A 127,942-nucleotide genomic window follows, 5' to 3' on the forward strand; every position below is an offset into this window, starting at 1 on the left:
TGACAAAAACAAATATATTCAAACACTGTAGTTTGTTTGAAACACATCTGTACTGTATGGTTACTCAAGTTTCTCATGTAGTTGTAACATTAAAGATTCGTTTTTCTAGGTTTATAGCTATAAAGGGCATTGATATTGTATCAAGCATGTTTCTGGACTGTGATATGTTGTGGCACCTGTTTTAGTATTCGCATACCGTCATGTTTGTCCTCCATGCCAGGTTGCCCTGCGGCGACAGCAGGCTCAAGAGGAAGAACTTGGGATGTGCAGTGTAGTGGCTGTGTCCGGCCCTGAGATCATGGTGAAAGATGAAGTCACAGAGGAGTGCCTGCACTGTGTGGAGGGACAATCCACGTCTGCTGCATGTGCCTCCTCTTACTTTGCTGTCACAGGTGAGCTGTGGATGAAACTTACTACCTTTGTCATGCCCACATCTGCTGTTTTGTTTATTTGTTTGTTTAGATTGGAGAAAAATTGGTAATATCAAAATCCTTGGAAATACTGCACATTCTTATAATGCAAAATTTACAGACCTACGTGTTAAAACTTGCATGTCATCATTTAGAGTGATATTCAGGGAAAAGCAAGTATCTTTTCCAACTATTACCTAAAACTGTCATACGCTTGCCAGGACATCTCTGATTATTTTTTATAAAACTTATTGTTACATTTCTTGAGACACAATGTTCCCTCCTGGTTGATAGCAACTATGGGAGATGGAATATTTCAGCGGTCAAGGCTGCCCATGTCTCTGGTTTTGCTTTGTGTGTGTGTGTGTGTGTGTGTGTGTGTGTGTGTGTGTGTGTGTGTGTGTGTGTGTGTGTGTGTGTGTGTGTGGAGAGAGGGAGAAAGTGAGAGAACTTGTGAGGTCTCTGGATTAGTGACAGAGAGGACAGGGAAAGGAGAGGAGGTGAGCACACAGTGTTATCACTGATGACGAGAGGCTGACAGACAGCTGATGTCATCGGCTTCTTTGTGTGAGACTGAAAGATCAGGGTCTTCCAGGGAAGAATGTGGCCTTGTTGATAATAAAAGTGAAATGGATGATGAATAATGGCGATTTAAATGGTCAAGACTCAAGATGCTCTCTGATGAAGAGGTGGTACTTCTGTGCTAAAGCTCATATAGGGGATCAGTATTCTGCAAAAACAAGTTTGACATTGTAGAGAACTTGTGTAGGCCTTTGTGTAAAAACAAAAATGTGCAGAAAAGATTTGTACCTTTCACATAAATGTTGAAAACATTTGTTCCTGTAAAAATGTTTTCCAAATATGTAGAAATGATTTTTGTTTGTAGAAACTGTGTGTATTGTGTGTATCTGTCAAACATATTTGTGCTCAGTATGCAAGTGTGTAGACAAGATTTACATTCTACATTCTTGGTGTGCCGACTTGTATATCTTGATTTAAGGGACCACTTCTAACAAAATAAATGAATACATTATGCATTAGTACATAAATGCGTCATCAGCGCCATATTTGTCAGGTAATGCTGAGAATTCCTCCCTGAAACAAAGCAGCCCTCATCAATGTTAACACAGGAATCTGGAGACATATTTGACTCATTTCTTCTTACTGTCATTTGATGTTTAGTCTTTGTATGTTGGTCTCTAGGGAGTCACACCTCATCATCTTACAGACCTTCCACCAATACCAGAGCTCATACCGAGGGAGCATCAGACTTTGCTTTTGACACCTCCAACTACAACTTCTACCAGTCTGCCAGTTACGAACCCTTCTTTGGCAACCTCTACAACTATCAGCAATACCAGGTGACTAGTCATGCTCAACATTTTAAAGCTTTTTGAACATTGTTTGAGATCCTTTAAAAATCTCATTGTAAATCTTTCATCTCTGTCCAAAATATGTCAATTCTAGTCATTATGCTTGGTGGGTGTGGTCAGAGAGGGGCATCCTGCAATCATACTGCAAGTGGATATGCGGAGCAGAAATAGTCACTTTTCTTGTAGCGTTGCGTTCATGATCCCACGGTGCAGGAGAGAGGATGCCTGTTGCAGCTGAAGTCTCCTCTGGTAGGCTGGAAGGCAGAGTGTTGATGATGTTGCTTTATAGAATGACATCTTTGCATAGAAGGTTGTTGAGGACCAATGTAGCTTCCATTGCTGCTTCCTAACACTCTGGACTGATCCGTAGAACATGCCCGTCCAGTCATTCAGGTCCCAATGTGTTCGGCTTGTGGGGGAAAAGAATCCTCAAGAAGGTTGAGTTGCCTCCATCATTGTTTGTGCCAGCATCCACCACCCTGAACTGGAAGTAATCCAGATGATGCTGTATGATAGACTAAATACACACTTTCCATTTATAGCAACGAGGCAGTAAGGAATCCTTTGGTGATTTCTCTCCATCCATCCTTAGCAGGGGTCTCATCTATTCATCCATCAAGATGTGTCCAGATTGCCTCAGACGCCTCTTTGACCACGATGGCCACTGTAGCTACTCCAACTCTACTTGAACGCCATGGTGGAGTAGGAATCACCTGTTGCTAAAAACCTGAAATGCAAAAGATAATCAATTATGATGTTTCTTTCCTTGTGGTGAGGTTAAGAAAAATAGAACTGGAGGGGCAGCACTTGCGTTTTTGTATTTGTGATCTTTGATGTTGGTACAATAGATCAGTGTAAGTTTGATAGCCTGTGTTCTTTTAGCAGTCCTGGAAACCAAAGATAGTTTTTAAAATGTCTGTTGTGTTTGGCATATATAAGTAAAACATAAGTAACATCCACCAATATTTTTTAAAGAAATTATATAAAAAAAATAGTTAAATATTAAAAGTATTTATATTAAAATAGTTCATATTGGTTTAACAGCAAATATGTATATCTTAGCTCCTAATAAACACACACACACACACACCCTTTCACACTCATCTGTTAATTCAAGATTTATGCTAAAATGTATCTTTATTGTGTCAAAAGCAATGAGTTTGTATCCGCGAAGCAAATCAGATCTATAACTCATCGTCGATCTTCTTGAGCGATCTCTGATGAAGTGGTTTAATTTTGATAATAAACACCATACTGCCTCCTTCTCCTCCCCCCCTCACCCCCCCAAACCCATTTCCCCCAGTAGCAACATTTCGTTTTAGGGTCACTGCCTCCGCTAAACTGTCAGCACACAGCACAGCCTGAATTGCAAAGGTTAATGGTATTGTCTGTCGGCAGAAGAACAAACTGCTACGCCTCAGCGCACACTGGAGAAATTGTGCACATTAATGCTAATCAGTTAGCACTCTTTAGCATAATTTAGCCATCCTCCTCCATGATTTATGATATTTTTGGTGAAGTTATCAGGTTGGAAGGGCTACGTGCTACGGTTATTCAAATAAAGTGCTGATTATTTTTGAAAGGTATCGACAACGGTCTACATTTCCATGCCACAAATTTACAGTTTGAACCTGGAAATTTAATGTTTTATAGAAACGAATCAAACAATAGAACAGAATACATGTTTTTTTGTCCGGTATATATATAGTATATAAAATTGTCTTTAGGTCACCAAGACAGAAAATCCTAACAATAAAACAAATGAAAACAGTACAGAAAAAGGCACAAGAAAACTAAAAAAGTATAAGCATTATTTAATTAAACCAAAAAAAATTCTTGTCAGGATGATCTGGACTTTATTCCTTCCAAATGGGTGGAATCTGCTCAATACAGAACAAGATCTGAGGGTCAGCTTTAAAACAAGCCAGCCTTCATCATCATCATCATCATCATCATAAAAAAAGGACATTTGCTTACACCCATGACCAACATTTATATTTGTTTTTGTTCATTTTAATTGGAGTCACTGTTGTGTTACAGCAGTCTGACAGTTACATAAGCTGTGTTTATCTAGAGCAAATTGTTTGGACTAGTTTGCTCCTTTTACAGTACAATTAAAGACACATTTAGTATATTTTATTTTTTACAGCAAAGTGCGATGTATGCAAAGGTCAATAGGTCAAGTTATTGCAGCAGTAAATTATAAATGTATTCCTCTGGTACCTAAGTTGTTTTAATAAGCACAGCAAAATGGAGTATTTGCTCAAAACAACACCAAAAATATTATCAAAATATAAAATAAAAGCATGTTGGATTTAATTGAGTGGTGAGTGAGTCCCTGTTTCTAATCTTTTGTGTAGAAGATGTGTTGTTGTGTAGCAGCACTGTGGTCTTTATCAGTGTGAGGCCATCTACCTTCTCCTCTCCTCTCTTGTGTTCTCATTGGACCTGAGCTGTCATGCAGGTGGTTGATGATGATAATAATATAAGGGTGGTGTGGAGCTCCAGACAGGAGATGGTGCCAGATAAGAGGACACGCAAATACACACACACACACACACACACACACACACACACACACACACACACACACACACACACACACCACATAAACGTCACATATTACCTTGAACCTTTTTAAAACTCTCTATTCTTTATATGTATTTTATGTACAATGGTTTATTTCTTTCTGCGTGTTGTGTCTTAATGTGTTACATTCTTGTATCACAAGTTAAATACTGCAACAAATTTCCCTCTAGACCACAATTTCAGTGGCCTACAGATACAGTGATAGTGAGAGATACAATCCATCAGCAGGAACATCTTCTGTATGGAGAAGAACGTCAGCATTCAAAATGTTTAATTTGAAGATGCAAAATATTACTTTCCCCAATTATTATCTCCTAAACTGTAGAATAATTATAAAATGACAATTGTGTTATATTTATATTTATATTTATATTTATATTGAATATTCATAAATGATGTATTCCGCAATTTTACATCCCTGATTTTATACTGCATGTTTGCAAATCTTTTATGCATGTTTCCTTTAAATACGACAAAACTTACCATTTACCGACTTCCACCCCAGACGGTTTTGTTTGATTCTGCACTTTAAGACTCCGGTCCAATCTCTATTGTATTTGTCAAGGCCTTATACAAGAGCTGAGTGTAGCTTAAATAACAGTTTATGAAGCTGTCTGAGAATTGATGGTGTGGACAATATGGGGGTGACATATTATGGGCTGACAGAAATCAAAATCCATAAAAGTGAAATTGAAAACCTTCTGCGAGGCGGCCTTGCTCAGGAGCAGACAACTCATTTTAAAGTTTTCACAGGACTAGAGAAAGCCAGTGCTGGATGTTGAGGTCCATTTTTTACCATATAGGCCACGCACCTGTGAATTGAACCATTGATAATTTTCAGTCTCTTTTTTATTCTTCCTTATGCCCTGGATTAGGTGTTTAAAGTGTGATCCAGAAAGATGGTTTGCACTTCAACCCACAATGTGGAAGCAGTCTGGAAAATAATAGAGTGAATGTGGGCTAAACAATAATCTGTGATGTTGGTATTGAAACGTTCAATTATCAATAATCAAAATGTGTCTGTGTCTGTGTCTGTGTCTGTGTCTGTGTGTGTGTGTGTGTGTGTGCCTGTGTGTCTGTGTGTCTGTGTGTGTGTGTGTGTGTGTGTGTGTGTGTGTGTGTACAGTATATACATACACACATACACAGATTAAAAAATATAAATAAATTAACATTATGCATTATTTTAAATCCCGTTTCATTGTAGCTAAATATACCTTTCAACTTGTTTCTATGTGACGCACATTGAGTCTTCCTCCGATATAAAATGTGCCTGATAAATAGAATTGTCTTGTCTTGTCTGTGTTATAGTATTTGTGTGTCTTCATTCTAACCCAGATGCCCCACAGTGACGCCTGCATGCCTCCCATGCAGGCCATGCCGTCCTACTCAGGCACCTACATGACTCAGGGCCTGGGCTCCACTGCCTGTGGCCCTCCCACCTTCACCTTCGAGGAGAACAAGGCAACCTGTAAGTTAAACACACGCACACGCACACACACACACACACACACAGGCACACACACGCACTGTCCAGACACTGTAAACTAAGTAGACAACAGAAAGGCTGTGTTCATTGGATCAGGTCGATGAAGATGAAACTCACTCACTCTGACTGTTTACAAAAAAACTTTGATTTCCAATTTATATTTTGGAGCTCTCCTTTTCAATTTAAATGGCGTGAATAGTTACAATAATCTGTGCAAGACTTTTGGGGTTGGAATCTGATTTGTTTCTCCATCAGTCAGTATTTCCTGATTGCAGCTGGATGATTGCACTCTTTTCTTTGTCTATATCAGCCATGGTGGCTTTTACTGCTTCTGCCAACTATCCAGGTTTCTTTTCTTTTCTTTCTTTTCTCTTCCTTAAAAAGCAAAGATTTTAACCCTTACATAAAATCAAGCTTTAACAGGTCTCACCCTGCTTATCTAGAATGCAGTATAGTATCAGATATCTGTGATTGTGCTGCTCCTGCAAAACACAGAAGCTGTCCAAACTACCATAAAAAGGATATCATAGGCTCTTAACTGAAAGAGAATGCTGGCTACTAGGATTACTGTTTATTTTAATACTGTAAACTAAAGTGACCTTTTAACAAGATACTTAAAAAAGGAACAAAACTTTACGCAGCATAATCTACTTCTTTGCTCAGTCCAGTATGTTCATCCATCAACACCCATGTGTATTACCAAAATAAAGCTCTTTATCTTCCTTTGGTCAGCTCTACCGGTGGCTCGCTCTATTTCTTTGATAATCTGTTATTTTTGCAGCATCATCATTGTTTTTTCACTGAATCAGACACCGCTGGGATCAGAAACCCAAAGATCCCTGCGTCTCTCCTTCTACCTGTATTTGTTTATGACTTTCACCTGTCCGTTTCCTGTGAGGGTCCCATGTCAGCCTCCTGCCAAGATTTGTAATGCTCCATTACAAGACAATAACCCTGTCAGTGGGTGGTCCCATATGTGGTGAAGACTCTGACTCCAAAACAATAAAAACAAATCTTCTAAACAAAGAACATAGGGGTTAAATGTGTTCTTTCCCTGTGATTCTTCCCATAATGTGATTTAATAATGAGTAGAGTGAACTTCAAAATAATAACTTCTTCATTATTTCTTCCACCGAGTCAAGGGGTGAGGTTTGTGTGAATCTGGTTCATCCTTCTCCTGATTGTTCTTTATTTAGGCTATAGAGAAAACTCCATCTTTGCTTCTGTGAACCATTTTAACCTGTGTGTGTGTGTAATGGTTTGTGCTGGACTGAAGTGGCCTCAGCGGTGGCCTCAGTGGCTCTCTCATATCCTATGCACTCAGTCAACAAAACCAAGCTTGGTTGAAGTCATGCTGTATGTTTTATGTGGAAATGGAATATTGAACTTAATATTCATAGTTTTTGTTTCTCTCTAAAACACAGTTGTTCTCGGTTTATAAGTAACTTTAAATCGTAACTTGCCATAAAGACGGTGTAGTATGTGAGGACAATCTGGATCATATTTACATTTACACACGTATCCACTTTGACATACAGGCACTGTAACTGAAGAACGTGTTTCACTCTATATTCAAAATTCATTTATTCATAAAAGCACCAATGCAAGATGCAGCCATACTCCACTGCACCTTCCTGGGATTGTGATCATGGTGTTCCTCTGGATGGAAGTCCAGGAGGAGGAAATAAGTGCGAGTAGTGAGCACACACAAGCCCTCCCCATCTACCTGGCTGCCAAACAGCACCTGTCAGATTTATCTCCCTCCCAGGATCGGGCTAATCAGTTGGCCAAATACAGAGATCCAAATAACCTTCAAGACTGCCATGCTGTCCTTTCCCCTCCTCGCCTCGTCCTCCGTCAGCATCCTCCCCCCTCTGCAGACCTGTCTCCGCAAAATTGCCTTCTGGAGTTAGTGAGCGGGAACAGTTAAGATTTACAAACAATGATGAAGCTTGTCATGCGTCTTTCTCCATCCGTCACAGCGGGCCAGGCGGAGCTGTTGGGAGAGCCGTCCTGGTGTTCTTCATAAAAGCCAGCTCTGTGTGAAATACGCCCCCGGCTGGCCTGTTTACAGCTCCACGCTCATCAGCAGCCCCACTGCCGTAAATTGCCAAGCGGGAGGTGACGGCGCAGTCCATCAAACTCCCACCCCATCTCGCTGCTCTCCCAACATCTCGCCCTCACACTATCCACCCCCCCTCCCCTCCACACACCGACAGAGGCACGTACACCAGACACACACACAGTTTCTCTTCAGCCGCTCAGCCTGCTTCCTTATAGGATCAAATCAGATGAGCTGCCTCCAAAGAGTTATGGCTGCTTCAGTCTTACAGGAGACAGCTGTCTGTCAATGTTAAACGCTTTTGTTTTTGCTCTATTTTCTTACCCTTGCCTATACTTTCCAGATTTAAGAAGTCTTCAAAGTTCTCAGCTGTTTGCCACTGCAGCAATCCTGGCTTTTCGTGTTCATCTTTATGTGATTCATTCTTAAGTCAGACCCCCACAAATTGTGTGTAGCTTCACTGGCTATACATTTGTCTGTTTTGTTATATTGGTGTCAGCACAGAGCGTACAGTCATTTAAATGCAAATCAGATTGTTGAGGTATTGCCTACTAATCAATAGACCTGTGTGAGCCCATTATGTTAGAAATCCATTACTATCTTTCAAGATGATATTCTATTGATTTCCTTGCTTCAGTCCTTACAGTACTGGTCGCCAAAGTGAGTTACTGCGTATAAACTCTGGCGTCTCAGGTTCTCCTTCTCCTCTGATAGAAAAGGAAAGAAAAAACACAACAACAGAGAGATTTTTGTCAATAAGTTTCTTTGTTTCGTGTGTAAAATGGGCTTCACCTGCTTTCAGATCCGATTACTTCAAATTTGCACTTGCTCACACTCACACACTTTCTGTCAGACGCACACACACACACACAGTCGCATGAAGAAGCCCTTTGACACTACGGGTGTGTGTCATGTGTGATGTTTTTGCACACACCCACAGCCACACTAATGCTAGAGTTGTCAGAGGGAGCTCTCACTCGTTTGGATTTATTGAACTCCTAACAAATTGTATTACTAACCCAAGAGTTGAGCTCTTAAACTGTTTCATATCATGTAACAGCAAGAGGCAATGCTCCTGGTCGGGTCCATGCTGAGGACATCACACTTACACAACTCACTGCGCAGAGAAAAGCAAGGGACCCAAAGAAGAGCCTTAGTTTAGATTCAGATGTAATCCATTATAGGACAAAGTATAATAATCAAACATCATTAACAGAAGTTCCGTTGAAATTAAGTTGAGAATCTATCCTCGTTTATGTTTGATGTTGTGTTTTAATTTGTGCAGAATTTGTATTTAAGAGTGGAAAGGGTCCAGTAATGCTTTGATCCATGATGTCATGAATGTAATAGTTAAGAGGTTTTAGTAGCGTTCTATTCTTTTCGGTTTTTCCACTTAAAGGCTGTTTGGTCATTTCTGTTTGATGACTTTGATGAAGGGCTTGAAACCTTCTCATTCACCTTGTTGCTTCACGTCTTGTCTTTAGATGAAGTTGTGCCAGACCCTGACTTTGAATTTCTATTTTACACCGGCTCTCAAATATGCAGTAGTTCATAAAAATCTACTGAAATATTTTACTATATTTAAAATTTTCTTTCACCATTCGGAACTCTGTGATTCCTCAGCAATTGACAATAAAAGCCAGATGATCTGATCCCTTTTTCAGAAAATAAATGCCTTTAGGCTGCACTGAACGCAAACTGTAACTAAGAATCATCTGGATAGCAAAGTGCCCCTGATCGGGTCCATCCAGGCCCCAGAGGGCCTCGTTCAAGCAGCTGATTGAATGTCTCTGCTGGTTTATGGATGGAGCAGAAACATCCTGTGTGACCTGTCTTGCCCACTCTGCCCTTGTGCTAAGTGTCCTCATAGCCTCTGGTCTATGGATGAGCTAAATACCAGGGTAATTGTCTGCTCAGGGCAAAAGCAGCATTGTAATGTGTTGTACAACATCACCATTAATACTGGCCTGGGGCTGGGGACATATTAAATGGTCAGGGCAGTATAGTTTATATCCTCTTACCTGCCCTCTATTTCCTGTCTCACAGACATAAACAGAGAGAGAGAGAGAGAGAGAGAGAGAGAGAGAGAGAGAGAGACACTTGAAGTACTTGAAGAGTAAAGACATGAAAAGGGCTCAACACAGGCTTTCAGGATGCTTTGGGGTTTTCACCTAAAAACCCAGTTGTGTTTGTGCATTTGATACATCACATTACATCACATTACATTACAAGCATTTGGCAGACACTTTTATCCAAAGCGACTTACATTACATTACCACCTAGTAAGTTACAGAGGGGGGAGCACTCGAGGGTTCGGTGCCTTGCTCAGGGGCACCTCGGCAGGGACTCGAATTGGCAACCATCCGGTTTCCAAGCAGAAACTCTACCACTGAGCCACTGCCTCTACGTTTTAAAGCCTGCTGTACCAGTGGCTCAGTGGCTCACACTCGCCCAGTGACTGCCTGATGGGCTACAAGCAACCCCACAACCCTATGAGGAGAAGCAGCTATATGAAAAATGACAGAATGAATGAACCTGCTGTGACTGACTTCTACTGTTCCCACAGACACACACACATCCATGGCAGAGTTTTATTATGGCTTTACTTCATGAATCCAAAAAATATCTTAACTACAGCAATGATGCTAATGTTACTTAAATGAGGCAGTTGCCAGGCACCTCCTCCTCCATTGCACCCCCTCCCCTTCCTGGGACAACACGGCCCCCAGCCCCATGTTTGGCGGATGTCTAGACTGCAGGCAGGCCAGTCTAACACCTGCACTGTTATAATACCAAAATCTATTACTACTTACATGTGCAGAGAGTGGCTGTGGCTTGTCTTGCTTAAATAAGCAGGAACGTCTGAAAGGCAGCATATGTTGTTTCAAAATGCATATCATCTCTTCAGCATTAACGGTCCCTTCACAGATGTGCGAGTCAGACAGACCATGGGCTCTAACACACCATGACAGATGCTGGCTTTTCAACTCTGTGTTGGAAACAAAGAGATTTGTCAGGATTCTCATTCAATTCTTTCAATGATATGATGGACTGTAGATGGAGGAATCGCTAAATTCACACTGTTTTATGCAATTTTTTGTACCTGGCACCAACCATCCTTACCTTTCATGGATGATCATTTTATACCAGATCACTATGACATCTGTTTCCTATTAACCTGTTTACCTGTGGAATGTTTCGGAGCATTCCTTAACATTCCCAGTCTTACAATGCTCCTGTCACAACTTTTTTAGGAACATGTGGCAGGCATAACATTTAGAACGAGTGAATATTTACACAAAAAAAATTAAGTTGATCAGTTGAAAACATAATTAACCTTGAATTTGTGCTGTTTTCATTTAAATACAGGTAGAAGAAAATCGTTGCTTTCTGTCTCGTGTTTGCCTTTCACAGCCTGTCTCATCGTGGAATCGTGTTTTGTATTGGGCCAAACTTAGAGCTCAACAATTATTTTGAAAACTCAACAATATTGGCAAGCAGGCTTGACTTGGAACGGATGCTTCTAGTGGAAGTATCTTGTGTGTTTGTGACTGTGCGTGTGCATTTGTGCGTTGTTCTGCCATCATGTGTGGGTGCACAGGAGGTCCACTGTACTGTGGACAGGGAAACATTACATAGACAACACACACACAATTATAACAGAGAACATTGTCAGTGCTTTCTTTATTCAGTGTTTGAAACTCAAAATGTTTGCTGTCTCACCTCACTCAGACAGGCTGGCATGAGAAACTATTGTCCCTTGAATAAAGCAGGGCAGTGATAAGACTTCACATTTCAACTCAACATATACTCACAAACATACAAACACACACCGTATGTATAGTATATATATGTGGTCCTCTTCTCACTTGCTATGACTCTCTTGTTGAAAATATAATGATAGAAAGATTGTGCACATATTGATTTGCCACCCCAGCTTATTATTGTATATCCATAACGTTTTAGGTCAGAAAGCACAACAATAGAGTGACAGGTAATTCTTTAAGTTGATGGGGCACAGTAGCTGAGATAGAGCTTCAGCATAGCGATGAGGGCTGTGTCACGCCTTCCTCTGCACTCATTCTCACTGGGGACAGAATGGTTAACAATGCAGGACCAGAGGATCATCGCTCCTTAATTAGCCTTTGACCCCTGCACTGATGCCTTCTGTCACCTTGTGCCACGTTGGCTCTGCACTCCCTCTGCTTCCATAGCAAACCAATAATGGGTGTTTAAGTGTTTTCTAACCCTGAGTAAAGCTGGGAGAGATTCTTTGAAGACCTCGCTGCAGCTCTACATGAGGGAGATAAGTAGTTTAAAAGGTTTTTAGGTTGTTCAAATACTATTCAATGACATTTCTCCATATGATTATACAATATGATTTTTTTTTGTCTTTTACAGGAATAGCTGTTAAAATAGATTGATTGTGATTTCACAGAGACCTCACATGAAAAAAGGTCGTTATGCAACTTTCCATCATTGTTGTGAGTCTATACTGGTATCACATCTGAGTGACATCACAGAAGGCTGACTTTAAACATTGGGCTCTAAGGTCTGTGGTGTAAGGCTCCATTGTTCAACATTGGGTGTTAAAAGTCTTCATGCTTGTCTCCTCTGACTTTTCTGGGCCATTAAGTCCTGCTTCTCGCCAGATGATGAGTCTGACAGGCTTTTTCTTTTCAGAGAGGGGCGTGTCCATCTCTACACGGTCATCCTCAGATAGAGCTGGGCCCATATGGGACCATCTGATTCTGGCCAGGGACACAACTGGTCACAGTCTTATTGAGATACTCCTCACACCATTTTCACAGGGACTATTTCATTTCAGGCAACCTTGCCATGTGACAGGCAGCCCTTCATCCTTCAGATTGAATTTTTGCTTGACTGAAAATACATTCCACTAAGCGGAGAGGGAGGACACATTCAAGAAGTGTGTTGTGTTTAAGTCACTCCAAACATGTGGAACAAAAACTGTTGAACAATAATCTATTAAGATTACAATTATATGCTATGCTATGTTTTGTTATCAAATTTGAAGTAAGATATTGCTGTTTGTGTATATAAAACCAGTATAGAGCTAACACAGAAAGATAAAGATTTAAAGATAAAGTTCTTATGCACAAATATTGTATTTCTACTTAACTCATTAATATTTGATTACAACATTTTTTTGATTGGTAAATATTGTTGAATATTTTGACTCAATTAATGAAACGTTATTACAAATAGGTTTCCATTAGGGTGTGTGTGTGTGTGTGTGTGTGTGTGTGTGTGTGTGTGTGTGTGTGTGTGTGTGTGTGTGCGTGCGTGTGTGTGTGTGTGTGTGTGTGTGTTATATCTACCCTCATGACCCCTGTGTAAGGTGGGTGAGTGTATGAAACCCATAGAGTACTTATCCCCAGTGGATCAGACTGAATTACCATCTCCCTCACATCTGGGCTTTTGTTTCCCCTTTCCCAAGGAATGATTGTGCCTCCATCCACTCCCTCCCTCTCTTAACAAGACAAGGGGGAGGTTTAAAAAAGCTTCCTATTGTTATTCCACACAAAGAGTGTTTAATAGTTTGGAAATCTTATATAGAGTGCTGAATGACAGAGAAAAGGGCAAAAGTTCATTCATCATCCCCAGCAGAGCAGGTAAAGGCTGCAGTGTTGCAAAGCCATTTTCTACATAGTGTTTATAAAATTGCAATGTATAATATAATGAGGATGCAGTAGCTGAAGTTATGTTGGCATGTGTTACATACAGATGTGGCTCAAACTGTTAACCCTTAAACCCTTTACCCTAAAATAAAACCCACAGTTTAAGATTTAAGAAGTGTAAGGCTCATGGGACCACCGCCCTTAATGAGACCACAAGAGGACAATTGACCCCAGATTGTACAGGGGTGGTGTGGATGGTGGAAAAAGAAGTAAATAAAACTTAAATAATACAGATAAAGCTGACATTCAGGATCGAGGTAGAGCCTTCTGAATGAAAGTGGACTCCTGGAAGAAGTGGACGGAAGTACAAATGCCGCAGTAAAAGCTCAGTTATGTCATGGGGTTGCTTCAGTGGGTGTGGCACAAGGTGTCTCAAATCAGTGCAGGGCTCCATAAAATCAGATTGCTATCAAGGGATTCTGGAGTGAAACTTTCTGCCTCAGAAAGCTCTGACACCATATCGTAATCAATCAGGCTGCGTACAAAATGTTGTGTGTGTGTGTGTGTGTGTGTGTCTCTCTCTCTGCAGCAATAGTGACGGTGTGAGAAAGTAAGGCACTTGCTCACGTCACAGTTTCCTCGTCTCCTTATGCATCTAGTCCACATGTGTCTAAAATTTCCTAGGTCTCATTAATATTTATTTCCTTTTTCTCTTTCTTTTTCTTTTTAATAAAACACGATTATACATTGCTGTATTTTTCACAGTAAATCATAAAACATCTATGTATTGCAGTCAAATTGACTTCACAGTAATATTGAATTTAAATTAATATTACCTTTATTATTATTATACATATTTTCTTTTTTATTATTATAATACTTCTATTTGATTTTAATTAATTAGATATATTTTGATTTAAATAATTCATTGAAAATACTGCTTTAAATATTTTAATGCTCAGTCAGTTGTATGCATAAGTATGATATGTATGCATTATGATAAGATAAATGAAAAGATAAATTTGGATTTAAATTGAACAGAAAAATATTTATTGACATTAGTTTATGGTCATTTTACAGTAAAACCCTTTTGTAACTATATTGTAGCGTCCCGCCGCCGCTGAGATCATTCTCCCAGCAGGCCTTGCAGCAACAGGGTTAGGGCTAACCCCTGTCCCTCCAGGCCACAAGGTTGCAATGTATTTGTTGTGTACATCTGTTCAGGTTGTGCCAAAAAAATCTGCTTCCTTAGCAAAAGTACCGTATACATGCCCATTGAAACAATTGTTGGGAATTCTCACCACAGATATTATGGCACTCCATGAGTACCACAACATATGGACTCTATGGTTTTGTTGATGTAAGACCTTTAGCCCAACCTGTTGGGATTTCCTTCACGTGGAAGTCATTGTGGCATGTAAGGTGGCTTATCTTTATTACACATTATTATCTGTATTAGTGCAACAAATATATATATCTTCTGACCTGCCTGGTCCACAAGCTGCAGGTTTTCAAAAGACATGGAAGTGACAGAGAGCAGTGCATAGGCTACATGTAGGAGGGTCTTTAATTGTGTTTGTGCAGTTTATTTTATGGCTCCTCTCATGGTTGCTCAATTGAAAATGTTGATAGAGCCCTACCACTTCTGATGATCATTAAGAACTATGTGCCCAGTTTACTGATCCCCAACCAGAATGAATAGAGACCACCAATATAATTAACAGGTGGGCAATGTCTAATTGAGAACATCGTTTTCTCTGCTGTTTTGGAGTATTGACATTAATCTGTATTAAACAAGAAAGCCATGGATAATTGAATGTGTCGTGATTTAACACCCCCAGTGAAACTGACATGCAGTCACATTCAGCCTTTAATTACATCATAGATTTCTTGCTGATGAACAGCCTGAGAATTAACAGTGAACACGCTTATTCACAGTGGATCGCTGCCCCCACTCACATGCTATTATTGCTGTACAAGTAAACCACTGGGGGGAAAACTGTGTGAACTTAGCTACACAAACATTAGTGTTAACGATTGAGCTGCCAGTTTGGAATTGGTGACAAACTGCAGATAAGCAAAAATCAGAGTCCGAAACCAATCAGGAAGTTAATGAGGAGAGAAATTGCTCTTCATTTTTCCCTCCCTCCGCTGCAGCTACTGAAGAGAAGACGAATGAGATGTGGGGGTGTGTGCAATTAAGACAGAACATTCTGGATACACTGCACAGAACACAAGATGAAAATGCATAACTTTTTTAAATCTTTTGCTACCTGTCCTTTGTTCCACTTTCATAACAGAATGGTAGAGGATCCCTGTTTGAGTTGGATAAGCAAGCAAGGTTATTTCTAAAGCCTATTTAATATATAAGATCTACTACTGTTAATGTAGTCAGAGAAACTCAAATCTACCCTATTATGATCCCAAGATTTCTTTCTTGGTACTTTGCTTCAAAAGACAAGGATTCTTGGTTTTTGATGACCTTTGAGTTGTGTTTTCAGTGCTCTAGACTCCAGGTAGGCACTAAGTTGTAACCTTCATGCCTAATTGTTTGGTGAGAGAGCTAGATGAATCTGCATAGCTATGATAAGCCACCATGTGCCAAGTGGGAGCATGAACAGGCTGAACAAAAGAGGCCCAAGAATAGATCCTTGTGGTACTCCGTATGGCATAGTGGTTTTCACTGATTCATGAGTACAAGTAGAGACAAAACAATACCTACCCTCTAAGTATGTTCTGAACCAAGTGAGGACTCATCTCCAGACTCCAACCCAGTCCTCTAATTTATCTATTAGTATTTAATGATTAACAGTAACAAATGCTGCACTGAAATCTAGCAAGTTAGAGTGTTGGTATGGGTTTTATTAAGTCATTGCTTCTTCTCAATTATTTAGCTAATGAATGATCTGAGATAGGTCTGTATTAAGTGTATAAGTCAGCTTTTAATACAACTATAGCTATAAAACTGCAGATTTCAGTGCCTTGGAAAAACTCCAAACTGAACAGAACTATTTACTCTTTGTAGTAGGTCACCAGCTGGACAGAACCAGGACGGAAGAACACCGAGTGTGGATGCATGTGGAGGAGTTCAGATGTTGCACTGTTGCTCTGAGAGTTTTATGATTAATCAGTCTAGACTTTGACTTGTGTAGTGATATCTGGTGTATCTTGTTATTTGGATCAATTCATTTGAAGGATTAAACAACAGTAAAATGACTGCAATACCACAGGTTGGATCAAAATACCTGCCCACATTATTTCTTGTTCATTTGTGGTTAGAGGAATAAGGACACAGTAAAGCAAACAAAAATTGCAATGACAGCCATAATGAATAGATTCATTTCCATAAACAAAACCCAATAAAAATGCAATATAAAACCTAAAAACGTTAGACGTGTATGTAATAAACTTCCATCAGAGCGTTGAGTTAGATATGAAACCTGGAAGTATTTCTTTTATAGCCGAAAGAAAATTAAATAAATGCTCAAAGTTGAAGTTGGCTTATTTTGCAGGACTTTTAAACAAAAGTGTCTCTGTGTACATAAGCATAGATGCATATTAACTAGCCTGACTGATGATATGCTGCTAATAGCACAGTGTTATTCATATGTGCAGTAGTTGGGGGACAGGTGTTAAAACGGTTGGGTGCACATACTTCTCATGTCTTCTGTAAAAGAGCTAATGCTTTCATTTTTGTCTTTATGTCTTTTCTTTTCCAAGCAAAATTGCAGGGCAATTCAATTTGCTGTAAATCCTATGCTTTGGTAAGAATAGTTTTATATTCATATTTATATCAATGCTAACAGAGAGAGCCATTCATTTTGGAGTGCTGATGTATTAGATATGACTCTCCCGGTTTATCTGTCTCACTGTAGTATTTCTCTTCTCCTTTTTATTGACTTGTCTTACATAAACATTTTTATTTCCTGTGTACTGCTGCACTCTAACCTACACTGGAACACAAAGCAATATTTATTCATTATATTAATGACTTTCAGGAGTATCCAAGAAAAAATGATTTGTAGCCTCAATTCCTTTTTCATTTTGTTTTTTATTAATTCAGATAAATGTACATCTGGAAGTGATATTTTACCCAAACCCCCTTTTGTGTTATTTGCTTGTTGTAGGAACTTTGGCCAGAAATGTCATATCAGCATGATGTCATCCTGTATAGTTCATATTCTATAGATCCTGTAAGCGCAGTGGCAATGTCCTGTCAGAGAATATCAACAACACAACAACTCAAATTCAACAAATCAAAGCAACTTCAGTCTTAATTTCCTTTAGGACCAGGTGAGAATGTTGCGTTTTAAACTCAAGTACACTCAGATAATATGGGACTTAAAGCTCAGTTTGAGCTTCAGACAATTGTGACCAAATAAAAAGGTTGTAGGCATGTCTATATATATATTATATTCACAGTTGTATTCACCATCATGATAATCACAATTATCTATTCATTTCATGAGTAGTTAGTTTATTTATTTTCTATTCATGAACATTGTTTATTCACATTTTTCATTTTCTACTTCAGAAAATATTTTAAAAGATTATCTTCAAATATCTCAAGGCTAAATCAGCCAAATTAAATGGATTTATCGCTTTATAGAAGTGTAATTATACAAGGGTTGTGTGTGTACTGAACAAAGTAAATACAGATGCCAGAATACTTAATGGCAAATATAATTGTAAAACATGAACCCTTATGTTCCACAAGGCTCAAGAGTCAGATCAACCATCAGCTTGTGTGTGTGTGTGTGTGTGTGTGTGTGTGTGTGTGTGTGTGTGTGTGTGTGTGTGTGTGTGTGTGTGTGTGTGTGTGTGTGTGTGTGTGTGTGTGTGTGTTTTCCTTCCAGCATCCTCTTCCAGCTCCAGCTCCATGAGTGCTGACTCCGTGGCCCTGGTGATCGATGAAGTCAAGTCTGAGGCCGAGTGTGAGGTGAGCACCGAGTCAGCCAAGTGTGAGGTGAGCACAGAGTCAGCCGACTTCACTGGGAACTCTACCACTGATAGTCCAACCGAATAAACAAACTCCAGTGATCTTATTTTGAGTAAAAAACTTTCAGATTTTTTGATGTTTCTGTTCAGTGGACACACAAAAGTGTATTCATATTGTAACTGGCACTACAGGTTGTTTTTGTATTCCTCTTCATTTTTCTTCTCATTTCAACAAAATATTCATGTAGTAAACTGAGGGCTGTTTGCTAATTAAAGCCAGTTCAGATTGAAGGTCCTATTGAGGCTTATTGATTGTACAACTTTACAAACTCTGTATTATCCTACATTACCACATTAAGAAGAAACACAACAAAAATAAAGTAATGCAACATTCAAAATATTTAAATCCCATATTGAATAATAAAATCTAACACAAGGCACAATTTTTTTCATTTTCGAATAGCTGTGAATGTTATACTCATTAGTTATTATTAACTAATAAGTAAAAGTTAGACGCAGACCTTCACACATTCCACTGTTGTATTGTGTATCAACCTAAAAAATATTGGGAAGCTACTACTTGGGTAAAGATTGTAAAGTTTGCGTGAGGGCCAAAGCAAAATATATGCAGGTTAGACAGTAAAGTGTGTGATGAGCACATGCAGGCTGTATTTATTGTTCTTAGCAATTTCCATTATTTATTCCAAAAGGCTATGTAAGTTTAACTCTTTGCATTCCAAGAGGCTTATTATCCATGTGGTGTACCGTTTATAAATTGGACATCTTCACGTTTCTGTTGCAGACGAGACAAAAGCCAAGATAAGCTGCTTACAACATCCGATTGTTGTCTTTTATTATGTGGTCAACACTTCCACAAACAAAAGTCTTTCTGTGAGATTTTAATAGAAATTAATGAAAGCAATCCTATGTTGACATCTTGTCCTTCTATCGAAGTGTTTATTAAAAAAATACAGCCGAAAATGTTTTTGACTTATTACTTACTATATAGCTTATGTTTTGTTTACTTTATTGAGATTTGTTTTAAATTACATGCTTTGAAAGAGTTTGTGTTTATGTTTGAATCAGACAGCAACAAAAGCAATTTGGAGTCTTAGAGGTTTATGTTGCTACATGTTTTCGGTAAATAAAAGTGTTCTAAATGATGAAGTGTAAATGTGATGTTGTACAACAACAGCATAAAACATACAAAGGAAATGACTTGTATTTTCTTGGTGCTGTGCTCTGGGACATTTACTTGATTCTGTTGTAATCAATAACATGACCATCTTGTTTTTTTATGAAAAGTACTTACTCTTAATTTCATCCCCCAGTGGTTTTAGAGAGAAGAATGTGGAGTTACCTATATGGCTTTGACATTATAAATCACCTCTTGAGACCAGATTGTACAGCAGTATCGATTGATCCTGATATATCACAGAAATTTACTGTCACTTCTGTTTTCAATTAAAGATACAATCAGTCAGATAATGACTTAATTGGATTTTACAGAAGATTGAGTTTTATTGCCTTGTGCTTTACGAGTTTAGTTAAGGAAGGCCATTTAATCACAGTTGTCAGAGGCAACCAGCTGCCGCCCTTATCCCTGTGTAGCTGCTGCTGCTGTGTGAATATTGCAAAGTGTCACTGGACTGAACTGGTCTTCCATGAGCTGCATTGGCTTCCATGAATCCTGCTTGATCCCACTATGACACCCTCTGGTGGTATACTGGTGGCTCATTACCTGTAAGAACCTGAGGAAGAGGAGGAGGAAAAGGCTAAGCTGGACAAAGAAAGTGTAGCTGGTGAGTTAAAGAAATCAGCAAGTTTCAGTTCAGTGTAAACATTGCACAGAGTCAGAATGATGCTCTTTATGGGTTGTCTCTCAAATGATGTCCCCCAAGCACAGGACCAATGAAATAGAGCTTCTAGGAACGACAAATCTTTTGCTTCAACATGCATTCTCAGAAACCAATACACATTAATAGCTAGATACGACCTTGGGCTTTAATCAATCTGCATCATAGAAGGATCATTCATAATAATACCTTAGCAAAAAGTTAGATGAGGAAGTCTGTTTCCATGGTAATAAAAAGCTAATGGACTGTACCTAGTACCTGTACCCAGCAACAACACTTTAACAGGCTAGAATTGAACCAGGAAACGGTCCAACTGCACTGGATCAGGTTTTAACAAATGCCAGAAGGGCACACGTGACATTACATACCTCTGCCAAGATGAAATAAACATAGAATGTGTTCTTAAAAATGAGATCCCATGTATTGTATTTGTGGACATAATTACAGACAAAAAAAATTAATTCCTACAATAATTACCACATTCTATGTGATTTTTTAAATACAGGAAATGGATTAGATGTAGATCACTGTGTCCCTGACATGGCAAAGTGAAGAATCCTGGGCATCACTGATACTTTGATTTTAGGATTAAACAAAACCAGTGAAGCGAACTTGTTTGGGGAGTTCTCGATAATACTTCAGTTCTTATGTCGTGTTGGAGAAACCAAACTTGTGCATATGAAGCAGTGAAGGCTCAGCAGCACTGTGGCTGTACTATCTGAAGGACGGACAGCAAACCCCTATAAATGAACTTGGTGTAGAGCTGCTGTTTTACATCCATGACCAATCTCAAGACATTAACTATAGTTTTTCGTGCCATAGCTGCCAGAAGGTGCTGCAAAGGTGAAGAGATCCAACTTATTCAAGAAAGTACTGTAGATCTTGTATGTATCTTTTTTTCTAATCCTATCACGTTAAAATCTAATTTTCTGTTTGTGGGATCCCCTTTATTTATTTATAACTTCCTTCTGTACATACCTTTCTTCACCTATTCTAGAATTTGAGGCGTATATGCATAAGGTTTGTGTTAAGCCCATATAGAGTGAACAGAGCTGTCAATCACAGTCACAATCCAGCCTTATGACTCCTACTCAAGCTTGCAGTACATCAAATATAGTCGTTTTTAAATTTCCCATCAAATTCTTCACTCAAAAGTTTTTTCAGAACTCTTGATTACACTTTTTGCTGGAGTCCTGCAGACCTACACTCATGTCAGATTCAGTGACTGGAAGCTTCAGTCTGGCTTTGTGACTGATCTGGTCTCCTCTGCTTTGTAAAGACGTCTGGTCTGTCTAATTGCTCGGCGGGACCTCTTGTGTCCTTCCACCCCAGGGAAACTTCAATCACCATCTCCCTGACAGTACCTCTGAGTGGAGCCACACCCCCAATCAGCACCTCCTAATAACTCCATTCAGCAGGGGTCACACCCAACCCACACGGAAACCAACACTTCCTCTATTATTATTCACTATTCTCCATATTGAAAGTGTAAAAGTAAGTGGGTAAATATTTTCAATGACCTTTAACTTTTCATGCAGCTGCAGACAAAAATAATGATAATACACAAACAACAAGTATATTGGGTCGAATTCTTCATAATTTACTTACAGATCTTCAAAAACATTTGAATAAAAAGAGATAAATTGTGATGTCATTATGCAATACAGCCTTGCCTATATTCACGTTTGCAACTTCAAATTAATTTTATTTCAAAGTAAACCAAACTTTGAAATTTAGAACTGCTGCCGCTATACTTGAAAAATGTCAGATCGAGATCCTGTGGTCTGATTGTGATTGTGTACGAAAATCAATCAACCACCTTATAATTAACATTGCTTGTTTCCTTTACTAAACAGTGTTCAAATACATCACTAATACTTTAAATGTGTTGACTTGCATTTCTCTTTGGCCATGGCATGTGGAGTTGTGGAGACAAGTATGGCTGCTTTGAAACTGGAAGGTCAGCAGCATATACGTATTATAGGCTCTTAAATGCTTGTCCTTATGTGCCATTGATGCCCGATAACGGTGATCTTTTTCTCTTCAACCAAACTCCAGCAGGATTCAGTGAGGAGTGGTGTTTTCAGATATGAGAACCTGCAAATTCTAAGCCTTCCATGACAGAATCTTCCAGATGTCCAGTCAACAAGTGCTTATGCATATTATGTCACAAACACAGGGGTTAAACTTCATCAGCAAGGAAAGGACATTTTTGTTGATGATGTGTTATTACTCCACATAAGAGCAAAGTAATGCAGTAGGTCATGATGCATACACACTCACACAGTTTGTGATGAACTCATCATATGATCCAGCTGGTGAGTGATGTGATAAACATGAGGCATTATGTGAATCTACTCACTCCGTTTCTATGTACTGGATGTGAAGTGATAAGTTGATGGTAGTGGTCGTTAGAGAAATGGTTCTAATATGAAATGATGTCCTTTGCTGAAATGTGGCAGTATGTCCTTCACTACAATGCATCAAAAGACTTTTTCACATATAAATTGTTAGTATTTAATTCATGGAATCATTTTCGATACATTTCGACTGAAATTGTTATTACAGTGTTATAACATAGTTATAACATGTGTTTGGGACATGGCCTTTATGTGGCTTTATATGGAGTGTATAAGGCCTTTATGTGTCTGTCAAAAATGCACCACAACAGAAACTATACTACAGAAAAACTAACGCTCGTATAATTTATTTGGCTTTGAATTTGCTTCATGGACATTGAACTTTCTCCCGCTGCATCAACATCACCCTCTCTACAAAAACATCCGACCAGGAGCTAATTACAATTCAGATGGCAGTATAAACTTTTATTAAGCTTTTGTATTTAATTCTTATCAACGAGCAAGATGAATAAACGTGTTGTGCTCAGGCTTCCACCCGCCGCCTCCCACTCCCACAAATCTACTCGTCCGGCACAAACTGCAAAGCCACTTTAGTCACCTTGAAATTTCCTCTGCTATTTTCCAATTAAAAGCTTAATAGCCCCAGAGACGAGCTGCATGTGGGCAAGTTTACCGCGCTGCTATTCACTGTAAGCCACAAGGCTCTGATCTCATTATTTGCTTGAATAAACCTTTTTTTACAGTCAGAAACGGGCCCCGGCTTTGTCCGGTGTTATGTTTCACTGCCCTCTATTAGGCCATGAGCAAGGCACCCTGCTTCCCTGAGGGCTTTTATAAGGCTCAACATGTATACAGGCCTAATCATCTAAGTTATGTACTCCTGAGTAAAGGTTATTATAATCTGATGGACTCAACCCCTCAGTCTGTGTGCCTGTACACGCACCAGAGGACAGCAAACACACACACACACACACACACCTTAGGACAATATATACTTTATTTATTTTAAGGAAACAACAACTATGTGTGGTTACATGCTTTCAAAATGACAAATCGTTGAAACACCTGTGCGCTCCACATTTAATCATCTCACCACACGTTCAAAATAAGCGATGACGTCATTATCAATAAATAGTCATTTCAATTGTAGTTATATATTTAAAAATCCTTTGGTCAATATTCATGAAATATTTGTAATGTAGTTGTTTTCTTCTTCATGGGGTCTCAAGCCTGCATGTCCACAGTGTCCATGTCTTCTCCTGTCTGTCTCTCTGTCTCTCTGTCTGTCTGTGGGATCTCAATGTCTCAGGTCTGTGTGTGAATAACGATAACGTTTCTACAACATATACTGTATATCTATAGACCTGATCCATGTCCCAGCGTTGTTACAGTCTATGTTCACATCCCATCTCAAACCTGCGGACTTGTGCAGCACAGAGGGAGACAGACAGCAGCAGAGATCCAGATGTTAGTCTCGTGCCGCACACAGTCCCAGTGGGGACGTTTCTGACGCCTCCATGCCTCTGACACTGTTTGGTTACTCGTCTCCATAAGTGCGTGTCGATGCATATCTTTCATCCGGGGGAAAGGTGGATCCTGCCCTCTGAGCCAACACCTCTCATTGTGCTCCTGTCATGCCCGGAGCAGAGCGCTCTCAGCCAGCGTCTCCTCCCTGAGAGTCACTCTGCCCAGCCGCGCCTCCTGCCACAGCAGCTACACTCCTGCGTATAGGGAAACAAGTTGCGTGTGGCTGCCAAACAAATGAATGGCTACGGGTCCCCGTATCTGTACATGGGGGCACCGGTGTCTCAGCCCCGCGCGCCGCTCCAGAGGACCCCCAAGTGCGCCCGGTGCAGGAACCACGGCGTGCTGTCCTGGCTCAAGGGCCACAAGCGATACTGCCGCTTCAAAGACTGCACCTGCGAGAAGTGTATCCTCATCATCGAGAGGCAGCGGGTCATGGCGGCCCAGGTGGCGCTCCGGAGGCAGCAGGCGAACGAGAGCTTGGAGAGCCTCATCCCGGAGTCCCTCAGGGTGCTGCCCGGCATCAGCTTATCCGGAGCCGCCGACGGGAATCAGGGCATTCCGCCGAAGACGGAGGAGATGGAGCTGCGGTGGAGCAACACGGAGCCGGTACAAGCCGGAACCCAGTCCTGCACAGGTGAGAGCGCGGGTCCGCTACAGTGCCGCTACTTTAACGGCTGATTCAATGAAAAGACACGGCAGGGTCCAAAATATAAGGATTTTTAGTATATATTTGTCTTTAAAACAATACACTTTTACTTACATTATTATTATTATTATTATTATTATTATTATTATTATTATTATTATTATTATTATTATTATTATTATTATTATTATTATATACGCCTCTGGGTGTAAAACTATTTGCAAAATAATTACAGTTTAGTGTTATAAGTTCATTGCTGTTTATTAAGTCAAATAATTTAAACATTGTGTCACCGTAAAGCTGTAATGGTGTCGAGTCTCAAACTCAATCATCATGAAAATGACATTTATGGAATTTGATTTTATTTGTTGAAATCCTGTTGAAATAATATGTGAAGTAGTTTGTATGTAACGGAATATATATGATATAGTTTAAAGATTGCTGTGCTATTTAAAGCAGGGCACAGAAATTACATAAATTATATAATTTCATTCATTAATTAACTATTCCACAAATAATAAGTTTAGCTCAATTCTTGTGGCCTAATATATTTATTTATTTGTATTTTTTATTTATTTTAAGGGCGTCAAACAGAACAGCTGTAAGTTTAGAACAACCTTATTGGAGTTAGCAATAAATGAATATTTCCACCACAATCTTTCCTGTTTCATTTTAATCTACTTGGTTATTTTAAGACTTAAAGTGTTGAGCATGAGGCATTTAATGTGGAGAAATCAAGCTCTAAGATGAAAGGGATCGCCGCTGGACAAATCGAAAGTAATCGTCATATTTCTAAGAGGAAGTCAACTTCAGATGACATGTTACCAAGCAACAGACAATCTGTTTACAAAATATGGTGACAAAGCTTTGAGGATACACTCCTCATTCTAAGTCTCAGCACTTTGCGTTTGCAGCGTTAAGGGAGCAAAGTAAATCCTCATCCATCACAGTATTGGAGACAAGTTGACAGCCTATTAATTGTATGTTACATTTCTCATTTAGGCCATTAGAGGTTTGGACTTGGCATTTAATTAAATAGGGAGTTCGCATTATCATGTTCACTGAGGTGAGACAGAAGAGTTAGATGTATTTCAAATATCTCAAATGGTTTCTGCCTGCGTTTGCTCCTTCTTTTTGTTCACTTCTTTGAATGTTGTTTGTGTTTGTGTTTGTCAGACGAGCCGGAGGAGACTGCAGGTGAGGCGTCAGGAGGGGAGAACGGAGAGAGCTACAGTGAGAAGGACCAGGACCCCCTCAGCTCCCCAGAAGGCTCCAAGCCGAACTCCTGCTACACCCCGGACCCTCCAGAGACCCCCTCTCAACCCGAGGAGAACCACTACGTCATCACTAAAACCTGCGCCTCCGAGAGGGTGCAGGCCAAGACCGAGAGTCCGCAGAAGTACCCGAGCCACGGAGGAGGGCAAGGTGTGGTGATCGAAGGCCTCACCGGCTCCATCAACCTGCCCTTCAGCCTCAGAGCCAACCGCCCCCCGCTGGAGGTCCTCAAGAAGATCTTCCCGGCTCACAAGCCCCCCGTGCTGGACCTCATCCTCCGGGGGTGCGGAGGGGATCTGGTGGGGGCCATCGAGGTGTTGCTGTCCAGCCGAACCCCCGATGGCGGCGCCCACACCCCCGCCGAACCCCACCCGGACACCCTGGTGCTGCCTTCCAACGGACACATCTTCGAGCACACCCTGAGCTCCTACCAGCCGGTGTCCCCCTCCACCAAGTGGTCGGTCGGCTCGGCTTTCAGGGTGCCCGAATCCCTCCGGTTCGCATCTGACTCGACCCCCGGCGTGGTGCCCGCCTCGCCTTTGGGTGTCCCCCTGCCACACCCGTCCTTCCCTCACGCCACCCGGTACCCGCTCATGTTGCGCAACTCTCTGACCCGCACCCAAGCCCCGTTCGTGCACAGCGACGTGACCCTGTGGAACACCGTGGCCCTGCAGCAGCAGTACCAGCTCCGCTCGGCCGCGCAGTACGTGTCCCCCTTCTCCCCCGCGGCCGCCGTCGTCCCCGGCGGCTCCGTGTTCCGCACCTCCACACTCGCCCCGTCCAGACCCTCGGAGGAGGAAGGAGGCTGCGCGGTGGGACATAAGCCCGGCGGCCTCTTCTCTGCCGAGGAAGAGTACGAGGAGCGCTCCGAGTCCGCAGACTCCCGCATCCTCAGCTCATCCACATAGACACAATCACCGAACATGACGCAACACTTTCACATCAGCTGTCGTGCTTTTAAGATTCCCAGTGGATATGACCAAAACTAATGAATGTAAGACTTTTTATTCACATTGTTTTGAAAATCTATCATGTATTTCCTGTCAGCATGTTTAGTAATGTGACTTTCAATGTAAAGCTCACCAATGCATGTCAAAGTATGCCAAATAAATCTGGAGTAGCAGAAATATCAACGGATCATTGTTGTCATTAGTGTTGTTGTCGAAATTAAGGACTTTTTTTTCTGGGCCTACAATCAGGCCCTCAAGGCTCGGGTGGGGATTAGGTGCTGAATATGATTTCTTATTTAATTAACTTTATTTATTTATTTATTTATTTAAAAGACAAAAGTGCATTCTTTTAAATTGGATTTTATTTAAGAATGGTATTTCTCAAGTTTTTCCAGATTAATCTGTGATTGTCGAGTGTATGTGATTGATATGGTGTGTATGAACAAGCTGAAGAGTATAATTGTACGCATATAACATGGCATACACACACACACACAGGTATAACATGACATACACACACACAGGTATAACATGGCACACACACACCCACACACACACACACACACACACATAGTGCTCCAAGTGTGTCAAAGGTGTCGGGTTGTCCCCAGGTTGGTGTCGGGCCATGAGATGAACCAGTCACACACTCCTGTATGTTCTGCATTCATATTTCAGTGATTTGTTATGTGTTTGGATGGGCGTGTGTGTAGTTTAGACTTGATCATCCATATATTTATGTGGTGATAATAAAATGAAAAGCTGTGTTTGCACTACAGACGTCTTTAGTTCACAGGTGAAATCAGAGCTGAGCTTTGGGTCTGAGGGCCCAGTAAGGATTTGGAACATAATCTGCCCAAAATACCACTTCAGACATTCACCACACCCAAGACCCCGATACACACACACACACATACTCACAGTTTGTAAGACTCTCTTATGTAGTATTTTAGTATTAAAGTAAGTAGGGAGAAGAAGAATTTTACTGCCTGCAATGTTTTTAAAGCTGCATTGAACACAAAACAACACGATTGTTTTCATTTGTGCTTTATTTGAAATCCAATTTAGTCCAACAAGAACAGGACATCAAGCAAAGTGCAGATGAACACAAGGAATAAAGTATAAACAATATCTGATCACAGCAGCAGTCAGCTGCTTCATGTTCATGCAGTAACGTCAGCTATTATTTTATGTACACAGCATAAAGTATTCAGTCATTTCTATGAAACCTGTTTTGAAATCAGATTTTGTGTAAAAAAACAAACTTTGCTTTCAAATTAAAGTTATTACAAAGCAAACAAAAGCAGTAATTACTACAAATAAAAGTCCTGCAATCAAAATTGTTTGTACTTGTAGTAGAAAAGTACAGTTTTGAATATATAGTGTTTTGTTGATTCATCACGTTCAGGCATCAATAAAGACTATAACCTCAAACATTGCAGCTGATCTCAGCGTGGGAACATAAATGATGATAGATATTCTGGTGTGAAATAAGAAGGTTTTTAAATTAACTATAACTATAATTCCTGAACCTTTTTTCTGACTGTATCTGCTAATACAAAAGGACCTGCAGACAGTCAATACAATCATTTACAGTCAGAAAAGCAATCATATATAAACTCTTTACACTGGACCGCCATAGACATCATACTGCTATAATCCTTTATATATCCTGTCAGTTTTATAAAATAATCCAGTGATAAAATGAACAGCATAACACAAATAGACAAATTAAGTATCCAGTCCACCATGTTTCCATCTGACTGCTGTGATGAGACACCTGATCTGTCAGCAGGTGAGGGACTCCAACACAAACACACCACAAGAAAGATAAATATTAAAAGATAAATAAATGCTTGACTCTGATTTTAATGTTTCTCATCCTCCTGCATTCCTTATTCATTCCTCTTCACTTGAAAACAGAGCGTTCCGGCCCTCAGCGTGCATGAGAACGGTGCACGCACACACACACACACACAAACAAACAGAGACGTTTTTCAGCGTGTTTCTCCAACTCATGCAGTTTTAAACAATGCAGGGATATTATTAATTCTAAATAATACATAAAGAGGTTAATGTGTTACTTCGGGTCGTAAGCAATCTGCAAGAAAGACATTATAGTCAGATTAACTTCATTCATTCAGGCTCAGCAGCTCTAAATCTGTCTCACGGGATTAATATGATGACAACACAAGTGAGGACGTAAATAATGATGAACAAAACTGCCATTTTAATGGGGACACTTTGGGGACAATTTGTTCTAGGGTGGGGGTCACGGGGAGGGGCAAAGCTAGGGTCCGAGGGTCAAAGGTCCCAGACTCCCTGCACACCCATCAGCATTATACAATCAAGTTTAACAAATATGATGTGTACAATTCCATGATGTCGCTGTTTCACGTATCTTCAGTGCAGCTCTAATGTAGCTGTTATGTATGCATGGCGAAGAGTGTGAGGATCCTCTGTTGGATCCTGGACCTGGAGATGTTTTCAGCACTTTTGTGTTGCCGACGGTCACTGAGAGCTTTGAATGTCTGATGGTTGATCCACATGAAGCTCAAAGCCCAATGAAGTCCTCACAGCCCAAAGTAACACATGCAGAGGAGCAGAGGAGCAGAGGAGCAGAGGAGCAGAAGGTTATTGGCTCAAATCCATCTCAAAATGGAATTAAGCAGCATGTGTAACATCACATGTTCCACACAGTCACTTCACATCCTGACTGACCAAAACCAAATGTAACCCTCAATGTTTCCCATTCCATGATGTCACATAGAGCAGTAAGTTAATAATAATGCATAACATTAATAAACAAGGCCTGAATGAAAGTGTGTGAGGGTTCATCCAGTGGTAACATGTATTGGTTATGGTAAAACTGGGACTGAAACCCCATGTGACACACACACACACACACACACACACACACACACACACAGTCACACATTCCTCTTTAAGGCTGCTGTTCAGGAGCTTTAACATGTCTTTTCAGATGTCGCCATCTAGTGGTGTATCTCTGCTACACATAGTTTTCATTAAAATGCAAATTTAACAAACCACTTTTGTCTAGAATATAGAAACAAGAAAAACAAATGAACTATACTTTCATCTAATTTCTTTTGGTTTGTTCTGAGCCTATGCAGATTTGAACTGGTAAGCAGGTGCGGTGATAAAAACAAGTCAATGACTGATCAATGAACAGGGGAGCACTATAATTACATCTTAAATAAGTAATGAAATAAATGTAGGCTGTGTGATCTGCCTTTTTGACCATTTGTAGACAAAATATGAGCTGAACTGAATTAAACACTTGGATTGATCGCTTATTGATAACGGAAACGCAACCAAGGAGCACAAATCTGACACTATAGTCGTATTGATGTGTCACAGTTTCTCAGTTGGCTGTAAAGGGATCCTCTCCTGTACAGCCAGCCAGCCAGCCAGCCGTGTTCATCTCGCTGGTTAAAGGGAGCGTGTTAGGGTTGACTTTCTCAACAGCCATTCGGAGGACTTGAACCAATAACCATCTGTTCTTTTGTGCTTCAGTGTAACCTGAGAGCCACACGGGCTGTTTACTTTCACTTACAACATAACACCGTTTGTTTTTCTTCTTATTTGTGCTGAAAACAGAAGCGTGTTTTCTTTTCCTGAGCTCAAACTTCACAGCCTCTGCAGCAGCGCTTTGCTCTGCCAGTCATTGGAAACAAGACAACATAGAAAGCGTTCCATTTCATTCTGATTGCATCCGAATGATCCAAACCCGACAGCTGCGTCATTATGGAGACAAACGCTGTCCAGTCTGGTTTTGTCTTCAGCTGCATGTTTGCTCCTTCAGAGGCCAATTAACATAAAAGGATCCGCGGTCACACTTTACGGCTGCGCAGCGGGACAGTGACAACAAAGATGCTTCTGTTTCAATCACACTAAATGTAAAAGCAGGTCGAGTCGTCACGTGTCTACTTTCCCACCAAAATGTGTGTGTTTTAAAATGCTATATATGTAAATAAATATGAGTAAATTCATACAAAAATCATAAACTGGGAAGACAAAGACACCACATGTATCAATTATTGCATATTCTTACATTGAAAGCTGCATTACAATGATCGATTATGACAGAAATATAACTGTGATGACGTTTAAGGAGCTGACAATTCCTCTTAAACTTATTTCGAACCTTTCCATCTTAAAGTCAAAGGCTGTTGTAATCTTGTGTCTCTTCTTTCAGGCACACGCAGGGGCCACTTCAACGCAAACACACCTGGAAGCTTCACCAAAGCGCCCTGAAGCTTCCTTCAACCGGTACAGAACTACACAGCCGGGGCCAGGGCCGCATGATAAACACAATGACCTCACACATAAATAAAGCAGGAGATACAGACAACACGAGGACACGCCCACCTCGAGCCCCGGAACATCCGGCTGCAGGATCAAAGCATTCTTTCTGTACCCGGGGTGGCCGGTCATAACCTCAATAATAAATTAAGAAGTGGCAAATAAAGCTGCACCTGCAGGCCTGATGTCTTCACCGCGACCACATGGAGGGAAGATCATCTGCCCGCTACTTCACACAAATAAAGGTATTCTGTGTAAACCACCTGTCATTCAGACTCAATGTGATATGTGAAAAGTTAGTAAGTTTAGTCAAAAAGTCAATAAAAGCATCTAAAAGTTGCGCGATTAGTCGATTAAATTCACTTTACGTCTTCTTCATAGGTAAACGAACAGGACTGGAGTCAACACGCGTGTCTCTTTGGCTGTATTGTCCTCTGTCTGTCCCCGTGACAGTGGATGGGCGCTAAGTAAACCGTGCAAATGTTAGATTTTGTGTCAAACAAAGAGTGCAAAGACACACACACACACACACACTGCTTCAATGTGTGAGCGATGAAACGAGGCGAAACTGCTGTAACAGTCAAACAGCCAGACACTGTTGACAAAACACGCCTGGTTTGGTCATTTCACTCCCTGAAACAATAACAACCTTTCAAAAAAGGTCTTTACAAGGAAGACAGCAAGAGGAAGTGGAACTAAAGATATAAGATTGCAGAGGAATGTTTCCTTACAAAATCGTTCTGTGAATATAGTGGAAGTTTTTAGGTGTTATCGTTAATTAATCAGGGACTACATCCGGGTTCTGATGAGACATTTGAGTCTAATTCAAGCTCGTTACACACATTTAAGAGCTAAGATTTAAGATTATTAGTATACAGTGTACAATATCTATTTATTTATTTTTCATTTGATCAGGGTTAAGAGAAATCATTTGTGTTTAGCGTTCAAAAGTTTAAAAACTGTTGACGGTTGGATGACGTGATGTTTTGTACAGTAAGAGTAAAGTTACTGCTGTTATAATTTGTGTTTCCATATTCAGATCGTAATTTCATTGAAGAACTTTTCGCTGTTTCGATGTTTTCTTCAATTTAGGATTTGGATTTACTATTAAAATAGAATTATTTACGTAATGTTTGGTGGTATACGTGGGTTTTGTTTGTTTTTCCGGTCTGATTGTTCTGTCAACGCTAATTTTATTATTTAAACTAAATAACAGTGCATTTCTGATCCTAAATTAACTCTTAACTCTTTAAGTGTGCGCTGATTTCGCCTTATAAAGTTTATATAGCCTTAAAATAACGATTACGTCATCACCAGGGTGTCAATGAAACGCATTTAGTGACTTGATAATAAGATAATGAATTGATTGTAACTTCAGTTCCTCTGCTGCGTCTCTGTTCGCCTAAACGGGCTTCAATCCTATTGGTCCGCGGGAGGAGCGTGAGCCAATCAGAGGACGAGCAGCTCAGACCGGAGCAGAGTGAAAGCAGCGGAGCCTCCAGGAGTCTGAGTCAGTGTCAGAGGAAAGTTAGGACCCGCTAAGAGGAACACACTGCTAATTACACACTAACAGGGGTCGAGTGTGGGTGTGTGTGCGCGCGTGTGTGTTTGTCTGTGTCTGTGGTTGAACTAACCAACGTGGCCACTGGTTTCACGCTGGTTCGGCCTGGACGGAGGCGTCCGGACTCTGCAACTGCAGGTAAAACACAACTTTGATATCTTTCTGTTTGTTTATGATGACGTAACTGTGGAATCTGGATGGATTTAGGTTAAATGCTCGCGCTGTTAAATTCATTTATTTGACTTAATCTTGCCTGGAACTGAACACGAAGGACACATTGACTTCAAGGACGAGTTATTCATTTGATATAATTTATTTCTTAGACCCTGTATTTACTTTTTAGCTTTCTCGTCTTTTCATTCGTGTCCGCTTTCCACGATGTGAATTAAAAGCAATGATAAAATTAAGACTTTTATTTGACATACATACATGCAATTCACAATCAAATCACATGCAACTGAAATTTGAAATCCGGCTTAAATGTAAATGTAGAAATGTATTGATGCTATATTATCTTTAAAGTATTCTAGTATTTAATTGGACATTAATAATGGATCATTAATTAATTAAACAAAGCGAACATTATGATTTCTGTTTCTGTGGTTACTTACTGAACCTGCGGCCTTCAGCCTGCACAACAATATTTTAACAGATAATAAAGACTAATGTGTTATGTGACCTCAGGTGAGACATGAAAGCTGCACCTTCTTCCATCTTATTGTTATAAAGCCACATTTTTATTTGCTCTCAGGTATAAAGTGGCTCCAGTGAAACCCGCCTGTGGACTCTGTGAGACATGTCAGAAAGCGGCGTGTGCGAGTTTGAAATCGACGTGGAGAGTTTGGAGATGGAGATGGAGAGCGACACCCGGGGAGCCTCCGGTCCCGGTCCCGGTCCCGGCCCCGGTCCCGGTCCCGGCCCCGCTGCTGCCACCGCCGCCACCGGGGAGGGAGAGCAGAGCAGAGGCAGCAAGCCGGGCTCTTCCTCATCCTCTATCTGCCCGGGGGACCACAGGAAGCTGAGCCGGACACCAAAGTGCGCTCGCTGCCGGAACCACGGGGTTGTGTCCTGCCTGAAGGGACACAAGCGCTTCTGCCGCTGGAGGGACTGCCAGTGCGCCAACTGCCTGCTGGTGGTGGAGAGGCAGAGGGTCATGGCGGCGCAGGTGGCGCTCAGGAGGCAGCAAGCCACGGAGGTGAGGAGCCCATCAGAGTGTGTGTGTGTGTGTGTGTGTGTGTGTGTGTGTGTGTGTGTGTGTGTGTGTGTGTGTGTGGAGAGGCCTGATTTTAGTCAAATTAGTTCTAAAAGCGCATAACTGTGATATTAAATCTAAAATAACTGAATGTAAATTTGTTATAATTCAGAAACAGAAAAATCCAAAATCCAAAAATCAATTCAGAATCTGATATCAGTGAATCATAAATGCTCCATCACACATCATGATCTTATATTCCACTTTTGATTATTTGATTTGAGCTCCAAAGCTTTTCCTTTTGGCAAACGGCTCCACTCCACATCCATAATGAATGAATTTAATCAAACATTGCACCATTTAGTCAAAGTTAGCACAATAGGACCGGGTCGTCTCATTTCTGTGAGAGATGATCTGATTGTTTTTGTTCTTATACAGCCACATTCTAACTTTAGTCCCGTGAGCTCAGAGCCCATCAGGTGTCTGTGTGTCTCTGAGTGTCTCTGAGTGTCTCTGTGTGTCTCTGTGTGTCTTCGTGACTCTGTGTGTTGTTTCTGAGCCTGTGACATGCAAATGTTGAGATGAGAAATTTTGCCATCTTTCTTTCCGTAGACTATGAAAACATGGCAGCTTAGAACAACTCAGAGAAGCAAATGTTTGCTGCTGTATTTAGTGGAGTAGAAGTGTTTCATGTTGTTGTCTAATAAAGTTCTAAAGGACGGTTTTAATGGCATTTTACAGGTTAAATTGCTCAAAGCAGTCATTGGACTTGACTTCTGTCACTTTAAACGTATGGATTACCGAACTGTAGCCAGCATTTGTTCAGTATTCTCCACACACAGAGATGATCTGAGGCGTGACTAATCACACATTATCTATGGAGCAGAGGAGATACTCACCTTTTTGTTCTTTTTTTTCACCCATTGTCTTGATTTATTAGGACAAAAAAGGAATTTCTGGGAAACAGATTCCAGCTGAAAGGGGAACAATATATCAACGACACATCCGACCATCCACCATGCTGGCCAAGAGCATCCTAGAGGGTAAGACAGCCAGACACACACTTCCCTCCATTTTCTCACTCTCTTGGTTTACACACTGACCCTGTTCAACTCTAGTGAAGCCCCATTTCTCTGTTAGTGTGTCTAGTGTGTATTGCAATATAGTACCAACACCGGAAGTGACCTTAACTTTGAATGTGATTGGATAACAGGATACCACCCGGTGCAATCGGATCCATGCATGAGGTCCAACTCCCTGCCGCCCCCACTGAGCGATCGCATGAGGAAGAGACGGGCCTTCGCAGACAAGGAGCTAGAAACCATCATGCTGGAGAGGGAGTACAAAGAAAGAGAGCTGATGGAGAGCAACCAGGCGGCCCCGCCCTCCCTGCTCTTCCCTAACAGCATGGTCCACCACGCCTCAGAGTACAACTCCTACAAGACGGCCTACTCACCGGCAAGCCAGGCCGAGGCCAAAGAGCTGTGCAGCCTCCTGGGCGCCAACTGCTTGGACCTTCCCATGCAGTACCCCTCAGGCTCAGCCAACGTGGAGCTCATCTCCAACGTCAGCGTGGCCACCACGTACCGCCACTACCCGCTCCAGCACTCACGCGGCGGCTTCATGATGTGGCCCTGCGGCGCCGGCAATCTGAGCGACGCCCTCTTCTATCAGCAGTGCCTGTTCAACGCTACGACTGTGCAGAGCGCCAAACCGGGCGCTTTGTGGGAGCCCAAGGCGATGCCGGCAGAGAGCCAGTTACCAGAGCTGGAGCCCGACAACGCTCCGGCTCTCACAGCCAAACCTGAAGGGGCCCGAGCTTTGGCGCAGCAGGACTCATCTGAACCTCAACACTCTGACCTTAAACCTCTAGCTGTTCCCCCGGGAGGTCGGAGGGAGTGTTCTGCCTTCTCTGCCCCTAAGAGAGGCTCAGGACAATCCTTCCCCGCCAGCTCACACTCACAGCACTCCAGTCAGGGCCAAGTCCTCAACAAGTTAAGCAAGGACAGTGCCAAGCAAACATTTTCCATGAAGCTCAACTCCTTTCATTCCCTCATCCAGCAGTCGCTCAGTGACAAAGCCGGCGCAGGGACGGGCTCAGGGCTGTTAGAGGACGCCGTCCACAAGTACAGGGAGGGATCCGCTTTGACTCACCTCATCTCTGACAGGTACAAAGACTTCACACCTAAGCCAGTACCAGGGAGCAAAATGGCAGCAAGCGAGTCTTTGTCCTTTTCAGTGGAAGCGATTCTGAAGAGGCCAACTCCTGCCATTAACCAAGCATTCCATTAATTTACATGAGGCGTCTTCTGTTGGACTATAAAAGAGTTTAGACTCATAAGTCATGAAGGGTTTTGAGGCCCCGCCCCCTCCCCAAGAGAAAAGGAATCAAAAAACACAGGCACTGTATAAGAAACTAGTCAAGATAGAAATAGCATTCATTTGTGTTTGTTTGTGTGTGTGTGTGTGTGTGTGTATGTGTGTGTGTTGGTGTGATATTTATGTACTGTATATTTGAAATGTGCCTGTTTGAATAATTCTATTGTACAGATTTGTATTTAAATGTTTTCCTCATGTCAATAAACTTTTTAAGACTGAATGTTATCTGGTGAATGACTTGTGCTTATTTTTTTTAATTTACAACACATTTAACTGTGACTGTGTGTGAACAGGTTTTGTTTATCAAGAAATGAGTTTGCACTGACTGATATTTCATTAAAAAAACATTTGAACAAAGAAGCAGAAAATAGTAAGACTCCTTCTATCACTCACTCTTCAGGTTCAACATGCTATACACACACACATGCACACACGCGCGCACACACACGACAACCATTGGCCCAGCAGGCTCAGCCACACATAGCCAAGTACCAAGTGCTTTGTGAACATGTAAATGTAACGGTCACAGGCAGGGTTAGGAGGTGAAAGAGTGAGGCAGGAGTTGAACGATGTCACAGCCTGCAGGGCTAAAAGTCTTGGTTTGATAGAGACATAGTAACTGTCTACCGTAGAGTCATACCTTCCAAAATGTTAAGTTTACCCACAATCATTTATTTGTCTGGCCTGATCTTTGGTTTAGACATCAAATACACCTGTAATTAAAACAAGCTTTGAAAATGAGGAGAAGGATTTTAAAATTGTATTCAGGGTTCTCTTACATTGGATTGGAACAACAATATGAGCATACATCTACACACTGATATTTAAGGATATGAGGTCATGTTTGTGTAGAGATAACATGTCAAGTAAATAAAACACATTTTACAACGACTTAATACTGAAGCTTATGTGTTGTCAATCTTACACACAAGACACATTTGTATCACACTGAAATGTGTTAGTTGGCCAATCAATCATCACGTTAAAGTGTGTGATATCAGTGTATCTGTTTGTATAGACTGCCAGTATCTGCGAGAAAGAATAGACCATTTAATACACAACGTATATAAGACACATTTGAAACAATTACTTGAATTACAAATTAATTATTAATTAATGTTCATTTTGAAACACAAACAGTCATTCAACAGAATTTTGCAGTTTAGTTAAACGAACACAAATACTAACAAGTACTTATTTAACAATGAAACGTTTTGAAATAATACAAACAAATGGTTCCCATCATTCTCTGCATTGAAAAGTGAGAGACGAAAACATTTGAGTGAACGACGCTCTTCTTCTACTGCTCCTTATGTTTGTATTTAAAGCAGTTTGCTCCCTCGCTCGACTTAGTTTGCACATTATGTAAACAGTCTTCCAGCTTAAACCCAAAGTACTAACACACAGACTGTAAGCAATCGGCCATGCAAATATAATCTTTAAAGATGGGCTTGATGATACTGCATTCAGTTTAAAGATGTACAGAAGTGTTAAAAATGCACAACAACATCGAAACGAAGGTTTTGGTTTGCAAAAGGAGATCTTCTTACTGTCTGTCTTTCTCTATTTAATAAATGATGATGTAAGCACCAAACAATTCTCTTTCAGAAAGCAGACATTGTCACTTATAACACACTAACGTAAAAAGAAAACACAAACACCAGGGAACATTCTATAAATGATTCACTTTTATCTTTGAAGAGTGAAGGATTTCTCACATAAATCAGGATGTAATTATAGAATAAGATCTTTTGACTTTATTGACTGTCCTAAAGTAATGGATATAACAAGAATGAATCAGAAATGCATGAATTTGCTGCAAATCATAATTTACTGAAATACTGTTTACTTTTTATCACTAGCAAACGATAATAACTTATTCATGCTCTGTCAATCTGTCAAATATCCTGAGAACGAGACAGAGAGACATTGTGTGTGCGTGTGTGTGTGTGTTATTCACTCAACACATGTACTGTGAGCAGAAGGTGACTGTGTTTGTCTGCTCTAACTGCCACACTGATAAGTATCTGTTAAAGTCCTTCCAGTCGTTTCCCAGTGTGAGATTTAACATGTCAGCAAAGTAAACTGCATTGTTTACTTACCCACAACTCTCCTCTTACCAACAGTTTAATGCACACAGTAGCATTTTGTTGAGTGTGTGCAGGTGTCAATTGGCATTTAGAAACTGTCCTTCATGCAGAAATGTTGGGAAAAGAAAAGAAATGTGTCTTCTGTTGCAGCCGTTGGCTGAATCAGAGGAAGAGAGCATGACTGAGGTCATTTGATCTGTTTGTTGAGCTACAATCATGTAAATGTCAAGACTTCCACCTCGTCTGATTGTGTACCTGTTTTACACTGTGTTGATCACAGGCCACAGACAACGACCCAGCAAATGTCTGTTCAACAACAATCTCATGTATTGGCTTGTTAAGAATGATTCTAAATTGTGATCAGATGAAATACGTGATGTGGCGTTCAGGTTAGTTCCTGCCCAGCCCTCCTGTCCTGTCTCTGCCTGTGACTCACACACTTCCAGCCTCCCCAACAAGTAATCCATCTCAGCTTGTTGGACTATTGATACGTTTCCAGAGTTCTTTGTTACCTTGTTTTGTTGCAGTTTTTGTTTCTTTTTCAATTTTTTTTTTCTTTTTTTTGTACCATTTGAGTCCATATCTTGAATCACAAAATGTATGATTCTGAATGAAAATACAAGTAAAAAAAAACAAATTCTTCAATAAACAAACATGAAATTCTTATTCTCTTACATATATTACCTTCCACATGAGTGATAGAACTCTTTAAAGTGCATAGAATGAGAAGTAAGAAGTAAATGCACACACATGAACACAGAATTCAGGCTTGAACGTCACGCAGAGACAGCGCAGACTCTCTAGCAGTGCATTCACATTACATTGAGTCAAGAAGAGACCTACCACTGCCACACACAAGCACAAGTGAGTGGAGGGTCAGCCGCTCATTAACCTAGAGACAGGGAAGGAGCAAGAGAGAGAGGGAGTTGAGATGCCGTGAGTAATCAGAGCCACGCTATGATTATCTCTGATTTACATGGTGATCTTGTGTTGTCATGAGTAAATGCAAATGATTGCTTTGTTTACATTTAAGAAACGAAAAATAACAAAGCAGTCTATTAGAATTCCTCAACCACCCTGTCACAGAAGTACCCTGATGGTTTCCTCCCTGATTCGTCCAACTGTAACAACATAAAGAGCCATAATTTGCATTTTCAACTATGGCCTAACATGGTTAAGTGGGTTTACTTTCAAACAACTTAGAACTATCTGACTTTTCAGCTGGGCGCCATTAGAATGAATGCAGAGAATGAGGCAGACGTAGTCGCTGGAGTTGCCCAAGCCCACAAGTAAATATTAATCTTTCCAATATTCATGTTTCCCTTCCATGCATGGAGTTCACTATAGCCTTTCAGCACAACTCCCTTTATGTATTATATACTGTTTATGAACATTCTCCTGAAGCCCCATTATCTGTGTATTGGTTCCAATGCAGATGAAGATTACAGATGAAGTCAACTTCATTATACAATATCATACAATGCAAAACACAACAAATTGGCTTGGGTGAACAAATCCCTATAGACAGGTAAGAATTGGCTAACGTATCATCAAATACAAACCTTCTTATTCAAATATGGGCATTGCCACAAGTGCATGCCTAATTTCATCCCTGATTCATCCCACAGTAACAAGATTAACAACCAGAATTTGCATACACCATACCTCTTATTCAAACATGGCCTAACATGACTCAAGGGATTAATTTCAAATAACTAACAACTCTCTGACTCTTCAGATGACTGCTGTGAGTAGAGACAACAATGAATGAAGCAGACCAAGTAATGGGAGTTGCTTAAGGCCACAGTAAAGTATTCATGCCTTCCTATTAAACTATTGGTTGGACATTGGTTCTATTAAACTATAGTACAAGAGTTGTGCGCATTCGTTCAAGGTTGTCCCTCAGACGGGGAACATTTACGCAGCGGGGCACTACTCTAGTCCTTTGAATCATTATATTACCGTACAAACACACATACATCAACTTAACCAGTACATAACCAGTATGGCCTGATGAAACAAAACACACAAGACAAGTTTTGTTTGATTTTTGTTATCGTTTATTGGGTTTAGTTGGCATTAAAGTGGATGTTGTTCACATATGTAGTTGTACGTACCTGCAGTAGTGTGTACAGGCGAGAGGGAGTCAAACAAACACTTCCTGGTTTTATGAAGAAGGATGACATCATTATGGATGACTATTTGAGTTAACGTTTATAGAAAATGTATAGATATAGAATACAAGATACTGTGTGGAGGACTGAGACTGAGAGATTTAAATATTCGCTATTTGTATTTTTTTGCTGTCTTTTGTTGAAATAATGTGATCTCACCTGTGATGTCAGTCAACTTATGCTCCACAGCAATTGCGGTCCAGAGCAACACATGGAGGAGCTTTGTCAGGCTGCAAGATAAAGCACCGGCTCTTGACCTCTTGACCAATCACTTTGTTTAGAAAATAACGTCACAGTTCCTGTAGGATCCCCTTGGCGTATCTTTAGGGCGTCTCCCCGGGAGGAGGATATTCAGATAGTCGCAAAATCCGCTTCATTTAAGCGACGATAGTCATACCAACGCTACATTTTAATAATTGGTTGCAGCGACTGTTGCTAAAGCTGCCAAATGGGGCACAAATGAAAGGGTCACTTTCTTGTCCATGGATGGACCTTTTGCTTTCCTCAACCAGGACTATTGCTGCTCTTGTTCCCATTGGAGTAGTTAAGGAAATCTTGCTGGGTTGAGAAATTCTGTCTACATGGAAAAGGATGTGGCGCAGGCTTGCATAGAGGTCACAGAGCTGCTCCAGTGTCTAGATCTTTGTATCTTTTCCACCTGTTTTGTTTGTCAACTGGTAGAATAGAATACACTCCTTGTTGGGTCTGTAAAGGCATCAGATGACATCAGATTGTTTGAACCACAGACACTTGTGTTGTTTTTTTATTGTTCTGCAGCCTCTGGCATCATCCCCCAGTCCACTGTTAAGAGAGGATAAGAAAGACGTTTTGGCAACACAATCTGACATTTGTGACATCCAACAAGACAGCAACAGCTGAATAGTCAGTCTGTGGCGCAAAACAAACAGCAAACCTCTCCTGACATCCATAAAACAATTGGGTAGATCGTCATCACGTCCCCTTAAGCTGCCCACAAGGAAAAGACAACAAGAGCTTTGTTTTTTTTAGAGGAGTTCACTGGCCAACGCAATTTGCATGTTGAAGCTACTTGAACGTCTGTCTCCTCTGGAACAATTTTGAAACATTCACGTAAGGATCAAGGAAAAAGGCAAATCCAGCCACTTCAAATCCAAATGATAGCCACATTTGCAAGTTGATGCAAATAATGAGCGAATGAGAAGAATAAAAATTTACCTTTGTTTCATTTTGTGTCACTTGCACTACACAGTTTTCAATGCAATGACACATCTTTCACGTCTGTCTCTTTGAAATATTCTTAATTTAACCGAATGATTCTGGAAAAAAATATTTTATTGTGCCACAAACAAATCATGGCAACTTCTTGCCTACTGAGCTTTTGCAGCGAATTTGCTAGTCTAAACAATCATGTAAATACTATGGAAAAACGTTTTGTGTTGCATTGTCAACCAAAGAAAATATCATCATCCTTTGCAGTGTACTGTTGCACTAGGCTGTGCACACTGACAAATGTTATTTTTGTCGTCATTGTTGTCTTTGCTGCCTTTTACACTACCTTTGTTTTTTTTTCCCATTGAAGGTCGGGTAATGAATGCAGAAGGAAAGCAGTTGTGGCGGTTGTGTTTTTGCAATAGCACTCATGTATTTAGAGGTATGTGCAGATGGGACACCGTAATGCTTCTAATAATGATAAGTGACCACTGCACCTGGCTTATGCTAAGCAGAGTAAACACCACCATGGCCAAGGTTAACACTTAAAAGCTCAGATTTGCATATGAGTCTATTCAAATGTACACTCCCCATATACTGCCGCCCCCAAGCCAAACAGACAGTATATATTTAGAGGGGTAAATATAGTTGTCTTTTCCTGCTGTGCCAAAAACAACAGGGGAACATTATTAACATAGTTTAAACTAAATAAAACAAGTCGAACAAGCTTACAATTTTGCATCAAAACAACACTCGGCTCTCTGCAAAGCTGTGTGGCTAACATGAACTCATGTGTCAGTGGCGACACTGGTCTGTATCTGCAGCCCTTTGCCCAGGATGTTTAGTTCATTTATGCAATGAGATTCTTGTTGTGGAAGCAACTACCACCTCGACACATATTTTTGTATTTGAGTTTTCAAGCACAGGCATGAAGTCAACGTGCTTCAAATGAAAGCAAGACAAAAAAATCAAGACATTACGAGAATAGGAAATAGTAATGATAGTACTAATCATAATAAAGTATATATCGCATTTTCAATATGCAAGTTTGTCTGTACTCCTTCCTCCAGTATTTTATTATGCTACTGTATTTAGTGTCAACATTGCAGCATGTTTGTGGAAGAATGTAGTTTCACTCTGCATGCATCGTTGAAGTGACGATGCAGCTTTAATTGACTTGACTTATGATCTTTATTTGCACTTTATTATAATTTGACATTTATTTACTTACCAGACTGTTGTGAGTCACACATTTGCATTGCCAAGTTACAGCCTCACTTTTTGCATGGTGGCCTTGCCATCAAATCAAATTTATTTGTATAGGCCAATGTAAACAACGTCTCAGTAGACGTTCCCGACCAGCCCAGAGCTCTCTGGGAGGACAAGAAGAACTCCCAAAACCTTAATGTATAAGGAACAGGAAGAAAGCTTGGGAGAGGCAATTCAAAGAGAGAGATTCCGTCTTGCTGTGAGGCACAAGTGCTAAACTGCATCACTGTGTTGGCCCTGTTTTGCTGGATGATGGACCCATTTGGTAGCATGTAGAAGTTGAACAGCAGGGGACCAAGACTTGACCTTTGAGGGACACGATTCTGACTCACTCATTATTGGTTTGTTTCTCTCTTTCATTATCTTCATTTTAAGGCAAAAAGAACCGGACTCCCAGGCTGTGGGGGACCTGAAGTAGCCAAATGACTTGAACATATCAGCTCCTCCTGCTGCTGCAACCTCCCTTGTCTGCACCTACAGTTCATTTCCCCTCCCCCACATACACAACTCTTCTTGATGATGCCATCATGTTCCTTCAACATAGAGACATTGCTCACCTGGAAAAGCCTGGGAGCAATGCGAGAACCTCGCAGCCTGATAAGCCTACAAGAAGCACCAGATCAGGCTGAGGAGACTATTGGAGTGCAGTGGATGCTCCTAAAGACCTTTTATGAGACTGTGGTGTCATCTGCTATTTTCTTTGGAGTGTTTTAATTACTGTTACCCTTGTGCTCTGCAGTCAGCCAAATCAGAAGTTCTCCAATCTGAGGAAGAGGCTGACACCAATTTTTTTTTGAATGTTATGTGAAACCATTCCAACTGAACCTACTGTATTGACCACCGATGCTCACACTCCATCAATCGGTCATTCCAAGGTGTGAAATGGAGAGGTGTGAAAATATTACCCACTGGCAGAAAACCAGATTTGTCCCATAAACATACAGATTTAGTATCTTTGCAGGAGTATACCAATCCAACAAAGTAAACCTCTCAAATTCCAGGATATATCCAAACTTCTGCCGATCATACTGGAATTCGCTGGTATGGTTTGGTTTTGATGTAATGAAATGGAGGTATCTTCAGTGTATTGGATTGTTGATAATGTATCAAGATATGGATTGTAGCATGCCTCAAAGAGGGAGATACATTCCCTGCACCAATCTACCAGCTATCCACCATTCACAGTTGTGATGACGGCAACAATTACAGCCAGAAACCAAGAACTTTAGGCTGATACTTCCTATTTTTAGTTTATGCTCTGTTCTTTGTTTAAATATTACCTTTAGCTGAACAGATAGAGACAGCAGCTTTTCTCTACTTGCTTACTTTGCAACATCTTTTCTGTGTTGTCAAAACTGCCAGTGTTGATGAAAATAACATTTTACGTCAATGGAAAGCTGCCAAACCCCTGAAGCTGCAGGAGAGGCTTTAACCTTGGAGTTGGCCTCAGAGAACCTGTTGCCACTGTGACACTTTGGACCTGTTTTGTCAACAGAGCCTGTGCTATTCTCTGTGTTTTCACATCAACTCATTTTGTTTCCTGTACAATAGAAACAGGTTTCTATTTCTTGCCTGCTCGGGTTTCTGAGGAGGCTGTGTCAGCTCTGGATTGTATGCACACAGGTAGCTTTTGCTGTGACAGGCAGATTTTTATTGCTCGTCATTTTACATTATTTGGCCAAATTGATAATTAAAGAAACCGAATGGACCAAATGCTTTTTGGGATCTCATGTCTGATGAAATCTATAATGTAACGTTTATGTGTATGTAACATGTATCAGTTTATTATTACTGTAAGATTGTGATGTTTTGTGTGAACAAAGTGTGATCATAGTTATCTTGTTTTTATCTGAAGAAAAAACAAAAATTTGGAATGGAATGGAATTTTGTGATAAGTGTATTTAATACTTTTATATGGTTTGTATGTATACATATGTTTTGAAACTCAAAATAAAAAGGAAATCACCACTAAAAAAAGACGACAGAACAAATTGGGGAAAGGATGGAAACTGGGGAAAAATGGCTCCCAGTGTAAATATGATCTGGTCGATTTTTCCTGTAGCACTCGGAAAATGAATCAGAACACTTTCTTTGCAGCTTTTTTGAGAACCTAAACAGATGTGTAAAATATTTCAATCCCCACTGGGACTCCTGTATCTTTTATGTGTATAATTCAACAGTAAACATCTTGATTTGTGAAGTGTGTCAAATCAGGCAGTGGATGCCAGGAGCTGAAACAGGACAAAGGTAAAGATGAGCTGTCATATTACATGTGCTGAGAGTTAAACTGGAGGCTTTACGCGAATAGGCTGTTACTGAACTCATCACACCATGTCTGACAGCTAGGAGGAAAATACCATATCTCTGTCACTACACATGGAATTGGCTGAAAGTTTGGCACCCAGTTGTTTCTTTCCATAGTGCTCACAGTTCTTACCCATCAGAATTAATTAATGGTGATACAACACCATATCATTCTGGTGGAGGAAGCAGTTGTCCATTTCATTTGGCTTTGAGTTTGGCCCAGTAGAGGAAAGCAAGTTGAACATCCAAAACCAAGATGAAAAACAAAACCCCATCCTGTGACTCCATCCTTAAATACTTTTTACAGGACTTTTCCTTTTTATTGAGAATCATGAAAGTGTTTTATGGAGAACCTGCATGACACAGCTACATGTTGGACTCAACTCCTTCAATATTTCCCCTTTAAAAGTGGTGAACCTGCCTTTCATCAGAATGATTACAGTGTTGTCAGTACCTTGTGTTTAAAGCTGGGGTACAAATCTTTTAAATAAACAGCCGTGAAATGCTTTGTTTTCCACATCTAAGCTGGTATAATTATTGTGATTAGCTCAGATACTTTAACCCTACAGAGCCCATATGCACAAATTCATCAACACAAAAATGTGTACAACATTAGAAGAGGATATTTGGTTTCCTGTTCAGTATAATGTTGAGGTTTTGAAAGGATTTGTGTTAAAGCTTAAATTGTTCTCACCTGTAGGTGCAAGTCTGGCAACACCATTGCATACATCTTTGCATCGCAGTGCATAGTAAACTTCTTTAGCTTTGTGAAAATGATCAAAAGGGTCTTTTTGAAACTGCATGAGATCCTTTAACATGTGCTTCTCAGCTGTACTATGTCTGCTTTTCTGAGGAATACATTGACATGTTGCAATAATAAAAGGGGTTTCAGCTTCTGCTCTGAAAAAAGTCACATTTCCTTTTGGATGATAATCAAACAAATACGAGTGAATGTATTTTATTAGGTGACGAAATAGTATATTTCTGGTATATTAATCAAAACGTGCATTTTGGGGTAGCTGAACGGCAGCAGCACTGTCCTGGCCCTACCCCCGCCATCCACCACTCAACTGTCATCAGGATGGCTCTGCCAGCGCTCTTCCTGTGCCAAGTGATACAGCGGCCTAATTGGTGCCTTTAGACCAGATAACAATATCTGGTCTGAGGCGAGTTTGTGATTTTGGTGACTCCCAAAAATGTGTACATATATATACACTTGGTTTCATGTCTCTCTCTTGTGCACACAACAGTAGGCATTTGTTAAATAGAAGATACATAGCAATGTAAATAAGCCCTGAACAATTGTATGAAGTCTGCATGCGACTATTTATTTTGTGCTATTCCATGTCAAGGTAATCAACATTAATATATGTGTAGAATTAACTTCTAGAATGGAGATGTTAGAAAGGTCTACATTGTTGGTTGTACTCTCTCAGGGAGAAGACACATTTCCACCTGACACGTGTCCCTCAATGCTGCATAAAAGAAAGTCAATGTGCATGACCTTGTATAAACACTTGCCATAAAAGTGTCTGGGGATTTGCAGTGCCTCAGTTCCTTGATGTGGGCCCAGTGATGACCTGCCCAGATCAGGTCTTTTTTGTGGAGGCCAGCTGTTCCTTCAGCTACTTCAAATCATCAACCTTGGCAAAGATGACGCTCTTTCCGTGCAAGTGGGTTACAATAGGAAGAGGAATGCTTGCAAAGCCATAAAGGAGGAAAACGGGATCTGGAATTTAGATTGGAATATATAAAGCAGGGTAATAATCTCTGCTGGAGGTTTCTTCCTTCTTCTGAAAGTTTCTTAGAGTATCAGCCAGGACAGACAAGCAACTTTTAACAAGCGGCCTTGACCCCCCCCCCCCCCCCGTCCACCCAACCTACCTAACCCTCCTGCTGCCTTTCATTGGTTTTTTCGATTAGTATGGGGAGTCCATTTGGCGTGGGGTGAATGAAGATGGGATTGAAACTAAACAAGATGTAAAGGTGATGTGATCAAATGAAGAAATCCTGTTCTGTGATACTCCGTCATTTACTCCAAAGCCTTGGAGCTTAGAATAAATCAGAAGAAACTTCCTTGCTCCCTGTTCAGAACACTTCTGTCTTTTTTTCTCATTGTCATTTTTCCTCCCTAGATCCCACATGTGCACAATATATCACCCTGACTGTATCACCTTCTACCTTTGTTTATCATCTCCTAGGATAACCATGTGGAATCCCGATCTCATCTGCTTCCCCTTGTCTCTAGGATTTCCAAATGCATTTTTACAAGCGACCAGTTACTGAGCCTAATGGTTTGCAGCAGCAGAGCTGTTTGCACATATGATACTTTGAATGTAACAATCAAAGAGGAATGCAGGACTATTTTCCAGCTGAAATAAGTTAAATAAATGCACAAAATTTAAACAAGTGTACATTTTACTGCCATGTGTTATTACTGCATAAACACTAAGGCAACCGTTACATCACCACCACATTAAGACCTGAAATTCGACAAACGACTGTTCTAAATTTAGCGTACATAGACAACCAAATGTATATGTGCTGGTGTATAATTATGAAGTGTGCCATTATTACGCTCAACTTGTAATAATTGTGGATGATTTTGACTTACTGAATGGTGTGAAAACGGCATTTCATCAGCTTGTACCCGTACTTGCTCTTGACAATAAAGTTGAATCTTATCTAATCTAATCTAAATGCTGATCCCTGTTCATACAACACCAACAGGTTCTGCTAAATTCATTGAACTATAGATATGGTTTATCCCATATAATCATAATTATAAAGTTTCTAGTGTTCAAATTGAAAATAAGAAATCATTTCTGCAATGTTTTGTTAAAATAAATTACAACTATTCCAGCTATTGGTTATGCTAAGAGTAACAAAATTAATATGTTTTAAATGTTATTATTTTTTCTTTCTTTAAAATTTGTGAAGATTTGGTGATTTCAAGGAACATAAAAAATTCTGACCAAAACTGATTTTTAACCATCAAAACAAAAAAACAGCTTTTTTCCTCTGATAGTGATGTACAGTTTGTGTTTATATTACATCTCTCTAGAGGGAAACACAAAACATGGAATGCAAAATGCAGTCAAAATGCTATTTCATTGTGATTTAAAGATGCACTGCAGAGACTCTGAAAAGGTTATTAAATAAGGTTATTCACCGCTTAATTCATTTAGAAAAATTTACAATTATCTAGCTGGATTACAATCAATGCAAAAATGAACGTAATGTATCCATGGACAAAAGTAATGGGATTATGTGGTTTGTGTAATCCCAGTATAAGGAGAATCTTACGGTGGCCGAGAACCGCCACCGCTGCAAATAAAAGAAGCGCTGCAAAAATAAAAAGCTGGTGCAAAAATAAAAAAGGCGATGCAAATAAAAGAAAGTCTGCAAAAAAGAAACGCTACTGCAAATAAAAGAAAGTCTGCAAAAATAAAAAAGTCGGTGCAAAAATAAAAACGGTGATGCAAATAAAAAAGCCACAACGGAAGTGGGTTACCGGGGACTGTTTTTGCCGATGCACCTGTGTGAGTAGAAGACGACGCCGACGCACCTGTGTGAGGAGAAGAAGACGGCGACGACGACGACGAGAAGAAACTACGAGTAGGAAAACGAACTAGAAAGTAAGTGAACATGATAGTGTTTAATGTCGCTACGTGTACTTTTTAATGTGTTATTTGGTTAGGCCAGGTAACCCCAGGTTTGAAGGTGAACTGGAGAATGCCGGTGTATTGTTAGCTTCGGCTAACACGGGGAGACCACTAACCAGATGTCAGTTTGACATCATAGCTGGAGTTTGAGTTATTGGATGACATCGTTTTGTTAGCGTGATGCCATCACACTCATTTATTTAAGTAGCTTCAGATTCAAACAGCTTCAGCAGCATTGGAGACACACTTTCTGGACCAACATCTGACTGTGACTCTGTGAGTGAGCTCGTTTTGTGGTGACTATCTACAGTGAAGACAGCTTATTACTGTCGTTGTTGTTGTTTGTATCATTAATAATCATGCTAACAATAATCTAAGGCGTGGGTAACAGAAGTTATGTGGATGAATGTGAAGTTTAAGCTGTGTGGGGTGGCCAGGGACCTTTGAGAAAGAACCATGACCATAATGTCAGATTGAATCCTAAACTTGACTGTTTTTGCTTTGTCATTTACCAGGTCATGTTTTGTCCATTCTGTGGGGTGAACCTTCCATCCGTCCTGGTATATTGTGGCTCATGCTGTAGAAATGTCAGGTTCCTAAGGAGTCTTCAAGATGAAGGTACATTTCTTTCTGACAGTTAATGAGGTTCTTAAACATGATGGATTGCTATGCTTTTTCAGAGAATATACTGTCTGTTAGTCATGAATATACCACTTCATATGGTGAAATCCATAACAGAGGCATGTGGAATACAATGAATTTGAAGACATGAAAAATTAAGAAAGTTTCTTAGTCTAGTAGGCTACTGATCCCTGTAAAAAAATCCTATGCAACAATTTTGAGTGTTTTGCACTATGCTACTTTTATATAAAGACATTTTCAATTAATTAACTTTAACGAGTGCATTGAATAGCTTGATTCCTCAATAACTAATCACTAACTACCATGTCACCCACACATGATAATCTTAACAATCTCATTTATTCACCTCTGTAAAAATTGAAAATGTTCATTATGCAGTTCATCATTTAGCCTCTAATATAGTGTCCTCCGTCCTACCCCTCAGGTCCTGAAGCTAGTACTCCAGTGGATGAACTTATCCAAAAATATTTCACAGAGGGCCATAGTTATGAAATAATAGTGGACTTACTGAAAACCAAACACAACACATCAGTCAGTTTTCGCAATCTACAAAAAAGACTAAAACATGCAAGCCTGACCAGAAGGATCAACTACACTCCAATTGCTACTGTGCAGGCAGCTATTTCCGAGGAGCTAAAGGGATCAGGCCAGCTTTTAGGGTATAGAGCGATGTTGCAGATTCTGAAACGGAAACACTCTCTTGTCGTCAGACAAGACGATGCACCTAATGGCAGAGCTGGATCCATGTGGAACAGAGAATCGCTGCAGACGTAGATTTGTTCGAAGGGCATATCATTCAATGGGACCAAACGAAACCTGGCACGTTGATGGGTATAATAAATTAAAACCTTTTGGAATTGGCATAAGTGGCTGCATTGATGGCTTCTCCAGAAAAATTATGTGGCTGAATTGTGGAAAGACGAACAACGACCCTTCAGTAATTGCTCAAAACTACATCAACTGTGTAGTTGAGCATGGAGTTTTTCCAAAGCGGCTCCGCACAGATTGCGGCACTGAAAATGGAATAATGGCCGCCATTCAATGTACCATGAGATCAGAGCATGCAGACGAGTTTGCAGGAGCTTAAAGCCACATGTATGGCACTTCAACATCCAACCAGCGGATTGAAAGCTGGTTCCGGAAACAAAGGTTTCTGTCACTTTTAATTCATTTATGTTTTACTTGACCCTGGATTATTGTATTTGCTGTATGCATTTATATTATTTCTCAGTTTAATGTATATTGCTGTGCTTTTTAAAGGAAAGGGTATATTGTAGTGAAATCTCCAAAAGGCATGAGTCAGTAGTAAGTGGACTTGTACATTAATCTAAACCTCTTGAAGAACGATGACCTGGATGAATTTGTGTTTTCTATCTAGGAGCCAATTTTGGATGGATCTGTTCAGTGACTTGAGGGAGAGGCATCTCTTCAATGGCAGCCCTGCAAACACAAAGTTCACCTCCTGGAGTCACCTTATTTATTATTAATTACGTAAAAACTGAAATAATGTGGTGCTCTAAAATGTGGGTACTTAACTGCACTTGAAAATATTTTGTAACATTTTGATTATAAAATTTAAGATTCACAATAAAGTTTTCCCTCATGTGCAATGCTTTCTCTAATATTTGATACTTAGTTTAACCTAAGATCATTGCTTGTCTTTGGGTCTCTGCATCCTTGTCCTGTAAGAAACTCTGGAGATAATTGTAATGACCATGAAAGTGAAACTTAATTGATGTGTTGCTCAGTGTGAACACTTTCCTGTACTTGCTCCTAGCAATTGTGGTTTCCCAGCATCTGCCCAAACCCTGAACCACATCACCAGCATCATGCCAGTGCCAGCAACTCCTGCTGGGGATGAGCATGAAACTCTTTTTGGAGAACTGCAACGACAGAGTGGTGTAAGAGCTCCTTTGCAGTGGGAATCAGCTGTAGAGAACTACATCACCCTGAAAAACATGGCTGGTCTGTAAAAATTTTAGGGACATATTTGTGTTGTGACAACACCAAAACAAACTTCTTTTTATGTGTTGTATTTGCTGCTGCTGTATATTGCTGCTGTCATTTTCTTCTCTCCCCTGTCATTTGGCAGAGGCTTTTGTCCAAAGCAACGTACAAATGTCTGTAATAAAGTTGTCTATGCCTGAAAAAATCTTAAAAAAAAAAAAAAAAGAACAGTCTGTAGTTTTTTTATTTATTTTTTATTTAAAGAAACAAGCTGAAGCTGCAAGCACATTCCTGATATCAAATACAATAAAAATGTGCGGTCTTGACAACAGTCTAAAAATGAAATGTTTAATATAATGTACACAAACATGGATCTCTAGGTCAGAGCGTGACACATTCTTTTAAGTAGTTTAAGCCTTGATTGTGTGACAATATTTTCAGACAAGGCTAAGTGTGAACGATAGACTATGTTTCGGAGCTACAATTACCAGAGCTGCTGAATCAGTGCTTGACTCTCCATCTGCAGGTTCCCATATCTGGAAGTAAAAAACAATATATCAGTGAGCACTTCAAATTTGATTGACAGAACTAGAGCTGAACAAATTTGAACATAAATATTGAAGTTTGTAAAATATGTGTAGGCCAGGACACTGCAACATTTACTGTAATTTAAAATGCTATTTTGGCACGTTTCATCAGAAACATGGCTTCTATGTAAAATCTAGAAACATTTTCATTTTCAGACAGAACTTACAATATAATCAATGTAAGACACAACAAATGTGGCACTCACCAATGTATCAGCTGCACTGAATTCTGCAGAGCTTGGACTCATGATGATCACCTCTGAATCCGACAAAGTAGTTTCGGAGGCTGCTGGTGTCCACAAAAAGGACAATTCATTATGATCTGCAAAAAACAAACAAAAAAAACAAGTATCATTAGGTTGCTTTGGACTTAAATTGCATGAACATTTTAGCCGTCAGTTCAATACCTCAATCTGACATTATGGTCATGGTATTTTCACAAAAGTCCCTGGCCACCTCACACAGCTTAAACTTCACATTCATCCAAATAACTATTGTTACCCACGCCTTAGATTATTGTTAGCATGACTATTAATGATACAAGCAACAACAACAACGATAGTAATAAGCTGTAGCCGTCAGTTGCTTCCACTCTCGTTAGTGGTCTCCCCGTGTTAGCCGAAGCTAACAATACACCGGCATTCTCCAGTTCAACTTCAAACCTGGGGTTACCTGGCCTAACCAAATAACACATTAAAAAGTACACGTAGCGACATTAAACACTATCATGTTCACTTACTTTCTAGTTCGTTTTCCTATTCGTAGTTTCTTCTCGTCGTCGTCGCCGTCTTCTTCTCCTCACACAGGTGCGTCGGCGTCGTCTTCTACTCACACAGGTGCATCGGCAAAAACAGTCCCCGGTAACCCTCTTCCGTTGTGGCTTTTTTATTTGCATCACCGTTTTTATTTTTGCACCGACTTTTTTATTTTTGCAGACTTTCTTTTATTTGCAGTAGCGTTTCTTTTTTGCAGACTTTCTTTTATTTGCATCGCCTTTTTTATTTTTGCACCAGCTTTTTATTTTTGCACACCAGCTTTTTTATTTTTGCAGCGCTTCTTTTATTTGCAGCGGTGGCGGTTCTCGGCCACCGTAGGAATCTTCCCGTTGAGGAAATGCATGTGGAGGTGGAATGCTTAAATGTTTGCATGCTTGAATTAGTGGTTTTACAAAGTTTGTCTTTATAGCCTTTTTAAGCCACTGCAACCGCTGGACTCATGTTTAATGGGTTGAATATTCTTGTTGGTTGAAGAGAAATTGTTTAATCCATTTGTGTGCCATAATCAACCACACTTAAAATATCACTGCCCGTTATTTGCGCGATCTTTCCTTCAATCCAAATGCATAAAGACTCAGGTAGCTGCTGTGCAAACTGCCCGTGTGCCTGTTTAATACATAACACACGTCACATCTTTTTAGAGCAGAATGCATCGTATCTGCTTTCAAACCAGATCAAAAGGCTTAGCACATCTGGCCCACAGTGTTTGTCAAATACGGGAGTTCACACAACATGGCTGGTCTTCACCTGGAAGTTGTCACTCCACAGGCGTTCACACCCCCCTAATATGGTGAAGAAATGTTTTTAGTTCCTGAAATTGTTCTTTTAGTTCCTGGTGGAAAACTGCTCTGTTTCATTGGTGTCAAAGGTTAAATGGCAAGTGGAATGAGTGAGTCTGGCAGATGAATTTGCGACGCCTCTGTGCTGGTTTGTAATAAAGAGGTGCCTGTTTAGGGCTTAGTGGCTCATTGTCAAGTTCTGATTAACTCAAGTTAATCAGAACTTTAGTTAGAAGTTCAACCCTGCAACCTGGAGCCTTTCTTGAATGTCTATCCGTCTAACCCAGGGGCTCATCGGGTTACATGGCTGGGGAACGAAGGAAGGGGAGAGGACACCTGCCCCACCTGTCTTTCCAACAACAAAAGTTATGTTGCAATGAAAGGCTACCATAAACCGAACTAACCTGATGTTAAATTGTTCCACTTTCTCTGAAGTCGCTGCTAAAAAATTCCTCCCGACAAGACCACCACCCCCCACCCCACCCAAGTATGGCGTCTGGTGTGCTGCTCTCCAAACAAAGTCTGCTGCGTTAGTCTATGTATTGCAGAGATGTCTCGTGCAGAGAACGCACGCGAGATTCCTCAGGGGCAGGTTCCTGGTTCCTGGTATCTGTGCATATGGATTTTCTAAACTTTTTGTTCAGATTGTAAACTGTACCCACTGATTTTTTTAATGTGTTTGCACAGTTCAACAATCCATACCCAAAGATTTGTCGTAGGAATCCACAAGCCACACAATGTGACCCTTTACCCTTTGACTCCCAACTGTGCAACTTTGTGTCAGGACATCTAACCTGGATAGTATCAGACACACATCTTTACAAACTCATATGATGATGACCATGATAAATTTGATTGTGTTATCTACCTAAACTGGGTTGTTATAAAGTTGAGATTGAGAGAACGGAAATCAGTTGGTAGAAACTGAGTGGATGGCTTGTAGGTAGATTAGTAGGTAGAGATTATGAAATTGAAAAGAAATGTGTGGTTACAGTTTACAGATTATCTATCCATGTTGTGGAATCCGTAGAATACAGAATTAAAAAAATTACCTACTGACACCTGCAGGGCTTCATACAGGCCAGCAGGCATCTCTGCTGGAGGAAAAAAAAAAGGAGAGAATGTAGTTTATAGGATGGAACAAAGAGCAAGATTCTCCAGGGAGCCATTTGTCTTGTACTGGAGCTCTTCTGAACCACTTTTTAGTATCAGGTGCATCATCTTGAGAAAACATCTGACATTCCAGGCTGAATTACTCTGAAATTCCCTCATAAAAAGACTGCCAGAGCCAGGTGGCTGACCATTGTGTCCATGCTGTGTAGAACTAAACTGTTTTGCATGTCTGTGAAGGAGGAATGTTTGGGCAATTTTAAAGCCGGTCATTTTTTATCCTGGGCCAGATACTTTTAACTGGGCATGTCAGAGGTGCATTTTTCACCGTCCTGCTCACTGTCACACAGTAAGACTAACTCTTTATCTTCATAAGTAACATGAGTCTCCTTTTGAATAACAAAGTAGTGTTTTCTCCTTTGGCTTTTCTCACCATGCAACTTTAAAAAGGCTAACTGTTGCATTTCAAGGGTTTTTAATTGGGAAACATTTTCATTGATTTAGATTTATTTTTTTTGCCTTATGAACAATTTCCTTGCAGAAAGACCTTGTGACATGTATGTGGTTTTAACTGTAACTGCTTTTTGTCTGCATTTATTGCTGAAGCCTCAAACTGTCAGGTCTGGGATAAAACAACGGAAAATCAAACACTCACCCATACAAAGAACAAAGACGGTGTCGCACAGAGAGAGAGGAACACAGAGTAAATACACCAGGGAGGCAAGGATAACAAGGGTCAGGTGAAATTAGTCAGGACAGGTGAAACTAATCAGGGAAGGGCAGGCAATCACACAGGGGCAGGAAGTGAAATGTGTGTATACAAAATTAAACAGGAAATGACGAATGAATAAATTGATACAACTAAAAACATAACCTAGTGAGCAAGGCTGTTTGGATGTTTAAATAGATAAGTATTCATTCAGCTATTCATCTAATTCTTGCTGTCTTCTATGTTTTTGCAATTGCTCATTTACATTGTACTTAAAAGATAAATTAATTTCGGTTGGAGCATCTTGTTACAGTTTTTGACATTGTTGTAAAAACCTTTGCTTCACTTTGTTAAATAAAGGATGTGAACATGAACGACCACCCGGAGACACTGAGCAAACAAAATGCATCGATGATAAAGAACATTTTCTGTTTTCCGTTATTCCAGTGAAGTAAAAAGCTGTTATCTCTGTTAGCCCACTGTCTGTTTTCTGTTTTCCACCTCTAGGATGGTAATTGTCCACATGTTGTTGTCTGAGGTATTTCAACATGACTTATGGCTTGATCCTGAGATGGTAGGCCTCAGTTGAGCTGCAGCCCCTCCACCCCCTTGCAGGCCATATGGTTTGACTTGGTTACAGTGTGAGTGTCGTAAGATACTTGTTAAATGTGGTATGTGGTGGCTTCATTTGGTGAGAGTCTTCTTGAGCCATCTGATGTTTTATTCTTTGCTTCAGGGGCATTGATTTAAAGGTGGTGGTGTTAGCGTTCTAACACCACCACCACCTAGTCCAGTCTAGTCTGTTTAAATTAACAGAAACGTTTAACACCCATTATCATATGGACACATATATGTTTTTATTTAAAGGCTTTTTCCAAAATGTCTTATTTAAATTAATTTCTTTTAAAAAAATTATTTAATTTCTATATTACATTATAGTAGATAATCAGACTGTGCCACCATAAGGCTGCAGGCCCAAATAACAGGATACACCATTTCCTGTCCTGACCTCCACTTTGTGCTTTTGCACCTTTATTCTACCCGTGCATCTCAATTTTCCAAAGTAGAGAGAAGATATATGATTGATTAAAGGTCTCGACATCCACAGCACAGCACGTCACCGCATCAAAACAGCTGCCGCAGACCGCAGCTTTGACAAGTCTGCCCTGTGCTGTATTCACACACCTCCCGAAAATCTCAACTTTGTGCCAAGGCGTGTTTTCTTGATTGGTTATCTGAAGGCTTTCCACAGAAAAATATTTGTGGTTCTCATGTAATTAACAAATATTAATCTTCTCTGACATCTCCGAGCTGATCTTCTCTATTTTAAAGCGGACTGCGTCACACACAGTGTCCACATTACAGCTACTTGGCGGTAAGTGTGGCTGAACCTACTGACTTATCATACTTGCCATGTGGCCTGCTTGGTGCTTCTGCCTTTGTCAAAGAAGCTCCATTATTTATGTTCCTTAGGTTATACCATTAAATGTTTAATGTATGAGTAAAGGGAGTCTTTGGCATAGGGTTTGTTGAATTAAATTTCCTTAAACACTGAAAATAATAAAACCAAATAAGAACAACAATGACACTAACTTACCTAGTAAACCTCGACACCCGACCTGTACAGAGCAGGAAGTAGACTTCGCGTATATCAAAGCGTTGTGCTCATAAAACATCAATCAGCCTCTGGGTAATTTTGAATTCAAGGTGCAATATATAAAGATATTTGTGATTAATGTTTTGCAAGTTGGAAGTCTTCCTCAATTGGAGTTGATGAATTATGGAAAAGTTCAGTTTCTAAATTTACTGCATTGTCTGTCTAGAATGAAGTTGTTCTTCGGTCTCTATGTTGATGCTAAATAACTCAAATTATTTCCCTTTAGATACAACTGTTTTTGGCAGACATGAGGTCAGAGTGCAGCCCAGACAGAAGTGTTTGCACATTTAAATGAATCAATCCACATTTGGTCTGAAAGAACATCTGAATTTCTCGTTGTTCCAGGACTTTGCATGGTCCATCCTATTATTCCATGGGGATTGTTTCCTCTCTCTCTCTTTTGTCACTCCAAACCTCATCTGGTGCTCAATAAGCTGAGGAAAACATACTGGCTCTGCTCACACTGATCAGTTTTGAAGAGACATCCAGATCGAATGGCATTGTTCCATAATAATGTAATTTATGATCCATTACATTTTCTGTCTTTTATCTCTCTCTCTCTCTCTCTCTCTCTAGACAATCCCTCCCACCTCCTTCGCATTGGCTCATAATATCCTAACAAAGTCATTGTTTGATGGTGCCGTTTCTCATGACTTATAAAGTAGCTCCACAGTGAGAAAGAAAGCGTGAAGGCCAAATTTGGCGAGGTGGAGATTGGAAACTGAAGAACTCATCAAGCTCATTCATCTTGTTGGATACAAAGGCATCAGAGAAAATTTCACACTCGATGATCTTGCTCAACACGTTCTATGAATCATCTCAGATAGCAGGATGCATTTTGAAGCCAACTGAGAAGGATTTGTGATTTATCAAAATGATGACTCCCTCCCACTCCGCTTTAATGGGCTGGAGTGTGTTTAACCCTGATTATGTGCCAGATTAAGATCCAGTGCTTCATAATTGGATGAGCCCACAACTGGTGGTCACTGGATGCCTCAGACTGACTATCAAATGGGAGAATTCAGTGTATGGGAGGAAGTTTTTTATTCAATCTTATAAATCTCAATGAATTCTTTCCAGAACTTTAAAAATTGACGCAATTATGACACAGAATTAATTTATAATATTGTTGTAATCACAGAGATATTTGGAGTCATTTGACATCCCATATGTTTCATAGTAACAATGATATCAATAGCAGAGCCTTATTGAACAAATGCGTTTAATCTCTGTCTTTCAGGAAAGCAGCACCAAACTTTCACACCTCCTTCATGCTCCTTGTCTCAGGTGAACTTTGGCAGTACAGATTATTTTAATATCACTCAATAAACTCACTACTTATTACCACTGCCAAGAAGGTTTGTGTTTTGCTTCACGTTTGGGGTTCAGCAGGGGGACTCAAGGGAGTTCTGTACAATTATATATATATATATATATACAAGTCTTTGAGGCAGTCACAGTACATTTTGAGTGCTTTCATGTGCAAAATAGAGACAAACCATGCTTTCTATCAACTTGTACAGGGTTTATTTTCCTTCTTCTACCACAAATATATTTGGTCTATAGAAAGTGACCATCTTTGTAACATACAGTATAAAGAAAGGTCCGACTATCCAGAGAACCTATATGGATTCTGGTTTTTAAATATCTAACTGCAACATTAGACTGTGTTTAAGACCAAGGAGAACATGCGACATGTGTTTCAGAAAACTACAAACAGTGAAGCAGTCATTGAAGCAGCCACAATGTTCCGTCATGCATCCGAAAATAAAAGATAAACATAACTAGATTAGATTCCCATCTCCAACTCTGTTGAACTATAATGAACTGTAATGCATTGTAAAATCAATTTTCTTAAGGTAGTATTTTCCTTATAATGCTCTGCATGTGTGTCTCTGTAACACTCCCTCAGCTACTTCATGTTGGAAGATGACATTGCACAAGCTGTGAACAGATGTGAGAGGGCACCTTGAAGTTACTACAGGATATGAATCTATGAAACATGTAACTGTGTAAAATGTCATAGGAACACACTTCAACTAAACATTTAGAGTAGATGGTAGAAGGTTTTGGACATGTGCAATGGTGTTCTCTGTATCCATCCATTTTCCACTGCGTATCTGAGTTTGTGTCACAGCTAGTATAGTGGCCAAATATCTCCAGGATACTACAACTTAAATTGAGCAATGTCAGTGACCTAGGTCAGATGTAAATATAGTGAAAATCTTGCTAATGTGTGTAAATGCTACAGTCTTTAAGTAACAGTCCACCTCTGCCTCAATTTGTTTCTTGTCATTTTTGCAGAATTCCTCCTCAGAAGCAACCTGGGGATCAGTGGTGTGAACTAAGGGAGAAAACAGAAAAAACACTGCCGCACAGCAGTTGTTCAGAAGTTTCAAAACAGACACATCCCCCACACAAACCTGCTGCCCCCCCTACCATGACCAGATCATCACCTCATTCCATTCACCTGCTGCTTAAACCGTGGCTAACCTGGCCTCCCGACCGGAAAATCAGCCCCAAATGCTCCCTGATGTTCCTCAGGTCAACATTCTACTCGGACAGATACATAACCTTCTTTCTAACACCATTTGTGCACCACAACGTTGAACGGAAATTGTTTTGTCAGATGAAAAACAAAGAGTTACAAGAGCAAACAGTTGGCGCAGACATGGACGTACTGCATGTATTGACAGCTCAGGAACACGGGGAGCATGAGATCAAATGAAAACCAGCTTGCAAAGTTACATCCTGTACAAAGAACAAAGGCCATTTCTCAATGAGGCCCCTGGGATTCCCTGACCACTCTTAAACATTTGGAACATTTATGCTGCTTTAAACTTCCTTTTTCATACCTTTCCCTTGATATTTGGTCCATCAAATGAATTCTGCCTGCCAAAACAAATCGAGTCAATATTGTCAATACACTTGAAGTACATCATGGGGTTTTTTTTGTAGTCGCTGTATTAAGTTACTAGTTGCAATTGCAGTATAGAAAGTACTTGTTGGGAGTTTATGCTGTAGTTTAAGGAGGTAAAACACTTGCAGTATTGTGGTGGAGGAGCTTTGTAGGAGTTGTGTTTCAACATACCCTCATCCGATTATCTTTGTGTAAACTTAACAGGAAACAGGCGACTTCTACGAGTACTCACTGGCTGTTTAACTGCTCAATGCAACACTGGGCAGCCTGTACGCCATCCTGCCAATTCCCATGAAATCTACTGATATTTTTTTCATTTGTTCTCCATCTACAATTACTCATGGTAAGCCTGATCAAAGACAATGGTTAGGCAGTTGCATGTGAACCAACATCCACTTGCAATGATATCCACACACCAGAATGAAATATGAAAGATCAACTTTCCGTGGATGTGTGGACTTGTAAAAATGTCAAGAATAGGAGATTTTTTTTTGAGCTAATGTAAAACATTTGCTGCAGATTGTAAACCTCGGGAGGAGGACAAGACCCAAAGTATGGCAGTAGACCAGAAGCAGGCTAAAGTTAAAACAACAGCAGCCAGTAAATCCTGATGATCACATAGAAGTTATAACACCTGCAGCTTTCTTTAAATACGCTGATGACAGCTTCAACATTTTCAACATAATTCAATTTCAATCACATGACATCTTACCTTTTCTTGTTTTAAAGTAACTTCAAATTCCCAACATCTGTGGAATGCATGTGGAATTATATACAGTAACTCTAATGGAAGAATGCTACTCTTGTGCTGGATATGAGAGAAAATTAAAGTAAGTTTAGATGAGCATGCAAAATAACTGTAGGTGTCCGTGTTCCCATGTCATCTCCCCACCTCAGCTCACCATAAATAGTACACAAAGGCAGACAAATACAAATTGCACACATTCCCAATCCTCTCACACACACACATAGACACAAATCTTATCTCCATAAAGAAATCCCTGAGAGGTTTAATGCAGCCATCATTGGTTATTTAGGATTAATTTGTTCACTTAATGAGAGAGATTATGTAGATTTGTGGAGGTTTTAAATTCTGTGGAGAGGTTATTCTATCCTGTAATGGCTTTAAATGAAAATGCAGGCCACCATGCACCTGGTGGCCCTCAATGGTGTGGGAGCAGCATTGTGAATTATTTTTAAAAACCTAATACATGAAAAGATTAAGCAAACTTTTACATCTTCTACCCAGCAGGTATATGACAGTGGTGATATTGTGTAAGTGATCTCAGGGCTGTCTTTCCTGTCTGTGACCAAACAGGACATACAACAGAAGACGTAACTCGACCAGAAGATAGAGTACGGACAAGTTGTGGCTGTTTGTGAATGAAACAAGAAAAAACAGACTTTAATACAATTAGTGTTGATTGGTGAGACAGCTGTAGTGTAGCCTTTGACCTTTAGAGCTTTAGACAAAGGCCTTGAAAAGCTGTGTAAGTAATAAGTAGCCACCCGTTAATGTGGATCACAGGGTGCAGGGGTGCCTGTATGTAACAAGTGTGAGAGAAAAAGAAGCTTTACCACTTTAGCAGACACCCCCCTCCTCTAATGTATCAGGCTGCTCTTTGCAACAGATGACCCAAGTTGTCGCTCTCTCTCTCTCTCTCTCTCTCTCTCTCTCTCACACACACACACAGCTTTCTCTAAATTAGGCAGGCAATTCTTTTCAGTGTTGTAAGTGTACAATACATTGAATATACATAGATATAGGCATTGACGTACTTTATATAGATATTTACTGTTGAATTCCCCTCAGCTGAAAAGGGAATAAATGTTCAGGCAGACAACTTCCAGCTGCCGTGTGTTTGCTATATGGTAATGAAACTGTTCAATTTAAAACAGCCTTGGCTCAAGGTGGTCAACACCATGGCAGGTCACCTTCGTCTTCCCGGCAAACTTCACATCAATCCCACCTGTCTCACGCATTAACCCTCACGCCTCTATTCTCATGAAGGCAAGGTCATCCATTGGAGGGGCTCTGTTTTAAATCATCCTTTCTAGGGACAAAGACTGACTCACCCATGGCTGCTGCATTGTTTGTCAAACTTCTTCGTTGCAAGGGTGGCACAAGAGAGATGGGTAGGTTGGTAGGATTGGCCAAATCTCTCCTTAATACTAAAACTGGGGCATCCATTCCCTCTGGTCCTAAACACAGAGCTGAGGTCTCGCATTATCACCTATCCAAGTGCTAACCTACACATTTGGGGGCCTGTTATACTAGTCAAGCACTTTACGTGGGAGTAGTGTTTTACAGCCTATGGAGTTGGAATCTCCTTCCTGGTGTCTGGAAGTTCATCACACTGGATGATCATGGGGTAGGATAAATGGATTCTTTCAGCAGCTGATTCATGAAGATTCTTGCTCTTAGTTCAAATGTCCCTGACACACCTGCACATGTTTCACAAGTGTCTAAGGAGAAGTAATGTAGGTTACATTAAAGAAGTTAAAGAACATTGACTAAGATAGAGAATTATAGCTCGTCGTCTTGGACCTCATACATCCTCATCTTGATTTTTAGGGTAAACACTGACAAGACAGATCTTTGAGCATGACTTATTGGTTGAGTTTACACCTCTGGCAGAATGAGAGGACTCATCTTCCTCCCTGCTCTCCGCTCCCGCTGTGAAACGCTGGGACTCTGCTAGAAACCTTAGGTTTGAGCCTGTTGAACAGAGAACTTTAATTGCTTCTGCAGACACGTATCACTCCTCTAATCTCTTCAGACTAAGCAAACAGCAGCAGGGTGGCTGAGGTGAACTGACCTCATTATCTAGGTCAGGGGTCTTTTCAGGGTTTTTGGGACATTTTGGCCAAATCAATCTGGAGCCAATAAAAAAAATTGAAGCCTTAATGATGGTGTAAATGAGCATTCAATAAAACTGTCTACCCCATGTGACTACTCTGCACTGGCTATTTATGATTATTTAGTACTTGCAATTCCATTACAATAATACCATGTTTTGTTGCATTTATGAAATTAAAGAACAACAATAAAGAAAATGGTTCACATTATTTGTTATTTGTGATGGTGGCTTTTACCAACGAAGAGAGGGGAAAGGGCTGGAGTGGTAGGAGAGGGTAGAAGGACTAATGGTGAAATGGGGATCAGGTGTGTACGGTCAGGTGACATGCAACGGGGGGAACAGGTGGAGAATTTTGGTGAAGATTTTAGCAACATACAGTATAAAAGGCAGGTTAATGAAATATGACTATGATAATACGAGAGATGTCACCATGGCATTATTATAATAGTGAAATGAACAAATAACTCAACTGCTGCTTAAAATACGATCATACCATCATACAAGCTTCTTTTGTGTTTCCACTGTGACAAGAAATGCTTGTCTCATGGAAATCTGTCTGAAAGTAGAGACGCCTCTCCTCTACATGGTGGCGTGTCGGTACCTTCTGTTTACCCCAAACAAGAAAATATCAGCCTTATAACAAAGCAGATAGTAGACTTCTGATTACTATCTCAAGAGAGTCCGACAACTCACTTCATCTCAGTAAACTCAGAGCTAAACTCTTCCCTTGGGAGCAATATACTGCTGTATTAGCCAATCACAGTTTAACGTCACACTGCAATTTCCTATTTAACCAGAACAGAAGTTGGACTCACACAAGGAAGGGTTTACTGAGGTCAGAAATATGAGAAGCATTTGGCTTTTGTCTTTCTGAAGACTGAGTAACACAAGACGGTGGGAGAGTACAAAAGTATTTGTATGTGGAGCATAAAATTAATATCCCTTTCCTCCTTGCATTTGCACTCCATATATGTCCGAGCCGCCATATTTCTTTCTTTCTTTCTCCTTTCTCTTCTATCTGGCATCACTCAGATTTACTGTTCCCACCTGCCCTCTGTGAAGCACCACAGGCGCTTTCGTGCCAATGACATCAGAATTAGGGGCAGAGTCTTCCTCAGATCTGTTACCCTGCCGAATGCCGCTTCCCGGTGATTATCATCCCACCCCACTGCTGTTACTCTAGGCCACTGGATATTTCCTAACATACCTCTCGGCATACAATCATCAGAACGGTTATCAGAAGTGGAGTTTCTTGTTGTTGTTTTGCGTACGCTCCCAACCCAGGCTTAGGTGTATAAATAGGGAATAAACTTGCCATTCTGTTGACATTAACATCTCCACATTCCTCTCTAATAATAACAGCTTGTTGAACACGTTTGCATGTTGGCAATACAGAAATCATGTAAAATAAAAGGAAGAAGGGGCAAAAAGTGCATTCAGTGAGCATTTGTGGAATCTATGTGATAGCCTTCACAAGTAATTTAGGTAAGTTCACACTGGCCCGGCCAGCGATCACTTATGGTAAATATAGTACATACATGCTCCTCTGGTTTGCTTCTGTGTGATCCATGGGTTCTCTTTACCCTTTCCTCGTAAGTACTGCAGCACTCTCTGATAATACACTCACTAAAAATGTGACTACTTGCAAACTATACTATATACACATCAAATGTTTCATGTAGAAATTCCAAACTGTGCCATGCAGCAGCAATATGGGCTAAGTCTATGGATCTATTCCACTTTGTCCATCACATTGGACCAGTCTCTTGGTATCCACCTTTAAAACAATGGTCCTATACAAACTGAGGCAAGTTGAGCCCAGGTGGTCTGAAGGCAAAAATGAAGTTTATCACATCATCGCACAAGCTGGATCAAACTTGTGAAATGTTTTACAGAATGATTTGGACATCTGACCACACGCAAAATAACAATGACCTACTCCCTTTTCATTTATTGTAAATAACGAATGAATGCAATTAATCTCACCACATCTTGTGAACCTGCTGAACTAACTAAAGAAGTAAGAAGTGAAGTCATCTTTTTACCATGCTGGTATTTGAGCAAATGAATGTAAGCGATTGTCATAAACCACCACCAAGGCAGATATGACTGAGGATGGCCAACTGTGACCAAGCTGATAGTCAAACAAAAGCCCTTGGAACTGATAGAGGAGATAGCAGCGATACAACCATTCTGGATGTTACAATGCTTTATTTTACATGCTTTGATGGATGACCGTGATCTTTATCTGTCTTCCAAACTATCCAAATGCCACCATGCTATCAAATTTAGCATGAACGATAAATTGACTTGTTGATTTGGAGATGGGAAGATGTCTTCTTGTCAGGGTCTTTGCTTTGATGATGACCTCAGCAAGATGACTCCAACTGATCTGATGTTCAGCAAGAACACCTGCATTCATGTTGTTTGGCTTTGGTCTATTGCTAACCTAAATCCAAGTGCTGATGGACTGCCAAGGTCTGTCTTCAAAATAAACAACCCACAAACCACTGAGGAAAAAGGAAAATTTAAAGGTCCCATATCGTGTTCAATATTAGCAAAGTAGTATACTGTAGTTCCACATGGTCTGTAAATGGTGCTTGTGAGTTTTGTTGCTTGTGCAGTCTGTTTCATCCCTTCACTCTGTCAGTTGTCTGAATGAGCTGAGCCTGAGGCGGTATGCAAATGATTTTCTCATTGTGGGGAAGCGTGTAGGAGGGAGGGTTCACGAGATGCTATTGGGTTGCTGTAGCAACAACTCTGGTGCTGTAATTCTTGTGAATGTGACGTCTAATGGTGAGCGTGCCTACATGTTTGAGCCGGAGATAGACAGTGTGCTACATCAATACCTACAACAAGGATGACACATTATGTGTCCACATGGTAAGTTTGTAGTTTACAAGTGACATTTGTACTGTGTCGTCTTGAAAACTCCATTTCCTTTATAATTCTTTATAGGAATTAAACATCTTTGTTCCTAGTGTCAACATTATTTGAAATGTTTCCCTGGTTTCCTGATCTCAGACAGTATTTTGGATTTTGGCTTTTGCTATTCACCAGTGCAATTTCTCTGGGTGGATTCTCTGTGTCGACTCAGGAGTGTTTCGTACGACACCATTGAGTCACGCATCCTGGCAGCTGACAGCGACTGCAATCATTCTGCTCTATCCAAAAGATGCAGTCTTCAGCCCCCTTCGTTTCATCTTGGTGCCCTATCAGTCCTCCTCAGTCTCCTCAGCATCCTCTAATTTTAGGGTACCCCTGGTTGACCCAGCATAACCTAAATATCAACTTGTCCTTGGGTGAGGTTACAGCTTGAGGGAGGGAATATTTAAAGGCTTGTTTGCCATTTAAATCTCCCGCGTCACCATCTCCAGCTTCTTCTCCTTTCCCAGTAGTTCTTCCGTCTTCAGATTCAGATTTCCTTGACCTCTCCAGGGTTCCATCCTTTGCCACCTTCGTCATGCTTACTACTATGCTATAGACTTGTACTGACTGTTTATTTTGCTTCATGCTGTTTTTGCTGTACTCACCTCTCCTCTCGATCCAGATACCTCACTTCCTTCCCTTCCTTGTGTGGCCCCGCCCTGTTTAGTTTCCACATTTGCCTCACCTGATCCTCATCATTCCTCGATCCCTAGCGTATTTAGTCTCTGTGTTTCTTCTCCTCTGTGCCAGTTCGTCTTTATTTCTTCTGTCAAGTGTGCCAGCGCTATTTTTAGTGTTTGCTTCCCTAGTTTTCCTGATGTAGTCTGGATTTTTCCTTTTGCCATTTGCTACAGTTGGATTTATACGCATTTCTCTACGTTGATCTCAAGATCAGCACATTTTCTGTCTGAGATCTGGAAATGTTATCTGAGAATACAGAGGAAACATGAAAGAAAATGTTTAACCGATAAGTCATGTCTCCAATGCATTTATTACATTTAATTTGCTTTAAATATGCGAGAGGGGCTAATAAAGATTCAGAATAACATAGCAATAATAAGCATTTTGTGTATGTAAAACTGCTGTGAATGTACATAAGAGAATCACCTCAAAACAAAAGCCACAACACAAAAGTGGACTTTTTTTAACAGTGAAGTGGAAACTTTACACTGTAAAATGGCTCCCCTGTAAGCATCAGTAAAGCATTTGTCAAGAGATTGCTGCAGCTGCTAAAGCACTTTAATACTCAAAGAGTTTATGATCTCCCCTATTCAGCGTGCTTCCTTCCCCAGGGGGGCATTACTGGACTCTTGACTTCATATTGGTTCTTAACTTTAGCAATAAAGGGGGATCCAGTATCATTAAACAATACGGCTGATCCTGAACTGTTGCTGAGTGCAGAAAGCTGCTGACTGATTTGAATCAGGGGTTAATCCAGGATAAAATACAAACATTAAGGTAAGTCCCTTTCTTTTCAGTACTCTTTGACAATCCTATCCACTATTTAAACAGTTAATTTTATAGCTTTGAAGACGAACATGAGAAGATATGGAGAAAATTGTTCCATTTACTGCTGCTGTTGTGTGTGATCAGACACAGCCACGTTTATAGGCATTGGCTTTAAAATAACACCTGATCATTTCTGCCCTCAGGGTCTATGACTTCCTCCACGTGTTCTTATGTGTCTTGTCATACTGCCAATTGTTTTTACAACTGTCAAAAGGAAATCTCCCTCTTCCCTTCTCTCTCTCTCTGAGGGCAGGGTGTTGACAGCAGGGGGTCAAAGTGGTTCTGGACGAATAAGTTAACAGCAGAGGTTTACTGATCTTTACAGTTTAAGTTTAACTACCATAACATTTAATTATATACAGGTCCTGTGGGTAATTTATCCTAAAATACTATTTGATATGATGATAATAATGATAATAATAGATAAGGCTGTTTGTTGTCGCCTCCAAATCTGCTAAAAACATCAAAACAAAAAATATACTTCTGCTCTTTCATGCAAATCAAACCGCCTGCTTATTCTACACAATTTCCCAGTTTGGGTCATAAAAAACGACATAACATAACCATTGAAGGCAGGTGGACACACTTCTTGAATTCGTAAAATGAATAACACATATCCCAAAGCAAACCTATTAAAGTAAAGACTTGGCTCTCCAAACTCTCCCAGGCGTCATCATCATCCTCTCTCTCTTTCCTCATCCAAAACATCAGGTTTCTCCCCATCATCAGATTCTTTCAGACTGTGGAACCTGTAGGGCCAGAGCATTGCAAAAAATATTCCAGTTAGTTTCTCCCAGAGAGTTGAGGCCTAAGATAAAAATAAATAAAAATAAGAAAAAAAATCTTATTCTCTAATCCACTTGCCTACAATGATTTTGAAAATGCCCAATCCCTCCAGAATAAATCAGATGAACAGAAAGTTTCCAGGTTCATTTTAGAGACAAATGCATCATTTTTACAGAGACCTGTCTTACCAAAATGGATCTGTACAGCAATTGTTATGGCTGAGAAAAGATATTCCCAATGTCAATGATGTCATAAATTTTGTATATTCAATATACAATGGAAAGAATTTATTTTCATTCAAAACTTTGTTATATAGTTAAGATCATTTTTTTGAATACTGGGATGAATGTATTATTTATGATTTTTTTTTTTAAATATTAAATCAATAAGATGTCTAAATGATAGTGTCCTTCTAAGTAGGACAATTAAATTAAGTCCTCTAAAGTAACAAGAAATTAGTCAGTTGAACCTAGTCACTTATATTGACATGACCATGACCATGACCTGTTACATGCTTCTTTGATTCTTTTCATTATCACCTGTACAAAAGCAACAGCAACACCAAGGGATGAAGAGCTAGAGGGCGACGGGCCAAACAGAGTCAATAAAGCTTGGTGAAACTGGAGCTGATTTCTTGCTAAATTCCGCCATTAGTCACACATTCAAGATTAACCAACCCTAAAAAGGGACGTCGCAGAGGGAAATTCCAAAGGATAACTGAAGATGTGCATTCTCTACTATTTAACAGTTTATTCCGTCCTTAAGGATGCTATGCCTGAAGAATGGCATGCGGTGAAATTCCTGTTTGTGGCCCTTTGAGGTTTCCATGGAAGAGCATGAATGATCTCACTGCCGAGCTCCAGAGGGGTTTTAGAAAAGCACCACATGGAAAAGTTGATATGTTTTTAAAAAAGTCTTATGATGACTTTCTTAGTACTTACTAAGTACTTACTTACTCATAGTTCCCAAACTTTCCATTTGTCACAAGTATGTCTCCTTCTTCTCTTTCAGTCTTGTTGCGATCACATTTTTCCATCAAGCTGAGACATTTAAAAGCTTAATACAACACTGCCGATCCATTTGAAATCCCTGCTTGGTATCCGATAGAAGGCCTAATTGTTATTTTGGGGAACAGCGGCCCATTGGCGCCTGCTGAATAGCGTCAGAATCAGCCCCACTTTAGTATGCAGGCTAAACTGGAATATTTGTCATGCATTTTAAATCATCAGCAATTGAGGGAACCTTTCAGCAGGGGACATTACTGACAAGAGAAACTGCTGTGAAATTAGCAGTCATTTGCAACTCGATACCGTTTCACTTTTTTCTGCAGTGAAAGGAAATAGTTCCCATTCAGCGCAGTGAAACAAGTAAACCATAACATTTGGTCAATCTCTCTCGAGTGGTTCCAAGGGAAACCAAAATATCCCATTCAGTACAGGCTTCCACAAGCTCATAGTGCATGTTGAACTCCTTCTGAACTGTTTGTTGATTATTACCCTGATATATGCGGGTCTATATGGTAAATGAGGGCACACTTAGGAAACCCCTGGGGCCTTGTTATGCTTTTGCTGTTTTCTTACAGCTTAAGGAGGTCAACCTGTTCTGTGTTTAGTCACACTGTGTTACTGTTAAAGTAGCAGTCTGCAACTTTGAACAAGATTCATTTTGAATGAAAATTGATTTTTAAAAGGTAGTATAATAAAATTTGACTATTGTTTTTCCGATTTTTGCCCACTCCTCCTTGCAGAACTCAGCCAGTTGAGAGAGGTTGGAGGGACATCTAGTATGTACTGCCCGCTTCAGGTCTAGCCACAACAATTCTACCGGATTGAGGTACAGACTTTGACCGGGCCAATCCAAAGACAGTCTTGTTGGAGTCGGAGTAAGCCTCAAAACCGCTGTGTTTGATTGGCAAACTAGAACTTACTAGACCAGCAGGGCTACCCGCATCTACGGTTTGGGAAATTTGATCGATATCGCATGCGGCAGTCTCAGGGACAGTTTGAAAGCAATGCAACCATAATCACAGTATTAATAACATCCCTTAAAAGCAACATTTCAACCGTTCTACTGTCCTCTGAGTCAAGCAAGTGCTTACTGTACATGAAAGAACTGATGTAGTCAAGGAGGCCCTCATGGTCTCCCTTCCTCGCGCTCAGGCCGGTCCCAGTCTGCCACTGGAACAATGGGTTACTCAGTTCAGCAACGGCTCAGTCTCAATGTCTCCATGCAATCAGTTGCGTCCAACAACAGTGGTGCTATGGACTTTATGATGACCAGAGATATATTCTACCCACTATGCTTGAAACAACAATCTGGCATAGAGTGACTGAAGAACCGGAGTAGCTATACTGCAGAGTTGATGAGATGATGGAATGCAGGTGTGTTGCTTGGAGCAAGTGAAAGAGATGAACAGCAATCAGGGAACCAGGAGTGCCACACCCACCACACACACACACACACACAGAAACAAACAAGGAAGCGTGAAAGACACAAGGGAAGAGACACGGCTGTGGCCATCACATTAATGAGTCTAACTCTTTGCAATGCTGTTAACTGCAGGTTGCTAAGGTTCGACGGCGTTCACATGTATTTCACCTTTCATCAAAATATGAATATAGTGGTGTGCAGTGCTTGAGAAGGCGCTGACGAAAAGTAAACACAAGTCTTTCCACAGTCACATGTTGATTGAAGCAATGTGTATCAGCTCATACTTGGAATAGTTACAAAGAATAAGAAGTTTGAACCGGTGCCAAATTCCTCTCAGCGAAAGGTTCACTCACTTAATACCGCAACAAAACAAGAGCTCGCCAAATATGACAGGTTGCTGTTTGTGAGCAACAAGTCCTCACATGAATAAACATCTGCTTTGAGACAGGGTACAACATGAATGTGCAGAAGTAGGATTGCTGTCTGGATAATGGCAGTATTTGGATTGGGAAGGAGAAGACAAGAGAGGTGAGACACTGATGAGTTCTTTGTGTGTATAGGAATCATATGGTAATTGCTGTACTGGGCAGCTGCTTGTTGCTGTCAGTGGGTTTTTGTGCGCATTGCCAGGTGAAATACCTTAAGCCTGAATTCAACAACTAAATACTTATCTTGTGTATTCTTCCCTCAAAGTAGGTGCTGAGTTTTGAGTCGGATGATGAGGGCTGGTGAATCTGTGGGTGATGTTTCATCCCGTTTGTCTTGCTTGTCTGTCATTACCTGATAACGGGATAAGACCTGAAACCTGTCAAACAGTACAAGGTTGACAAAATACCCATCGGTGCTAAGAATGATGTGATTTGCAACCAAGAAAGCATGAAGAGATTTAAATTAACAATAAAAGAGCAGAACACAATGATGAACATAAATGTTTTTAGTCTGGATGGAGGTCAGTGTTGGAGCAAGTCTCTCTCCGTATGGATGCTGCTTCTCCATATTGTGTTTTGACTCTGGGGACAGTTTAACAGATCGGTTGTGGATGACCTGAGGGGTCTAGAGGGTTCATATTGTAAAAGCATTTCTCTAATGTATTTTGGCTCTAAACCATTTTGAAATCAATTCTCTGACACACCGTGAGCCAATGCAGGGATTTGAGAATTGGTGTAAGGTGTTTCCACGTTTTAGTCTTTGTTTGAACTCAAGCAGCAGCATTGTGAACAAGCTGCAGCTGCCTAAGAGCCTTTTTAGCGGAGAACTGAAAAAGAGAACATTGCAGTAGTCTAAGCTATTAGTAATAAAGGCGTGAACAGTTTTGTTTAAAGTCTTTGTTTGTCATGAGTCCTTTAAGTTTTGTTGATACTGGCCTGATGTTGTAACTAATTTGATGCGCCTGTTGAAATTTGACTGAAATGTTGATTAGATTTGAATCAATAAAAACACCAACATTTCTGGCTTGGTTTTTGGAATACAGCAGTATTATTATTTCATTTATTGGGTCAAAAAATTCACTTCTAAACCATACCAAGACAAATCCAAAGATCCAAACATGATCTAAAGGAAAGTGTTTCTGAGACAGAGACAGCACTTTTGACAAGACCCTGCAAAACCACATGTATCAAAGGCAAACACAAGGAAAACAAGGAGAGCTGCATGCTAATGTTATGTAGTTATATTTACAATATTATCTATTTGAACAATAACCAAAAATTTTAATCATTTCCAGATTCAATCAATTCCTACACCACTACAAATAGATATATCTTGTAGTTTAAAACTTGTCTGTAACTGAGGGTTTCCTTTTACACTTCAAGACAAAAACACAATTTTGACCTTTTCTCCTTTTACACTGGATTGATACGTAGACAGAGAATCTTTTACAAACAAAGAGAGACATATACCTTCACTCACTCTCTCACACCCGCAAACCACTTCCTGTGCATGCTATGGATGGGGTTTAAGATAATATGCTCTCAAAAGGGAACAGATGCTCACCATCCACTGACGGTGGACAGGTATTCAGTGCTGATTTCATCCCCCCTGGGCTGCAAAGATTCACTGTGAAGTTCAAAACACATGCTGGCTTCACACCTCAGGTTTGCTGGCGAGCATGTTAAGGCAGTGAAGTAAACTACTGAACTAACCAGTCCTCTCTGATGATCTGTCTCATTTACTTATAAATAGTTGTAACAAGAAGGAGAACACATTTTTAAAGACGGTTATTATTTATGTCATTGGTTGTAGCTGCTCTTAAATTGTTTCTATGCTGTTTTGCTACCTGACAACGGCAGGAGAGGATCCATTCATGCATCTGTCTGTTGGACTGTAAGACTCTTTTATCAATCCAAGCGTTGAGAAATTCACATTTCAGATACATGCATTGTTTACAACATGCATTGTTTCATGCACTTTTATACACAATACACAATGGAAATCACACACATCTGAAAGTTTTGAGCTCCCCTCCCACACAAACACACACACACACACACCGGGGGGGGCACCGCAGGCAGCCTGCAGCCAGTGCCCGTGGAGCAGGTTAGGGTTCATGAAGACATTGGCGTAAGGAGAGCATGATGCACCTGCTCATAAATCTTGTTGTTTTTCTTTCAAAAGAGACATTTGAAGAGAGAAATGAATATCGTCGGTGGACTTGTGCCATTAAAGGAAATCTAGAAATCCTTTCCTGAAACTACACAGCAAACAGAACTAAACTGGGAGGCAGTGGCTCAGTGGGTAGTGCTTCCGCTTGGGAACCGCAGGGTTGCCGGTTCGAGCCCCTGCCGAGGTGCCCCTGAGCAAGGCACCGAATCCTCAATTGCTCCCCCCTCTGCGTAGGGTGGTAATGTAATGTAAGTCGCTTTGGATAAAAGCGTCTGCCAAATGCTCGTAATGTAATGTAATGTAAACTGGACACCTCTGAGTTGAATGACAATAGCTATAATAAAATCATCAATAAGTTAAAAATGTCAATTGACAGGGATAATAGTTTTGATATTATAAATGCAATGGCTTTGTATAATGATAAGATGTAAAGGAGAATAGCAAAATAAGACAAAGGCAAAAGAATAAACCAAATACAGGATAAACAAACAGAATAAATAAACCAGATGGTGAAGGAAAGGAGCAGAAGAAAGAGATGAAGAGGAGCCAGAACCAGTACAGGAAAACACTTATTAATTATTATTTATAATTAATATTAATCACTGTGCTACACCTCAGCAAATATTTGTACACACCTTTGGATAATGACAGCATGTTTGTCCATGCTGTATATGGACTGTGTGCAAAATAAAAATTTAAACAACTACAAAACAATATTAAATACTACAATAGTTGAAATAGTATCAGATAATAGGAACAACCTATCAATGCATTATTTAAGTGTTTTTATAAGGCTTGTTGTTTTGTAATACTTACCATCAAGTGTTGCAAAGTCTTCAGACATTTCCCAAAATTGATTCCTTTGTCTTACTTGCTACCAAAATACCTGAAAATAAAATAAAACTTATTACATATATATTATAATGTAGGCATAAACAAAGTGATAGTCATTTTATAAAATATCTCTTACCTCTTTAAAAACCAGCTTCAGTTATCCATGTTCCCTCTTTATTGGGAAATTAAATAAAGTAAGAATGGGATTTATCAAAGAAAACAAGGAGGAATTTTACATTTTATTTGCATCAGTAATATTGCTCAATTGTTTCCCCATTCATTAAAAAGATGGAATGGAATGGAGAGTGAATCAAATGTCATGCCTGTGACTCGCCTACGGAGGTTTTCAAGGTCAGTGGAAGCCACAACCACTAACCTTTTCACTGCCAAATGACTGTGGGTCAGTCTTTCCTGGCTCTGGCAATTTGAAGAGGGTGGTGGCTTCAACCGCTAAGTTAATTAGGGTTTGTTTATTTGGGTAAAATTTACATCATGGAAACAAACAAACAAAAAAGAAATGTTGAGGGGAAGTTAAGATCAAAGTTTAAATTTAGACATAGATAGATAGATAGATAGATAGATAGATAGATAGATAGATAGATAGATAGATAGATAGATAGATAGATAGATAGATAGATAGATAGATAGATAGATAGGTAGGTAGGTAGGTAGGTAGGTAGGTAGTATTAAATCCTCAGAGTAGAGTCCAGTCTGTTGAAAAAATTGTTATCCACTGCTGCCACCCTGTGTTCACCTGTATAAACAAGATAAAATCTACATCACATATATGCTGATATGAACTCTTTGTATATATAATAATAGATGATAAATAAAGGGTTCTATAAGATTAGCTGAGACCACTTTATTCATCAGGAGTGAAAATGTTAGAATTAGATGGATCCGTCCCTGGGTGGGCTCGAACCACCAATCTTTCGGTTAACAGCCGAACGCGCTAACCAGATTGCGCCACAGAGACGTAGTGAATACTAAAAACTTCTCCACAATTTGATCAAGACCCTGACCTGGACCATGGGACATCGACATGGGATATTAATTGCAGTACACAAACAATAATTATTTCTTTTATTATTTTCCTTCCTACACACACACACACACACACACACACACACTTTTCTACACAAATACAACAAGCCAATATTGACATTCACTTTTCCCTGAGACGAATTAACCTCAGCACGACTGCACTAACCTAATATCAGTTTTTTTTTATCCGTAGTATATTTTAATTGAAGAAAAAAGGCCTTTTTATCTATTTAATTTATCATTATTTATAATTACTAATGCATAAAAATGGCAGACGGAACTACTTTTCAGCAACTCTAAGACCGTGTCGGTATGAACAACAAACCGCATTTTTATCCAAATTTAAACTCTTTTGCATCCTGACAAAGAAGAAGCGGCCGTCATTGGACACCCGCGATGCAAAGCGCGAGAGATCTGGCTGAAGCAAACCGACGTAAAGTTGCATCCACACTGTTGTGATTCAACGTTTGTTTGCTCAGGTTTGCCCCGTTAAACTATTAAAATAGTTTCGTGTACTGCACTTGTTGAAATTGTTAGTGAGCAATCATCGATTTTATAAAATTAAAAAAGGAAATATGGGATTTCCTTTTCAACCTGCTGACTTGAAATGCATCCATATTTGTCGTGGTGCTGTTTTCTTTCTAAAATGTTGAATCTCTGTTAAGTCGCAAACGATATTCTCACACAATATTTTTGTGGGAGTTGTGGATATAGAGATCAGGAAGAGACTGTTGTTTTTAATCGTTTTTGATAGAGCTATATTCGCCAGTTCACATGTCCGTCCAGGAGGTGGCGGTAGAGCACTGTAAAGTTGTTTGACAACAGGAAGACGACAAGAAGAAGGAAGACGAACGCACTTTGATTGGCTTGTGAATGGAGTTAGCGCCATCGTGTTTACTGACGTCTGTAAACTATGAGCAGGAGCCTCTGTAACAGGCGCAGGAGTGCCTTTATTTTCTTAGGAGCTATTCTGGTTTACGTTGTTTTGATTGTAAAAGGTAAGACAGTATAGCGACCCGTATCTGATCGTCTATATACAGTGCGTAAAGCTGGGCAGCTGTGTTTGTTTGGGTGTGTGTTCTGTTCGCAGAGAAGATGTGTAAGCACACGCTGCAGTTTTTCCTGCTGGAGCGGAGGGACGCGGCTCTTATCAGGTGGGCCCACGCTGTGAACAGCAGGAGAAAACTGGTGGATGCTCTCACAGGTACACACACACACACACACACACACACACACACACACACACACACACACACACACACACCAATCAAGTACCAAAGTATCTGTTGGACCATGAATGCACCCCTGGCTCACTGGTGGTGACAACCCACGTTCTCATTTTTCATCATTGTTTTGTAATGCAAATGGGAGGCAGTAGCTCAGTGGGTAGAGCTTCCGCTCCGGTTCGAGTCCATGCCGAAGGTGCCCCTGAGCAAGGCACCGAAGCCTCAATTGCTCCCCCCTCTGCGAAGGGTGGTAATGTAATGTAAGTCGCTTTGGATAAAAGCGTCTGCTAAATGATCGTAATATAATGTAATGTAATGTTCATTTATAACAATACACAACACTCTTACACCACTCAGGACCCACTCATATGCTTGAGGCTGACATCATATTGAGAGGTCACGACCCCACGGAGCCGATCATGGCACACCCGCCCGCCACAGACAGTGACATTACCCTGCAGCAGTGGCTTGAAGGAGTCAGGGGTCACAGCAAGGGTATCAAACTAGACTTCAAAAGGTGAGAACATCTTCATCTTCATCATCTGTAACCTCCTTCTTTTACCTGGGTCAGTGATGTGAGCCCCTCCTCCTCCTCCTCCTCCTCCTGCTGCTGCTTGTCTCCCTGTAGCCTTGACGCAGTGGCGCCCTCTCTGGTGTTGCTGAAGGCGGTGCTGGATGAGTGCAGCTGCCCCGTTTGGATCAATGCAGATGTCCTCCCTGGTCCTGGGGGAAAGAACGCTCCTCTGGACACTCAGGCTTTCTTGGCTGCTCTCCAGAATGCTTCCCGTCATGCTGTGCTCTCTCTTGGCTGGACTACATGGTGGACGGCCGGGGCAGATAACCCAGGTGATTAGATAGATAGATAGATTACACATCAGTACCAGTTACATGCATAGGTTTTTATATAGGACTGTATATAAATCATTGTGTATATATTTTCTTTCCAAGGCTCTCTCTAAACTGATGGACAGAACAATGTTCCAACCGATGTCGTCTCTCTTCCACAGGTTACAGTTGGGACATGGTGCATGAGATGGAGCAGATATGTAGGAACCTCAGCCAGTCGGTCACGTTCCCAGTGAGAGCAGCGCTCCTGCCTCAGTCCCTACCTCAACTCAAATGGCTGCTGCAACAGTCAGACAGGTAGAACAGCAACTAATTTGAAGTTTCAAAGTTAGAAATGTAAAGTTCTATGAATACTTATCAAAGAAAAACGTCTCTTGGAATATCACTGCAATCGTGTGTGTGTGTGTGTGTGTGTGTGTGTGTGTGTGTGTGTGTGTGTGTGTGTGTGTGTGTGTGTGTGTGTGTGTGTGTGTGTGTGTGTGTGTGTGTGTGTGTGTGTGTGTTCTATAGGTACACTCTTACAGTGTGGACTGGCCAGAACGACACCTTTCGAGTAGAGGACCTCCTGCAGTGCAGAAAAGAATTTGACATCAGCAGGATCTATTATGATCTACCAGAGAGTCAAAGGGAACAGATCGCTGCGACGTTGGAAGACCATCATTAAAGTCAATCATTCATCACTAAATCACTAAGAACAACAACTCCCTCTTCCCCCCCTTCCACTGTGTGTTTACATAATGGTCTATGGACCTGGTAAGTCAATGCTTACCACACAGTCAACATACATTTTTAAACATATGAAGTTATTGAATTACTGGGACCTTGTTTATTGAAGGTGACAGTATGATACAGATGAAGCAAGAATGATGTTGAATTTAGCAGTGAAGCCTTTGGCCATGATTCTATGCAACATTGCAGTGTATTTAGAATGCATTCAATAGTCAAGGATGTACAATTTTTCCTCCAGTGCTATAAAAAGCAAAGAAAAAGCTCTGAAAATGTCATTCCAGTAGTCATGGAAACTATTTTGTATTGTGCAATAAGACATCTTTTAGATAAAGTTGCTCAGGGTTTTCATATGTATGATTTTAAACATACATACATAGGGTATTATACATTTGTTGCTTTGTAAGGATTATTGTGTTTGTATCTACACACCCTCTCGTACTCTGATCCTCTTCTGCTATCCGACTCGTTTCCTCCATGGGCTCCAGAGCTTTCAGCTGTTTTGCCCTGCAACTTTGAAATTCTCTCCTACTAGATCATTTTTACACAAGTGCACAAGTGTTTAAAAACCAACACAAATACAACACAACCATTTTTTTCTTGTATGCTTGCTTAACCAGTTAAATAAAGCTAAACATCGGCTTTAAGAACAACTTTTTTCAATATTTACAGAGAACACAAAGACACACGCGTGCCAGTCGAACGTCCATGTAACTGTAGCTTCAGAAAGTGCCATAGAACAGAACAGGTGACTAAACTGTGACAACCTGGCTTCACTTGCATCACTCTGGTACAGAACACAATTATTCATCAGATATAAGGTTATTATTCACCACCTGTCACGGTCTCTTCTCTCCTTCTGCATCTAGTCCACATGTGAATCATTTGGTTGGTAGGAATCATTCATATTTTCCTTTTCCTATTTCTTTTCTCTCCAAAATGTCTCATAACTCCATGCTCTCTGTCATGTCAAATGCTTTTTTCCAATAAAAATATTCAACAACAAAGAAGAAAGTGCCATGTAAAGAAAATGATTACAACGCACCATGTCAATATAGTGTACAGCAGCACGTCTACATGCACTTTAAAACTTCAATAAGACTGTGATTAAGGCAATAAATCAGTCTCTTTTTTTGGGGTCAAACCTCGTATACACACTGATCGACAATAGCTGCAGTATGCTTACACCAAACAACAGTGATGGACCGATAATAAGCTTGTAAAGGTCTAATGTGGAGTCTGCCTCCTTCACATGCATCTCCTCAATGGGAGGAGTCTCTTCACACTGCGATTATGCAATATGTCTGTACTGTATACTCAGACATGCATGTATACAGCTTCCTCACATTGTTTGTCTTCATCGTGGTATTGGGGACCTGTAAACGCAAAGGCTCACCTTGACAACACCTTAAAGAGCAAATAGTCATGCTGTATTATAGGCTGTCTAGAAATGAAGTTACAGGTACAATGCAAGATACTGGCAGTAGCACAGGGATGTTCTTGCAGTACCTCTCCCTTCTACTGACCAAATGTTTCCTCGAACATGGCCAGTTGATTTATCTGCTCACTTTGCATTGAGTGGCGTCTCCACAGCATTTTCTTGTCTTTAATATCCCTTAGAAAATGAGTAGCACTGGGTAGAGAAGGCTTTGACCCTGTAAGAACTCCATTTAGAGTCTTGCTTCTTCCATTTAGGAGGTAGGAAGAAGCAGGACTGACACCAATGTCTGGTATAGGGGCGTGTGGATTCAGTGGAGGCAGGTATCCTGGTCGAGTGTGGGAGATGTGATCCAAAAGAAGAGCCCCCGATCCTCTGCGGTCCAGCACAGCAGCGTTCCGTCTATGCTTGAAGCTCTCCAGGGATTCTCTGGAGCCACACAGAGTGGAGGACTTGCTGTTGGAAAGTTTGGACCTTTCTTCTCCTTCAGCTTTAGCTTCAACTCCAGCACTGGAGCTAGGGTAGGAGCTGCCAAACTGTGGCAGCTGGGAGTCGGAGCTGTAGTGGTCCAGACCAATATTTCGCCATGCAACTATGTTCTGCAGACTGGAAACATTCATTTGCGGGAGAAAGTCAGAAGAATCCTCCACTACAGCGGTGGATTCATGGGGAAATGGGAGACTTCCATTTTGATACCAGTTTGGGTGTGAAGAAGAATGTGCTGAACTTGTAGCACTGTCATATGACATCTTTCTCCCAAGGCTTCTCCTACCACGTCTAGCAAAGCTGTTTATACCTGACATGTTCTCCTGTGCAGTCAGAAGCTCAGTTGCATCTTTCACATCAATGCTGGGGTCACTTGAGACAGGTGGAGGTCTTCCAAGGGAGGCAAGACCGCTAACTCTGAAGCACAATTCCGACTCTGGTGTGATGTCCACCACCTCTGTCAGAGAGGAAGACCTACTCTGTTGAAGGAGTTTATCCATAAAAGGAATTCGGAACGCACTGAGATGTTGAATTGCAGAAGCTGGTCGAGATGTGGTTAGACCAGCTCCCGAGCCTGAAGTCTCAGGATCCCTATGGCCAAAAAGGGGGCTACCAGATGGGGGAGAAGCACTGCCTGAAGGTCCCTGTGGTGGACTTTGTAGGTGGGTCTCACATGGAGGCAGACATTTGTCAACATCGGATGGTGGGGGCACATTGAGGTACTGCTTGGTCAATTGATGGCCAGATAGTAGTTTGTTTGTGGTGATGATGATAACCTCCTTACCCTTTGCCTTACAGGCATCCAGGAGGACACTCAGGACCTCCTTGTTACCTGAACTGACTGCGTAAACCAGTGCTGATAAACCTGCCTGATCCTCCAGAGTTGGATCAGCACCACTGCTCAGCAGGAGTGACAGAATTTCAGGTCCAGCCTGCTCAAGGCATGCATGCATCAAAGCTGTCTTCCCTGTCTTGTCTTGGATATTTGGATCAGCACCATTTTCCAGGAGATACCTAGTGGGAGTGTAAATTCCATAGATTATAACCAGGAAATCCTGAAGCAAAACTGTTCATCAATGACAATACTGTGTATGTTTGTCACTGATATTATTCAGACGTACCGAACTATCTTGTGCTTGGGTACACTCTGTACGTCTGTGTGATGGCTCTTGCAGGCTACCATTAGCGGTGTCTCCCCTTGGTCATTACTCTCGTTAATGTAGGCCCCTCCCTCCAGAAGCAGCCGGGTGAGGCGCAGGCGGCTCAGATAGACGGCCTTCAGCAGGGATTTGCCATCTGTTTGCACCTCGGTTGACTTACCCATTATCGGAATGTTTGCAAACGGTCTCCAAAGGAATGTCAGTGTCCAAGGCCCTGCTGTCCTTAACGCCTGCAAGACGATGTATGAAGAGAAACGGTTAAACAGCAGTCTATCTGATGGGCTGCAGCTGGCATGGCTCCTTAAAGATTTTGTCAGTGACCTCCAAATCAAACTTAATTACCAGCTTACCTCTTTTAGCATTTAGCATCGAAAGACGCATAACTATGGTATGTCCTCAATTCGATTTTCCATTTTTCGGTAAGCTGTTCACCTCACGTGTCAATGACTAATAAATCTGATAGATGAGCCGATTTGATTTAAAAGGACAGTTGTGATCTGATCTCACACTGTGGTACAGGGCCTCTTCCTCAAGCATCATCAGTCAACCCGGTAAGATTGAGTTTGGGAGGACCTGTGTGTGTGAAGAGCAGCAGGTTTGAGCTTGTTAGCAGCCTTCTCTGCAGGGATGACATTCAAACCTCCATCACTGCAGCTTTGAGAGGTCAAGCCTTCACTGAGCACTGACGGAATAACTAATGAAAGAAAAATGTCATTCCGCAACAATTTATCACTCAGCAAGGACAGGATTTACAGGAGAGCAACTTATGAGTGCATACTCAATAGATTCAGATGTGTTTAAGAAAAGCCTTTTGTTTATATGCTAATGGAGTTGAAAACCCTTAAGTAGAGTTTCTGCTAATTGTGAATCATCTGTGGTTGTTCCATTTATGTATTATTCTTATTCTTATTAGTAGTAGCATTGTTAGAATGATCTATTATTGAAGTATAATATCATTGTTCTTATTGTACTTTAGTGTGGTCTATCAGACCTTGGGAGTGAATGGGTTCAGTTTGGCTGCTAGGCAAGATTGAGTGAGAATAGAATTGCAACAATGTCATCACTGGTGTATTTTGTGTGAAATCATTGATAAAGTATTAAGACATTTAAGTAACTGTAAATAAACAACCATTAATTAATTTAATTTCATCTCTTTTCTTCATCATATTGTGAATCTCAGTCAGTAATGTTGACTCCTGTGACCCTGAGTGAAGGCAAAGTAAACCTATAGGTGCACCATAGTGTATTATATATAATGTGACGGTGAAGAGCTGAATCAACAGCTCACTGATGGTGTCAACAAAATGTGCAAAGCACAAGCTTTACAAAGATGAGACGGCTGATGCATTGGATTGCATTGGTCTGTGTAACACAGCCTCCCACGAGTCTACAAGGCCAAACACAGTGAAGCTGTGTTCCATCCTATTCACAGGCAGCACTGCAATATGCTCTATTCACACACTCTTCATCGACTGATGACACCAGCACAGCATTGATTTCACCACATAAAGTCCACCGTCAGGAGTTTATAGACACATGTATGATACTGAACAATAAAAATACTAAATCCTTTTAACATATGTTCTTATAGACTGTGTACAAGTTTCTGTCCTAATATATATTTTTGCTTCACAGTTAAATAGTAAAAACTGATATCCTGTGGTCCTTTTGATGCTATATAGATTCTTGTCAGGTTGTCACATACAGATAGAACCTTTGCTCTACATCCTATGAGCACTTCTACCCTGTGAAAGTAGCCAGAATGTTCAGTAGTGTGCAGTGTGAAGTAATAAACCACATACCTGATTATGTCATTGTACAATGTGGAAGCTGATGTGGTCTGATGTCCCAGAGCAGGAGAAAGCAGTCATCTGTGCAGAGAAATGACTGACTGACTGACTGACTGGCTGGCTGGCTGGCTGACTGGTGAAGGGAGGGATTGAAAAGTGGAGAAATATCAGATGAAAGTGAAAGGCCAGCCAATGGCAGAGGAGCAGCAGGGAGCATGCAGCCAATCGCACCTCGTCCAGAACAATATGCTTTGAGAGACGATGTGCGCAGGTAGGAATCATTTCCTTTCACCTTCAGCTGCTCCCACTCTTCACGACAGTACAACTGCCATCGTCACCGGAACTGACAAGGGGGAGATTGATGAAGCTTCATACACCATCATCATGCTCAGACAAAAACTACGGACACTAATTTCCCATATGAATGTATTTGTGTTTCATTTATAATTAGATCTATATACTAACATCATTAGATTTTCACTGAAGCCCAACTTTCTTTTAAACATGTTACTTTTCATCTTTCTTAGTTGAATTTACTGCTCGAGAGAAACTCTTGGGTAGAACTTTGTTGTTTTATAATATATCTATCTGTATTTTACTCCTGTTTGTTGTCTTAGTGTTTAATGTTAGTTTGGTTTATTTTGTAATTTCATTTTGTGCTTATTTGACCTCTGTGCTTGAAAGGTGCTATATAAATAAACTTACTTACTAATCAATAATAACACTTAAGTCACTGCAGCTTTCAGTACATCCAGCAATGTGTCCAAGTCAATGTGGTTTCCAGCGTGCAAGTCTTGCCTGCCCTGGAGGGAGCATATTGTCTGCAGTGTGAAATAAATGATCTGTAATGTTTAGCATGAGAGAAAAGTATATTATAGCCACTGGAAAGCGTCTGTTTGTTTACCACAGTCACAGCAGAGAGGGAAAGAGTGAATGTCTGCTCCTTTAAATCTCCACAGCAACAAGTTCATCTGTGGAGTGCTTCATCAAACGGAGCCGAGGGCTCTAATGGGCTGAAATGAGCCCGGGGTAAGTAAACATGAACAGCAGAGATGCACGTCTGTATTGCAGCATCAGTTTCTATACTCTCTCTACTTCTATACTTCTCGTCCATATTGGAAATCTTAAGTGGCATAAAATAGTGTTTCCTATACGGGATACTTGTATTCTATGGGGTACTTGAACTTCTAAAAACCTTCATGTATACAGAAGAGGAAGAAACCAAAGAGATTCCCTCTCCACGAAAATCTAGCTATCATGAATATAGCAATTTTTTTTTAAATTCTTGATTAGCTCTTCCATTTGTGCTTCTATTCCTCCTCTTGTCAACAATGGTACGTGCCAAACACTATCAAAACATGTGTGCATCATCAGTGAGCGGCCAGAGGGTGGCGTTCAAACATCTGTGAAATTTGGGCCAATTATAGCAGGTGCATGCATCAGAAGTAAGAAATACAATCTTTGGCTCTTTCTGCTGTCTTAGTATTACTGAATGAGGTTTATTTCAAAGTTTGATCAGGTATGACATCGCCAGTATGGAAGCTAAAGCCGAACACAAATACAATGAATGACTTGCTGTAAATGCCATTGAGTATTACTATCTCTAATGCAACTGAAGGATATAAGCATTTAAACAACCATCTGTGAGCGTTTCACAGAGACCTGTTCTGTGTTGTTGTATTGATCGGATCGATGCTCTCATACACTTCAAACTTGTACTGAATCCCACACTCCTCCTGGACGTCCAGACACACTCCTGGAAACCTTTGGAGACAAACAAGACACAAGTTTACTTTTGAATTTCATAATGTAGATCTACAGGAACACACTCAGCAAAATCTGAAGTATCACTGTTGGATTTGTAGAGTTCTAAAGCTGTTGTGAGGATGTGCTGTGATCTTACTCCAGCAGGAGGCTGTATTTTTCTGGGTTGATGTCAGGGAGGAAGGTGTCACATTCAAACTGCTTCAGGATGCGCGTGACAAACAGTCTTTTGGTGCCCGGTCTCTCCATCAGCTCCTAAGGAGCCCAGATCAATCAAAACAATTAGGAAAAGAGGAAATGTGTGTCAGCCAGAAATGCTAAAATGCACTTTAAGCTCATTCTGAAAATTTTTGGGAGGACAAGTGGAGTAAATGTAAACAGGTAAATGATTCCGTTACACAACATTCCAAATCTTGTGTGGACAGTGGGGGACACTAGGTACCTTGTATATGGAGCTGCCTCCTATGACCCAGACCTGGTCAGCCTGGTCCGCCAGCTCGGTGTCCACCAGCCTGAGAGCTGAGCTGAAGTCTGCAGCCAGGTGGTGAGCTCCTGCAGGAGGCGTCCTGAGATGAGAATACAAAGAAACCACACGTTCACACAATTACACATCCTCTAAATCCATGAAAATACATTACAAGTTGTGTTATATAGACAATGGACCACTAAATCACAGATGTAGTGGTCCATCACTGATCCGTACTTGAGCTCCCTGCTGAGGACGATGTTGATTCTGTTGTTGAGCGGTCGGTTCTTCTCTGGGATGGAGAACCACGTCTTTCTCCCCATGATGACCACGTTACGCTTCCCTGCAGGACAGGAAGGTCAGAAAATTCAGTCATTTATGATAACAACAACAAGTCTGGACTACTTTTGCGACACTGTCTTCCTTGCTTAATGTCCTGAATGTTAAAAACACTGTTTTTCAATCTAGAGCCAAATGTCATAGAAAACGTATAAAACAATATTTGTATCGAAACTGATTTCAAATTCAAAAGATTATATTGTTTTATATGTTTATATTATATTATATTATTGTCAGATTGCACGCAGCTTTAGGTTGAATGTATTGTTTTTTTGTTGTACTTTGCCCGCTTCCATCACTGTGAACTCTGTACTGACCCTTGTTAAACACGAAGTCATGCTATGTCACGTTACCATGGTGAATAAGTCACTAACCTTCCACAGCTGGAGTGGCTGTCATCTTCCTGAAGTGCTTAAATTCATTACTGTAAAACAAAGAAAAACCTTTCTTTAACTTTATTGATGTCTGACATTTTATATTACATCTCTCTATTTTATTTTATTTTTTCCTTAAGTCTACCTCCTTACCTAAGTCTGGCCGGATGCCAGGGCAGATTTCCGTTCATGCCGATGCCCAGATCAGGACAAACCGCCACGATGCCGTTTAGTACACGAGACATGTTCGCTTGTAAACACAGAAGATATCTTTCAGATTAACGGCGCTGTGGCTGCCTGCTTCCTGTCAGGCGTTGTTTCCCGCCAGCCCGGACCAAAACAGTTTTCTTCGATTGACTTGTTTCCGCGTGAAAAAGTGACGACTGCCCCTTGCTAGTTTGGGGTGGTACTGCGTTAAACTCCTGCATTTAGTTTTGTGTCTCAGCTGCGTTGCCGTCTTGTATTGAGTGTTATAATGGAGTTCATAGTCACAAGTGTGTTTTCTCTTCATATATGTGCTATGTCAAAACAAAGGTTTAACATTTTCACCTTCCCAACATGCAGCACATTTTAAAATTTCCTTCTCTGTGATCATAAATCTTAAATCTTAAATCATGAAAATATTGGAATCTGGTGACCAGTCATAACATAAAGCTTCATCCCTCCATAAAGCAGCTGCCATAGCAACAGGCACAGTGCCCCTATCAGCTATCAGCTGCTTTGTTCCACTTCACTCCACTTACCACGTATGTGATGAGTGTGACAATTAGGTCCAAGGAAACATTTCAATGAGGTTATTTTGGGGAATGTCCAGGGTCAAGTTCTTTATAGTTGAAGGACCAAGAGGAGATTGCAAGGTTGGCCTGGTTCTATCGAGAGTATAATAATGAACAGGATCATGGCAATGCATCAGAGCAGTTACAAATACCTAATTGCCATAATTCCGTGGACATTACTTGACAAACTTGTATTTCTTCACCCAACTATTGGAATCCCACACTGGAGCTTCGTCCATTTATTACTTTGAGAATTTGAGTTCTCGTGCATTGAAACATTACAAAGGAATGTCTGAATTACTGTAATTGTCATGAAACAAGCTTGACTGTAGTGTCAGCAATCTAGAAACATGAGCATGATCATGGTGACACGTACAAAAAGTTAGAAAAACAGTGTGTGGCAGCTGAGGTGCAGCTCCAGGAGTAGAATGGATCTGAAGCTCAGCACCCGAACGTGGCTGTGTTCTGCTTCACAATAGAGGCTCAACATTCATTCATCTTGAAGCCTTTACATTTCTCCAGTGTGCATCATCACATCATCCATCCCATCTGAGCTGATAGTTTATAAAAGGTCACATCAGTACTTCGCCTTTAAGTGGCGCTCTGACTGTGAATACAGGAGGGACAGCAGTGCAGCGAGTCGTGGATGAAGAGATCACACTCCATACAGAACGCATTGCCGCATGACGGACAGGTGAACACCTGGCGAAAGAAGAGGCAGAGCAGATAAGAGTGTGTGAAGGTGCAGATGTTCAATGCCAACACGTTGTACAGAGACAGTGAGGGGACAGTGAGACAGACAGACAGCTGATGTACTTACACTTTTGTCTTTCAGTTCTCCCTGACAACCTTCACAGAACCTGAAACAAATGAATACAATTATCCCTGGTTTAGAGACGTGACACCACAGTGCCAGTGTGTGTGTGTGTGTGTGTGCGCGTGTGTGTGTGTGTGTGTCCGTTTGTGCACCTGTTTCTGTTCGTCTTCTCCAAAGGTTTTTCGAAAAAGGCTTGCAGGGGGAAGAGGTGGTGGAAGGATCTTGCCAGGTGAGGGGCAGAAACCAGCGTCAAGCCTTGGAGACAAGACACAGGCCAGTCAATACACTTTAATACGTTCAATTCTCTACATTCTGCAACAAAGCAAAGCATTCAAGTTTATACAAGTACATATCTGTGGACAATACAATTCATTTCAATTCAATAGAACTCTATCCATCCCTCACAGACAGCCGACGACTTCACACAGCATGGAGAAAGCATACAGTACATTAGCAGGAATACGATGATCAAAGATGCTTCTCGCCTCACGCTGACGCACACAATGGGACCTACCGCAGACTTTACACTCCACGGGCAGCTCGGTGTACTTGCCCTGGCACTGCGGACAGAAGTAGCCACTAAGAGACAGACCGGAGGAGTCACTGCTGCCTTCTAAATGACTGGAACACACAGAGAGAGAGAGAGAGAGAGAGAGAGAGAGAGAGAGAGAGAGAGAGAGAGAGAGAGAGAGAGAGAGAGAGAGAGAGAGAGAGAGAGAGAGAGAGAGAGAGAGAGAGAGAGAGAGAGAGAGAGAGAGAGAGAGAGAGAGAGAGAGAGAGAGAGAGAGAGAGAGAGAGAGAGAGAGAGAGAGAGAGAGAGATAAAGAAGAGAGGATACACTTTAGGACACAGCCACTGCCCGCTGCCTCCTCCACAAGGTTTACAGGCCAAGTCTGTGCTACTTACGACATACTGAACGAAGGCTTAGCGTCCTGGTCGCTCAGAGAGGAGATGGTGTGCTGGGGGAAACCTGAGGACACACACATAACCATTCAGAAACAATTTCAATTTGTCATCAAAAGCATTACAGCTTATCTCAGTATCTGGAAACATGATCTGTGTAATGTCTCGCTTCCTCTTGAGTCTACATGGGACACTTCTTAGGGAAGCCTGGCAGACGAGACTACATCACTTTGCTCACATGTTTAATTAGAAAACACAGAAATAACAAAGTCAAATGTGGGGTCAGACTCTAAACCTACTTTAATAAACAATAGTGATGTCCGTCGATGTTTTAGTCGTTCACCATTCTCTATCATATTTGACATCATTGAACCTTTTAGAGCTCATTGTTTATGTTTCCTCTATGCAATCTGTTTTTCCATTCTTCTGCTTTGTCACTTTGCATGATCAAAGGATTATTCACTTCATTGAAAGGATTATTCACTTCATTGCCAACAGACAATGCTTCAAAGTTTAACATCCCCTTTTCCCAGCAGGAAACTGGGATGTTAAACTTTAAAGTTGAGTCTTGCTCTTACAATCTGAACCATAAGTAGGTCCTGGGTCCAATCAATGCACCGGGAACGTTTTCAAATTGTTGATTTTATCTTCATGAATGTGTGAGAAGTTAAACAAAACGAGTGCTGCCTGTAGCCCAAATGTCCCCAAAATAGGTTTATCTGGGCTCAATGTATAACTTGAAAACTTATTAAGAGATGAATCTCTATGTTGTGAGCTCTCATTTAAACAAGGTGCCAAAGGGTGTTAGCAACAACCTGAGGAAGCTAGTATGCATAATGGATGTACAGATAATGTGTCCTGCTACAGACGCAAGATGTGAGCAAAGTTTGGCTCAGTGGCTGAATTAAAGGTTGTAGGAAACTCAAAGGTCTGCTATCTTGCTTTCTCTGCTCTCTTTTGTCACATTACCCCGTCACTTCGAAATTTGTTTTATAATATGGGAGGAGGGTGGAAGTGTGCTGACCCATGCGTATCAGAGAGCATTCTGACGTGGAGCTGGCTGGCGGAGGCTTAACGTGGAGCATCAGCAGCTCTTTGAAGTGGCTCTCGTCCAGGATGACATGGTACGACCCGCCCGTCTCCCTGGTGAGCACGGTGCACACCCGCACCTCTGCTGACAGGCCGATCACAGACACACGGATCTTCAGCGTCTTCAGGGTCTTAAGAGTGAAATCACAACAAACAAACAAAAAGACATCACGTGCTGCTGTCTTTTCAGCAGTGACACAGAGTAACCCTAACATTGGACTGCACAACAGACAACACACAGTTTGCATGCGCACACACTCCAAACAAAAACATACACGTCTGCTAAACACTCATTTGCTTACTGAGCAGCCGGCTGACAGAGAAGGCCAGAGAGTGTGCGAGTGTGTTCTACGTCTGTCTCTATTGAGTTTCATGCTGATACACTGGGATGCACTGCTGAGGACATGTTAGGAGCACTGCTGCTTGTGTATGAGTGTGTGTGTGTGTGTGTGTGTACCCCTGCGTCAATGAAGCTCTAACAGCTGAGAAAGGTTCAGCGACGACCTTCAGAGTGACTGTTGCTCGCTGAAGTATGCAGTGTAGCTGAAGTGCAGTGAAGATGTGAGGTTCACCTTGATCAGTTCATAGATGTTGGCCGGGTCGCACGTGGTGAGACTGCTGAGGACGATCAGGACCTCTCGGCTGGTGTGTCCGGGCATGTGCCTTCATACAAATAACACCACAGGATGAGGGACATTCGATGATCATAGAGCCGTCTCACACACACATACACACACACACACACACACACACACACACACACACACACACACACACACACACACACACACACACACACACACACACACACACACACACACACACACACACACACACACACACACACACACACACACACACACACACACACACACACACACACACACACACACACACACACACGTCAGCAGGACCTACTTGAGCGTCTGTATGGCCAGACTGAGTGAGTTGTAGATGGAAGGTTCTCCCAGACAGACCGTGTCCACCGCTTTCTTCAGGGCAGCCGTGTGCTTCTTCGGGTTTCCTAGTGGTGAAGCACAACATGTGGACATTAAGATCACTTCATCTAACTACATTACTTTGCTTTTGTTCATATTTTGGTAAATTTTGTTAATTTTCTAATATAATTATGTGACCCAGAACTTAAGTTGTTATTTATAGCTCCTTAACTTAAGGCACTTTTCTTCCATCTGTTCTTAACAACTTGAGGCCGATTTCCAAGCTTCTATTTTTATCAAAGGGTTTCAGAAAAAGTGGTTTCTTTGAGCTTTTATGCGTCATCATAACATCTTTGAGACGTATCACAGAAACTGCCCACCTCAAGGTAACCGATGACAACAGACAGGGGAGAGAGTGCAATATGCATTCTTTTAGATTTACTGTAAGTGCAGCTTTAGACTCAGTAGATCTTTTATTCTCTTTAGTGTTTGTCTCATTGATCTATATGTATTTTTTTTTTTATCTTGATGATCTTTTATAATCCTTTCTTGTGTGGTTTTGCATATTTTGTCTTCCTGTTTCAACTGGAATTTCCTGTTTGGCTTCGTCTGTCAAACTATCTGTGGAAAAGACGCTGGACAAAATTATGATTGTTTGCTTTTAAATGGATTTTGTTCAATGAGCAGTTTTTTACTGATTCAAAATAAATCTTCAATTGGTTCACTTTTCTTTTACAGGAATCCTCAACTTTTATATTAGTATTATAATATTATTGATATGTTTCAGCAGATAATCAGCAATCATTAACCCTGCATTTGCCTGGAAATTGTAACAATGAATCAAGTGCAGATTTCCACTAAATAAGAATAGTTTTTCCCAAATCAGCTTCCGTCAGTAGGGGGCGCTACAGAGGCATCATTTCCCCTTCAGCTCTCTTATGTAGGCTTGTTTCCTGCAGCGCTCACCTGCCAGGTCAGTCAGCTTCTCAGCTCTTTTATTCTTTGTGGTGATAATTCCCACCTGAAGACACAAACACAATGCACTCAGTCAGGCTGTACAACCACACCCATCTGAAGGGACACACAATACAACCCGCTGACTGAGTTTACACTCAGTGAGAGAGTAAGGGAGGAGGGGGAACTTAATCCCATTAGAATATCCCCTCTTTAACATGAGTCTAATGTAAAAGGAGCACTGCACTTCTGTTACGAAGCTGTGAAACAAGATACTGAATAGACACAAAATGGCTTTCAGTGACCCGCATAACATCGGTTCAATACTTTCTGGCTACTGAGCCCAGAATCCTGTGTCGACCCACTCACACCTCCACCTTCACACTCTCCCAGATGCTTGCTCTGGTCTGAAAGGAGTAAGATTTGACTCTAAGACAACACAGTTCTCTATGATCGTATATTTACAAGCTGGTTAAAAAGTTAAGTTAAGTTAAGAAAGTTAATCAATACAGCATGCATTGAAATCACCTTAAATTGATGTAAGATTACTGTAACAAAAATAATGCATGTAACTCCTATTTACTGAATATGAACACACCTGACTGATAGGGTTTTGGTCAAAGTATTCGTCCACAAAGGCCTCCATCAGCTGAGGAGGAAAGGAGAAGAGAGTTCAGGGCGTTCACAGACTAGAGAGCTGAACACAGGACGCTGTCAGACATCAGACATCAGACCCAAACCTTTAGAGTGGTGGTGAGGCGGTTTGGCCTCAAGTCTTGGTCTTCCATAGTTCTGGAGCAGTCGATCACCACGTAGAGGTGACGCATCTAGAACAGAGAACATCTGTCCTATTATCTGGATGCATTGTGACTGGATCTCAGTTGGCAGATGTGATGCTATTAAAACTTATCCAAAATGTCCTATGTGAGTAGTTTCTATGTGAGTTTTGAATTCCAAGTAGACATGTGAAAGGATGCAGAGCTCACCATTCCTAGCCTCACTTGTCCATGGCTCTCTAATACCCTGAAAGAGAAGCAGCCAGGTTGTGAGAGCAAAACATTGGAGAAACAAGGATTTAATTTGGTTAACAATTAAAAATAATTTGATTTCATGTAATAATAATAAAGATAACGTAAAGAGAAAATTATTATACAATCAACATGCACACGAAAAAGCATCAAATTTATTGGAGGTATTGCATAAGAAACAGAATCTGTACAACTGTAATATGGTTCTGGTTTGGAGCAACTACTAGTTCACACACACACACACACCTTTTCCTTTTGGACTGGAACATGATCTCCTCCACTGTGGCTTTGAGTGACCCAGATTCATCTTCCTTCAGGACTTCCCTGTTGGCGAGCAGATAAAAGCCACATCACTGAGCGGAAGGAAACATGAAACTAAATGAGTGAAAACATCTCTGTCACTTTGTAAGCAGCTCACCATGTCCTCTCATAGCCTCCTTCCCAACGCTTGGCTCGCTCTGGTTCCTCATCCATTGTGGCAGCTGAAGGTAACTCACACTAAGAGCCAAATTACACAAGCTTGAACCCGGTTTATTCTGAAAAAGACACACAAACACACACTCACTCATAACAAAACAACAGTAATGTGAAAATTCTACAACTAATCAGTGTAAACATGCAATTCAATGATGACTACTTTAAAGTGAAGCAATCTGGACAAAACATGACTACAAATGTATTAAACTAAATCGTAACTAGATTAATAAAATGACAAAAATGTGATGAAAAAAAACACCGAGACTTGAGAGAAGAGAGAGAGAGAGAAGTCAGAAACCGCTGTCAGGTTGTTTAGAATGATTAACAAACGCATAAATCTAAATCTAAACCTCTCGAGACATGGAGAGGGAACGCGATAAAATTCAATAATAAACTTAACGTGACTACATACAGGAAATTAAAGTCGGTTCATCTCATTAGAGTCCCGTTATTGACTTAAATGTTGCACACCACACAGAACAACAACAAACCAAACCTACCTTACAGCAGCACAGCCGGGGAAATGCGGTGCAACACAGTTTTCTTCCGGAGAGAAACACTATCCAGGCGAAGGTTCCGCTCAGTTCATATATACTGTAAATTGTTATTCTGATATGTTTTCTACAACTTATTTTCGAATTACTAAAATTCAATACAACAGTTGTTTCTAAATCCTACATAAATGCATCAAAAGTCAGGGACTAAAATTACTAATACAACAATAATGACAATAACATAATAACAAATATCTAAAACATCCTATTGTCCTCCCATTATTGGTGTGCAGTGATATAAACTTTTAATTGATTTAATCATTATTAAATCAAGGAGCATAGTGAGTCTACCTAACCAGACCAGTGTTGTTTTGGGAATCATTAATGTCTTCTCAAACATTCTGTACAGCTATAGTCTAGTAAGTCATTATTGTAACTTTGCTCTGTGCTGTTAAGGCAACACCACAATAATAATGTGGCTTGCAATATTGGGTTAATGGGTTGGGTTATTGGAACCATGTGACAGTATTTTGCAGGTTGTTGTCTATTGCAATAGACACACCTGCCTTTGTGGATCTCAAAGGAGTCATGCATCAACAGTATCACACGCTTTGTCAACACAACTAGCCCTGCTTGAATGTGCTGCAGCTCTGAATGTAAAACAGCCACTTCAGCTGAAAGAAGCTGTCTTAAAGGAACAGCAGTTGTGCAGAAGCCGGAATCAAAGCTATAAAAACCTGAATGTTGGGACAACCTTAGCTGAAATCAGCGCAAAATTAAGTGTTTGGTTCGATGTAACAACACTGCATTGCTTTTCTGAAATCCAAAAAGCAACCACTACTACTACTTATCTTCCTCACCCTACTACTACTTTCTCTTCCCCCTAAGAGTACAATTACCCCCCATGAGTTCAGGTTAGTGGTGCTGAAAGGTGAAAAAACCAAAACGAATATGAGTAGATATTTTTATTGAAAGTTTACAGCCCTGATTTCTGCCAAAGGCTGTCTTATACAGTCATACATGATCTTGCAGGTACATGGCACAAAAAACATTCCGCATAAATTTGTTCAGAAAACCACCTATCACAAGAGGCACAATTTTCACCAGCATTTGTAATTAATGACAACCAGTCTGATGCGTAGACGGGCAAGGAGGAGTTGTTCAGTTGTTTTAAAATACGAGCAAGAAAGTGAACAAAAATCATTCACGAAGATACTGCAAAGATAATGTGTAATAGATAGAACTCACAACTTCACATGCGTTTTTTTCTATTTATAAAAACATAAAATTACTGTTCTGGCATAAAAACAAAACAGGAACCAGAAACTAAAATTAGGATTCAAATGTCTTATCATTAAAAGAATATTATGTACACAAGACTTACAATAGTGAGAGTGCAAAACAAATCAAACTCATTCCTTTAGAGTTGCAGCTTCACTGTACTAGAATATGTCACAAAAAAGTTCTAAAACAAGCACAGCAACAGGCTCACTGAAGGTTCATCTCACTTTCTAGCTTCATCATACAAAGTAATGAAATACATTCATAGACCTTTGTTGATCAACATAATAGTTCTTCATGAGTCTCACAGAGGATGAAGAATGGGTCAAAGATTGTATTAAAAAGAAGAGGTTTTAAAAAATCCACATTTCCTTCACCCCTTTCATTTCAAAAAACAAAACCTGTTATTTAGCAAAACTGTATCGATACCACAGTGATTTCAGGGACAAATGTCCTCAGCAAAGTACTTGTATAGATTAGTTATCAATTTAAACACAGGAGATGGGAAATGCAGGGGATGCAGATTCGTTTTAATAATGAGGGTCAGAGGTCAAGATTTATGGTCGGCGGTCATACTCAGCAATCTTCCTTTTGATGTGGGACAGTTTGGTTTTGAGATATTTACACCGCCTCTTCTTAGTCTGGTACTCTGACGACTGCAGGGGGGAAAAACATTCCAGTTTGGTTTCACACAGGAAAGGAAAATCCAACACATATAAACAAAGAAATTGTCTAAGGGTAGAGCAAGAAAATCTATAAAATGATAGAAATGATTTACTATGCAAGGAACTAAATAATACGGAACACAAATGGGATTGGAATACAGCCTAAACTAAGACAGCTGAACTGAACCGACTGGACTGTAGATAACCACATTAAGTTGCTTCACATGTTTGAACCGGAACAGGACATGTGGGTGTGGACACGACTTTAGTATTTCACAAGCTACAATAACACCGTGAAGCATTGGCAGTGCAGATACCTTACCTTCTTGAGAAGTTTCACATTGTTGTAGTCGTCCAAGGCATCCTAGTTTAATAAAGAACTTGTCAGTAATCAGAAGTGACCATTCTGAATACAGCAGCACAAACACAAATTATGTCTTTATGGTGAAGCAGAAGAACCTGCATGTACTTTCAGTATTCGCAGAATGCAACACTGCCATTTCTCAACGTTTATGAGCCTTATGTGGCTCTTGGCACCAATTTTACAACAACAATGATGAGATTTGCTGACTTTCATCATCATCTCCTTTGCAGCGCCTTATAAACTCAACTTTCCGGTGTGGCTGGCAGGTTTGGGGACAAAGTGAGTATATTGGCATTGATTCAAATTCAACAACCTTTGTTATGGAGTATTTGGAGCCTTTGGGCTTCATTACCACACCAGTGATTTAACCAAGAATGCACATTGGGCCAATCCCAGTATGCATTCCTTTAACTGAAAAATCTAATTTCTAACCTTCCAAACTAACTGTAATTCTTATATACTGTAAACCAAATTGTGTTTGTAGTGGTGATAAGAAATCCTAAACAAGCCCTTTAAAAGAAGGCAGAGCCATCCCTCATAACTCCAAAGGAGAAAAAACACTTGAAAAAACATAATAGATGCACACACACTCACCAGGAACTGTGGACTTCCCTCTGGGTTTTGGTCCAGCTCTCTCTCCAGGTCTGCCAGGTTCTGGTTTATGTTGTCCAGCTCAGTTTGCAGAGTCTTGTACTCGTGGTGATCCTGATCAAACTCCCTCTTGTAGGTTAGGCGCTCGTGCTCATCCACAATGGGAGGAAACAAACTGTAGAGGAGGAGAAGAAGAAGAAAACATTTAAGAGGCCTTAAATGTGGCACATGCACACCCAATTTACAATAAAATTAATAAAACACAGATTAATTGTGTTGGAATAGGATGATAAGGCGGTACACATCTTCTCCTGGCTCCTCCCATTATGGGTTGCCACAGCGGATCATATAAATATCAAATAACAACATTGAAGACAGCAAATATGTCTTAATGGCTTTATTCAAAATTTGCATTCAGGTGCCTAATTACACAAACAGGGGTGGCAATGAGGGCAGACAGCCATGTTCCCTTACTCATAAATAAATGTCCCATTTGTATTTTTCTGCCTCGTTATTTGCTGTTGAAAGGAAACCAACATAAGAATAAAGCTTTATTTATATTCTATTGCAGATTGAATATAATATTAATTGTATTTTACAGAAACCAAAGCAACATTTCCACTGAACGTGTTAACATTACAAAGGGAGATATTTTGCATAACTGAAATCAAATCAAATCCATCACAACCACTCACGCGCTAAAGTCCTCCTCGTCCAGATCATCTCCAGACTCGGCACCAGTGTCATAGTCCCTCAGCTTGTGCTTCAGACCCCCCAGAGAGCTGCTGATATCAGAGTCTCTGCAAAACAGGATGACAAATTCAGGTTAAACATGTTGGTAACAGCCTTGATGAGTAGGACTTTGGTATGCTGAGTATTCTTATGAGATTTGTAATGTTGTTTTTTTCATGTTATTGAAAAGAAGATACGTTGTACAGTACATAAATAAGTTGTTGCACATTCAACATAAAGGCTACATTTACATGTTATGTGTATTTTATATAGTATGTCTGCAAAAAATGTAAGAAAAATATTGAGGGATGAGGCACTAAATCAGGAACTGAAACAAAAGTGAAACGCTGACTAAATAGATACAATAACACAGCACTGGGGGAGGGGGAGGGGGGGTACTGTACTTCCTCTCTATGCAGAGGAATGTCAGATTAAATTGAGGTAAACTCACTGGGCTCATTACAAAAGAATGTCCGCTGTGTGTGTGACAGCTTACCCAGGCATGTACAGGGGCTTGTTGTGGTCCAGAGAGTCCCTGAATCCCCCGACTCGGTCATTACCGTCACTCACCAGCACCTCCGGGTCACCAGACACATTATTTACCTGAATCAAGAGACAAGGTTTACACATCAGACAGTTGTAATGGAGACTGGAAATTTAATAATAAACATACTGGTACTGACATTTAAATCTGTCTTGTTATCTTAAAAGTAGCCTGCCAAGGGAATGCAAATAAAAATTAGCCTTGTGGCAATCTGGCATACTTATGTTCATTAATATGCACTGTTCCTATTAAATAAATCAGTTTTAATCTTACAAATCAGTCTAGATTACTGCATGGCCAGCTGTGGTATATTGCAGATATTCATGCATGAATAAAACAAAACAAATGTATGAATTGTAATTAAATAAATAAAGATTTTATTTGGAAAGAACTCATCAACTGTATATCCCTCTTGATTAATCAGTTCTGTATCTGTGCACATCGTAATGGGAAAGCCTGTATGTGTCTTGAACCTCAGGCAAGAATAACACTTAAATGTTGTTGATGTGTGTTTTTGTCAGCGTGGGTACTTGATACATACTTGATTTTAAAAGTAGCCCCACATGCACGTATCTATTTATTGCCAAAGCAGCTTCCAATTACAAAACAAATTGCTTAATGAGAGTGATGTGTAATGCCTTTACACCTGACTTGTTGTTTCTGAACACTCCTTACATACTTGCCCTGGTTTCTCAGAGAGCAACCTGTTTGTCCCATATGGTAAACAGTCTGAATGTACGCTGATGACCAGGACCAACCGGTTCCTCTACTTTTCATTGCTGACATGAAAACTTCTGATAGCTACCAGGAAGCTAGAAACAGTATCACTCAGAATCCAGTTTCTTTTATTTATATATTAAATTTGATTCACTGTTCAGGGTGAAGCCTTTTATTCCAACTAGCTTTATGCACCGTCACATGCATGTCTGTTTGTTTTAAGAGTAGTTGGATAAGTTTGTTTTTCCAACAAAGCACAGGTTGGTCCGTGTACTGGACACACCCCGAGAGTGGTAATGAAACCATCCATTCCCTGCCCCCATGTTTTTCAAGATGCACACATACACACACACCAACACACACACCCACAGCTTCTCATCTTTCTTTACCGATGTGCATTTTCTTCAACAATGTGCAACAAAGTAGGCTTTCACAGCACCGTACAGTGTCATTTGAGGCTTCATCACATAGTTATCTAGTCTGTTCAGTTAGACAGAACCATTAGATTTGTTTTACTTAACTACAACAAATGATCAATTTCACAGCCTCAGTCTGAAAAGCTGTTGCAGTCGTGTTATGACATCACGTGTGCTCAGTGAGGTAAATAAAATTAACTTAACTTTTAGAGGGTATTTTGAGGCTCTTAGTCTTTTTCAGTCACACAGATGTCCCAAGCAAACTAAATAAGCATTTTGATGGAGATGTGAAGTGTTTTTCACAAACAATGAAATTGTTCAGTGTTCTTATCCTTGCCCTTTATTTCTGCCAAATTTGTTTCTTTAAACTGGACAATGTTTTTGAATCGTATTTACTGTAAATAAGTGTTTTCTTTTTATCATATGTTTAACCTAATTGTAGAAATCTACAAAATTATGGCCACACCCTACACAGTGCAGTGTGTAGGTAAGAAACATTTATATCAATCTAAAGAGAAACATATAACGGTGCAGACTGTGTTCTGCCTCTGTCACCACTGAGAACAGGTCAACTACAGGGCTCAATGTGATGTTGATTGTGTGTGTAAATGTATACACTGTATGTGATTCACTCACCCACTCCCCCACGCTGTTGTGTACATCCTTGAGGGTCTTGATTTCTTCCCAGAGAATGCGCTCTCGGCCCCAGCGCCTGATCTGGTTGCGAGTCTTGACTGCAAACACCATAAGTATGATGAGGCCCACAAACACGAGGAAGCCCAGGACAATGGCTATAGCCTGCAGGGGCCAGAGGAGGACACACTGAGATCGAACACATAACTATAGGACTGGATTCACTCATCAGTACATTTGGCAGGGTTTTCATCAAAATAAAATCTTTAAATAAGTCTAATATATATCAGATAAATTCCTCTGATTAGTTTGACATTATATGATAAAGAGCTGTGAAAATATGCTTTTTGTGAATTTGTACACTTTAAGAATTGCACTTGCATGTGACTGTCTAAAGTCAATGACAAGGTAAAGTGAGGATTTTGCAGTGTTTTCTAATCCTAGCAGCATTTCCTTCACTTCCTATACTCTTCCCACTCAGTACTGTCTTATATTACAGCTGGCATTAGTGAATAACTTATCTGAAGTTTGGTTTACGGTGGTTCATACCTCTTGGGGCTCCACCACACAGTAGTGGTAGAGATACTGGTTCAGGAAGATCCCCTGAGCCTGGTCCTGGTTCTGGTACTGGGCACATAGTTGGCGAACTTGATTGTAGTAAATAGACCCTGAAGACTGGGCAGTGGGGTTCACGCTCACCAGGTACACAATGGTGGCAATGACCATCAGAAATGCCAAGATGGCACAAATAATGGTTGTGGCTAGATAGAACTTTGGTGAGTGGGCAGCATTTTGTCTCGACACGACCAAAACAAAGATGACAAGCACAGCTAAGAAGGTGATGCAAGCAATGGCAATGATGAAGCCTTTGCCCGCTTTGGGATCCATGTACTGTCCTCCAGCACCACCATAGCCGCCGCCACCATAGCCACCACCGCCAATGCCACCTCCATATGAGCTACCTCCATATGATCCACCAAACGAGCCCCCGCCGTACGAGCTCCCCCCATACGAGCCGGCGCCGTACGAGCTACCACCTAATCCTGGCATCAACCCTCCACCCCCCATCATGCCCATGTCGTATTCCCAGGCCAGTGTGGAGGCCACGCAGGCAAACACAGCCACACACATGATGATGATGATGATAGAAATGATCTTCATCACGCCCGGAGGTGAGGTCCACTTGTAGAAGTGAAGCAGTTCCTCCTCCCTGGGGTAGTAGGAAAAGGCAGGGTTGGACTTGTGCTCACTGTGCCTGTGCCTGTGCCGGTCCCGGTCGCTGTGGCTGGAAGAGAGGAAGGATCAGACAATCAAAACATGGGGATCAAGGTGTACTCCAATGCTTGCATAAATATACTGTACTGTCTATACTACGGACAATAAAACCCTCATATTACAGGCCTGAATGCTAATTTTGTAAAATACAGGGGAGGTGGAAGCAGGGAACAAGGTGACCAGTTTTGAAGCTGAAATATAAAAGGTTGATGGGAAGAATTTAGGTCAACTTACTGGTATGGAGGTGGGTGGTGTTTGTGGGACGGCATTCTGATATCCAAATGGAACTCACCCTGCCAAAAACAAAAAAGAAAAGGGACCAAATACATTTAGTCAGATTAACTGTGATATGGTGCCATAATTCCTTCACATTTGAGAAATCATGATGAAATGATTTGTAGCCCAGTAGTCTTCTGAATTGCATATAACACGACTAAGTAAAGAAAAAAGCAGTATAGTTCCTGACCAGTTGTAATTTATTTCAACTGAAGATGTTTATTTATTTAAAGAAAAGGGAAACTGTGTCAAGTTAAAGTGATACAGTTCAGAAATGTCTAAATTATACTGCTGGTTGGCTACTGAGTGTACATTTCATTTGATGGATAACTCACTTCATTCACAAGAGTTCTTTAAATATTGACCTTAAATAATACTGAGAGACTGACCAGCAGCCATTTAACCCCACACAAGGCAAACGGAAGGCAGAGAAAAATAGGCCTGACGCTGAGCCAGAGCTTTGTTTATGGTGAAACAAATGAGGAATGCCAATTTTAGTTAAACGTTTCATTCCTCACGCCAGCAAAAGCAATATTACCAATGGTTTTCTTGTTCTTCGGCCTAGTAACAAAATTATTTATACTGACAGTCAAAGCCTCTAACGCAAAATGTAAAATAATTGGTCGCTAAAAAAAAAGCTAAACATGATACTGCAAACACCTGGCGAGGGGGTAAGACGCAATTTCGTAAATTTGTTAAAACTATTTTTTTGTTTTTAAAAGAATTTGTGAAGGTGAATTGTTATTAAGTCGCTCATTTTATCTCCCGGTACATTTAGTCATTTAGTTCGCACATATTTGGCATTAAATTACCTTCTTTCGAATGAAGCACCTGTCGCCACGAGCGTTGATGGACGATGACGGTACAGAGACGCCCAACCTGCGCGCGTCACCGCTGCTTCGTGAGCGCGCGTGCAGAGTGAACGCCCTACAGGTGTGCACACGCCCCGCCCACCTGCCCGCCGAACGCAGGCCCGACAGGAGCAACCGGTCTATCTGCTGGTTGGTTTCACCCCGTCAGGGAAACTAACAGCACGCGGACCGTCGCCTGCGGAATCCACGGAATGTGACAGGAAGCAGCCCGCAGGCGACGGTCCACTCAGATGAACGAACTGAAGTTATTTTCTATTTGATTCGAGGAAAAAGCCTTAAAAATCAGGGACAAACTAAATATAGCTTATCAATACAAAAATGTCATTTAATAAATTTTGAAAATGAAAAATGAAAATGATTGAACTCTAACCTTCAGTCCCTCACACTTGCTCTGCTCCCTTCTTGCAGTAATTGAATGAATGCAATTAGTGTCTGTAAACATTTGATGCAATTTTTTTCAGTGTGCATTTTAAATAAATAACAAGAATCTTAATTTAAGAATTTAACTTGAACTTAATTTAAGGATTTTGCTGTTTATTTCATATCATTGTAAATATTTTTTTTATTCGGGGAGCTAAATTGTTCTCCTTATAGTAATGTCTCTTCATAATTTTGTGATTTATAGTATCTCCTATGCCTCACTTGTAAACAAGATATAAATCATGTTTTCCATACAGGAAAACCAGAACCTGACACATGGAAAAGGGGCAGAGTAAAAATACAGCTGGCCTAAACTGGTCCTCCAGGCTGTAGACCAGACCAGGCTTACATCAGCAACCATTTCATGAAGCGGACAGAGTTGTTCATAAAGTGAGCCACAAATTGAAATCTGCAATGTACCAAAGGCGGCCAATAAATTACATAATTAGTTTTAAAGAAATACTTTAAATGAAAACACAATGAATTCACATTTACTTTCAGAATCATATCTTCAGCTACAACGTAAAAAAAGTCACAACATGATCTAAAAGCCATTTCATTATCATATAGTGACAGGGTGTATGATACAGAATGATAAAAAAAGAAAAAAGACAATGTACAATTTTACAAAAGTGTGAGCACAAATACGACTTTAAAAAAAAAAAATGCATGAAGATTCAACACTAATTCATTCTGCTGTGAAGACCTCTCTGCAGGGCTCACACTGGGTCTCAGTCTGAGAGAAGAGGAAGCATTGTGATAGAAGCTGAATCTCCATGCAGATGAGCTCACTTTTACAACATGCAATCAGACTCCCACAATGCACTGGGAATGACATGCTATCCCATCTGCCAGAACATGGATGTGGCCGGGCTCATATTAGGTTCAGATCTGTGTCACAGCTATCCGAGTGTAAATCTGTGCAGCTGGGTCACATTCATAATACAATCTGCCTAACAAGATGAAAATGTCAACCCACTTTGTGTTCCCCAGCTCTGAACACACTCAATAGCAATGAGTAAACATTGTACCTGCTGCACCTGGACATTGGGACACCTTCAATGCCCACATAAACATGATTTTAGAAATAGCAGATGATTGTCCAAGAAACAAGGAAGAAGAATGATCTTAAACAGGGTAACAGCCCGCCTACTGCCATCCATTTACACTGTGGTGTCCCTTCATCCCATATAATCCACAGAAAATGTCCAGATCCTGAGTCTGCATTTTAAATTTGACAGTTTGAACTTTCAATCTATCAGCTTTGGAGTGGGTGCAGATGGACTTTTCTCTTTTACAGGAAGTAGACTAGCAGTTCCCTCCGACATAACAACTCAAATCAACTCTCTCAGCTTAAAGTCTCATCTCTCTGAGCAAAAAACACGGCGGGACTCTAAACTTAAAAATGCAATCAACTCTAGAAATGCCACATGTACAACCAACGGTCATATCTTGAAATGGATATCGGCTACCTCTGCACCATTTCATGTCCTTGGATCACATTTGGGCAGTTCCCACAGTGAAGGAGAGGCTTCCTACCCACAGAGAGAGAACGCTTCTACCTGCAACAACACCGTCTCTTTCAGGATGAGCTTCTACAAACAGTGTTGACATTTCTTTTCACCTGAGGCTATGGCTACCATCAGCAACTACTATTTGAGCAGTAATTCTGTTTTGGCCCTATAGTTACTGATGGAAATACAAAGTACACATGATATTTCTACCTTACAGGCTCCACAGTATACTGTATGCTGTGTGCTCTGCTTGGTAACGTGAATGCTTCCTGATTCGGACACGGGTGGCATTTTGGTTGGAAATACAAATTGCTGGTGTTTAGTTGCTGACGCCGTCGTTCCAGTCCATGACTTTGTTGTACTCCTGGATCTTCTGCTTGATATGGGAGAGCTTGTTCTTCAAGTACTCACATCGCTCCCTCTTTTCCAAAAACGTTGGATCCTGAAAAGAAAAAGGGGAAAGGAATTAAATAGATATTGATTATGTATTTGCTTATTTCACACTTATTTAAAGGGAGTACAGCAAATACAATAGCAGAAAATCACCATCAACTTCTTCATATGAGTCATAGTAGGAAAGGTTTTGGGGATTATGGCCATTTCACTTTGATACTTACAGCTTTCTTCCTCTGATACTCCTGAATAATGTTACCGATCCGCTCCTTCTCCTGGAAGAAAAAAGAACTGTCACTGGGTTGTATTCATATGTATATCAAAGTGTGTGTGTGTGTGTGTGTGTGTGTGTGTGTGTGTGTGTGTGTGTGTGTGTGTGTGTGTGTGTGTGTGTGTGTGTGTGTGTGTGTGTGTGTGTGTGTGTGTAGCACTGATCATCAGATGAGAGCTGTACCATTTGGCTGGAGGGGCGGTGCGGCAGGTTGCGCATCATCTCATCCATATCATCAAACTTCTTAGCCATGACCTGGACCTCGGAGTGCAGCTCCTTGTACTCAGCATACTGGTCGTTGAACACGGCCTTGTACTGGTCCCTCTCCTCCTCTGAGCGGATGGTCGGGTATTTGCTGTGGAGACAAGAAGACACGGTACAGTTTGTCGTTCAGCTGGCTATATTCATACAACGGCTCAGCATTTCCTGTTTTGACACGTTTTCATCGGGGCCAATAAATAACAACGTCAGATGTTTAGAAGGTCTGTCATAATAAATCATATAGGACACATGTCGAGAAACTTCACTGAACTATCTGAAACAGACGATGAAATGTGTGATAAGTGGGTGTTAATTGTCCAAAGTAGTGTCAAACCTATAGAATACCCTCTGCTCTCTGAAACAAAGGATGTATCGTTATGTATGCAGTATTATGTATTGCAATATTTACCAGTGTAAACTCTGGGTTCTTGATGCTATACAAGTTTACCAGTTTTGATAACAAAGACCTTTTTATCCGATGGTGTCTGAAGGTCCTAATACTCACGCAACATAGTCTGCTACAATGTGTGGTTTGGGGATGTGTCCGGCTGGTATATGACCATGGAGGATCTCCGGTTCCAGCGCCATCCGGTGAACGGTGTGAGAGTGGGTCGGGCCGTCCATGATGTCTGGCTGCATTGTGGGGAGAGACGTCTGGTCGGAGCTCCTGGATCCTGGGCCCAGCTACAGAGACAGAGTGTTATGGTCACATACACTGTCTTCATGCCATGTCCTGTGAAAACTAATCATGCAGTTCATCATACTTACTATAGACAGAGGCACTGATGATCCTGTAGTTTTCATCTGAGATTGTTATGATAGGAAGAAATTACAGGAAGGTTAGACGTGTTTGAACAAAATTTTAATCCTTGGTAAGGCAACACAGTGAGTGAGTGAGTGAGTGAGTGAGTGAGTGAGTGTGTATTATACAGACCTCCTGTTCCAGTGCCTCCCTTCTCATCCTCGCTGCTTCGTGCCTCCACAGCCTCAGACAAACCGCTGCGCTAATTAAGTAGAGCACCATGGTGAAGAAGAGGAAGACGATGGCAGCTGTCTGGCCGGCTTCGGTGCGACAGAATGGCCCGTTAAGACCATTATTGAAGACCGGCATGTTGCACATCCCTCCACGAGTGGTATCCCTCACGTAAACTATGCCCGCTGATAAATAGAGCACCGCCAAGACCAGATTGATGGAGCACTCGGTGATAGGCCACCACGACGAGTCGAGCAGGATGGCTCGGTAGTATAAGGTCATTCCAAGAACAAGTAGAATAACAGTCACTATCCATGCAAGACCAGCCACCACTAAGACAAAAGGTGTCTTGGGGCCAGAGTAAGAATAACCTCCATAGCCGCCGCCGCCCAGCCCACCGCCAAATCCCGGTTGGGAGTATCCGTACATATTGAACCACTCGTTGTCCTTGTGCACATAAGCGCAGACGCAGGCGAACACTGCGGCCCCTAACAGCAGCTGCACACAGCCCAGGATCCTCAGCAGGCCGGCCCAGGACTTCATGTAGGCATAACGCATGTGGTACTCCTCCACCCGCTCATGGTAGGTAAGGGCAGAAAGGTTGGTTGGCACTGACGACGCCGAGTCCATGGCATCCGCACCCAGCAGCAGGCCGTCTCGCTCCTTCTGAGAGTTGTAGCTGCCACCGGAGCCACCATAGGGGTCCCGATAGGAGCCGGGGAGGGAAGGAGACGGCGGGGGAGAGTGCGGGGGTGAACAGGGGACACCCATTGTGGAGTTGCAGTTACTGCTCTTCCTAAACGAGGGGGGTGGAGAGTCGGGGTCAGGCGGAGGAGGTGGGTACCAACCCTTGCTGCCACGGTTACCGCTGTTGCCACGGAAGAAGTTTTTGACGGAGTCTGGGATGAAGCGGTGGACTGGCTTGATGTCCATGGCGTCGCAATCGGCATCCAGAGGCCCGTCATCGCTTGGAGGGTAGTAGGAGTTCGGCCCCACAGCGGCCTGATCAGGTAGAGGAGGAGGGGGGAGGGGCTCTAAACTGATGGCCCGGTCTGATCCATGCAATGGGAGTGGGGGCGGAGGGAGCTCCAGAGGGACCGAGTCGTAGAGAGGGAGCTCCCGCACCCGGTCAAACCTGGCGACAGAACCACCGCCTCCTGAAGACATTGGGAGACTCGACGTTGTTGTCACTTTAAAGAGAAACAGACAGGAAATGCTAGATCAACCAAGTATGACTGGTTAATCCCTCAGTCTGCAGGTCTCTGGCCTCCCAGTTAGATCAACATAAGCGTGGTCAACTCCTCTGGAATGTAGAAGGACCAACTCTCAGCCGCAGTGGCACACATTTAAAAGAAGTCCCATTGTAGTCGCAGAGGAAGCCTCTTATCTGTTCTGTGACAAACCTGGAGCCTGTTGTCGTCAGCAGACTCTCTCACATAGCTGTTCTCTTCTTCTTTCTTAAGGCGGTACATTGTTGTGTGGTATATTTCTTATTGATAATTGTTAAAAATGAAATATGTGGGTCAAATTTATTCTCCGTAACTATATACCTGCACTGCAACACACACACACACACACAGCCCTTTGTGTTGTTTTGCTGTTGTGCAATTCCTCCTGGACATCCTCTCCATTATCTATCCACATGGTTTTACTACCCATAAGGTAATGATTAAAGATTTAAACTCAACAAAAGCAACATTTTAGAAACAAATTCCAATCCCAATATAGGAAAACAGTTCAGTCCAAGATATTAAATAATGAAGATGTTTGTTTGCTGATGTGTGAATAACACTGCATAAAGTTCTTCCCAAGGCTGCAGAACCTCACGTGTTACCTGGCCAAACGGTGACATCACCTGTTGGACTGCAATTCCAGATTATTATCAGCTAATGATTGCAACACTATCTTTCCTTTTAGTCGAATGTCGCAAATAATCACAAACTCCACAACATCTTTGTCGGACCAACATTTGAAACAAACAAACCAAGGAAGCCAAATTAGAGAAGGTGAAGAGATCGAGAAGCCTTTTACTGTATAAATGAAATCATGACATCATCTGACAAATGTACCAAAGTTCATTTTTATGGCAGCTGTTTGACCTAAATTACATTATTCCTGGAAACAATTTAATTCAACATTTAATGCGAATGACATTGAACCTTTTCAGCAACATTTCAAACATTATTTTTCAACACTTTTACAGTTAATGCATTGCTATCAGCTATAACGTGTAGACCAGGGGTGTTGATGTGGAGCTTTGGGCAAACTGAGAGGGACTTTCAACAGATTTATACGTATCTTCCAGATAATTTAACGTGTTCATACTAATCGGTAGACTAGAAGTTAACGTGCCCGGATAATTGATGCGTTTATGGAGTGTAGGGAGCAGAGATCACGAAGCAACAAAGACGCAAAGACACGAACTTGTTAAGAATTGGTTGTAAGCTGTAGTAAGGACCACATTGTAAAACGTTAAAAAGCGACTTTGTATCGTTCATTATCCAAGTAAAAAACATATTTAAAAGCAAAATACTGTGAGAGATTTTTAGCCGCTTACCTGCAGTTGATTGTGGGCGTATTGGTTTGGGTGTGCATGTAGGAACATCCTGTTTGTTCCTGGCTGAACTCTCCCACTGACCTCGGATCAGCTTTGTGTTCACCTGAGAAACAAACTGCTCCGTGCCGAAACTCACCGAGCAGGTCCGACCAGCCTGCCGCCGCCTCCAGGGCCCCGACACGACCGACACCCCGGCCTCAACTTAACAACTCATCAAGGGCACAAGTTGTATGTTCTTCAACAGGGCCGGGGGGAGATCAAATAAAAGTTAACTTTTTAAAAACAATGCGACGCCATTTTGATACGTCGTAGCCGCGAGATAGTGATTTGTAGTCATACAATGGTGACGTAATCTGGCGCGCGGGCGTCAACCTCTCAACCTGGCTGCACCTGCTTCCTGTCTGATACAGGAAAGAAGAAGGTCATGGTGGCGGCGCTCGTCTTGGCTTTTGCTTTGGTTGTGAAGTGTTTAAGATGGTGTGAGCCAATAGGAAACGAAGTGCATGTTGAAGCAGCACAGGTAACCCGACGTCAGGTTTGGCATCATGTCGAGCCCTGCCGTCTCCCCCACCAGTTGGCAGGTGTGCATGCGATAGATACAATTAGAACACAACCATGAGATAGAATCCATCTAAAACATCACCTTTGTTTGTATTTTTTATTCTTTAGGAAGTTATGTATGAACTCATCCCACACACTGTGCTGAGACATAACCACAATACAGACCCTTTGACACCTTGCCCTGCATCTTTCACTATATCTTATACTATATTCATTTTATATTACTATCATTGGAGTGTGTGTATTGAGTTGCAAAGTGCATTTGCCAAAAACATTAGTTCTGTCGTTTTTTTCCCTATTTGCATGATGTGCTTTAACACATCTTGCATCTTAAACACTCCTCCTTGTTCTATGGACCAGCATCAGCCATTTAACCAACACCTGGAACAATAGGAGAGGTGTTGACAACTTGTTGACACATTTGATCTAATTTTATATATAATCAGAATAATTATGAATTATTCATAATTATTTATTATGTATCACTGAGCTCAATGTTTGTTGTATGATTTTTTATAGAACCACTACAAAGAAAAGACAGTAAAGTTTCTTGAAAATGAATACTGAGTATTCAGTTAACAGTAAACAATTGAATTAACTTTTGAATTAACTTTCGTTTTCTCCCACGACTGCTGTATGAATGATTTTTGTATTTATGAAATTCGTCTTTAGTGGTTATTATTACTTTCATTACCGACTCATTGTCGCCATCTACTGTTGTAGATGTAACATTGCACATTCAGGTTAATAAACAGAGGACGTCCACAGATGGAAGGCCACATCCACAATCATGACGTCACGTCAGGTGTTCATCCTTTGACTGCGGAATGGGCAGCAGAGACATTTTAGAATGTCAAGCCTGAGCCATATTACCTTTCACTGCATCTGATGAAGCTTGGACACGTTCAACTTTACAACACATACAATATATACATTTAAACAAATGTATCAAAATAAATCATCCTGGAAGAAAAAAAGCGCGTAGTGCATGGGGCACAGTTCAATTGCTTTCTGATATCAGATAATCAAAATCAAGTTTTCTAGAAATTTCCATGCAGAGATAGTTCATTTTCATGTTCCCGTTTACAAACTTTGACAAATTGTAGATACAACCCATATATTCTAAGATAATTGTTCTGTGTGTTTTTGAACTGCGCAAATAGCGATTATATAATTGTAGAATGAACTGGAAATACATTTTATAAAAAAAAACAAAGAAAGGCAGTTTCCGGTCTTCGGCGCATCCGGATACTGTAACCAATCACATGTTGACGTTTACTTCCGTATTTTAGGACTTGTCAGCCTGTGATTGGCTGAAATCAGCTCTATCGTTTGAAAGTAACCCTGTATGCTGCGCATCCTTACACGCAAACATAGACACACACACCACCGCGATGGAGTTAATTCACCTTTTTCATGTGTTGGCTAAATCGTCTTTGTTGCTGCTTCTGTGGTCAAACAGTGAAAGTAGCGCGTCGGAGCTGAACTACGTGACGTGCGGCTCACTGGTCAAACTCCTCAACACCAGACACAACGTCCGGCTCCATTCCCACGATGTCAAATATGGCTCAGGTAAACACACGCCACAACTAACACTGCCGCTGTGTGTCCAGTTTAGTGTGTGTGTAGTGTGTTTGTGTGTGTCCCTCTTCCGATGCGGGTTAAATCAGAAAATCTAAATCTCGACAGTTTAATGTTTTCTTATGCGCCGATCAGCTGACGGGCAGGTGTGTTATTACATCAGATATAGACGCTGCGATCAACCTTGGGGCTTTTGGCTCAGAAAGATCAAAACAAAATACAATTGTAAATAATTGTAAATTAAGTTTTGGGAGACTTTTCCCTCTTACAGCTAAACAGCTGATAAGATTTCACAACAATGATCTAATTAATATTAATCTACTATTTTATGTCAATGTTTTCTTGACCTTACAGGTAAAACATACGATTGCAATATCTACCATAGAAAGTATCTTACTACTGTTACTACATCTACCATTACCATTAACGAACATTATGAATCAGCTTCCTGTCGTTTTCGAAGTAAAAGTGCCTATTCCCATTTAAAATCTCATTTAAAATGACACTAAATAGACACATATGCCTATGAAGATGATTTTATTTACCTGCTGCTTTGAAGAGAGGGACACGGCCATATTTGTAAGATGTTTCGCTGAACTAAAAATCACACCTGGACTACTACTTTTACTTTGACAGGTTTTGGGGGAAAATAAGCTCAGTGGCAAAAGAGTGACAGTCCGTAATCTGTCCGTTTATGAAGAAGTTAAGAGGTTACCAAGTAAAAGTATGAGTAAACACTGTCAAACCTCTGCATAAAGACAGCTGCTACTTTGAAAATGAGACTGTCTGACTTCCTGTGTTGCTCAGGCGCTTCCACCCATCACTTCCTGTGCACTGCTCAGACGCGCCAATGATGTCATGATTGTATCTGTCTCTCTCTACACTTTATCATTAAGATTAAGATTAAACGCTACAGTGACATCATGAATCCTGCTCATGCTAAAGTGTGTGTCTCTGTGTTTGTGTGTGTGTGTGTGTGTATGTGTAGGTAGTGGACAGCAGTCTGTGACTGGCGTGGAGAATGCTGATGACGCCAACAGTTACTGGCAGATTCGCGGGAAAACCGGCCGTCCATGCCAGAGGGGTTTGGCCATCAAGTGCGGTCAGGCCATCCGCATCACACACATGAAGACTGGACGAAACCTCCACACACACCACTTCAGCTCACCTCTGTCTAATAATCAGGTATCTCTCTCTGTCACACACACACACACACACACACACACACACACACACACACACACACACACACACACACACACACACACACACACCCATACTACGTCAGTCGGGTCACAAACCCTTCTCCTTTCTCCTTCCGTCTCGTAGGAGGTCAGTGCGTTTGGAGAGAATGGCGAGGGCGACGACCTGGACGTGTGGAAGGTGCAGTGCGACGGCGACCACTGGGAGCGTGAAGAGGCCGTGCGCTTCAAACACGAGGGCACCGACGTCTTCCTGAGTGTGACGGGCGAGCAGTTCGGCCACCCCATCCGCGGGCAGCGCGAGGTCCACGCCATGAGCTCGGCCAACCAGCACAACTGGTGGCGCACCATGGAGGGCGTCTTCATCCAGCCCAGCCAGGAGCCCCTGCGCCACGATGAACTCTGACCTCATCACTAGGAGACACAATACCTGTGTGTGTGTGTTTGTGTGCGTGTGGTGTGTGTGTGTAGATGCTGGTTTCCTATTCCTGTGGTTGTTTTTTAGCTTGCCTGGATGGAATGACATCATGTGTGAACGATCTAGAATATCTGACTGACGACTCTTTCTCACTTAATGTGAAGCGCTTGGGCATTTGGGTTCTCTGTGACGAGGCTGTTCATCTTTATTCTTCCTGACAGTTTTGATAACATTGTAGCGTAGCGATGAGATCAATATTCTATACATTTCGCACTTAGAAAAAATCTGATTTGTAGACAAGAGCATTTTGTTTTGAAGAACAATCTTTTCAATAAGTAAAGACGTTGATTCAGTGCCTCTGTTACTCACTTCTGGCACCATAGATGACCTTGACCTTGACCTCCTGCTGTAATTGACATAAACAGCAACGGCAAAAATTCTGAACCTAGTTAGCAATCGAACAGGAACACCTCATGCAGCTGTAAGTACACTGCTGGGTACTTCAGTGTGATTCTAACAAAGGACCAAAGTGATGACTCAGCAGCTGCAAGTTTTAATACTGGAGAAGGTTGAGAAAATATTTATATGTTTTGTCTGTATTTATACAGTGTAAATCGGCTCTGTAAGGAAACAGTTTTATTAAAGGGATACATGGTCCAAAAATGCATCTTGTAAAATGTCAAACACTGCCCCCTACAGGCTGCAGAGAGGGTTGAACATGTTGATCCAGGTTCACGCAAGCCGTGATGGTGATGAACAGCGCCATACAGAAACCATTAGAGAGTTTCAAGGGTTATTGATTCATTCTAGTCCAAAGTGACCGGCTAACTGTAACAGTGGTTGTGCCACCGTTAGACCAATTGATGTTTAATATGTTTGCATATACAGTATGTCATGTGATACAGCACTTTGTGATGAATAAATCACACCCACTCAAGTTTAGCAGCCAATTACAGCAAAATGTCAGAAATGTCAACAAAGACAAAACTTACAGCTTGGTCCAGACATTCTACATCTAAAATCTAATTAAAGCACAAAGGGATTTGGCCTGTTTGAATGCATCCAGTTAGACAGAACCTACAGCGGATTCAACATGACCTCTGCCTCTGAGGTCAACATCAGCTTGACCTTTTCATCATAATTCTCCTCATTGCAGTCAATTGAGATCACAAACTCATTTCTGTTCCCAAACATGTCTGCTGCTGATTCTTACCTCCAGTAGGTGGTGACAAAATACCAAGAAAGGGACACACACCCACGCCTAGAGCCAGACGGGCTGCTCCCATCATCATGTTCATTTTCTTCAGCATCCCCGCATCCCAATCACATGAACCCTTGAGACGGAGAGGAGGAGGAGGAGGAGGAGGAGGAGGAGGTCCTGCTCTGGTTATGGATTTGTGTTTGTACAGATTGGATGGTTTGTTTCGGTGCTGGTCCAGGAGCTGTCAGGTGGTGGGAGGAGGCTCAGGCACTGATGAAGGCTGCTGCTGTCAGATTCCACTTACGCTCCCGCAAGAAGGATGTTGAGTTTACGAGTCAGCTCAACAACCATCAAACCGCAACATGTAGGTCATTCCCTCTTTACAGAGAGAGTATAAGCAGAAAGTATGTTTTAACTCGTGCTTTAACGGCTATTTATGTCAACATTGACCTTTCATCCTAAATGATTATATGATCAATAATCAGTTTTATTATAGAATGTTCACCTATGAGCTTTCTTCTTTTTAATTGCATATAAGATTTTCTTTAATAAATATTGCTAATGTGTCTCATTCTGCTCTTACATAAATGATGAAGATGTGTCATAATAAAGTGAAGTGGATAAGAGAAATAGCATCAATGAACTGACAACTCGACAAAGTCATAGTAAGGAATATTAAACGTTTAAATATGAGGCATCAATTGAGGTGTGTGTGTGTGCGTGTGTGTGTAGAGAGATGTACCCACGTGGAGGAGGGGTAAGTGTAGTTTCTCCTTTTCCTCACGTTTCCAGGGTTCAGTCTCACGGTTTCATTAGACAACATGATTCTTCTGATGATGGATTCTATGGCTGGTATAGAAACAAGGTGGCCATGAAGGAATCCAATCCCAGTTTTTGTATTAAAGCACATATGAAGGATTTAGTTGTGTATTTTTGTTCTCGGGTGGTGAGCTGAGTTTTATTCATCATATTTGTGGCATTTTTCAAATATCTTCTTCATTCTATGTTCTATCACTTTGCTCTATCACACATTTGGTTTTCTTTCCATCTAAAAATTGTTTAAGGACAAATATCTATCCTATGGTGTGATGAGCATTCTTCTTTCTTATTTACAAATTCTTGAATTTTGATTATTAGTATTATTAATATTGTAGATCAAATATTCTCACTACAGTTGCAGATGTTTGTGTCTCACTTGCTTCAGGAAAAGAAAAGATGCTGCACTAGAATTCAGAAAACAAATCATGATTCTTATGGGTTCTTCAACTAAATTGATATAATAAATATAATTGCAGTTTTACTCATTCAAGACAGAAGACATGTTGCAGCATTTTGCGGTGAATTGAATATGAAACAAATAACTTTTTAAAACCTTTAATACATTTACACTACAGTCTTAACGCACAATTCAGATTTCTTTTGGGGCCTCTTTTCTCTCTAAAGACGCATAATGGCCTCTAAATTATTCCAACTTCAAACACTCTACCTGTCTCCTGTCCCCACCATCAGCAGAATAAAAGACAGACAGCTCTCCTCTGTGTCACGTTCACTTTATTGAAGTGTTCATCCTCAAGACAACATGAAGGAAAGAGTAATTTAAGGTTGAGTGTGGGCTGTATGTTGTGTTGCTCAGAGGCCGAGGGGCAGAGTGAGGGGTTTGAGGGGTGGAGGAGGTGGAGGGGGGGGTGAAGGCCCAGCTGACCGATGCCCTTTCATTATTGCACTGCTTGCTGAAGCTCCCACAGTAGTGCAACAGGGAAAGAGTATCAAGCAGAGGGGGGTAGTCCTGTAGTCGCCCGTCGCCTCAGCAACGGAACTTACTGTCGAAATTCTTGGTCGGTACGCTTTGGGTTTGTCTCTTTTCACATCAATGTGGAACATCATCGCATCCTGATCTCTAACATTCATCTCCTTTACAAGCTTCATGTGTTTGAAACCTCAGAACCGTTCATTCTTAAATGTTGCAGTATCGGGGGTTAATAAACAGTTTCAAATCATTGATACAGAGTCTATCAGCATGTATTGATACGCTACACACCCGTGATGCAGTGCGGTGTTGTGCACCACATTATGCTGAGGCGTGTGTGTCGTGCTGTGTGAAAGCTTGCTGAGACCTTTCCTCCTTAGACGATGTACGTACACAATGCTTCAAATGAGTGCAGGATACGATCGGCAGCCATCTTACACACGTGCACACCCTGTTACGATGGAGGTTTTAAATCCTTAAACCAGAGCTACTTTCATTGAAGAGCAAAACAAATACCCTTCACTTACGCAGTTAAACCACGAAAGACTCATACAGGCACCATAATAAGATTAAAATCATCATAAATAGGAGTAATCTTACAGAGATTAACAGATCTAGACTTTAGGAAGGTTAATCCATTTCCTCACGTATGTAAACATATGTAATCCATTGATATAGAATCTAGTAGTAAAGATCTTCCGTGTGTATTTCCTCACCTGGCGCTCTTCCGCTCTCGGATTACGCAATGTGTCATGTACATTCAGAGAAGACAGGGATAAACGGATACATGGACTCAAGCGTCTGAAGAAGACGATCATCCCTCAGAGTCAAGACCCTATAAGCAATATTGCACTACTCTGTTAACTCTCGTGAAAGCAGAGGCAACATTGATAGGGTCTCATCTGCAAGGTGAGAGCCTGGGAGGCCTCGGCTGAGTGACGGGGGGAGAGGAGGAGGAGAACCACCAAAAGACTACACAAATATGTCTCCTCCTTCTCCTCTGTTCCTACCAGGAGGTGCCGGGCAGGAGATGAAGGCAGAGCAGGAGGAGGAGGAGGAGGAGGACATTTCCAGGTGTAACATAGAAGAGACAGCTTTGCAAACACTCGGCTGATTGCTTTTTACTCGCTGTGAAAACCTCACAGGCATTCTGGAATTAGCAGTTTATTTGCATTTTCTTGGTACATTTTTCAGATTCTATGATGACTGTCAGGGAAGTGAACACAACTAATTCTGTGTGTGTGTGTGTGTGTGTGTGTGTGTGTGTGTGTGTGTGTGTGTGTGTGAACACAGCTTTAATCAGGTTCAAGTTTAGGTTTACTTACATTGTAAAACCTCATTTGGTTGAATCCACAGTCCACTCCTCCTGTTTCAAACAGATGGAAATATGGATATTAATACATTATACTGACAGCTCTAATGTTTCTCCTGTGAGATATTTGTTAAATGTTTGTCAAATGTTTGTGTCATTTTGAACAGAGGGAACTTCTGAAGAGCTCCGATTCTTTTTTCACTCTGAGCCTCATCAAAGATTCAAAAGACTTTGGAAACATCCGATGTGATGAATTCCTCTCTTCTTTGTTCTGGAAATGTTTCAGGGGCCTCAATACAATGCAGCGACTGCTTGATGTACGCATCATTTTAGCACTGATCTCAGTCTCCTGACATGGATACTGAGACAGGAGGTGGAGCTTATCTAATGAAGGTGCCACAGCTGTACGGACTACACACACACACACACCTGAATAAGTCTGTCCAGGGTGGTGCAGACCTGAGCCCACTTTTGCGCTTCATTGAAAACACTGCAACAATACAAACCAATCACCATCACACACATGTATGATCATCTGCTCTTACTGTCATCAAACCTCCACCTTCACAGCCTTTACACCTCACCAAAGCACACACAGACCCAAACCCTCTGCCTTTTCCCACCATCATCACATCCTGGTTGGACTTCATTCATGCTGAAGAATCTCTCGGTCATGAACAAAGCATTCGGAACACTTTTACAATACATTTACACTGCAAAACTCTTGAATCTGTTGATTTACACAAGCAAGTAAGGAGCAAATTGCATCTTTGTCATTCCAGGCTGAAGTTCCTCAAATCCAATCCCTTTTGTTTTCCTATCAGCTTCGGTCCTGGATCTGATTCCTACCTGACCTGTGACCTCTGCTATGCGCCGTGAGAAAACCGATCGGAATTCATATTTTTATTTCTTAACATCTGGCTTCTCAGCACCGGCCCGTCTCCCTGTTGTCATCATTCGGTGTCAGCACCTTGCAATCCCCGTGAGCGTGGCCTCTCAGCGGAGAGAGGAGGAGGAGGGGATTGTAACAAACAAGACCGATCACAACCCAGGAGGTTTTCCCAAGGAGTAGCTACTGGACTCATCAGCTGCAGCCAAACCTTCTACACTTTGGTTCGGTGCTCGCAGTCAGAGAGGAGGCTGACCCACTTTTTCCTTACGCCGGCACTTAATTACATGTGATTCATAAGTGCTGTTAAGAAAAGCCTACCGAAGAAACGATGGCTTAATGAGAAGAAGAGTGGAGGGTATATCGTGTATTTCATTTGTTTTTCTGAAGTCTCTTGGCGGTTGTCAGAGCTGTATCAAGTACGACTAGTTCCATTCCCATTATTCTCTTACACGCCTCACAAATTTGATCTGTGTTGTTTCAGGTTTAAACCACGTAAACACAGATATCAGACGTGGACAATTAAAGAAGAAAATTCCCCCGAACCTGGGCAACAAGACCCCGAATGGATATGTAGCCTGTGTGAGAGAGCCTCAGGTAGATTTACACCATAGAGCATGATGGGATTGCTCCTTCACATGCTGGTGCCGCCCTAAATGTAGACCGGTCCCTTCTTCTCCTCCTCCTCCTCCTCCTCCGCCGGCTCATATAGACCCAGTCAGCTCTGGTATTTGCCTGCCAGCACAGTGGGAGAGACAAGCTCCTACATGCTTTAGATCCAAACCCATCCAGTTTACACTTCTGACTCCTTCTCAGCTGGGAACATTTGCCACATTTGCCACGACGGAGCTTCAGATTGTTTACATAAGGAGCAGGAGTCCAACGTACACCGACGTGGCCTGCTGGAGCCTCACAGGTCACACACACACTGTATGAATATGTGTGAGGGATCCATGAAGTCGCATGTTTCCCCAAAGCTTAACTAGCTCCTACACATCAACCCAAACCTGCTTCAATTATGATTCAATAGTTTAAACTGTCATCACTGAATTTCCAGTCAATTCAAGAAGTGATTGGATGAGGTATCATATCAGCTTCATATCAATATACAAAAATGATCCCATCTGGTTCTATAAGTGAGAAAAGCTAACTGATCTCAACAAGAGGATCAGGACACAGCTGAGTTACATTGGAATTTTAAAACAGATTTAATTTTTTAACACCACTACAGACATATTCCATGGTTTAAATGTAGGAAGAGGAGTGAAGTGACGCAAGAACGCAGCCCCCCCCCCGACTACAATGGCCTCCCCCTAAAGATAGACGGGCAACAGCAAATTCCACAACCGCTTGCAAAACAGTGGCTAAATATGACGACGGCGCTACGGGCTCCTATGGAACACACACACACACACACACACACACACACACACACACACACACACACACACACACACACACAGAAGGCGGTAACCCAGGAGGATGAAATCCACCCCCCCCCCCCCCCCCCCGCCCCGCCCCCCCTCCCCTCCATTCCCACTGAGCGGCCCTGCCCTCCACATTCCTCACAAGGAGCCCCATCCCCCCTACGACCTGCCCCAAATAGGAAACTTACCCCCTTTTTCCCACCCACACCGTGACTTCTTCAAGCCTGCACACTCAAATTATGCTTTCAAAGGCCGACTGAAAGGGGGAAAAAAAAAGCCTCCGTGCACAACACACACACACACACACACTGCATGGCCGTAACAAAACCACTTCAGCGGTAACTTACAGGCTCAGCCATTCCATTACAGGGAGAGCGTGTGTGTGTGTGTGTGTGTGTGTGTGTGTGTGTGTGTTTACTGTTTATTCCCTCACACAACCGAGATGACAAACTAACAATACTTAGTCATCAGGAAAATGTCTTTAGGAAATAAAAGACTGAATCTATTTGAGCAGATTTTCTTTATGGACTTCAGTCATTTTATAATTTTATAGTTAAAAAGGGCCTAATTTAAATATTCTGATAAAAAAAATAAGAAGCAGTAAAATGGTTAATCTCATATGAATTAAGCAATAAAAAAGAAAATGTCATTAAAAAAACAAATCTTTCTCATTTATGTAAAACCGTCTGATTGGCTGAAGAACAAACTTGTGTCATTCATATTTATTTTCTGCGTCAATCCATATTTTATGTTTTAGTTTCTTTGACCCTCCACTCACTCTAACCCTTAACAAATGATTGCAGTGTCATTTAACCAGGCTCATGTTCAAATGAAACATTCCACCCCGGCTCACACACACTCAGTTCCCCTGTGCAGCAGCGTGGAGCGGCACATTCATACTTTTCTCAGACAAAATGTGTGAAAGTTGGGAAAGTTGACCTCAAAGCATGTTACTTAATCTGACACGTGGTTTCCAAAGCAAACGAAGACGCCTCTAAAGTTCTGTGAACAAAATGTTCTTTTTTTCCCTTTAGAGGCGTGTCCAGCCGGGCCCATATCTACCGGGGCTGAACGTACAGCCGGATCACGCAGCCAGCTTCAAGTGTGTGAGCCAACAAGTCTCCCTGTCATATGGAGGGAGCTCTGCCTCTAAAGCTGCCGTCAGACAGACAGCTTAGTCTGCAACGGCTCCACATTAAGGATACTTTAATAAGACTTTGATTTCACTCGATGTGTTGACGTTAACATGTGATTTTAGTTAGTTAAGAGTTTTAAAAATAATTATTAGATTTGGTTCCTAAAGCTCTCTGAGGTCTGATTTAATACTTAACAATTGATTAAGAATGTAGAGAAGTTCAGAAATGGGTGCAATCATCTTGTATTGATTAAACTGACTGAATAAAATAATTCGATCTTATCTTTTATTAGCTTTTCTTCAAACCTCTTCCTAGTTTGGTCCGTTCATAGAAAGCAGGTGTGGATATTTTAGTGATTAATTTATAGTTAGGGGAGTTTATCTTTTATCCTCTTTTATTATTATCTACTTGAAGACTGACAGTGCATGAATGTGTTCCATTATAATACAATTAAAAATATATAGAATATGTGTGTTGGCTCAAAAACTGCACATCATAATCTGTGTATTCAGTATCAATTGTGAGTGGCAGTTTTGTTAAATAAAACAAATGCAGCGACAACAAACATGAACAACAATAGCAGCAGCAGATGCTTATCAATTAACAGCAAAGCTCAAAGTACATTTACAAGACTCTAATGATTTACCTAAAGACTTCATAAAAACATGAAAAAAAACATGCAAACTAGCCTTTTTACTACACACACACTCAATTTTAGATCCAGGCATGTGTGTGTGTGCGTGTGTGTGTGTGTGTCATATTAGGCTTCACAGTGAATCGACACCAAGCATGGAAGACACAGCTGGGATAAAAATGGCTCCACTCGAGACGTATAGGCCTATGTCATATGATTGGTGCTGCAAGAGGGTGTGTGCGTCTGTGTGTGTGTGTGTGTGTGTGGAGGGACAGGGGGAAGGGGGGTGGCATCCTTCCTATAAGAAGCCACAGAGGATTCTCCACGCTTTACGTTTTCTCTGCTATTTCTCCTCCGTTGAACAGCGTCGGTGCATCTGCATAGTGCCTGGAGTTCAGGGCCGAGGCCAAATGCTATGACAATACTATTGCACTGCTTCAACGGATGGTACAGTAGTGCAACATCGTCAAAGCAGCTGACCTCTGCACGCTGACACACACACACAGAGTATATAACCAGGATGTTAAAGAGAGCAGTGTAAATAAATAACAGCTCTGACTGGATCTACAGACGGAGGTGCTTGATCCATGTAGGAACTCATATGAAGCCCATTCTATATTTATCTGTCATGTCGAAATAAGATTTGTGAGTAGAGTAAGTGGGAGGCGGGTGGAGAGGGGGAGAGAGTCGGGTGGGAGGGTTGTTAGCCAATGCCCTTTTAATATTGCACTGCTCATCTGATTTCACAGTAGTACAACAGAAAAAGGGCTTTGGACAACACGGCTTGTCTTCAATCTGTTCGGTCCCTATTGAAAAGCAGCATGCCGGCCGTTAGCTCCCAGACAGTACGGGGGCTTATAATGTGTGTGTGAGCCCCCAAACCTGACAACTATTAACATGTTGGAGACCACATGCAAACCAGCAGCCGTGAAACAACCCAATAAGCTTATTAGGTTTACAATACGACCTTCTCTCGCAGGTCTCTGTGGCGTAAGAGGCATAGGAAAGCCTATCAGGCATGCAGCATGGACAGGGAATTGTTTAACAACTCTTATGAAACTTAGGAATAGCTTATAGACAACCGTTTACTTGCTCGGTGTTGAGATAGAAGACCGATAAGGGCAAAACATATTTACCCCCAAGTTGAAGGAGAGCTGTTTCTATAGGCTGAGGCCTGACAGAAAACAGGCGGTGCACAGGACTTCGCCTGGAGGAAACGAGGGAGGAGAAAACATATATAGGGCAAAGAGCACATTCCGCGATACAATACCAGAAACCTTCATTTAATACCTACTATTCTTGTCCCTTTGGCCAAAGAAGCAATCTGAAACCCTCCTGGTTTAGGGAAAGCGAGGGGCGGGGGCCCAGGAGGGGGCTTTGTTATTTCCAGTATTCACACAAGTTTACAACCGGCCAAAGAGCTCCATTTTTCTGCTCAACTCTGACAAATACCACCATCGAAAACAAAGCCAGTCGTAGTTCCAACTGAGCTAAAGCCACCAGAACCTGCAGCAGAGGACAACTTTGATCCTTTTTTTTGACATTTATAACAGACGGAGATCCAACAATCCACTGTTTTCTTTTCATTCAGAAAAAACAAAGCCATTTTGTTTAAAGGTAGAAAGTCTTATTTGGGCCGGTTGGGAACATGTTTCCTCCATATGTTGCCGTTGAAGCAACAGCCGAAAATATTAAGGTATTTTGAAAATGCGGCCATACCAAGCAGACATTCCTCAGGCAGAACAGCTTCGACCACAGCTCTCACAAACACACGGAAATGAAGGTTTGTGGGGGGGTGGGGGGGAACACCACACACACACACACACACAGTTGTTTGTCAAGCTGTGTAAATTGTGGAAAGAGGAGTTTTTCAGATCAAAGCACATATTTCATGCACACCAACTGTAAACCTGGAGTATTGACACTGTAGCCTAAGAATGATTAATTCAAATGCTTCACCCAGTTTTCTTTGATTATTACTCATGGGCACTTAAGTAATAATTGAACTCTGAAACTACACAGGGCGGCCGCAGAGGAATCAGAATAATCCATATTGAAATTCTGGAACCAATAAATGAACTAATAACGAATTCTGGGCCATAAAATAATCTGGATTTTTATTAGGATGTTTTTTTCCCTCCAACAACAATGCTCAGCGTTGGGTTTACATTTCAATCAAACCTATTTTGACCCGTTTGATGTCATATAGTGCCTATACAGCCTTGTGGCCTATCGTATGGCACAAGGGCTCGGTCTAACGACAGCAAAACGGCCACCAATTGCGCGGCACGTTGCTGTTGCCCATCCCCCATACGCTGTAAACATTACAGCGTGGTCCTGCAAGATGGCGTGCCAACCCAGTAAGTGAAGCTGAGGAGAAAAAATCTCTAGGAGGTAATACCAGAGAGAGAAGGCACACGTCATCAAACGTCTACAAAGTAGTTTGGTGATCGCAAATCAGAGCAAACACAGTTGAACCCAGTACGTAAAATAAGCCATGGACACGTTTCCTAACAGTTGTCTGTCAGTGTTGGTCACCTTCTCCATGGCCAGAGACATGATGCCATGTTGTCAGTGTTCTCTTCGAGAAACTTTTGCAAGTCCTCCACTCAAGGAATCCGGACTCTCTGGCTGAAAATATTTTCTCAGACCACGGTGTCATTTCTTTCTAAAGAACGTCAGGGGAAGTGAAGGAGTCATTGTCCAAAGAGGCAAAATACTTTCACACAAGAGTCAAGTTTAGCCTTGAAACTACATGAAGTCTAACTGTACACTACACTGACACCCAATGGAATTTACATAGAAATTGCTGAGGATTACGCAACAAATACCATCTCCCCACTGTGCTCGACAATTGGACTAGCTTGCAATAGTTCAGAAACTAGTTGCAGAGGGACAGTGAATGAACATTTTTTCAGACATGTGTCAGTGGAAGTGCCTCTATATGAGGCTGGCTGCAGACTACAACTGTAAACTACTCTAATAATGTTAATGCCAATTTATTTGGTTAATTAATTTACTAATTTAAATATACTATGAAAGGCTGCATTGTTTAAGAATTATTTTTATGTCTTTACTAGTGTTAACAACTAATATCATATTATACATTATAGCTATATTTGTTGATAATACATTTTAAATTATAGGAAGCATCTTGTTTTACTAATACCTGGTATTAGGATTCATACAACCTGAACTTCTAATATAATAATATCAATATCAATACAGATAATTATCATGATAATATTTTTGGCCCAGCTGTTCTAATACGTTTAATGATATTTAAATTGCGGTGAAATGAATCCCATCTACGGTGTCTCTTTCCTGGGGCGCACTGTGGGTCCCCAGCGGACCCTGAATGTCCCCGGGACCCACTTTGAAACCCTCCGATCAGTTCAAATACAACTGACTAATGATATCTCAGTTTGCGCGCAGGAATTATCACTTGCACAATTCACTCAATCACTCTCTCTCTCACACACACACACACACACACACACACATACATACATACATACATACATACACGGGCGCGCGCACACGCACACAAAGATACGCACACGCACTTACGCACGCACGCACGCACACACAAAGATATTCACACGCGCGCACACAATAGCTGCCGTACAGTTGTGAGAGCTCGCGGCTAATCAGACCCACCGCCATCCTCCGTGTAGCCGTCCGCTCCCCTCCATCCACCGCACAGGCAGACGTTGTTGCAAGCGGTACCTGGCGGAGGCAGGGCCGGTCAGTACAGCACAACACACTGAGGAAACAAGACGAAGCCAAGTTGGTCACTTAGCTCGGAATAACGTCCAGCGCGGTTCCGTCGAGCTCCTTCGCACACGTCCGCCTCACCGACAGTAACTATTTGCGGAGCGCTGCGGCTCCTCGCCAATTTAAAAAACAGTATTTCGTCCATTGGCAACCTCACGGCCTCCCAGCTCCGGACTCCATCTTTGACTAGTTGACATTCAGCTCTTGCCGAGACAAATTCCTTATTTGCATACCGGCCTCCCATTGGTCAGTTTCTGCGCTGGTCTTCTCCCCCATTGGTGCAAAATTTATCTCATCACCTTCGGGATTGGTCGCATACCGAGGGAACGTCATTGTATAGTTTAATTTTAACAATGAACACACAAATTCTCTCTTCCATTCACAAATTTCTCATTACCCGCCTTTAAGGCGCTACATTGTGTTGTTGTGATTCAAACGAACGGGAACAAAATCATAATCAGCTGTTTTGCGCTGTTCCTTGCGCTATAACATCATATAGAGAATAAAGGAAAGTGATGATGGGCTTCTGAGCCACACGGGGACCACCCAGGATTTAACACAGGACATATGGATACAATCCACTGCTACTACTCCCAGAGAGAGTCCATGTTTGAATCCCCAAACAGGACACTTTCTTCATAGCCGTTTCGAGACAAAAACTGATTTCCAAAATGCAGGGAAACAGGGAAACTTTGTCAACTAGGCAGCACTTCGAAACGTCGCCTTCGTGTTCGGCTACATCTACTACATGCAGATGTGCGCTGTGGCAGTGGCGATGAGGCTCTGAGAGCAGAAGGTGGGCTTATATGGAGTCAGTAGCAGCGCTGGGTGGTATGCGGGCACAGTGCGACCGGGGTGGGAAGAGGTTAAAGGCGAGGATCTCAGTGAAGGTGCCGCGGTGGACGCTTGGAGGAGGGCAGCGGTCTGTGAAATCTAGCATTCCTGGCCAATGAAGCCGAAATAATTGCATTGTCCGGTGGAAAAGACCCGCCTACACCCCCACCCCCCTCCTCCAATAGTGGCGGTGTGGCTAATCGGTGGAGCGCATTTGGGTATTGAGAGTGAAGTCATGATGTTACTGACGGTAAAAGCGAGTTTTGTCATTCAGTTTATTAATCACATCAGACGGGAGCTATTTATAACTCGCTGCTTATTACGAAGCACCAAAAATACAGACATCTACCATTCAATTTCATTTTACATTTTTGAAAACCCTAAAAACAAATCTCAAATCCTCACAACTTTTATTATTAAACATCTTATTTTACATCTCCAACTCTGCTATTTTTCATCGAACTCTCCGTCTCTCTGCTTTGCCTCGATTGGAGTTTGGAGTATCCTGTCTGCCATGACGTTCCTCAGATACTATGTAAGGAATGCGCGTTCACGTCGGGGCTATATGTATAAGTGTAGTGCTGCGTGCGCGCCCGTGCGTAAAGTGTCGGCTCAGTATGTGGGGCCGCAGGAAGTTCGATGCCCATATTTGGCTGTGACGACCGACAAGCTGCTTCACTTAACATTCGGGTTTTGTTGTTTTTGTGGCGTTTGGAGTCACAAGACATGCAGACAAGGGTGAACAGGGAACTCCAACTACACACACACAGGCTTACACACCGAAAAGTGACATGTATGTACTGTTGTTGTATGTTGTGCTGCTACAAAGTGCAAGGTGAATTAAATAGGTTTAGAAAATCATTTTTAACCAAATGAACACATCACAAGTACCAAGATATGAGATTAACTGTACATGAGTGTATATGCAGACATTGTAATTATACATACATTTTTAATATTTATAATACTCAGATACCATGTGTTAGCTATGAAAACTTGCATTTAGTATTTCTGATTGTGTTAAGAAACAAGCACATGTAATCAGCTGGAACTTTCTTCACAATTAAAGAAATAATCTTGCAGAAATTTCCTAACTTTCCAAGTCAGGCAAAATTTTGAGCATATAAAACATAGTCAAACAGCTTCAATGCATTCTCAGGGCAGCAAATTCATTGATGTCAAATGGCATGACAAGTATCATACAATCAACCAGTGGAAATGGAAATTAAAGAAAATAGTTTAGTTCCATGAAATTAAACCCCATTCAGAAAGCTTGTAAATTCAAGATTAAGTACATTTGTGTACACAGTGTGCTGGTCGATGTTGTTTTAGTAGGATGACATCGAGACCCAGTATGTCCACGTTACAGTGGAGCTTAACCTCCTTTATATACACGCTTTTTGGGAGGGCTCTATTAATTATATCATTGTAATTCTTTTAAGACTAGTTAAGAATTTACAATCATCTTGGAATATACCAAAATGATTCTTATCATATCATATGAAGCAGAGGACTGGCAGTTAGAAAAGATGCCACCAGTCAAATGTTATCTTATTTGCTGACAGATTTCCATTCTCCTCAACCAACAAATGTGACATACGTGTTACAAGACACTCACTCAAACACCCACACACACACACACACACCCACACCCACACCCACACACACACACACACACACACACACACACACACACTTCTGCATCACATATACTGTACATGCTTATGAAATATTTTAAAAGTCTTAATTTATATTTTATAGACAGTTCCTCAAAATTCTGAACAATACTGTGACCTTCACGGGGATTGAAACTAAAGCGAAGAGAGTTTGAAGAAGGCAGTAAACAGAGGAACAAGGTAGAAGATAGAGGAGGTTAACTTATTGTACACAGTGCAGTTTGCTGTGTGTCCACGCATGGCCAGGGTCCAGACTTGTTTGTCAGATCAGGCTGCAGAAGTTAATGTTCACAGCAAATTGTGCAACAGAAGTGAGCAGCAGATGTGGGCACCAGGGAGAAACTGCTTTATTACCGCTCACATTCTGCAGAAATCACCTCTTTTTCCCCCATTATTCAGTTTAATGAAATAGATTTAGAAGAACAATCACAGAGCTTTTTTCCAAACCATTCATCACAATCTTTGGAGTATATTTGCGCAGCATGGTACTCTATCTTTGTGTCGTCCTTCATATGACCTGACAGGCCAACTGCATGTGGAGCGGATGAGATAAGGACAAGGATCATAGAGCAAATGCTTACAATGGAATAAATATGGCGGCACTACCATCATTTAGTTAAGGCAGCCTATAGGTTTGGCTTATTGATCCCACTGTGAGTCATATAGTTGCATAGAAATAAACACTGATGTATTTCAACATCTACATCTTGAATATATCAGCCAGATCTCATAGGAAACGAAAAACCTGTCTGATGGAAATAAATGAAAGAAGTGGAATGTGCTCACTCCACCACAACCTTTCACATTTTCTTTCCATAAAGTTTGCTAATCCATGACTCATCTGCATCTGGGTATTGTTGAAATATAAGAAAAAGAAGTTTGTTTAGCTTTAATTTCCTTTCCCTGATTTTGTTAGCACATAATAGTTCCCAAAATCCAGAAATTTCCTCTCGACGGACTGGTAGTTCATAGAAATGTGTTTAAAGTTCAACCGGTTAAGCTTTCTGATTGCACAGTGGCTTTACATCAGAGGAGTTTCTGGCATTTTTAAAGGCCTGTTATAGCCTCAAGATGCTGAAATTCTAGTGTCAATATTTGTGGAAAATGTGGATTAAAGTATTAACAATATACAGACTAAATTGTCTTTGGTGATGATTTTTAAGAAGCTGCTCCTCTCCAATTTGAGCCTGTAGCCTTGAAGTCATTTGGCTCTTTTCCATCCATTCAAAATGACGGCTGGCCTGCTGAGCATACTGACTGTTTTGTGGTGTTGATAGAAAAAAAGCTCAACAATGTTGACTGTCAGGCGCCAACGTGTC

General features: G+C 41.1%; 9 protein-coding genes, 3 long non-coding RNA genes and 1 other non-coding gene across 17 annotated transcripts in view; 7 read left to right on the forward strand and 6 right to left on the reverse strand.

The window, feature by feature from the left end:
• dmrt1 (doublesex and mab-3 related transcription factor 1) overlaps positions 1-8,272 on the forward strand; it is an 8,855-nt gene extending 583 nt beyond the window's left edge. The window contains exons 2-7 of the mRNA XM_076149354.1: positions 221-392; positions 1,614-1,771; positions 5,711-5,843; positions 7,532-7,773; positions 7,844-8,086; positions 8,267-8,272. Coding sequence (XP_076005469.1) covers positions 221-392; positions 1,614-1,771; positions 5,711-5,843; positions 7,532-7,773; positions 7,844-8,086; positions 8,267-8,272 — 954 coding nt within the window. The remainder of the gene's footprint in view (positions 1-220; positions 393-1,613; positions 1,772-5,710; positions 5,844-7,531; positions 7,774-7,843; positions 8,087-8,266) is intronic.
• A 16,208-nt stretch (positions 8,273-24,480) lies between these two features.
• Positions 24,481-27,075, forward strand: dmrt3a (doublesex and mab-3 related transcription factor 3a). Of its 2 annotated transcripts, none has more exons than XM_076149443.1 (2): positions 24,481-24,892; positions 26,069-27,075. In XM_076149443.1, exons 1-2 carry the CDS (start codon positions 24,481-24,483, stop codon positions 27,073-27,075), a joined length of 1,419 nt encoding a protein of 472 aa, XP_076005558.1. The 2 variants fall into 2 exon arrangements, with proteins under 2 accessions (XP_076005558.1, XP_076005559.1); XM_076149444.1 differs by having other exon boundaries at positions 26,090-27,075.
• A 5,682-nt stretch (positions 27,076-32,757) lies between these two features.
• dmrt2a (doublesex and mab-3 related transcription factor 2a) lies at positions 32,758-112,655 on the forward strand. The gene is made up of 5 exons (XM_076149442.1): positions 32,758-33,139; positions 33,753-34,196; positions 35,134-35,236; positions 35,407-36,679; positions 112,044-112,655. Exons 2-4 carry the CDS (start codon positions 33,798-33,800, stop codon positions 36,483-36,485), a joined length of 1,581 nt encoding a protein of 526 aa, XP_076005557.1. The 5' UTR covers positions 32,758-33,139; positions 33,753-33,797; the 3' UTR covers positions 36,486-36,679; positions 112,044-112,655.
• On the forward strand, positions 49,087-52,786 carry LOC143000129 (uncharacterized). 2 transcript variants are annotated; one of them, XR_012963592.1, is made up of 4 exons: positions 49,087-49,235; positions 49,778-49,880; positions 51,283-51,427; positions 51,682-52,786. It is a non-coding gene; the product is annotated as an uncharacterized LOC143000129 (long non-coding RNA). The 2 variants fall into 2 exon arrangements; XR_012963591.1 differs by lacking the exon at positions 51,682-52,786 and having other exon boundaries at positions 51,283-51,514.
• LOC143000130 (uncharacterized) lies at positions 52,250-53,418 on the reverse strand. The gene is made up of 3 exons (XR_012963593.1): positions 53,178-53,418; positions 52,645-52,760; positions 52,250-52,387 (listed from the first exon to the last, which is right to left on the reverse strand). It is a non-coding gene; the product is annotated as an uncharacterized LOC143000130 (long non-coding RNA).
• trnan-guu (transfer RNA asparagine (anticodon GUU)) lies at positions 75,240-75,314 on the reverse strand. Its single transcript has one exon. It is a non-coding gene; the product is annotated as a tRNA-Asn (tRNA).
• On the forward strand, positions 76,222-79,148 carry fam151b (family with sequence similarity 151 member B). 2 transcript variants are annotated; one of them, XM_076149315.1, is made up of 6 exons: positions 76,222-76,380; positions 76,473-76,586; positions 76,966-77,125; positions 77,237-77,454; positions 77,616-77,751; positions 77,965-79,148. In XM_076149315.1, the coding sequence occupies exons 1-6, from the start codon at positions 76,296-76,298 to the stop codon at positions 78,116-78,118; spliced, it is 867 nt and encodes a 288-aa protein (XP_076005430.1). In that variant the 5' UTR covers positions 76,222-76,295; the 3' UTR covers positions 78,119-79,148. The 2 variants fall into 2 exon arrangements, with proteins under 2 accessions (XP_076005430.1, XP_076005432.1); XM_076149317.1 differs by having other exon boundaries at positions 76,254-76,380; positions 76,478-76,586; positions 77,965-79,147.
• Positions 79,380-81,562, reverse strand: ankrd34bb (ankyrin repeat domain 34Bb). The gene is made up of 2 exons (XM_076149318.1): positions 81,226-81,562; positions 79,380-81,118 (listed from the first exon to the last, which is right to left on the reverse strand). The coding sequence occupies exons 1-2, from the start codon at positions 81,426-81,428 to the stop codon at positions 79,699-79,701; spliced, it is 1,623 nt and encodes a 540-aa protein (XP_076005433.1). The 5' UTR covers positions 81,429-81,562; the 3' UTR covers positions 79,380-79,698.
• On the reverse strand, positions 84,533-86,340 carry dhfr (dihydrofolate reductase). The gene is made up of 6 exons (XM_076149531.1): positions 86,151-86,340; positions 85,998-86,047; positions 85,522-85,627; positions 85,261-85,384; positions 84,958-85,073; positions 84,533-84,818 (listed from the first exon to the last, which is right to left on the reverse strand). The coding sequence occupies exons 1-6, from the start codon at positions 86,240-86,242 to the stop codon at positions 84,707-84,709; spliced, it is 600 nt and encodes a 199-aa protein (XP_076005646.1). The 5' UTR covers positions 86,243-86,340; the 3' UTR covers positions 84,533-84,706.
• On the reverse strand, positions 86,984-93,518 carry gtf2h2 (general transcription factor IIH, polypeptide 2). 2 transcript variants are annotated; one of them, XM_076149529.1, is made up of 15 exons: positions 93,480-93,518; positions 92,921-93,038; positions 92,749-92,826; positions 92,461-92,497; positions 92,215-92,301; positions 92,073-92,123; positions 91,487-91,541; positions 90,501-90,606; positions 90,155-90,245; positions 89,518-89,713; positions 88,497-88,560; positions 88,105-88,211; positions 87,743-87,845; positions 87,594-87,633; positions 86,984-87,475 (listed from the first exon to the last, which is right to left on the reverse strand). In XM_076149529.1, exons 2-15 carry the CDS (start codon positions 92,974-92,976, stop codon positions 87,365-87,367), a joined length of 1,182 nt encoding a protein of 393 aa, XP_076005644.1. In that variant the 5' UTR covers positions 92,977-93,038; positions 93,480-93,518; the 3' UTR covers positions 86,984-87,364. The 2 variants fall into 2 exon arrangements, with proteins under 2 accessions (XP_076005644.1, XP_076005645.1); XM_076149530.1 differs by lacking the exon at positions 93,480-93,518 and adding an exon at positions 93,392-93,465.
• On the reverse strand, positions 94,424-108,365 carry LOC143000179 (uncharacterized). The gene is given in 15 exon segments (XM_076149411.1): positions 94,424-95,410; positions 95,742-95,783; positions 96,378-96,549; positions 97,070-97,174; positions 97,603-97,709; positions 99,420-99,581; positions 99,966-100,772; positions 103,604-103,606; positions 104,126-104,215; positions 104,391-104,441; positions 104,621-104,792; positions 105,204-105,382; positions 105,467-105,502; positions 105,633-106,861; positions 108,229-108,365. Coding segments are annotated over 14 exon segments (3,231 nt in total). The 5' UTR covers positions 106,839-106,861; positions 108,229-108,365; the 3' UTR covers positions 94,424-95,311.
• Positions 101,785-102,991, forward strand: LOC143000180 (uncharacterized). Its single transcript, XR_012963599.1, has 2 exons — positions 101,785-102,371; positions 102,414-102,991. It is a non-coding gene; the product is annotated as an uncharacterized LOC143000180 (long non-coding RNA).
• sdf2l1 (stromal cell-derived factor 2-like 1) lies at positions 110,094-112,655 on the forward strand. The gene is made up of 3 exons (XM_076149446.1): positions 110,094-110,361; positions 111,359-111,555; positions 111,700-112,655. Exons 1-3 carry the CDS (start codon positions 110,184-110,186, stop codon positions 111,976-111,978), a joined length of 654 nt encoding a protein of 217 aa, XP_076005561.1. The 5' UTR covers positions 110,094-110,183; the 3' UTR covers positions 111,979-112,655.
• Positions 112,656-127,942: the final 15,287 nt, after the last annotated feature.

The sequence above is a fragment of the Genypterus blacodes genome, unplaced genomic scaffold (assembly GCF_046128005.1).
Source record: "Genypterus blacodes isolate CSIRO-AG114 ecotype Tasmania unplaced genomic scaffold, CSIRO-AGI_Gbla_v1 ptg000045l_1, whole genome shotgun sequence".
Lineage (NCBI taxonomy): Eukaryota > Metazoa > Chordata > Actinopteri > Ophidiiformes > Ophidiidae > Genypterus > Genypterus blacodes.

Bases quoted from the DNA above. Each gene is read 5' to 3' on its own strand.
- fam151b (XM_076149315.1), top strand. From the start codon at position 76,296: ATGAGCAGGAGCCTCTGTAACAGGCGCAGGAGTGCCTTTATTTTCTTA. The intron at 76,381-76,472 runs GTAAGACAGTAT...TTCTGTTCGCAG, and splicing joins CGTTGTTTTGATTGTAAAAG to AGAAGATGTGTAAGCACACG. The intron at 76,587-76,965 runs GTACACACACAC...TACACCACTCAG, and splicing joins ACTGGTGGATGCTCTCACAG to GACCCACTCATATGCTTGAG.
- gtf2h2 (XM_076149529.1), bottom strand. From the start codon at position 92,976: ATGGATGAGGAACCAGAGCGAGCCAAGCGTTGGGAAGGAGGCTATGAG. The intron at 91,542-92,072 runs GTGTGTTCATAT...TTGTGTCTTCAG, and splicing joins ACCAAAACCCTATCAGTCAG to GTGGGAATTATCACCACAAA. The intron at 90,607-91,486 runs GTGAGCGCTGCA...CTTCACCACTAG, and splicing joins GAAGCTGACTGACCTGGCAG to GAAACCCGAAGAAGCACACG.
- dhfr (XM_076149531.1), bottom strand. From the start codon at position 86,242: ATGTCTCGTGTACTAAACGGCATCGTGGCGGTTTGTCCTGATCTGGGC. The intron at 86,048-86,150 runs GTAAGGAGGTAG...TTTGTTTTACAG, and splicing joins TGGCATCCGGCCAGACTTAG to TAATGAATTTAAGCACTTCA. The intron at 85,385-85,521 runs GTACGGATCAGT...TTCTCATCTCAG, and splicing joins GTCCTCAGCAGGGAGCTCAA to GACGCCTCCTGCAGGAGCTC.
- dmrt3a (XM_076149443.1), top strand. From the start codon at position 24,481: ATGAATGGCTACGGGTCCCCGTATCTGTACATGGGGGCACCGGTGTCT. The intron at 24,893-26,068 runs GTCCGCTACAGT...TGTGTTTGTCAG, and splicing joins CTGCACAGGTGAGAGCGCGG to ACGAGCCGGAGGAGACTGCA.
- sdf2l1 (XM_076149446.1), top strand. From the start codon at position 110,184: ATGGAGTTAATTCACCTTTTTCATGTGTTGGCTAAATCGTCTTTGTTG. The intron at 110,362-111,358 runs GTAAACACACGC...GTGTATGTGTAG, and splicing joins CGATGTCAAATATGGCTCAG to GTAGTGGACAGCAGTCTGTG. The intron at 111,556-111,699 runs GTATCTCTCTCT...TCCGTCTCGTAG, and splicing joins CACCTCTGTCTAATAATCAG to GAGGTCAGTGCGTTTGGAGA.
- dmrt2a (XM_076149442.1), top strand. From the start codon at position 33,798: ATGTCAGAAAGCGGCGTGTGCGAGTTTGAAATCGACGTGGAGAGTTTG. The intron at 34,197-35,133 runs GTGAGGAGCCCA...TTGATTTATTAG, and splicing joins GGAGGCAGCAAGCCACGGAG to GACAAAAAAGGAATTTCTGG. The intron at 35,237-35,406 runs GTAAGACAGCCA...ATTGGATAACAG, and splicing joins GGCCAAGAGCATCCTAGAGG to GATACCACCCGGTGCAATCG.
- ankrd34bb (XM_076149318.1), bottom strand. From the start codon at position 81,428: ATGGGTAAGTCAACCGAGGTGCAAACAGATGGCAAATCCCTGCTGAAG. The intron at 81,119-81,225 runs GTACGTCTGAAT...CACTCCCACTAG, and splicing joins CCCAAGCACAAGATAGTTCG to GTATCTCCTGGAAAATGGTG.